Source organism: Arachis ipaensis, chromosome B7, assembly GCF_059453495.1.
Source record: "Arachis ipaensis isolate K30076 ecotype BB chromosome B7, ASM5945349v1, whole genome shotgun sequence".
In the NCBI taxonomy this organism is placed as follows: Eukaryota; Viridiplantae; Streptophyta; class Magnoliopsida; order Fabales; family Fabaceae; genus Arachis; species Arachis ipaensis.
Genome location: NC_142442.1, coordinates 111,271,304 through 111,415,482, shown reverse-complemented (window position 1 = coordinate 111,415,482; position 144,179 = coordinate 111,271,304). Strand labels below are relative to the sequence as shown.

General features: G+C 37.3%; 5 protein-coding genes, 2 non-coding genes and 1 pseudogene across 9 annotated transcripts; 2 read left to right on the top strand and 6 right to left on the bottom strand.

The window, feature by feature from the left end:
* Positions 1–62,887: 62,887 nt before the first annotated feature.
* Positions 62,888–65,429, bottom strand: LOC148553737 (uncharacterized). The gene is made up of 4 exons (XM_088494864.1): positions 63,998–65,429; positions 63,466–63,865; positions 63,089–63,377; positions 62,888–62,979 (listed from the first exon to the last, which is right to left on the bottom strand). The coding sequence occupies exons 1-4, from the start codon at positions 64,369–64,371 to the stop codon at positions 62,888–62,890; spliced, it is 1,155 nt and encodes a 384-aa protein (XP_088350990.1). The 5' UTR covers positions 64,372–65,429.
* Positions 65,430–96,287: 30,858 nt separating this feature from the next.
* LOC148553736 (small nucleolar RNA R71) lies at positions 96,288–96,391 on the top strand. Its single transcript, XR_015892666.1, has one exon. It is a non-coding gene; the product is annotated as a small nucleolar RNA R71 (small nucleolar RNA).
* A 16,899-nt stretch (positions 96,392–113,290) lies between these two features.
* LOC107607456 (uncharacterized) lies at positions 113,291–114,338 on the bottom strand. The gene is made up of 2 exons (XM_016309411.1): positions 113,945–114,338; positions 113,291–113,844 (listed from the first exon to the last, which is right to left on the bottom strand). The coding sequence occupies exons 1-2, from the start codon at positions 114,336–114,338 to the stop codon at positions 113,291–113,293; spliced, it is 948 nt and encodes a 315-aa protein (XP_016164897.1).
* A 6,471-nt stretch (positions 114,339–120,809) lies between these two features.
* TRNAW-CCA (transfer RNA tryptophan (anticodon CCA)) lies at positions 120,810–120,881 on the bottom strand. Its single transcript has one exon. It is a non-coding gene; the product is annotated as a tRNA-Trp (tRNA).
* A 71-nt stretch (positions 120,882–120,952) lies between these two features.
* Positions 120,953–123,631, top strand: LOC107609588 (protein MULTIPLE CHLOROPLAST DIVISION SITE 1). The gene is made up of 5 exons (XM_016311590.3): positions 120,953–121,181; positions 121,281–121,496; positions 121,582–121,754; positions 122,153–122,540; positions 123,178–123,631. Exons 1-5 carry the CDS (start codon positions 121,137–121,139, stop codon positions 123,352–123,354), a joined length of 999 nt encoding a protein of 332 aa, XP_016167076.1. The 5' UTR covers positions 120,953–121,136; the 3' UTR covers positions 123,355–123,631.
* A 926-nt stretch (positions 123,632–124,557) lies between these two features.
* On the bottom strand, positions 124,558–128,742 carry LOC107609587 (monosaccharide-sensing protein 2). 3 transcript variants are annotated; one of them, XM_016311588.3, is made up of 6 exons: positions 128,446–128,742; positions 128,079–128,198; positions 127,408–127,968; positions 125,932–126,854; positions 125,299–125,486; positions 124,558–125,191 (listed from the first exon to the last, which is right to left on the bottom strand). In XM_016311588.3, the coding sequence occupies exons 2-6, from the start codon at positions 128,155–128,157 to the stop codon at positions 124,747–124,749; spliced, it is 2,196 nt and encodes a 731-aa protein (XP_016167074.1). In that variant the 5' UTR covers positions 128,158–128,198; positions 128,446–128,742; the 3' UTR covers positions 124,558–124,746. The 3 variants fall into 3 exon arrangements, with proteins under 3 accessions (XP_016167074.1, XP_016167075.1, XP_088349839.1); XM_016311589.3 differs by having other exon boundaries at positions 128,079–128,201; positions 128,446–128,726; XM_088493713.1 differs by lacking the exon at positions 128,446–128,742 and adding an exon at positions 128,304–128,419.
* Positions 128,743–131,231: 2,489 nt separating this feature from the next.
* On the bottom strand, positions 131,232–132,680 carry LOC110262401 (uncharacterized; annotated as a pseudogene).
* A 3-nt stretch (positions 132,681–132,683) lies between these two features.
* LOC107607455 (uncharacterized) lies at positions 132,684–134,749 on the bottom strand. The gene is made up of 3 exons (XM_021107883.1): positions 134,353–134,749; positions 133,099–134,046; positions 132,684–132,892 (listed from the first exon to the last, which is right to left on the bottom strand). The coding sequence occupies exons 1-3, from the start codon at positions 134,747–134,749 to the stop codon at positions 132,684–132,686; spliced, it is 1,554 nt and encodes a 517-aa protein (XP_020963542.1).
* Between the last annotated feature and the right edge of the window lie 9,430 nt (positions 134,750–144,179).

Sequence of the window (144,179 nt, the reverse complement as noted above, 5' to 3'; positions counted from 1 at the left end):
CCTTATTATTGGTTATTGTGAATATTGTGAATAATTTTGCTTTTTTTGTTTCTTTGTTAGTTATTTTTAGTTTTAGGAGTTTATTCTCATTATTTTCTTATTTGTTTTTATTTTTACTTTCTTTTATTACTATGAATTCTCACCCCTTTGGCTATGAGTTTGGTTACAATCAAGTTGTAGGAAGAGGAGATTACAATGAGAGCTTGGATCAAGGATGGGACAATCAAAGATGGGAGGAGCCACAAGGATTTGATCAACCCTCTTGGCAACAACCACCTCCAAGGTATTATCAACAACCATTCCATGATGCTTACCAAGACAATGGTTATGGTGGACCTCTTCGTGACAATCAACACCCACCACAATATACCTATGAACTCTCTCCTCAACATAGCTTTGAACCACCATACTCACAAGTTCCTTTCTGCCATTCACCCCCATATGACCCTAACCCTTATCCATCATTCCAACCACCATACGAACCATACATAGAACCACCCCAACTCCAAAATAATTACTCTCATGAACCACCACCTCCATATTCACCATCTACATGCCCTTACCAAGAAGAATCACTTTCCTACTAAGAACCCTTTCTCCAAAATAATGGACCTCCACTAGATAGCAATACCCTTTGTGTTATTCGCCAAGGGTAAATACAGCTTCAAACCACACTTTTCTCGACTCTCACTAGTCTCACCTCTACTCTCCAAACTCTTATATCCCGTGTGGATGCATCAATCCAAGAGCAACATGATCCCAATTATGCCATCGACACGAAACAAGGGAGAAGGGATCGGCTTGAAGATGAAGGAGTAGCTGAAGAACTGGTGAGAGGAGACATCCAGGAGGAGTTCCATTTTGTACTAGAACAATTGGAGGAAGCCGTAATTATCGAAGAAGAAGAAGTGGTTGAAGACCTAGGAGATGCTAAACCTCCATGGGAATCGAGAGTTGTAGACAATTCCACCAAAAAGTTTGAAATTGATGTTGAGGAGGATAGTGCACAACCTCCAAGGCATGTACCTTATGAGGAATTGGACTGAACAAATCAAGAAGCAAGTTCCCTTGATAATGATGATCATGACTCAAGCCCTCCTAGTGGTGAACTTGCATCCGTAATTAAACCCCTTGAGTTTGAAGAACTTTCTCCAAGTGAATTTGAAGATGACGTGGAGGTGGACTTTTCCCAACCTCCAACTTATGACTTGAGTGATAGGGAAGAATTAGTAGATTTTGATCAGGGCACGGTTGAAGTTGAAAAGGTTTGCTAGGAGGTGAAAGAATTCACAGGAGAGCACAAGGGAGTAGAGCCTGCAAGACCATTGGAAATACCTCTCTCGAAGCCATTACCACCCAATACAACATTCAAGTGGGTAAAATTCTTATCCTTAACATTTACTTTCCCACATGAATATGGTTTACTTGAGACGGATGGTCAACTTAGAGCTCTTTGTGGGTTTAAGAGTAAGAGGGAGATGGTTAGTGGTAGGAGTTGGCATGCAAGGTTCAATATGGTTGCATACTCCAAATTAAGGTACAAGGATTGGTGTAAAGCTCGATTGAATGGGTCTCGGAAGTTGTTTGGGTATCTTAGTGGGAATTCGGATTGCGTGCTACCCGGTTGGAACAATGATGATCAACAAGAAGACGGGTACAAAAGCAAGGTTTGGGACCCCGGAATTCATTCTACCAAGCAACACTCCTAGGGCCTTGTCACTTGTTTTAACTTGCTCGAAGGCTTTATGTGCCTAGTTTGGGACCCCAGAGGCTACTGGAATTGCAAACATTGGTGGGGATTCCTGGATGAGTTAAAGCACAAGCCACCATGACAAGGGGCTCACCAAATGTCCAACTTAAGGACTCTAACTAAAAGTGCTAAGTGGGAGACAACCCACCATGGTATGATCTTTCATGTTTATCCTTAGTTTTATTTTATTCTATTTTTATTAGTGTTCATTCATAATGTCTGCATCAGCATCTGCATTCTACATTCTGCATAAAAAAAAAGCAACCCACGCGTGCGCGTAGGCCACGCGGGGCGTGCGCGACGCGCACGTGTCGAACACAAAATTTTGCCCCCTTCAATTTGAACAAAGAGTTACGCCAAAACCAAGCTGGAATTGTGCGTTTAGCATAATTTCGTCCAACGCGCATGCGTGCTTCACGCGTATGCGTCATCTTCATTAAAACCCCCTCACGCGTTCGCGTCTATGGTGCGTATGCGTCGATGCATTTTTCTCCCATCCACGCTTAAGCGTGATCCACGCGTACGCGTGTATTTGATTTCATTAACCCCTGACGCGAGAACCCTACCCCCCTCGCGTGCCCCCTCTTCTCCTCTTCCCTCCAACGTCTCTTTCTCTTCTCCTCTTACACATTTCTCACTCACCACCATCACCTTACACCGCAGCCACCACCGGCGACCCCGAACCGCCGCCGTCCGCCTCTCTTTCTCCCTCCTTTCTTCTTCTTCTTCTTCTTCTTCTTCTTCTTCCTCTCTCTCCTCCCTTCCTGCCGACCCCAAGCACCGCCGCGGACAGCACCAGTGCCGCCGTGCCGTCGCCACCTCTGGGTAGCACTCCCCTTTCCCTTCCCTTTCGATTCTATTACTGCACCACCCAGGTTCCCCTGTTTTCCTCAGCATTTCCTTTCCTACTTTATCATTATGTTTCGGTGATTATGTTAGCTTTAATTAATTTCTGCTTAGTTTAGTTAGCTTAGAAATGCATGTTATTAGTTGATTTAGGTGGTTAGGTAGCTAGAATGTGGTTAGTGGATTTAGGTCTGATAATTGCTCTGTTCTTGCTATTTGAAATGGTTAATTCTTCTCTGTTTGTGCTGATGAGTTGCCCCTATGCTTAATTGATTTCTTGATGCTACTGGCTGCTCTTTGGGATACACAATTTCTGATTTCTGTTGCAGTCATGACAATGTTGATATCATGTAATCCTTTGCATGCTGCATATGTTTGATTGGTTATGGATTAGTTGCTTATTTCTATCTTGTTGGCTCATTTGTTTAATTCTTATGAATCTACATTTGGTTTGGTGTTTTTAATTGTTAATGAATTCATAGGAAATCCAATTTTATTGATTGAATTTGGGAAATAACTAGTTGTTTTATTCTGCCTAATGAGGCATAGGTCACATGAATTTCCTTATTTTTCATGCTAATTGACATATATTGAAATTCATGTGCTTATTGAAATTGCTAGCTTACTGAATGGTTCATGTTGCTGTTTTTCTGGAATTCACCTTGAATCATCCACTGCTCCATTTCAATTTCCATTTCAATCCCGCACTTACATGTTCAAACTCAACCGTGCTTGCTGTTGCTTACCTCAGTGTTTTGATGCTATTTTGGTTTATAATCTGCCTTGAGTTTATATGGATTAAATGGTTTGTTCCTATTTGAAAATATCCCTTTTGTTTTTATGACATTTTAGTTGCTGGTTACCCAAATTGTTCTGAGATTCGCCTGAGTTGCTGATTCTGTTTGGAATCTAGCTTGAATTGTTGATTTACTGCTGTTTATTTACTCCGGGAACGCTCACATTACTGCCGGAATGCTGTCCAATTTTTTTGAAAATTGTTTTACTTAACTTTCACTCATGCATTGACTTTAGTACTTTTGACTTGCAATTTATTTGGTTTAAACCAAAGCCAATTCATGGGCTGATGTGGTAGCATTTCTATTCCTTTTGGTTCCCTTTCTACTTGACATACATTGTTGATGATTTTATTTTTTTTGTGCTTCTTTCATTACATGATTTATCATCAATCATCTGGATTATATGATTGAATGTGAGCTTGCTTGTTCTTAAACCTTTTAAACTTCTTTTAATTAGGAACTACATTACCATGCCACTAATTCTGACCTACTTCTCTAACTTTTAACTAAATTGACTTTTTCACTTTTCTTTTTCATTTTTCACCCTTTTTCAAACTAACTCTTTTAATCCCGTTCAAGGCATGTTAATTGTTGTTTCTTAACAAACAAGCATTATAGATTTCATTGTATAAATTCTTGGATTGTGATTTATGCTTGATTTCTTTGAATCCTACCTTTCTCTCCTTCTAGGAATTTATCCTTTTTTGACTCACTTCATGCTTTAGCTTTCACTCCTCTGTTGCATACCTTCTGCTAGTTATGCTTGCATATTGTTGCCTTCTTGGTTCCTCTGCTTTATTTTTTAATCTGTATCCTGAGATTTCTGTTTTTCAGGATGTCTGATCCGAAAGAAAAAGGCAAGGCTAAGGCCAGCACTGGTAAGAGGAAAAGAGGACAGTCATCCGTTGCTCTAGCGGATATTCTAGCAGATGAATCTTGGTGGGAAAAGAACTTCACTGATCAAGAAAAAGCTTATCAAATTGTGCCAGCTAATGACCCAGTTAAATTTGCAAACCTCTACTGTGAACTCAAGTTTTCGATCTTTGCGGAAAAGAGGCACCTCTATTTAGAAAAGACGATCAAAATACCAACTGAATTAAAGAAGTACACTGAAGAGCAGATCAAACAGAGAGGTTGGGTATTTCTAGAGAGGGATCTGACAGAGGTAAAAGCATCTTGGGTCTGTGAGTTCTATTGTAACTATTACAAGACGACCCTTGATGCAGTGCAGCTTCGAGGTAAACAGATCTTAGTCACAGAGGAGGCAATAGAGGATATCCTCCACTTCCAGCCTAAACCAGATGATGCAGATGGTTATCAGAAGGCTGAGGAGTCTATTAGATTCATGAGTTTTGACTGGGATACTGTGAGGCGTACCATAGCCATTGATCCTGATGTTCCATGGGCTATAGGAAAGTCGAAGTTAACTCCACGGGGTATAAAGATTATCTATCTCAATGATGAGGCTAGACTATGGCAACAAATACTGAGCAATTATGTGATGTCTTGTACTCATGAGTCAGAAGTGCCAGTTGCTATGATCATCCTTATCTGGTGCGTCGTGGAAGGAAAGGAACTATACTCTCCACGGTTCATCAGAAAGTACATGGCTAGAGTTTATGTTCGAGGTACCCTACCATTTCCTTATCTGATTACCCAGATGGCTCGCCGAGCTGAGGTGCCTTGCGAGCTAGAGGATGAGAGGCCACCGATAGCCGCCTACAAGAAGGTTATTCCGCACGGCAAGCGGTTCGGACCTTTAGGCCACAGACTACCTGCTTCTACTACTTCTACTGATGCGGCCACATCCTCAGCAGCACCTTCAGTGCCTGCAGTACCACCTGCTTCCACAGCACCATCATCCGCTTCCCAGCCAGTCTATCACCTGGTGCACCGTCTTTTTGAGCGCCTTGATCAGATGGAGCGCCGCAATAAGCGGCGTTATGAGCAGTCTGAGCGTCGCAATAAGCGACGCTATGAACATCTGAAATTGATTGTGACCACTGGGCGTACTGACATCCCCTCCGAGCCTGACACACCCTCGGAACACTCTGAGGAGGAGGAAGATGAGCAGGAGGAGGACCAGCAGCAGGCACAACTAGAGGAGATTCAGCCTGAGTAGCCTGCAGAGCTATAGGCACCTACACAGCCAGAGCCCACAGATCCAGCAGCACACCCCTCAGTAGGCGAGGACCCTTCACACCCAACTTGACAGAGCATCGAGGACGATGCTGTGATATAAGTGTGGGGAGGTCACCATCTCTGGCGGATTTTATTTTGGTGAACTATTTCAAACTTTTTATCCTATTTTGCTTTATTTTGGATTTTGCTTTATTTTATTTTACTCTTCTTTTAGTACCTGCACATTTCTATTTTATTGTACTCTTATTTATTTTTACTTGGTTGCATTCTGCACTTTGGGCTTGTATATATCTTAGATATTTAGCTTGAATTGCACTTTTAGTTTATTAGTTGTGATATGAAAAATCACGGACTATTAAGTTTAGTTTACCCTTTTGGCATATGAGAAATTAATTTAACTGAAAATAGGGAGTAAACTAGAAATTTTTAGTTTTTCATAATCACAACATCTCATTTAGTATATATATATATATATATATATATATATATATATATATATATATATATATATATATATATATATATATATATATATATAATAATAATAATAATAATAATAATAAATGTTGGCCAATTGATGAAATTTTCAAAGAATATCTCTTTTTCTTAGAAAAGGCATTTAGGATTCACATTGATTTGAGGATTTGAGTTAAAACCATTTTGGTAACTTGCATGATATATATATATATATATATATATATATATATATCATTGGAATATGGTTTTTGAGCTAAGAACACACAACCCGTGAGTTTTTGAGCTTAATTGCATGGTTACATTATTTAACCATGATTTTTATTCTTGTGTGTGTTTTCTTCTCTATAATTGCAATCTATGGTTTGTTCCATTCTATATGTCCATTGTTTAGTATATTTATATGCATACATATGATTGAGGCTATCATTTGTTATTAGCTCACTTATCCCAAATAGCCTACCATTTCAATTACCTTTGTTTGCCACTTTGAGCCTTTTAATCCCCATTTATTCTGTACTTTACCACATCACTAGCCTTAAGCAGAAAAATAATTAATTACCCCAATTAAATTTTTGGTTAGCTTAAAATAAAGATTGTGTATTAATTAAGTGTGGGGAATTGTGGGAACTTGGGTTGATAAAAAAGTGTTGAATTATATTGACAAAAGTATTGGGAATTTGGGTGCATACTCATGTGAGACCAGAAAAACCATATGCATTGATATGTTATGTTTGCTTTCATGTTCATAAAAAAATTTATTATAATATAAATAAATAAATAGGGGACAAAATTACCCCAATGTTAAATTTAATAAAAGATCAATGCACATGTGGTAAAATTAAGAAAAATTTGATACATGAGTATGTGACACAAAAGTGAGATTATGGGTAGTTAGGCATGATTTTAGAGTTATGTAGAGTATGTGTATGTTAGGTGAGAACTTAAGTTAGTCAAAGATTTAATTTACAGCTCACTTGGCCATACATATATCCTCACCCTTACCTTAGCCCCATTGCAACCTTGAAAAAGCCCTCATGATGTTTGCATTAGTATATTAAATATTTGTTAATTGGTTAGATGAAGAACAAAGTTTTAGAAAGCATGACAAGAGAAGAGTAGAGTGATTAACCCCAAACACTTGAGTGATTAGAGTGTATATACAATTCCAGTGAGGATTCAATTGCTCATTTCCATATGTCCATATGTGATCATTACTTGTCTTGCGAGGTTGTGAACACTTCTAATTAACTCAACTCAATTGTGAATGTGCTTTGATATGATGACCTTGATTGTGCATATATGATTTTCTGGATATTTGATTCAATTTGACCACATGTATGCTTATATATATATAGTAATTAGAATAGCATGATGCATGTAGGTAGCTCACATCTAAATAGGTTGCATTGCATAAGTTCCACCATTCTACTTTCAGACTTTTGGTTCTCTTGAGCTTAGCATGAGGACATGCTAATGTTTAAATGTGGGGAGATTGATAAACCACTATTTTATGGTTTATCTTGTGCTCAATTGAGTGGTTTTTATCAATTCTTTGCTCACTTATTCATATAATTTGCATTGTTTTGCAAATCCTTCCTGATTCTGTGATATAATTGAAAACTTATTTCCTGGGCCTTTAAATTGTGTATTTTAATCTCCCTTATACCATTCGATACTGTGATCTGTGTGTTAAGTGTTTTCAGGCTATATAGGGAAGGAATGGCTTAGAGGATGAAAAGGAAACATGCAAAAATAGAAGGAACATAAGAAAATGAAGTTATGAGAAGTTGGCAGTGACGCGTACGCATGAGCGACGCATACGCGTGACTAGTGCAGAAGACAAGCGACGCATACGCATGACTGACGCGTACGCGTGACAAGGAATTTCACCAAGCGACGCGTACGCGTGACCTACGCGTACGCGTGACATGCGCCACATGCAAAAATTGCAGAAAGCGCTGGGAGTGATTTCTGGGCTCCTTTTTGGCCCAGTTCCAAGCCCGAGAACACAGAATAGAGGCTGCAGAGTGGAGAAATCATGGATTCATTCATTCGTTCAACATTCATTCAGATAATTTGAGGTTTAGATGTAGTTTTCTAGAGAGAGAGGCTCTTTCCTCTCTCTAGGTTTTAGGATTATAGATTTAGCTTTTCTTAATTTCAGATTTCTATTTTACTTTAATTTAGTTTTCTTTTACTCTCATTAGTTCTAGAAATTTAGTTTATCTATTTCTCTTGTTGGTTTATTTATTTCCCAATTTAACTTATGAACTCCATGTTAGATTTGGTTTTCCATTTAATGCAATTTGAGGCATTTCATGTTTATTGCCCTTGCTTTAATTGTTATCATTGATGCTTGCAATTGTTGGTTTTGGATTTTACATTCCTTATTACTTTTCTATGTTTTTATGTTATGCCTTCCAAGTGTTTGTTAAAATGCTTGGGAGGATTTTAAGTTAGATTTCTATGTTCTTAGCCTTCGTTGAGTAATTGGAGACTCTTGAGTTATCAAACTCCTTTGTTGACTGATAATTGAAAGTTGCTGGTTGATTTGGATCCCTCTAAAGCTAGTCTTTCCTTAGGAGTTGACTAGAACTTGAGGAATCAAATTGATTTGTCCACTTGATTTTCCTTCATAGTTAGAGGTTAACTAAGTGGGAGCAATGGACAATTCTCATTATAATTGATAAGGATAACTAGGATAAGACTTCTAATTCTCATACCTTGCCAAGAGATTTTCTAGTTATTAATTTAATTTCTTGCCATTTTATTTTCTTGGTCCTTATTCAAAAATCCCAAAAAAAAAGATACTATCTTATAACCAATAATAACTATACCTCCCTACAATTCCTTGAGAGACGACCCGAGGTTTAAATACTTCGGTTTATTTTTATTGGGTTTGCTTAAGTGACAAACAAGTTTTTGTATGAAAGAATTATTGTTGGTTTAGAAACTATACTTGCAACGAGAATTTATTATGAATTCTAAACCGTCAAAAATCCGTTCATCATGTACGCATTGAAAAGCTGATGTGGGACTCCTGGTACAAAAATCAGAGAGTTGCGCTAGAGTGGTACTGCGTTTGTGTGAACAACACAATTTAGCTCCACACGTACACGTGGATGACGCGTATGCATCACCTCTCTTTTCTACGTACCACGCGTACGCGTGGTTGATGCTTACGCGTCGTGTCCCCCTCCTGCTTTTCGCGCGCACGCGTGGCCCATGTGCACGCGTCGCCTTCACGCCCTGTTTTTCCCCTGTTTCTTCTCTCTTCTCTCCTTCTTTCTTTCTTCTTCTTCTCTCTTCCCTTCTTCCATTTCATTTCTTCCCTTTCTTCTCTTCTCTTCTCTTCTCACCTTTTTCATCATTTCTCTCTTACTTTTCTTTGTTTTTTCTTCTTCCTCTTTTTAATTTTTTGCTTTTTATTTTTCTCATCTTTCATTTTCTTTTGTTTATTGCATTTGCATACTTTCATTCATTGCATTTTAATTTTGTGTGTATAGCTTGTTCTCATTTTCTTTTCTAATTTTCTTATTTTAATATTGGTATTGAATCCTTCTATTCAATTGTTGAGAATTTCTTAGATTATTTTGGTGCTTCTTGACTTGTTTGATATTGTTGGGTGATGAAGTTTTTAAATCAATGCTTAATTTTTTTATGACTCTTGTATTCTTTGTGCGTTGATATGAACTCATATTGTCTTTCATGACCCACTCTTTCCTATTTAAACTTGATGCTCAGCATGCTCTTCATGTCATTCACTTATGGTTTGATTTTACTCTTGCATCAAGTATTAGTTTATATGCCATTCGCTTACATTGCTTCCTCACTTACATGTTGTAGCTACTATGTAATAGAGAACCTTACTCTTATTTGGCATTAGCCCCCGCCTATGTTCTATTTGCTTTGATATCTATGTTGTAGGCTTAATTTTCTTTTTTTTTTCTCTCCTTTTAGGCTGGCCACCAAGAGGGAACGGAAAAGCTTCTAAATGGGGCAACAAACAAGTTTCTCTGCACAATCTTTTGAAGGAGCTCATCAGTTGTAGCAACCCGTCCACCTTGCTCTTCTTTGCATGCACTGAGGATGGTGCAAATTTCTAAGTATGGGAGGTCGAGGACCGACCTCCGTGGGTAACCACTTCCTTTTTAAACACCAATTCTTAATCTTCTTTGTTAGATAGTTGTTGCATTATATGATAGGTTGTATGTTAGTTAGAGTTTGTACATATTTTACCACTTCTTTTTATGTTAGGACTATTTGGTTGAAGTAATGATTTTTTTTCCAAGAAAACCGTTTTAGGGCACTCGACCAATTTGAAAAAAAAAATTTGTTGAACTTACTTAAAGAATTTATTTTGGAACATGGTTTTTGAGCTAAGAACATATAAGCATGCGAGTTTTGAGCCTAATTATGTGGTTACGTCATATAACCACTATTTTCCTTCTTGTGTGTGATTATTCTCTTTCTATGATTGTAATCTTTGATTTGTTTGATTCTTTATGTCCATTATTCCATGTATGAATGCATTTATATGATTGGGGCCATCATTTCATTTAGCTCACTTACCCAAATAGCGTACCTTTCATCAACCATTGTTAGCCAATTTTGAGCCTATTTAATCCATTTTGTTCTTAATTTTGACACATCACTACCCCTAAATGAAAAACAATAAATGTTTCTTAATTTGGATCTTTGATTAGCTTAGGCTAGTGAGGGTGTGCATCATTTGGGTATGGAAAACTTGGGAACATTGGTTAAGGTAAAAGTGTATTTTGTATTTTTGTTGAAAATCATGGGATTGGATACACATTCATGCACTAAATGTTTCAACCATATGCATTGATACTCTTGTATATATTTTAACTTGAAAAAATATAGAAAAAAAAGAAGAAAAAGAAAAGAAGAATAAAAAGAAAAAAATATAGAAAAATAAAAGAAAGAAAAATATAGAAAAAGGAAGCAATAAAAAGGGGACAAAAATATCCCAAAATAAAGTAATAATAACAATGCATATGGAATGTGAATTAAAGAGAATGCATGAGTATGTGTAAAAAAGTGGGAATCATGGGTAGCTAGGTGGTGTATTAGAATTGTATAGGTTGTTATATGTGTTTGGTGAGAGCTTAGGTTAGTCAAAGATTCAAATTTCAAGCTCACTTAGCTATATATATATATATATATATATATATATATATATATATCCTTACCTTTACCCTAGCCCCATTACAACCTATGAATAAGTCCTTGACGTACTGATTTCCTATTGGTAAAGAAATTCACAATTGTATGATCGCGCTGTAAGTATAGCTTCTAAACCAACAGAAAATCCTTTCGTACAAACGTTTGGTTGTCACAAGTAACAAACCCAATAAAATTTATAAATCGAAGTATTTAAACCTCGGGTCGTCTTCTTAAGGAATTGCAGGGAGGTATGACTTATTATTAGCTATGGAAAACAGTGTTTTTGGGTTTTAAAAGGTTTGAACAAGGGAAATAAATTGTAGGAATTAATAAATTAATAACTGATAAAACTCTTGGCAAGGTATGAAAACTAGAAGTCCTATCCTAGTTATCCTTATCAATGGTGATGAGAATTATATTTTGCTCCCCACTAAGTCAACCTCTAACTATGAAGGTAAGTCAAGTGGATAAATCAATTTAACACCTAAGGTCCTAGTCAACTCCTAAGGAAATACTAGAGTTATAGGAATTTTAAATCAATCAGCAAAGATAACAATTATCGATCACGATGAGTTTGACAACTCAAGAGTTACCAATTAATCAACCAAAGCCAAAAGGGAAAAATATAAATAAAGGAAAACAATCATAATTCTGAAATACCTCAATTTATATTAAATAAAGAAAATCCTAACATAAATGGTTCATAAGCCAACTTGGCAACATAAGTAATTAACAAATAAAAGCATTAAAGTATCTAAAAGTAGAAGAGAAATATAAAGTAAAACGAATATTGAAACTGAGAGGAAGTTAAAATCCTAAATCCTTTAAGAGGAATCCTAATCCTAAAAGCTAAGAGAGAGGAGAGAATCTCTCTCTCTAAAAACTACATCTAAATTCTGAAAAGTCAATAATGGAAGACTTCTCTTTCTGAATGGATGCATTCCCCCACTTTATAACCTCTAATCTGTGTTTTCTGGACTTGGATCTGGGCCAAAACGGGTTTCAAAAATTGCTGGGGGCATTTTCTGCAGTTTCTGCACGTGGCGTCTGTCATGCGTCTGCGTGGGTCACACGGTCGCGTCATTTGAGAGTTTTCCTTGTCACATGTTCGCTTCGGTCATGCGTACGCGTCATTTGCGTTCTGCTCAAGGCACGCGTCCACGTCAGTCACGCGTTCGCGTCGATGCCTTTTCGCGCTAGGCACGCGGCCGCTTCGTCCATGCGTTCACGTCGCTGCCCTTTTCTTCAAAACTCCATTTTTGTGCTTTCCTTCCATTTTTGTATGTTTCCTTTCTGTCCTCTAAGCCATTCCTGCCTTAGGAGATCTGAAAATACTTAATACACAAATCGCGACATCGAATGGTAATAAAGGGTAATTAAAATAAATATTTTTAAAGCATAAGAAACATGTTTATATCACATAATAAGGAAGGGAAAGTAAAACCATGCAATTTACATGAATAAGTGGGTGAAGGATTGAATAAATCACTTAAATTGAGCATAAAATACATCATAAAATATGGGTTTATCAACCTCCCCACACTTAAACAATAGCATGTCCTCATGCTAAATCCAAGAGAAAGGGTAAAGTTAGAATGGTGGAATCTCATGCAATGTATTCTATTCTAAATGCAAACTACCTAAATGAGTCATGCAATTCTAGTTATTATTCACTTGTATATAAAGCTTACATGTGGTTAAATTAATTCATATCCTCAAGGAATCATAGCAAAACCCTAGATAATGTTAAAGCACTTTTACAATTGAGATGGGTAAAAGTATTTCACAAACTTGCAAGACAATTAACAATTAAGCAAAGATATATGGTGATGAGCTATTGAACCCTCATTGGATTTTGTGTTTACTCTCTAGTCACTCAGTGTTTATTGGGTTAATCACTCTATTCTTTTTCTATCCTTGCTTTCTAAAACCTTGTTCTTCATCTAACCAATCAACAATTATAGAATACAGACATACAAAAATCATGAGGTCTTTTTCAAGGTTGTAATGGGGCCAAGGTAAAGGTAAGGGTATGTGTATAAGGCTAAGTGAGCTAATCTCAAGGGGGCTAACAAGGGTGATGTAAAAGGTAGGCTAAATTGGGATAAGTGAGAAAAAATTCAAATGATGGCCTCAATCATCTCTTGGTATGTATCTATATTCTATATTGGACATATAGATTAAAAAAAGTAAAGAACATTAGAATGAAAAAGAAGGGCAAAACACACAGGAATAAAATTTATGGTTTGAATGTAACCATACAATTAAGCTCAAAACTCACAGGCTGTGTGTTCTCCAGCTCAAAAATCATATATCAGTTATACATGTCATGCAAGTAGAAATCAAGAGTTCCCATTCAACTCAATGTAAATCTTAGGGTGGCCCTTAAAATTTTAGTGTTCCTCCTTGAAGAAATGTTGTTAACTAACTAACATGTAATGCTATATATACAAGGTGTGTGGATTGCTTTAAATTACTAAAGTTTCTAGTTTACTCCTTTTTATTTTCAATTAAACCAAACTATTATATGCTAAAAGGGTAAACTATACTAATTAATCCACATATTCTATAACTAATAAGTTTGGAATTGCAAACTAAACTAAATGTCTAAGATATAAACTAAAGTGCAAAATGTAAAAATAAAGTAAAAATACAGCAAAAGAACAATGTGCAAGTACTGAAAAATAAAAATAAAAATAAAAATATAGAAAAATAAAGAAAATAAGATAGAAGAGTTTGTAGTGGTTCACCAAAAAGATACGCCAGGGATGGCGACCTCCCCACACTTAAAATATAGCATCGTCCTCGATGCTCACTCAAGCTGGGTGTGAAGAAGTGTCATCACCGGAAGGATGGCCTGCTGGTGTCTCTGTGGTGGCCTGAAGGTCCGCAGTCTCTATGAGTGTAGTGGGATCTGTCTGATGCAGTGGAGGCACTGACTGTAGAGGAATCTCTGGGTCTGCGGCCTAGATCTGGTGTGGCTCTTCATGCTGTGGCATAGCCTGCTCTGGTCCTGCCTGCTCAGCCTGGGCATGTGTCTCCTTCTCATGATCGCTCGCCTCCGCCTCAGATGTATCAGAAGGGGTGTCAGGCTCAGAGGAGATGTCGCTGTTGGATCAGATAATCAACTTAAGGTGCTCATAGCGCCGCTTGTTGCGACGCTTCATACGATCCAGGCGGGCGAAGAGGCGTTGCACCAAATGATAAATGGGCTCAGGAGTAGCTGAATGTGTAGTGGATGAGGCTGGTGCAGTAGTGGAGGCAGAAGAGGCAGCTGAAGATGTGGCTGCCTCACCAGAAGCGGTGAGGAATGGGGGTCTGTAGCCTAAAGCCTGAAACTTCCTACTGTGAGGAATGATCTTCTTGCAGTCTGCAGCAGTCAGCTTCGCATCAGCCAGCTCCCAAGGCACGTCAGCTCGGCGGCCTAGCTGGGTGACCAGATAAGGGAAAGGGAGAGTGCCTCTGACATAGACCCTGGCCATATAATACCGGATGAAACATGGAAGATACAGGTCCTTACCCTCCATCACACACCAGATGAGGGTGACCATAGTAGCGGGCAGCTCTGTCTCATGAGTGCTCGGCATCACATAGTTGCTCAGAATCTGGTACCAGAACCGAGCCTCATCATTCAGATATATCAGCTTGATTCTCTTAGGCATCACTGTGTTCTTTCCCATGACCCATGGGACAGTAGGATCAAGGGCTATTCGCTGCTTGACAGCATCCCAGTCAAATCTCATAAAGCGCATATCCTCTTCAGCCTTTTGGTAACCGTCAGGCTGATCTGATTTAGGCTGAAGGTGGAGGATGTCCTCAATAGCTTCCTCAGTGACCAAAATCTGTTTCCCTCTGAGGTGCACTACATCCAGGGAAATCTTGAAATAGTTGCAGTAAAACTCTCTGACCCAGGAAGCATTGACCTCTGTCAAGTTTCTTTCCAAGAAGAACCAGCCTCTCTGTTTAATCTGTTTGGAGGTGTACTGCTGTAGTTCTTCTAGAATTTTTAGAGTTCTTTCCAAGTACAGGTTCCTTGAAGTGGCAAACAATGGATACTTTAGCTCACAGTATCTGTTTGCAAATTTAACTGGATCTGTGGCAGTGAGGAGCTGGTCAGCCTTTTCCTGTGGGGTAAAGTGCTTCTCCTGCCAGGAGTCATCATTCAAAACGTCGAGGATGGACATAGAGGATTCGCCTCTTTTCCTTTTACCAGTGGTTGCTTTGCCTTTTTCTTTGCGTTGAGGGTCAGACATCCTGAAAAGCAGAAATTCCAGGATATAATTGAAGAACAAAAGTAGGAAAACAAGTAGGCAAATAGGATTTATCAATGTAAGCATAAAGGCAAACGAGAAGTAGAATTATGAAATGAGTTAAATATATGTACATTTTGGACTGTATTTGAGTGAAAAATCTGAGGTGAAAAATCACAATCCAAAATATAATATAAGTAGAATTCATGTTAATTAGGAAAAACAATAATCATGCCTTGAGTTAGAAAGTTAAAGTAGTTAGTTAAAAAGCAAAAAGAGAAGTTTGAAAGTTAGATTGGTTAGGATTGAAAAAGGAGGAGTTAAAGTAAGTGGCATGAGAATGGTTTCGTAGTTAACAAGATTTGCACAAACTTGAAGAATAGGCGCTCGCGTGGGGGTGATCTCTCTTTTTTTTATATGCAATTATGCAGTGTGCAATATGCAGTGCTAATGTAGATGCTATGAATACTTCTAGGTTCAATGAAAATAAAATAAAATAAAAACAAACAACACGAAATAAAATTGAAAAAGAAACAATCATACCATGGTGGGTTGTCTCCCACCTAGCACTTTTAGTTAAAGTCCTTAAGTTGGACATTTGATGAGCTTCCTGTTATGGTGGCTTATGCTTAAATTCATCCAGAAATCTCCACTAGTGTTTGGAATTCCAACAGCCTCCGGGGTCCCAAACTAGGCATGTAAAGCTTTTGAGCAGCTTCAAATAGATTCTCAGGCTCCCGGGGTGACGAATGTCAGAATAGATTCTAGGATCCCAAACTTTGCTTTTAAATCCGCCTTTGTCTTGTTCCATATTCTTCCATCCGGGCGGTTTAGAAATTGTATTCTCACCAAGATGACCAAACGCCTTCCGAGACCCACCAATTGAACTTGATACTAATCATTGCACTTCGAATTGAAGCGTGGAACCTTATTGAATCTTGCACACCAGCTCTGAGTACGAGCCATTTCCCTCTTATTCTTAAAGCCGCAGAGAGCTCTAAGCTGGCCATCTATTTCAAGCAAACCATATTCAAGTGAAAAAGTAAAGATAAAGGTTAAGGATTGTACCCACTTGAAGCTTGTATTAGGTGGTAATGGCCTTGGGATAGGTGTTTCCAGTGGTTCTGTAAGCTCTACTCCCTTGTATTCTTCTGTGAATTCCTTCACTTCCTTGCAAAATTCTTCAACTGCAACTGCGTCCTGATCAAAGTCTTCTATGTCTTCCTCGTCACTCAAGTCATAAATTGGAGGTTGAGAGAAATCTACCTCAACATCATCTTCGTATTCACTTGGATAAGGTTCTTCAGGCTCAAGGAGTTCAGTTGCGGATGTAAGTTCGTGACTAGGAGAGCTTGATTCATTATCATCACTCCCTATGGAATCAACTTCTTGGTCTGTTCCGTCCAATTTTTCACAAGGTATATGCATTGGAGGTTGTGCACTATCCTCCTTGGCATTAAATTCAAACTTCTCGGAGGAATCCTTTACAGTTCTTGATTCCTATGGAGGTTCAGCATCTCCTAAATCTTCAACCACTTCTTCCTCTACAACTATTATGGCTTCTTCCACTTGTTCCAAGACAAAGCCATACTCCTCATTGTCCACCGAAGTTTCTAGTGTCTCCTTCATGCTATGCTCTTCTTTTGATTCTCCACATGTAGCCATGGGAGTACTCTGAGTGCTCAGATGTTGGGAAGCTAATTTATTTACCACCTCAGTTAAGGCAGTAGTGAGTTTCAGCACGTCCCTTTGCATCTTCGCTTGCCCTTGAAGAAGAACACAAAGTTTGTCATCCATTGGAGATTGGGGTGGATATGAGGGTTCATTGGTTGGGGGAGAGAGTTCATAATAAGAATGTGGTGGTTCTTGGGAATAATTGGATTGGGATTGTGGTGGATAAGGGTCATACGGTGGTGAATGGTGAAAAGGAACTTGTGAGTTTGGTGGTTCAAAGCTATGTTGAGAGGATGATCTATAAGCACAGGGTGGGGCTTGTTGGTAAATACAAGGGGATCCACCGTATCTATTGCCTTGGCATGCATTATAGACTGGTCTTTGTCTGTGATACTGTGGAGGGTGTTGTTGCCTAAAGGGTTGATCAAGTCCTCGTGGCTCCATCCATCTTTAGATGTTCTAACCTTGATGCATGTTCCTGCTATAGCTTTCATTCCTTTCAACAATATTAGAACCAAACTCAAAGCGAGAGGGTGAGAATTCATAGTAGCTAATAGAAATAAAAAGGAAAAACAAAAAGAAATAAACAAGTAAAAGAAAAATATTTACAATAACCAATAATAAGGCACACGTTTGCAATTTCCCGGCAACGGCGTCATTTTGACGTACTGGTTTTCTATCGGTAAAGAAATTCACAATTGTATGATCGCATTGTAAGTATAGCTTCTAAACCAACAGAAAATCCTTTCGTACAAACGTTTGGTTGTCACAAGTAACAAACCCAATAAAATTTAAAAACTGAAGTATTTAAACCTCGGGTCGTCTTCTCAAGGAATTGCAGGGAGGTATGACTTATTATTAGCTATGAAAAACAGTGTTTTTGGGTTTTAAAAGGTTTGAACAAGGGAAATAAATTGCAGGAATTAATAAATTAATAACTGATAAAACTCTTGGCAAGGTATGAAAACTAGAAGTTCTATCCTAGTTATCCTTATCAATGGTGATGAGAATTATATTTTGCTCCCCACTAAGTCAACCTCTAACTATGAAGGTAAGTCTAGTGGATAAATCAAATTAACACCTAAGGTCCTAGTCAACTCCTAAGGAAAGACTAGAGTTATAGGAATTTAAATCAATCAGCAAAGATAACAATTATCGATCACGATGAGTTTGACAACTCAAGAGTTACCAATTAATCAACCAAAGCCAAAAGGGAAAAATTTAAATTATTTATATAAATAAAGGAAAACAATCATAATTTTGAAATACCTCAATTTATATTAAATAAAGAAAATCCTAAAATAAATGGTTCATAAGCCAACTTGGCAACATAAGTAATTAACAAATAAAAGTATTAAAGTATCTGAAAGTAGAAGAGAAATATAAAGTAAAAGGAATATTGAACCTGAGAGGAAGTTGAAATCCTAAATCCTTTAAGAGGAATCCTAATCCTAAAAGCTAAGAGAGAGGAGAGAACCTCTCTCTCTAAAAACTACATCTAAATTGTGAAAAGTGAATAATGGAAGACTTCTCTTTCTGAATGGATGCATTCCCCCACTTTATAACCTCTAATATGTGTTTTCTGGATTTGGATCTGGGCCAAAAAGGGTTTCAGAAATCGCTGGGGGCATTTTCTGCAGTTTCTGCACGTGACGTCTGTCACGCGTCCGCGTGGGTCATGCGGTCGCGTCATCTGGGAGTTTTCCTTGTCACGCATTCGCTTCAGTCATGCATACGCGTCATTTGCATTCTGCTCAAGGCACGCGTCCGCGTTAGTCACGCGTTCGCGTCGATGCCTTTTCGCGCTAGGTACGCGGCCGCTTCGTCCATGCGTTCGCGTCGCTGCCCTTTTCTTCAAAACTCCATTTTTGTACTTTCCTTCTATTTTTGTGTGTTTTCTTTCTGTCCTCTAAGCCATTCCTGCCTTAGGAGATCTGAAAATACTTAACACACAAATCACGGCATCGAATGGTAATAAAGGGTAATTAAAATAAATATTTGTAAAGCATAAGAAACATGTTTTTCACATATATCACATAATAAGGAAGGGAAAGTAAAACCATGCAATTTACATGAATAAGTGGGTGAAGGATTGAATAAATCACTTAAATTGAGCACAAAATACATCATAAAATATGGGTTTATCAGTCCTCATGATAAATGTATGCATGCATTGAATAATTGTTGATTGTTAGATAAAAAAAAATCTTAGAAAGCATGATTAGAAGAGAATTGAGCAAATCAACCCTATACACTAGAGCGACTAGAGCGGACACACTTCCGGTGAGGGTTCGATGCTCAATTCCTTGTTTCCGGCTTTCATGAGCTTTCTTCTTGCAAGTCTATTTGAACTTCAATTTTTATATTTGAATTGGTGGGATTCGTGAATCATCATATGATCCTAGCCCTACTTGTTCATATACATTCTTGGAGATTGATTTACTTTTAACTAAGTAGGTAGAAGTATTTTGCATTTAGTTGCATGCATGTATATAGGTGCATATAGTTTATTTGCATTGAATAAATGTTCATACCCCTTTTCTTGTCTTTTTTGGTTTAGCATGAGGATATGCTTAGTTTCAGTGTGGGGAGGTTTGATAAACCCTAATTTTGTGGTTTATCTTGTGTTGAATTTAGGGGATTTTATCAACTTTTGTCACATTTTTTCAATGAAATAGCATGGTTTTGTGAATTTCTCCTAATTTGTGCTTAAGAGTAAAAACATGCTTTTTAGGCCTTTAAATCGCTAATTTTAATTCACTTTAATTCCATTTGATGTCTTGATATGTTTGTTAAGTGATTTTAGGATTAGAAGGAAAAGATTGGGTTGAAGGAATGAAGAAAAAGCATGCAAAAATGGAGAATTCATGAAGAAATGAGGATTTGCGGAATTCAATGCCATGTGCACGCGTCACCCACGTGTACGCGTGAGAAGGAGATTCGCCAGCGATGCGCACGCGTCACCCACGCGCAAGCGTGAAGAGGAATTTCGCAATGCGACGCGTACGCGTGACACATGTGTACGCGTCACAAGCTGCACATGACTTCACTAAAGGCAAAACGCTGGGGGCAATTTCTGAGCTCAAGGAGGCCCAAATCCAACTCATTTCTGATGCTTTTCAACCCAAGGATTGCAAGGGAATGGGGGGAGGAATCATAGTTTAGTTTTTCATCATGTTTTAGGGTAGAATTCTAGAGAGAGAGGCTCTATCCTCTCTCTAGATTTTAGGGTTCTTATTCCAATTCCTTTTAGATCTATATTTTAATCCTGTTTCATTTTAGTTTTCCTTTACTTTTTTTTTTCTAGCACTTTAGTTTATCTATTTCTCTTATTAATTTCTTATTTTGCTCTCTTTTATGTTTATGAACTCTTGTTGGATTTTAATTTTCTTTTAATGCAATTTTATGTTTCCATGCCCTTTTATGTTTGTCTTCATTGCTATTATTGATTTCTTACTTATGTTAGTTATAGCTTTTATTAATTCTTGCATTTTATAATGTTTAATTTTATTGCACTCTAGGTGTTTGTTAAAATGTTTTCTCTAGTTTTAGAGTAGTTTTCTATACTATTGGCCTAGGCTAAGGGAATTGAGTGACCTTGAGTAATTGGGTCCCATTGAATTAGTGATTTGAGAACCCTTAGTGGTCAATTTGATACCCATTGACGCCAACCCACTACTAAGCTATTTAGTAGGTAGGTTGGGACTTATGGGTTGATGTTGACCAAGCCTATTTGACGTACTTCCATCGTTGAGGTAGACATTGTACGTACTTCAAGCATAGAAGTAGACTTAATTGGTTGGTCCCTCATAATTGTCAATATATGGTTTGTAGATCAATTGTAAATCAAACCCCCCTTGTTCCTTCATAGCCAATAATTGATCACTTCATTGCAATTCCTTGTGAGACGAACCGAGGTTTAAATACTCTCGATTACATTTCCATTGGGGTTTGTACTTGTGACAAACAATATTAAAATTTGATTGAGAGTTATTAGTTAGTTTGGAACTATGCTTACAACGATGTTCTCTTTCTATTAAGAAATTTCTAGACCAACAATAATTCTCACCATCACAACGCGTACGCGTGACTGACGCGAATACGTGATACGGAAAGTTGCCAAGTGACGCGTACGCGTGACCCATGCGTACGTGTGACAAGCGGCACGTGACATCATTAAAGGCAAAATGCTGGGGGTGATTTCTGAGCTCACTGAGGCTCAAATCCAACTCAATTCAAAAGTATTTGAGGCAAAATTCAAGAAGGAACAATTGGGGGAGCAATTAGTGTAGTGTAGAACCATGTTGTAGGGTAGTTTTCTAGAGAAAGAAGCTCCCTCTTCTCTCTAGAATTAAGGTAGATTTAGGTAAACTGTATTTAATTTAGGTTTTAATTCTTATTTTCATCTAGTTCCTTTTACTTTTTCTTGTTCAATTACTTTGATATTCTTAGTTCTTCTTGTTAATTTCTCTTTTGAGCTACTTTTATGTTTATAAACTCTTGTTGATTTTCATTTCCTTTAATGAAATTTGAGATTTTATGTTTTCTTTAATGTTTGTTTGAGTTGTTATTATTTGTTTCTTGCAATTGGTAGTTTTAGATTTTGTATTTCTTGCAATTTTACCATGCTTTTCTTTTATGCTTTCCAAGTGTTTGACAAAATGTTTGGCTTAGGTTTACAATAGATTTTGAGCATTCTTGGCTTGGAAAGAGAAATTAGGTGCTCTTAAGTTATTAATACCCAACTTATGTTGGTGATCTAGAGTTGTTAGTTAATATTATTTCCATTGATGCTAATCTTTTGCTAATTCAATTAGTAAGTTGATTAGGACTTATGGATTGAGATTAACTAGTCTTATTTGATTTTCTCCCAATGTTGGAGATAATTATTGTGTTATGATTAATGACTAGGATAGAAAACCTTGATTCTCAATCCTTGCCATGAATGCCTCTTTTTCATTTGTTATCTTTAGTTGTTTAATTTACTTTTATTGTCATTTAAATTTCTTGCCATTTAATTTCTTGCACTTTTATCAACCCACCATGTGAAACTCATAACCAATAATTGAGCACTCGATTGTAATTCCTAGGGAGAACGACCCGGGAGCAATACTCTCGATTATTATTGGGTTGAACTTGTGACAACTAAAATTAAACTTTGATTGAAGGTTGTTTGTCAGTTTGGACTATACTTGCAACGGAATTATTTTGTGAATAGTGTGAATATGTTTGCTTTTTGTTTCTTTGGTAGTTCTTGCTAGTTGTAGGACTTTGCTTTTCTTTGTTCTTATTAGCATTTGATTTTATTTTCTCCTTTCACTATGAATTCTCATCACTTTGGCTATGAGTTTAGTTAAAACTATGTTGTAGGAAATCAAAGCTTCAATGAGGATTTGCATCAAGGAATTGGAAATCAAAGATGGGAGGAGCCTCAAGCATATAGACAACCTTCTTGGCAACAACCTCCTCCGATTTCTTATGGGTACAATCCAACTCCTAATGCATATCAACGTAATAGATGTGGTGACGCTCATTGTGGTTGTCAACTACAACCACCACATGCATATAATCCCTTCCCTCAACATAGCCCTCAACAACCTTACTCACAAGCACCATACCACCATTTATCTCCATATGATCCTAACCCCTATCCACCATACCAACAACAATGTGAACCAAACTTAGAGCCACCATCATTTCAATACGAATACTCACAAGGACCACCACTTTCATGTACACCACCTCCATACTTTCACCAAGATGAACCACCTTCCAACTATGACATCTTTCCTCCAAACAATGAACTATTTTTTCCACCATCTCCCTCATTGGATGAATTTCTCAAACCCTTAATGCAAGAACAAAAAGATCTTTATTCCCGCCTTCAAAATCAAGAAGAAGAGGATCAAAAGGAACTAAAAGGGTTAGAAACCATGTTGGCTACCATGACGGAAGCCGTTAACCGCATAGCCTCCCAACTACGTTTATACAATCAAAAAACTCCCATTGATGAATGTGGAGGATCAACCAAAGAGCATAGTGAGGGAGTGAATTTGGAGCTTCAAGGTGAAGAAGAGGAGTTGAAGCAAGAATTGCAACAAAAGGAGGAAGTTGAGATAATTGAGCCGGAAGGAGTGGTTGAGAAGTTAGAAGAGGTTGATCAAGAAATGGACTTAATCATTGATGAGTTCTTTTCCACACTAACAAATCACCTCGATAATCATATTGAGCCTTTTTCCATTGAGCCTAAAAGCGATTTTGAGGGTGTGCAACCTCCAAAGCATAGGATGAATGATAAAGAATTGGAAGAAGGTGAGCAAGCAACAAAACCGCATCTTGATGATGATTCCACACCAACACATGATCCTTTTGAGTTTGAGGAGTCTTCTCCCACTGAAATTGAGGTTGATGTTGAGATAGGTTCTACATTACCTCCAAGTTGTGACATGAAGGATGGAGAAGAGTTAGAAGAGGTTGGTGAGGAAGTGATTGAATGTGAGGAACTTTGTCAAGAAGTGGACATGGAAGATGCTTGTCAAGAGGTGGAGGTAGTCAAAGAAGAGCACAAGGGAGTGGAAATTACAATGTCGTTGGAAACCTCCCTCACTAAGCAACCATCCATTCTTTCATTCAAGTGGGTAAATCTCTTATCTCTAAGCTTTGTAATTCCACTTGAATATGGTTTTCTTGAAATGATGGCCAACTTAGAGCTCGTTGTGGAATGAAAAGCAAAAAAGAGTTGGTGTAGTGTAAGGGATGGTGTAGTACTCAATTGAGAGGATCTAGGAGAGTTTGGTGCTTAAATGAAAATTCACAAGTCTTGTCATCCGAATTGAACTAGGGTAGTCAACAAGAACACAGGTGCAAAAACAAGGTTTGGGACCCCGGAATCCACTTCGACAATCAACAACTTTGGGGCCTTGTCACCTGTTTAAACTTGCTTGAAGGCTTTGTGCGCCTAATTTGGGATCTCGGTGGACACTGGATATGCAAACATTGGTGGGGATTCAAGGAAGATTTCAAGCATAAGCCACCATAGCAAGAACCCCATCAATTGTCCAACTTAAGGATAATAAAGAAAAGTGCTAGGTGGGAGACACCCCACCATGGTAAACTCTTTCCATTTCTCTTCTAGATATAATCAATGAATGAATTGAGTTGCCATTGTTAGGTAGTTTCCTTCTTTTTCATACTCTTGTAGTATTACTTTGATTGTTAGGTTGTTTGTTAGATTTATGTTTTGAATTAGATTAGTATTTTGAATTGCAAGTTTTGTTTAAATTGCCTTTGAAAAATTTTTCAAAAACTTAAAGATTTTGTTAATTTTAAATTTGGGTTGGTTTGGAGTGTATATAGGTTAGGAGAGTGTGAAATTATGTTTTTATGTTTCTCTGAAAAAAAAAGGGAGGCTGTCACACATACGCGTGACCGACGTGTACGCATCGAAACCTTAATTATGATGATGCGGAAACCGTGCGTGAATGATGCCGCATCCAACGGTCCAAATAGAGAGTTAAGCTGAAGGTGTGCGGAAACTGTGTCTAGCACAGATTCCTCCCACGTGTATGCGTAGTCAGCCCTTGTTTTTCCTCCCACGCGTACGCATCGTCCAAGCGTACGCGTCAGTGCCCATTTTTCCTTCTCCACGCCTACGCGTCGCCCACGCGTACGCCTGGGTTTGAATTTCACAAACCCTTGACGCGAGGAGCGCTAGCTCATTTGCGTGAATCCCTCTTTTCTCTCCAACATCTCTCTATCTTCACTCTCCTCCAATCCACCATTAAAACTACCCATTTCTCTTTCTCTTCTATCTTCACGCCTACCGATCAACCATTGCTTCCCCTTCTCTTCTCTTTCTTTCTTCTTCCCCATTTCTCTCTTTCTCTTCTCTATTTCCTCTTCCGTCACCCTTGACCCCTATCAGGAACCACCGCCGCAGCCATACCTTCGCCACCGGCGTCCTTACCACCCACCACCATTACCCTTCCTTCTTCTCTTCTCTATTCAATTCGCCACATTCCCTGATTCCTTGAGCATTGTCTCAGAGCACACTCCTGTCCCTTGCTCTGCCCACTGGTTCTGCTTCTGCCACCGACAGAGGCCGCTGTCTCTGGGTCGATACTGCTCTGTTTCTCTCCTTCCTATCCAGCTACCATTTCTGTGCCTGAAACTCTCCCAGGTTTCCCCTTCTTCAGTTTCTGAGTTCTGTTATTATTCTGTTAAGTTAGGATTGGTTAGATCAGTTTAATTTTTGTTGAATAAGAGTAGTTAGAAATGCATGTTAGTTAATTCTAGGTGGTTAGGTAGTTTTAATTAATTTTGTAGTAGATTTAGGATTTAAATTTTGGTTGCTGCTGATGTCTGGAATCACTGGTTCACTGAACAGGTTGGTTGAGTGATGATGATCATTGTGTTTTAGGCTTTGATTGGTAAATTGTTGTTGTTGTTCCTTGTGGCTGTTATTGCTAAATTCATATGAGTTCTTTGTGATTTTTTCTTGTTTTATTTTTCTCGAGCTCATCTAGATTGATTCTGCTGCTTGAAAATGTTGCTATCTATTTAATTTGCCGCTGTTGCTATGCTTATGAACTCTCTAAATTTTGCCCTGGTTGATTAAATGATGATGATTATGCCATTGTGCTTGACGCTGTTTGGTGCTGTTTTGCTTGTTAATGACAAAATCATATGAGCTTATAATATTTTATTCTTGTTTAAATTTATCTTATGCTCATATGATTTGAATCAGCTGCTTGTCTGTATTCTGGAAACACTCAATTTACTGCCGGGATGCTGCCAAAATTTTTTAAATTTTTGCGCTATTAAATTCCATTTTGTGAATTGAAGTTGGCCTTGGTTTCATTTGGTTATTACCAACTCCAATTCATAATCAGCTAGCATTCCCGCTCTTTTGATTCCCGTATATTGTATTACATCATTGGCGACATCAAGGAACTATTTGACGGATTTCTGTGTCAAATAGAACCTTGATTGACCAAGTGATTTTGAATCCTTTTTCTGTTTTTAATTTTTCAAGTTTGGTCAATACCTTTTGTTCTTCATGGTACTATTTCACCTTTCTTTTTCTCTAACCATGGAAGTTGTTTTCATTAAATTTTAAAATTGACCTAGTCTTGTTCCTTTTTGGATAGAGGTTCTTTAAGTTGTGATTATTGGTGCATTCTCACTCTTATAACCGTTTCAATAAAATCTTAGTCTTCAATTCACTTAGGTTACATGAGTCTATATTTAATTCTTCTACACCAATTTTTACACTTACGTGATCAAACACATTGATGATGACTTTCATTTTTTTTGTGCTTATGTCGCATTAAATAGTTCATCATCAATGACTAGCATTACATTTCATGAATGTGAGTGTGTTTGTCTTTCAAAATTTTTTGAAATCATCTTGGTTAAGAGCAATTATTGTTATACCCCTAACTTTTAACTCTCTTTTCTAACTTTTGGTTTCACTAATGGTTTAACTTTTACTTTTAATTTTCTTCTTTTCCAACTAACTCTTTTTGAATTCTTTCGAGGCATAACAATTTTTGTTTCTTAACAGACAAGCATCATAGACTTTAATGTGTTTAAATTCTTGGATTGTGATTTTTGATTGAATTTTTGAATTCAGTTTTCCCTCCATTCCAAGGATTTGCATCTTTATACTCACTTCATGTTTTGATTTGACCTCTCTGTTTTCTATTTTCTATCCGTGTGACAATGTGTTGTTTGCCTTCCATTCTTCTACTTTTATTTAATATTCTATACCCTGTGAATTCTGTTTTCTAGGATGTCTAACAGAGAAAAAGGTAAAGCTAAGGCCACATCCAGTAAAAGAAAAAGGTCACAGCCATCTATTGAGTCAATGAATGTAGCTTCATCTGAGCGGCATCTTACTGAAAAGGAGAAGGTTGACCAAGTTATGCCTTCCTCTAGCCTAGTTAAGTTTGCCAACCTCTACTGTGAGCTCAGATTTCCACAGTTTCTGTAGCGGAACCTCATTCTGGAGAAGAAGTTGGTTGTACCCTCCGATCTGAGGTGGTATACTGAGCATCGGATTGAGGAGCGGGGTTGGCTATTTTTGGACAGAGATTTGGTGAGGGTGAACGAGTCTTGGGTCCGAGAGTTTTATTGTAACTATTACCGGGAGACCCTTGATGCAGTTCACCTTAGAAATCGACAGATTCTAGTCCCAGAGAAGGCTATAGAGGAGATCCTTCATTTTCGGCCGAAGATCAGTGATAAGGTTGACTTCCATAAGCCCGAGGAGGCAATTCTTTGTATGGATTTTGATTGGGACGCGGTGCATAGTATGGTTGCTATTCATCCTGATGTCCCTTGGGGCATCAAGTTTGATTATCTGACACAGGAGGCTAAGGTATGGCAGCAGATTCTATGTACTTACATCATACCTAGCACTCATGCGACTGAGATTCTGGCCAATATGGTTCTTTTGATATGGTGTCTCTTTGGAAGGAAAATACTTATACCTTCCAAGACTCATCAGGAGATACATGCATCGGGCCCACGTCAGAAGTAACCTGCCGTTCCCATGTTTGATCACGCAGTTAGCTCACCAGGCTGAGGTACCCTGGGAGCAAGTGGATGAGACACCAACAGTTCACGACAAGAAGGAGAAAGTCATTCCTTGGGGGAACTGGTTCGGTGATCGTCTAGTAGCCTGGCGCCGAGACTGAGCTACCCTAGCCGCAGGTACTAAGCCGGCTACTTCTTCAACTGCAGCAGGACATTCAGTAGCACCATCAACACCTTCTAGACCAGCACCATCATCCACATCTCAGCCGATCTACCATCTAGTGTAGTGTCTCTTTGAGCACATGGATCAGATGGAACGTCGCAACAAGCGACGTTATGAGCACTTGAGGTGGATTGTGACTTCTGGCGGCACTGACATTCCCTCTGAGCCCGACACTCCATCCGACCAGTCTGAGGAGGAGGAGGCTCAGCAGGAGGAGACCCATCATGAGGCCCCTACAAAGCAGCAGACCTCTGTCGAGCCACGACCACAGCAGACAGAACCAGAGCCATATCCATCTATAGGTGACGGTAGAGATGCAGGAGTTGACCCCTCTCACCCGACTTGATTTGTGGAGCATCGAGGACGATGCTGTCATTTAAGTGTGGGGAGGCCGCCTCATCGGCAGAGATATATTTTGGTGAACTATTCCATTTCAGACACTTCTGGTTTTATCTTGTTTTATTTCCAGTACGTGCATTTTTACTTTATTGCACTTTTGGATTTTTGTATATATTAGTTGTTTTGAATACTTTTTAGTTTATCACATTTTGCACTTTTACTTGTATATACCTTAGATTTTTAGTTTGATTGGCATCTTTTGGTATATATATATATATATATATATATATATATATATATTATAGTTATTTGAGTTTGTTAGTTGTGATTGGAAAAATGCGCATAATTGAGCTTAGTTTATTTCGTTGCATATGAGAAATTAATTTGGTTGAAAATAGGTGTTAAACTAAAATTTTTTAACTTTCCACAATCACATCATATCATTTAGTATATATAAAATAAATGTTAGTCAATTTGATGAGATTTTCAAGAAATTCCTTTTATAAAGGGCATTAAAATTCAAATTGATTGAGTTGAAACTTTTTGAAACTTGCATGATGTATATATATGTAGCTTGGAATATGGTTTTTGAGCTAAGAACACACAACCTGTGAGTTTTTTAGCCTAATTGCATGGTTACATTATTTAACCATGATTTTAATTCTTGTGTGTTTTCTTGTCTATAATTGCAATCTTTGGTTTGTTCCATTCTATATGTCCATTATTTACTGTATATTCATGCAATTATGTGATTGAGACCATCATTTGATTATAGCTCACTTATCCCAAATAGCCTACCATTTCATTTACCTTTGGTTGCCACTTTGAGTCTTTTTAACCCCCTTTTGTTCTTTATATTACCAAATCACTAGCCTTAAGTAGAAAGACAATTAATTATCCTATTTGAATCTTTGGTTAGCTTAAGATAGTTTTGTGTGTTAATTAAGTGTGGAAAAATGTGGAAACCTTGGTTGATGAAAGTGTGTATTGTTTTTATTGAGAAAAATTAAGAATTTGGATGTATACTCTTGAGTATTAATACCCAACTTATGTTGGTGATCTAGAGTTGTTAGTTAATATTGTTTCCATTAACACTAATATTTTGCTAATTCAATTAGTAAGTTGATTAGGACTTATGGATTGAGATTAAATGATATTTGATTTTCTCCCGATGTTGGAGATAATAAAATAGGATTATCTCTTGATAATTATTGTGTTATGATCAATTACTAGGATAGAAAACCTTGATTCTCAATCCTTGCCTTGAATGCCTCTTTTTTATTTGTTATCTTCAGTTGTTTGATTTACTTTTATTGTCATTTAAATTTCTTGCACTTTTATCAACCCACCCTGTGAAACTCATAACCAATAATTGAGCACTCGATTGTAATTCCTAGGGAAAATGACTCGCGAGCAATACTCTCGGTTATTATTGGGTTGAACTTGTGACAACCAAAATTAAACTTTGATTGAACGTTATTTGTCGGTTTGGACTATACTTGCAACGAAATTATTTTGTGAAAATTCTAGACCGACGATAACCTCACATCAGTTGTCAATTACCGTCAGTCCCTGGCAACGGTGCCAAAAACTTGGTGCAGATTTTGAGAATATCCATAATTGAACTGGCAAGTGCACCAGGTCGTCCAAGTAATACCTCAGGTAAGTGAGGGTCGATCCCACGAGGACTGAGGAACTGAGAAATAATGGTCAACTTATTGGCATAGTTAGGTTAATGGAAAGTTGATCTTGTGGGTTTTCATATCATTAAACAATAAATCAATAATAAAGAGAACAAATAGTACGTTTGGTGTGAAAACAGTGAGGGAAAACAGTTAAGGTATCGGAGATGTTTACTTTTCCGGATTAAGGTTTCTTACCAACTATTTTAATCATGCAAGATTCATTCCATGGCAAACTGTAAATGACTAAACCCTAATGTCTTAGTGATTTAGTCTCCTGTAACCTTCATTAACCGCCACCGTCGTGGTCACTTAATTTTGATTAGAGGGTTAAGTTCAAAACTAGTTTATGGCCACAAAAACCCTAATTACCCAAAGCTAACAGGATTATATGTCACATATCCTAATTAGTTCATGTAACTAGCAATTTGGGAGGAATTTACTTTCAAGCTGTTGTTCAGGTGAGAGAGCTCTTCCAAGGATCACAAGAATGCATATAGAATAAGGGTCATACTTTCGTTCCACTCAGATTCATAAAATTAAGAACAAAAGTAATCCTTAAAACTGAATCAGTACATTAATTAAAATAAAAAAGCAGTAGTCTTAATCCATAGAAGATAAACAGAGCTCCTAACCTTAACCAAGGAAGTTTAGTGGCTCATGACTTACAGAGAAAAAACTAGGGTTCTGAAAAGTGCAAAAGTCTGATTCCCGTAAAAGGGTGAATCTTTTCCATTTTATACTAACCTCATTTGATTTGAACCTAAAATAAAATATTAAATTCTAAAACTAAAAGATATTATTTGTAATAAAAATTACAAAAATAAAGGATAAGATAACTAACAACGGCTAAATCCAACTAGAGATGCTCCAAGAGTGGGCCTTCGGATCAGCTTGCTTGGCGCTAAACACCAGTTGGGTGTTTAGCGCCCAAAAGTAGGCAAAGGCTCTCTGTTTTCTGCGTGTTGCTGGTGCTAAATGCCAACTTGGCATTTAGATCCGTAGGGGGTGCACCAAATCTTCTCGTTTTTGCTCCAAACTCTGCCAAACTGCTCCGAATTTCACCTAAAATCATAAAAATACTAAAACAACTCAAAGTGGCATCCAAAGAAGATTTTGCACTAAAATATAATAAAAATTAATAATTACTAACTAAAAATAACTTAAAAGCAAGTGGAAAAAGGGTACAAGATGCTCACGCATCAGTGGTTGAGTTTCATTACCCCTTGCCTTATTTATTTTCTGTTTTTCAGTATTTTATCTCATTTTCTGTTTTCTGTTTGACCCTTTGTATGATCATTAGTAGTCTTTGATTGCTTTCTAGTTTAGTTATTTATTTTTATATTTTATGCTTATTTTGAAAGATGTCTCATGTATTGCTCACTGAGCTTGAAAAATCAAAAGAAAAGGAAAAGAAATAGTAAAATGCATGAATCTTGAGTTATATATTATGACTTTTTCTAGTTGCTTTGATGTAGTGGCATTATCTTTAATTCTGAATGTATGAGTAAATAGTGCATATTTGATATTGAAGTTGAGAATATTGGTTCTTGAGGTACAAGAACCTAGAGAAGTATTATAGATTCTCTAAAGTAAGTTAGAAATTGGTCCTTGAAGCAAAACAGACTGCAAAAAGAAAATAAAAATAAAAAGCAAGGTCCGAGGCTCTGAGCATCAATGGTTAGGAAGGTTTAAAATGATTAAAAGCTCAAATAAGTTATTTTCCTAAGTATATGCTTGTGGTCTGAATGTATCAAGTAAGACTTGAGACAGAGTACTAAGAGTTGAGACCAAATACAATTACAGAGTATGCCAAAGGCTCTGAGCATCACTGTCTGGGAGAAATAAAAAAATTAGAACTCAAAAGAGTTCCCCAATTAAGTACATGTGGTGTTGTTGTATCAAGTTAAGCTTGAGGACAAAACACTTAGAGTCACGGCTAGGCTTAAGGTGCAAAGCACCAAAGGAAAAGAAAAGAAAAAGTTGTGTTCAAGGATCAATTAGAGCCTAAAAAAGAGAATCCATAATATCATCCGAGTTCTAGTTCTGAAGGATATCAACACCTCTGAGCTTCAAAGGATAGTAAGATGCCAAACTTGTTCAAAATTAAAGTGTCTTTAGCCAACTCAGTAATTAGACATGAGCTTAATTGAACACTCAAGTCTTAGGCATTTTCTCTTCTCAGTCCTATATTGTTATAGTTGATTGAGGACAAGCAACAGTTCAAGTTTGGTGTTGTGATGCATGAGCATCTTGTACCTATTTTTCCCTTACTTTCTAGTCGTTTTTAGTTAGAATTTATTAAGTTTTATATTATTTTAGTGAAAAAATTCTCTTTGGATGCTACTTTGAGTGTTTTAGTATTTTTATTTATTTCATGTGAAATTTGGAACAATTTGGTAGAGTTTTCAGCAAAAAGGAGAATACTTGAAGCAACCCTCTTGGGCGCTAAACACCCAACTGGAAAACTGAATTAAAACCTCATCATTGGAGCATCTCTAGTGGATTTAGCTTTTAGTAGTTATCTTTTATTTATAGGATTTATTATTTTACTTTGTTGTCAAATCAAAATTAGGTTAGATATAAAAGGGAAAAGATTCACCCTTCAGGGGCATCTTCTCACTTCTTCACTTTTACACTTTTCAGAACCCTTGTTTTCTCTATAAGTCATGAGCCACTGAACCTTCTTGGTTAAGGTTAGGAGCTCTGTTTATTTCTATGGATTAAGACTATTGCTTTTCTATTTTAATTAATGTACTAATTCAGTTTCAAGGATTACTTTCGTTCTTAATTTTATGAATCTGGGTGGAACGAGAGTATGACCCTTATTCTAGATGCGTTCTTGTGACCCTTGGAAAAGGTCCCTCACTTGAACACATCTTAAAAGTAAATTCCTCCTAAATTGCTAATTACGTGAACTAATCTGTATATATGACATATAATCCGTTTAGCTTTGGGTAATTAGGGTTTTGTGGCCATAAACTAGATCTGAACTTAACCCGCTAATCGGAATCAAGTGACCAAGGGATTGGCGGTTGATGAAGGTTAGAGGAGATAATTTGCCATGAAATGAATCTTACATGACTAAAATAGTTGGTAAGAAAACTTAATCCAAAAAAGTAAAAATCTCCGATACCTTAACTGCCATCTCTTATTGATTTCTCACCAATTCTCTTATTTGCTTTCTTTGCTCCTGAATTACTATTTAATGTTTTTGAAAACCACAAAACCAACTTTTCTGCTTGCTTAACTAAACCAATCAGTCGACCATTATTGCTCAGTCCATCAGTCCTCGTGGGATCGACCTTCACTCACCTGAGGTATCACTTGGACAACCCAGTGCACTTGCTGGTTCAGTTGTGGATAGTCTCAAAATCTGCACCAATAAGCATTAGTAGATTTTATAGCAAAACTCACATTAGATAAACTCGTTTCAAACGACAAAATATGGATGCTATATAAAATCCGGTCAAAATGTAATTTAATTAAGTATAAATTAAGTATTGAAAAAATGGTTAGAAAATTAAGCAATCAAATATTGACAATTTAAATATGATATTTGGATTTAGTGGATTTTTCTGAGTCAGAAAACATAGTTTTCTGTGTAAAAATGCACATTGAAAATTTGATCGACAGTACCAGCTAAGATCTGTTCGGTATTGCAGTTGAGAAAATTTATTATGAGTGAGAAAGGTTAAAAAGTTAAAATTTCTAATTGAAATGGTAAAAATAATTAAAACGCAAATTGACACGCTAATCTTAAAGATTTTGGTGCAAAATTTGGCCAACGGGCTAAACCGAGTGAACCGGGCCCAAGTGGCCTAAGCCCACTTATACAATCCATATATAAACAAGATTTCAGCCTTCTCTCCCCTTCCATTGAGGTGAAGCATTATGATATTGAGAGAAGAGAGTGAGAAAGAACAAAACCCTAACTTCCAATACTTAAATCCATCATAACTTCTTCTCCGATGCTCCAATTGACAAGCCGTTTACGGCCATGCGTCGCTCTCCTCATCCTCTTCAATTATATCTAGGTATTGTTCTCATGGTCCTCTTCCCAGTTTTGATTTTCTCTCTGATTTTATATTTTGGTTTGAGTTTTGAGAAAATCTTGTGATTTTAGTTATTTATGGATTCTCTCGTATGAGCTATTGATGAGTTTCATCAACTATTTTCATGGGTTAAGATAAGAAATCTTCAAACCCTTGTGATTTATGAGATTTTGTAAATCCTAGATTAATGTACATGTGAAATTGGTTATGTTAGTATTGTTGGGTGAATTTGGCACACTTTGAGGACTTGCATGTGCTTGTGGAACTTTTGGGGTGAGCCTTGGAGTGGAGAATTCAAGAGTTGGGTGTTAACCACCGTCACTAAAGGTACGGTTAAAGTTTCATTTAAATACCGTGTGGTGTAATGAGGACTCCTAGGTTAGATGTCCCTAGGATTAGGTTTGGATTGCGTACTTGGATGGATTTAATATATGTAGATGATATGTTGTGGTTATTAATGATTGGAATGTGAATTGTGTGATGATGTATAGTTGATGTGTTGTTGAAATTGGTGTTGGGTAGTGAATTATGCAATTATGAGTTATATGTATGTTAAATTGATGAATATTGTGCCAAAGGCCATGAATTTTGGGTTGGAGGCCGGAAAAGGTAAGAACAGTAAGTTGATGAATGCATTGTATGATGATGTATGAGTGATAAACCACTATTTTATGGTTTATCTTGTGCTCAATTGAGTGGATTTTATCAACTCTTTACCCACTTATTCATAATATTTGCATGGTTTTATATTTCCTTCCTGATTTTGTGCTATGATTGAAAACATGCTTCTTTGATCTTATAATTGCTTATTATTAATCCTCTCTTATTACCATTAGATGCTTTGATATGTGTGTTAAGTGCTTTCAAAGATTATAGGGCAGGAATGGTTTGGAGGATAGAAAAGAAGTATGCAAAAGTGGAAGGAATACAAGAAGTTGGAGAAACTGCTAAGCTGTCCAGCCTGACCTCTTTGCACTCAAACGGCTATAACTTTAGCTACAGAGGTCCAAATGATGCAGTTCTAGTTGCATTGAAAAGCTAACGTCTGGGGCTTCGATTTGATATATAATATGCTATAGTTCCCCTGACGCTAGGCTACGCGACCGCGTGATCCATGCGGCCGCGTCGCAGTGACGGAAATCAGCGTGTTTGAATTCTTCTCCAGCGATTTCCGGGCTGTTTTCGACCCAGTTTGCGGCCCAGAAAACACAGATTAGAGGCTATAAAGTGGGGGAATGCATCCATTCATAAGGAGGCTTTCACATTCACAATTTTAGGAGTAGATGTAGTTTTTAGAGAGAGAGATTCTCTCCTCTCTCTTAGGATTAGGATTTAGGACTTCTCTTAGTTTTAGGAGTGACTCTCAATCCCAGGTTCAACGTTCTTTTACTTTATATTTATCTCTTACTTTCAGATACTTTGATGCTTATATTAGTTATGTTGCCTATTTGGCTTATGCTACATTCATGTTATGATTTTCTTAATTAATATTATTTGAGGTATTTCAGATTTATGATTATTTTCTTTTATTTATATAGATAATTTAGATTTTCCCCTTTTGGTCTTGGTTAAGAAATCAGTAACTCAACGTTATCAAACTCAGCATAATTGATAATCGCTATCTTGCTAATTGAACTGAACTTCAATAATCCCAACTTTTTCTTAGGAAATAAATAGGATTCGAAGGTCAAACTAATTAGTCTCTTGACTTTCCTTTGCTTTAAAGGTTAACTAAGAGGAATTAAGATTCAACTTTCACTATTGTTGAGAGAGATAACCAAGTTGGACTTCCAATTTCTCATACCTTGCCAAAAGTTTATTTTACAGTTATTTATTTATTTTATTTGTCATTTAAATATACCTGTTCCCATTGCCCAAACTCAACATCCCCCAGTTTACAAACTCATAACCAATAATAAGAACATACCTCCCTGCAATTCCTTGAGAAGACGACCCGAGGTTTAAATACTCGGTTATCAATTTTAAAAGGGGTTTGTTACTTGTGACAACCAAAACGTTTGTACGAAAGGGATTTTTGTCGGTTTAGAGACTATATCTACAACGCGACTATTTTTATGACATTCTTTTCTGGCAGAAATCACTAACGTCAAAATGGTGCCATTGCCGGGGAATTGCAAACGTGTGCCTTATTATTGGTTATTGTAAATATTTTATTTTTGCTTGTTTATTTGTTTTTATTTTTGTTTTTATTTTTACTTTTTCTTAAGTTAAGAGGTTATTGGTTTTTATAAAATTTTTATTTTATCTTATCTTGTTTCAAAAATCAAATTTCAAAATTCAAATTTAAAAATTTTCAAAATTCAAATTTAAAAATTTTCAAAATTCAAATTTAAAAATTTTCAAATTTCAAATTTCAAAATTTAATTCAAAATTTAAATAACCTTTTAATTTAAATTTATTTTTATCTATATTTTTAATTTTTATTTACTACTATGAACTCTCACCCCTTTGGCTATGAATCTGGTTACAATAATGTTGCAGGAAGAAGAAATTACAATGAGAACAGGCATCAAGGTTGGAACAATCAAAGATGGGAGGAGCCACAAGGATTTGATCAACCCTCATGCCAACAACCACCTCCAATGGACTATCAACAACCACCACCATATGCCTATGAACCCTTTCCTCAACATAACTTTGGACCACCAAACTCACAAGCCCCTTTCCACCATTCACCTCCATATGACCCTAACCCACATCCACCATACCAACCACCTTATGAACCAAATGAACCATACATAGATCCACCCCAAACCTCCATGGAGAAAGCACTTGCCGATCTAAACTCTACTATACAAGCTCTCTTCACCCAAATCAGACCACCGAATACCTTCAACAATCAACCCTCAAGCTCTAGTGCACTTCCTTGTCAACCACAGAATAATCTCTCCATCCCATCACCACCATCCATGGAAGAGCACCCACATCTATCAATCCAAGAGCAAGATGATCCCAATTATGCTATTGATATGGAACAGGAAAGAAGGAATCATCTTCGCGAATCCATACTTCATAAAGAGCTAGAGGAGGCCCTACGGGTAAGGGTAGGAGAGACCCTTGAAGATGAAAGAATAGTTGAAAGGAGTTTTCATAGAAAGAAAAACATCGAGGATGAGTACGATTTTATACTTAAACAACTGGACAAAGCAGCAATTATTAAAAAGGAAGAAGTGGTTGCGGACTTAAGAGATGCTGTACCTCCATTGGAAAGTCCAGTCATAGAGCCTCCTTCCACGGTGTTTGATGTTGATGTTGAGAAGAGCGTATAACCTCCAAGGCAGGTCATAGTTGAAGATTTTGTAGAGGTTGATCAAGAGGTAGAAAATGTCAAAGAAGAGCATAAGGGAGTGAAGCTTGAAATTACCTTGCCAAAGTTGTTGGAAACCCCTCCCCCTAAGTTGCCATCATCCTTCACAACATTCAAGTGGGTAAAATTCATATCCCATAGCTTTCTAATCCCACTTGAATATGGGCTACTGGAGACGGATGGTCAACTTAGAGCTCTTTATGGCATTAAGAGTAAGAGGAAGATGGCCAGTGGTAAGAATTGTCAAGCAAGGTTCAACATGGTTGTGTGCTCAAAGTTTAAATGCAAAGGTTGGTGTAAAGCTCAACTGAATGGGTCTAGGAAGTTGTTTGGCCGCTTACGTGAGAATTCAGACTGCTTGCCACCCGGATGGAACAATATTGCTCAACCAAAAGACGGGTGCAAAGGCAAGGTCTAGGACCCCGGAATTCAATCTAGAAATCAGCACTCTTGGGGCCTTGCCACTTGCTTTAACTTACTTGAAGGCTTTCTGCGCCTAGTTTGGGACCCCGGAGGTTACTGGAGATACAAACATTGGTGGAGATTTCTGGATGAATTTAAACACAAGCCACCATAACAGGAAGCCCTTCCAATGTCCAACTTAAGGACTTTAACTAAAAGTGCTAGGTGGGAGACAACCCACCATGGTATAATCGTTCCTTTTTCATTTTTATTTAGTTTTATTTGTTTTTGAGTTTCATTTTATTTTATTATATTGAACCTGGAGTTTTGCATCACATTCATATTAACATTACATTCTGCATCTTTTCAAATTAAAAAAAAAAAAGCGAGCACGCGACGCGACCGCATCAGCGACGCATCCGCGTCGAAAGGAGATGGGAGAAAATATTAATATGAACAGAGAGTTACGCAGGAGCAGCGCTGGAGGCGTGCCAATGGCACAAATCACCCCACGCGACCGCGTCACATGGGAACTTTGGCCTCCCACGCGACCGCGTCACCCACGCGGCCGCGTGACCTGTAAAAATCGACGTAAAGGGTGCATGGCAGAGAGTTATGCTGGAATGGGGCTGGAATGGTGCTAGACGCACGAATCCTACGACGCGACCGCGTGCCCTACGCGTCCGCGTTGTTTTCAAAAAAGGCCATTCATGCGATCGCATGCCCCACGCGACCGCGTCACCCTGGATTTTGGCAATACTAAGTTTTAAACAGAGAGTTGTGCGAATGCGAGGCTGCACTCGCGCCAATCGCACAAATCAGGCCACGCGATCGCATGACCCACGCGTCCGCGTCACCTAACCTTATTGCGCACCACGCGATCGCGTCACCCACGCGACCGCGTCGCCAGCGTCGCACAACCTATCCAGATTAGTGCCAATTTTCTTATCTTTTCTTCTCCGAATCCTTATTCTTCTTATCTTTTCTTACTTCTTTTTTCTTCCTTTCTTATTTTCTCTCATCTCTATTTTATTTTACTTAATTTATTTACATATATTCATTCATTGCATTTTAATTTTGTGCATATTTTTATTTTCTTTTCTGAATTTTTTTTATTTTTCTATTGGTGTTAAAAAAAATTTTTTTTATTCAACTGTTGCATCTTTTCTTGAATTTATTTTGGTAACTTGTTTTACACTGTGGGATGATATTAATTATCTGCCAATGCCAATCTTTTATGATACTTGCACTCCATTTGCATTGACATGAGCTTGTATTGATACTTCCATTACCCACACTCATCCCCTATACAAATTTTATACCACTGGCATGCCATGGCTTCTATTGTTTTCTCACTTACGTGTTGTAGCTACCATGTAAATGAGACCCTTATTATCTGGCATTAACACCCATATTTTATTTATTTTCTATCTTTATTTTTTGGCTACTTTTTCTTTTCTCTCTTCTTTCAGGATGGCCACCACGAAGGGAGCGGAAAAAACTTCTTAAGGGGAGACAAACAAATCCATCTGCACAGTCCTTGAAGAAAAGCATCAGTTGGAACAACCCGTCCACCTGCACATCTCAGCATGCACCGAGGACGATGCAATCTTTAAGTGTGGGGAGGTCGATACCGATCTCCATGGGTTAGTATTTCCTTCTCAAACACCAATGTTTTATTTTCCTTGTTAGTTGTTGCATTTGCATGTTTGTTTGATTTTCGTGCATATTTTACCACTTGGTTGAAGTAATATTTTCTTTTTCAAGAAACCTTTTAGAGAATTTTGCTAATTTGAATAAAATTTAATGTTACACTTGTTTGAAGAGATATTATACTGGAACATGGTTTAGAACTCGAACACACAAAATTCGTGAGATTTTGAGCCTATTTGAATTGGTTGCATTTTATCAACCAAAAATTTCTGTTTTAGTGTGTATTTTTCTCTCTAAAATTGTGATCTTTGTCTTGCTTAATTCTATATTTTCATGGTTTGATGTATGCATGTACTTATATGATTGAGGCCTTTGTTTCACTGAGCTTACATACCCATATAGCCTTAACCCTTCATTATCCCTTGCAAACCAATTTGAGCCTATTATACCCCTTTGTTCTTTACTTTAGCACATCATTAACTCTAAGCAGAAAACAATAATGTCCTTAATTTGAATCCTTAGTTAGCTTAGACTAGTGAGAGTGCTTATGATTTAAGTGTGGGAAATTGGGTTTGGAAACATTTGGTTTGAGAATTGAGTATGTTAAAATTTTCTGAAAATGTGAAAGAATGTTGAGAATATGTTCATACATTCAATAAATTAATCATATGCATTGAGAAAAACAAAAGAAAAAGAAAAAAATATATATATAAAAAAAAGAGAAAAAGAGCAAATAAGTAAAAGGGGACAAAATACCCCAAAGTAAATGGTGAAAGCAATGCATATGTACTGTACTTGAAATTAGAATGCATGAATATGTGGAAAACATGGTTAATGGACAGTTAGATGTGGTATTATGATTACAGGGATTGTCTAAAGTTAGGTGGAAAGTTTAAGTTAATTAAGGATTCAGATTTTAGTCCACTTGGCCAAATACAATCCTACCTTGACCCTAACCCCATTACAACCCTTAAAAGACCTCTTGATATGTGTATCTGTGCATTAAATTTGTGTTGATTGTTAGATGAAGAGCAAGCCTTAGAAAGCAAGGATAGTAGAGAATTGAGAGAATCGAACCTTAAATACTTGAGTGATTAGAGTGTATACACTACCAGTGAGGGTTCGATGCTCAATTCCTTGTTCCCGGCTTTCATGAGCTATTTTCTTCTACAAGTCTATTTGTACTTCATTTTCATGATTTGAATTAGTGAAATCCAATTCATATTTGTTCTTAAAAGATTTGTTTACTTTTAACCAAGTAGGTAGAAACATTTTGCATGTAGTTGCATTCATATAGATAGGTTGCATTTCATACATTCTACCATTCCTCTTCATCTTTATAGTTTCTCTTGAGCTTAGCATGAGGACATGCTAGTGTTTAAGTGTGGGGAGGTTGATAAACCACTATTTTATGGTTTATCTTGTGCTCAATTGAGTGAATTTTATCAACTCTTTACCCACTTATTCATAATATTTGCATGGTTTTATATTTCCTTCCTGATTTTGTGCTATAATTGAAAACATGCTTCTTTGATCTTATAATTGCTTATTATTAATCCTCTCTTATTACCATTAGATGCCTTGATATGTGTGTTAAGTGCTTTCAGAGATTATAGGGCAGGAATGGGTTGGAGGATAGAAAAGAAGTATGCAAAAGTGGAAGGAATACAAGAAGTTGGAGAAACTACTAAGCTGTCCAGCCTGACCTCTTCGCACTCAAACGGCTATAACTTTAGCGACAGAGGTCCAAACGATGCAGTTCTAGTTGCATTGAAAAGCTAACGTCCGGGGCTTCGATTTGATATATAATATGCTATATTTCCCCTGACGCTAGGCTACGCGACCGCGTGATCCTTGCGGCCGCATCGCAGTGACGGAAATCAGCGTGTTTGAATTCTTCTCCAGCGATTTCCGGGCTGTTTTCGACCCAGTTTGCGGCCCAGAAAACACAGATTAGAGGCTATAAAGTGGGAGAATGCATCCATTCATAAGGAGGCTTTCACATTCACAATTTTAGGAGTAGATGTAGTTTTTAGAGAGAGAGATTCTCTCCTCTCTCTTAGGATTAGGATTTAGGACTTCTCTTAGTTTTAGGAGTGACTCTCAATCCCAGGTTCAATGTTCTTTTACTTTATATTTATCTCTTACTTTCAGATACTTTGATGCTTATATTAGTTATGTTGCCTATTTGGCTTATGCTACATTCATGTTATGATTTTCTTAATTAATATTATTTGAGGTATTTCAGATTTATGATTGTTTTCTTTTATTTATATAGATAATTTAGATTTTCCCCTTTTGGTCTTGGTTAAGAAATCAGTAACTCAACATTATCAAACTCAGCATAATTGATAATCGCTATCTTGGTAATTGAACTGAGCTTCAATAATCCCAACTTTTTCTTAGGAAATAAATAGGATTCGAAGGTCAAACTAATTAGTCTCTTGACTTTCTTTTGCTTTAAAGGTTAACTAAGAGGAATTAAGATTCAACTTTCACTATTGTTGAGAGAGATAACCAAGTTGGACTTCCAATTTCTCATACCTTGCCAAAAGTTTATTTTACAGTTATTTATTTATTTTATTTGTCATTTGAATATACCTGTGCCCATTGCCCAAACTCAACATCTCCCAGTTTACAAACTCATAACCAATAATAAGAACATACCTCCCTGCAATTCCTTGATAAGACGACCCGAGGTTTAAATACTCGGTTATCAATTTTAAAAGGGGTTTATTACTTGTGACAACCAAAACGTTTGTACGAAAGGGATTTTTGTCGGTTTAGAGACTATATCTACAACGCGACTATTTTTATGACATTCTTTACTGGCAAAAATCACTAACGTGAATGAGATTGAATGGAAATTTTGATAATGAATTTATGGAAAGTTGTAAAGAATGATAGGATATTGGAAATTGAGAATTGAGATGTGAAATGGATGGAATTCGAGTTGAACTATGTAGATGGAGTAAGTTTGAATTTAATTGAATGTAGATCTGCAAAATTGAGTTAGTTTGTGGTCAATTTATTGATGAAAAAATTGTTTTGCCTTGTAAACCATTGGAGAAATTGGTAAATGTGGCTTTTAGTTAAAACTAATTTTTGGCCAGTTTCGGCGGGCCATATCTCGGTCCTCGGAATTGAAAAACTTTTAAAATTAAATTTTTATCAAAATTCATTGTTCGATCTCTCCAACGGTTCAAGAATGTCTGAAAAATGAATTTTGTGGAGTAAGATATGAGATTTCAAAGTTTATGTTAAAAATTGAGTTTTCTACACTAAACAACTTTTCTAGAAACTGATAAACTCACGTATACAGAGGTGCCACGCAATGCGGGTATTGGGCTCTGCCCAGTAATCACGTACACAGAAGGAGGCACGTGTACATGAAAGTGTAAGGGTTATAAACTTGCGTACGCAGACATGTCACGCGACACGAGCCAACATTTCTATTTTCACTCTCGCGTACGCGGACAATTGATCCATATGTATGAACCCTAGTTTTGCTGAAATTGTGTTTTTAAAGCTTTCAACCATTCTTCTACCCTTTCGAACCTTTTGCAAGCTCTGTTATGAGTCTAAAGTCGGTATAATTAAGGATAGAGGAGTTGAAAATGAGAATTGAGAATATGATTAATGAATGGATAAGGGATAAGCAAATTGTAAAGTGATAAATGATAAGGAATAATATGATGATCAATGGTTAATAGGTTGTGATATTAAGAGATGAGTTTGAATGAATTTGATTGAGATATGATGAGGGTGAGTATGATGTTAAGAGGTGATGAAGGATTAATTTTGATTGGGGTATGAAGAGAATGGTTTTGAAAATGATTTACTTGCAGTGGAGTGATTCCACTTGCCGCAGCAGAGTGATTCCATTTGCCATTATTTGCCGTGGAGTGATTTCATGTGCCACAGTAGAGTGATTCTACTTGCCTATGATTACCGTGGAGTGATTCCATGTGCCACAGTGGAGTGTTTCCACTTACCAGACACACCTGCCTGGGTACATACAGTGGCATTGATCCACTTGCTCTGGGTTTAGTTTGAATCTCCTGGGGTAGATACAGTGGTTAGCCCCGACTTGCTCCCGGTCGAGAATAATTTGAGATTTGATAAATTATCTAAGGTTTAGATTTCCTTGGGTAGATGCAGTGGGTCGGCTCCACTTGCTCCAGGTTGAAATCTGAGATTCTGTTGAACCTATGTCATAAGTGTGGCCGGACACTTATACCTTTCTGGATGAGCTCTCCCCCGTAGATATTTATACTGAATGATTATGATTTTGAGCTGGGGGATGCATGCATACAGGAACTGTCCAATGGTTAGCTACCAGGACATGTCGGGTTGGTTGTGTAATCGACAGATGATATCATTGGCCATAGGGCAAGCATACATCATTTGCATATGTTTGATTTGTTTGGGTTTTCTTACTTGTTTTGGATTGCTTAATTATACATGCTATATTACCTGATTATATGCTACTTGCCTTAATTGTACCTACTTGTGTATTATTTTTTTGTATTGCTTGTGTTTGTACAACTGAGAGGTCTCTCATGCTGGTGTTGGTTGACGCTGAGGGCTGTCCTTGTTGGAAATAAAATGATGAAATAATTAATTAACAATGATGAATATTAAATGAAATAAATTGAGCTCCCTAGGTAGACACAGTGAAGTGATTTTAGTTGTTCCAGGTGGAGATATGAGATGATTGATATGAAATCACTGAGTCAAATTAGTTAGTGCTGGTTCTGTTCTAAATTGAGAGTTAGAGAGTTCGAAAAGTTAGGAAAGATGAGAGATTGAATTAGACTTAGTATCCCCTAGGACAGTTGCCTAACTTATGGATTAGTGAGAACCTAGGGTGAACAATTGATGAAAGGAAGATTAAGATACCTAGTGAGTTCTTATTATAGTATATTGTATTTATTTGGCACTTTTCCCGTACTGGGAAACCCATGGATCAGGGGCTCTTGGTGCGGGAATCAGAGATTCCTACAACTTAACCGGCAAGTACACCGGGTCATCCAAGTAATACCTCAGGTGAGTGAGGATCAATCCCACGAGGATTGTCGGACTGAGCAAACAATGGTTATCCAGTTGGACTTAGTTAGAAGAATAGAAAAGGGTTTTAAAGGTTGCAAGCGCATAAAAGCAATAAACAAGGAAATAAAGAAAGCAAATAAAGGGTTTGGTGTGAAAACGGTATGAGAAAATAGTTAAGGCTTCGGAGATGTTTACTTTTCTGGATTAAAAGTTCTTACCAACTATTTTAACAATGCATGATTCATTCCATGACAAACTATAAATGTCGAAACCCTAATGTCTTAGTGATTTAGCCTCCTCTAACCTTCATTAACCGCCACTCTCGTGGTCACTTAATTTCGATTAGAGGGTTAAGTTCAAAAACTAGTTTATGGCCATAAAAGCCCTAATTACCTAAGGCTAACAGAATTATATGTCACATATCCCAATTAGTTCATGTAATTAGCAATTTAGGAGGAATTTGTTTTCAAGCTGTAGTTTAAGCGAGATAACTCTCTCGAGAATCACAAGAACTCATGTAGAATAAAGGTCATACTCTCGTTTCACCTAAATTCATAAGATTAAGAACAAAAACAATCCTTAGAATTGAATCAATACATTAATTAAAATAGAAGAATAATAGTTCTAATCCATATAAATAAACAGAGCTCCTAACATTAACCAAGAAGTTTAGTTGCTCATGACTTACAGAAAAAACTAGGGTTCTAAAAGTGCGAAAGAGAGAATTATGTTTGAACCCCTTTCAGAGGAGTATCTTTTCCCTTTTTATACTAACCGAATTTGATACGAAAATAAAATAATAAATCCTAAGACTAAAAGATATTGTTTGTAAATAAAAATTACAAAAGGAAAATATAACTAATAAATGCTAAATCCACTTGAGAAGACCAAAGAGTGGGTCAATTCGGTCTGCTGCTGGTATTTAACGCCATTAATGGGCGTTAAACACCCCAAAGGGAGTAGCCTTATGGACGCTTAGGCCCCTTGCTGGCACTAAATGCCAGTTGGGCGTCTAGCGCCCAGGGGGTGCTGCCTGCTTTTTTTGTTTTTCCTCCAATATCTGCCAAATTGCTCTGAATTTCACCTGAAATCATAAAAATAACCAAACAACTCAAAGTAGCATCTAAAGGGGATTTTTGCACTAAAACCAAGTAAAACTAAATAAAATCTAACTAAAAACAACTAGAAGATGCTAAGAAAAAGGGTACAAGATACTCACGCATCACAACACCAAACTTAAACTGTTGCTTGTCCTCAAGCAACCAAAACAATGTATGACCAAGAAGAGAAAATGTCTGAGACTTGAGTTATCATTTAAGCTCGGGTCTAGTTACTGAATAGGGCTTGTGACACTCCAATTGATTCTTGAACACAAATTTTTCTTTCTTTGGTGCTTTGCACCTTGACCCTAGCCATGACTCTAAGTGTTTTGTTTTCAAGCTTAACTTGAGACAAGAACACCACAAGCACTTAACTGGAAAACTCTTTGGGTTCAAATTTTACTTTTTTTTTCTCCCAGACAGTGGTGCTCAAAGCCTTAGGCATACTCAATGATAGGAATTGGTCACGACTTTAAGTGCTCAGTCTCAAGGATTGCTTGACACCTTTATACCACAAGCATATGGTTAGGGAAAATGACTCTTTTGAGCTTTAGATCAGTTTTGACCCTCCTAACTATTGATACTCAATGCCTTGGACCTTTTTCTTTTGATTTTTTTCTTTTCAATTCTTTTTTTTGTTTATTTTGCTTCAAGAATTAATCTTCTTCTTATTTCTGAGAATCAATAATACTTCTCTAAGTTCCTATTCCTCAAGAACCAATATTCTCACTCCAATATAAAATATGCACTTTTAATTCATACATTCAGAAACAGAAATAACGCCACAACATCAAAGTAACTAGAACATGTAATATATGACTCAAAATCTCATGCATTATACTACTTCTTTTTCTTTTGATTTTTGTTTAAGTTCAGTGCACAATACATGAGACATCCTTTTAAAATAAATATAAACTACTAAAATAAACAACTAAACTCGAAAGCACGGAAATCCTACGAGTGATTATGCAAACTTAGAATAGAAAACAGGAAGTAGAATGAAATACTGAAAAACAGAAATAAGATAAAGGACGGGAGAATGAAACTCAACCACCTCAGTCATGGTGGCTGCTGCTCCCTCTGAAGAATCCTCTCTGGCGCTTAAGCTCTTCTATGTCGCGCCCCTGCCTCCTCTGCTCCCCCCTCATCTGGTGAAGGAGAGCAGAGTGATCCTGATGCTCTATCCTCAGTTGATCAACAGATGATGTCAGCTCTCTTATAGATGTGGTCAATTGATCCCAGTAGTCACGGGGAGGAAAGTAGACTCCCTGAGGCATCTCTGGAAGATTCTGTGGAGGCGGTGGAACTCACTCTTGTTATGGTCTATGCACGAGCTCTCTAGCGTGCTCCATACCCTTCCTTGTAATCGATCTCTCAATGCCAATCGGGGTATCTCCATCAATGTGAGCTCCAGTTGCTGCACATAGGCGGTTGATGAGATGAGGGAAAGCCAATCTTGCAGTGGTGTAGAACTTGTCATCTTGTGCACCTCCACCTCATTGCTGAGCGTAATACAGTAAATCATCACTGCTCGCTCGACTGTAACCTCAGAACGGTTACTCATAGGGAGGATGGAACATTGGATGAACTCCAATCATCCTCTAGCAACTGGCTTAAGGTCGTGCCTCCCTAGATGGTATGGTTTACCTCTAGAATCCCTCCTCCACGGAGCTCCGGGGAGGCAAATGCCTCAAGGACCTAATCCAACCACTAGTCAGTGTTGACCCTCCGAGTGTATGAATGAGGGTCCTCTCTGGATGGTGGTAACTGTAGCGCCACCCTCACACTCTCTGGGCTGAAATCTAAAATATGTCCTCTGACCATGGTACACCAGTTCTTTGGCTCTGGGTTCACGCCTCTGACATGCTTGTAAGTCACCCAAGCATTGGTGTAGAACTCCCGCACCATCAATGCTCCAACCTCAGTCACGGGGTTGGCCAGAACTTCCCAATCCCATATCAGAATCTGATATAGGATCTCTGGGTACTCCTTCAACTTCAGATCAAAGTGAACCTCGGGAACCACCTTCTTTTTGTGCACTACCTCATAAAAGTGGTTCTCATGTGTCTTGGAAAAGAACCGTGTGAAATTACAAGGGTCGGAGGTAGGCGCCTTCTCTTTCCTCTTTCTTGAGAAGGATTCTCTGGTCTTGGGTGCCATGGAAATAGTAAAAAATTAAGGAACAAAAGCAGAGCGCCCAACACCAAACTTAAGAGGTTTGCTCGTCCCTGAGCAAAGTAAAGATAGAAAATAAGAAAAAGAATAGAAAATAGAAAATAGAAGAAGAGATAGAGGAGGATGGAGAATGGGCTTCAGCCTTGGTAGTGAAAAAGAAGGAGAAGAATGTTGGAAGTGTGTAAGCTGAAGAAGAAGGAAGTAAGGAGATAGTAGTTTGAGGTGTGATGAAAGTGGATGAAAAGTAGGATATTTATAGGTGGGGAGGGGGAGTGGTTCGGTTAGGGGAAAGGGTGGAGGGAATTGAATTTGAATTTGGGTTGTTGTGAGGAGAGATTGATGGGATACATTAGAGTGTATTGGGTGGAATTGGAGGTGGATTGAGAGAATCAAGGAAAGTGATAGGTGATGAGATGGATGAATGGGATACAAAAGTGGGTAAAGAAGAGAGAGAATGAATAAGGTTTGAATTGGTAAAAAGTGGTTGGGGTTGGGGTTTTAACCATTGGCCATTGCCATTCTTCCATCCTCGGGTTTTCCCCTCTGGGTGTTAAACACCAGTTCTGGTGTTTAACGCCAGTAATGGCCGTTAAACGCCCTAGGGGGAGCAACAAATTGTGTTAGAACATCCCCTTTTGGGCGTTAAACGTCAAACCAAAGCTTCCTCCTTTGGCACTAAACGCCCTCCCTAGCGTTTAGCGCCCACAGGTATTTATCTCTAGGACAATCTATTCTTCTTACTGAACTCTCCTATCCCTGTTCTAAGTGTTATACATTATCACAGCCATTAGAAAAACTAGGAAAACTATGAAAATCACTGAACAATAAAATGATATGAAATCAAAAATAAAACTAAAATAAAACAAAAGTAAACTAAGGGGTACTAATGGTTGGGTTCCCCCCCCCCCAACAAGCGCTTCTTTACCATCACTAGCTTGACGGCCAGCTCCTTTAAGGAGGAGGATCATCGGGGCTCATATCCTCACCCCTCATTGTAAACTTCTTTTCTGTGCTCTCATGAATCAGCTCAACATGCTCCAGAGACAGGATCCTGTTCATAATATGTGGTATGATTGGACTTCTAGTGAACACCACCTTCATGCCAGGTGAGAAGGCCTCTGTAGGGATCTTCTTGTTCCTCCAGCCCTTAGGAACCTTCTTCTTGGGCCTCCTCTATCTTTGGTGGGGGCAAATGCCTAACACCAAACTTAGGTTTAATGTCAGGGGGTACTGTGTTGCTTTCCACCAAGTGAGAAGGCTTAAGTACTGAGCTCTATATGGAACTACCTCCTTTGTCAAGGAGTGGTGGAGGTTTGAAAATCTTGAAGACCATCTAATCCTCATGTAACCTCAGCACCAATTCACCACTCTCCACATCAATGAGGGCTCTTCAAGTGGCTAGGAATGGCCCTCTTAGGATGATGGAGTCGTCTGTATCCTCTCCCATTTCAAGTATCACAAAGTCTGCAGGGAGGAACAGCTCTCCAACCTTGACCAATACGTTCTCCACTATCCCGTACGCTTGCTTCCGAGACTTGTCAGCCATCTATAGTGCAATCCTTGTAGGCTGTACCTCTTGGATTCCCAACTTCTTCATTACAGAGAGAGTCATCAGATTTATGCTTGAACCAAGGTCACACATTGCCTTCTCAAATGTAACAGTCCCAATGATACAGGGAATCAGGAAGGTTTCGGGGTCTGACGTCTTCTTGGGTAGCTTCCTCTGAATCAGGGCACTGCACTCCTTGGTTAAGACCACAATTTCATCTCCCTTTAAGCCCTTTTTTCTCGGAGAGTATGCTTTTCATGAAGGTCATATAGGAGGCATCTTCTCCAACACCTCAGCAAAAGGAATATTGATGTGTAACTTTTAATGATTTCCAAGAATTGAGCCAACTGCTCATCCTTGAGCTCCTCGTGAAGTTTTTGAGGGTGTTTTACTTCAGGCTCTTGTGCCACCAACGGGGCGTGTAACAGTGCTTTTTCAGCCTCTTCTTGAGCCTTTTCTTCCTTTAATTCCTCAGCAGCACACGCCTCCTTAGGCTCGGCCTCCTTGGCCATGTCAAGAGCCTTACACTCTTCCCTCGGATTTACCTCTGTATTACTTGGAAGAGTGTTAGAAGGTTTCTTAGGTATCCTTTTACTTAACTGACCCACTTGTACTTCCAAGTTCCGAATTGAAGCTCTTGTCTCTTGTATGAAGCTTTGAGTGGTCTTGAAAAGTTCAGAGACTATTGTGGCTAAGTCAAAATTGTCTTGGCTCTGAAAGTGTCCTTGTTGCTGTTGAGAGAGCTGAAATTGCCGGTTGTTGAACCTATTTTGATTGGTTCCACCCTGATTATTGTTGAAGCTCTGTTGGGACTTCTGTAGCTACTCTTTCCACCCAAAATTAGAATGATTCCTCCATCCCTGATTGAAAGTACTCGAATATGGGTCATTATTGGGATTTTTGGAGGAATTTCCCATATAATTTACTTGCTTGGTAGTGGTTTGAGCATAGCCGTAAGTGTTCCCTTGGTTGTGGCTCTGAGTCATGTCATAGGATGCATCTTGTGTGTTGACATATGAGACTTTCATCCCTGTTAAGTGCTGAGAGATCATGCTAATTTTCTGGGACAAGATCTTGTTCTGAGCCAAGATGGCATCCAGTATGTCCACTGATAACGAAAAATCTATATCTCAACAAATTCCCTTTGGCAAGTATACCAAATTTGTCGTCAAGTAAAAACTCACAGTAGAGTGAGGTCGAATCCCATGAAGATTGATTGGTTGAGTAACTTTAATCAGAGGAATAGTCTAGTTGAACTAAATAGAGTTGAATTGAGATTTGCAGAAATTTAAATTGGCGGGAAATGTAAATAGCAAGAAATGTAAATGACGGAAAGGTAAATAGCTGAATGTAAATTACAGAAAGTAAATTGCAAGAAATTAAATGGGAATGGGGGTGATAAACATCAAAGTAAACAACAGAATATAGAGAATGGGAAGATAAGAATGGGGAAGCTCATTGGATTCAGGAGATGTTGCATTCTCCGGATTAAGTTCATTCTCATCTCTTCCTCAATCCATGCAACTCATTGATCTCTTGGCAATCTTAAGTGATTGAATCCCAATTCCTTGGCAATTCAATCTCTCTAAGCTTGAACAATTGGCCAATTCCTTGATCTAATTGCTCATGGCAATTCAATCTCTCTAAGCACCGGGAGGATTATATGTCACTATATCCATCCAACCCCCAATCTAGTCTAACATGAGAAAGCGTTTCTAGCATGATTTTCTCTTCCAAGGTTCAGAGAAAATCCAAGTATGAACAATTTCACTTCCGATACAATTGCTCAATTGGATGAAGATAGAAAGCTTTCAAGCAAATCAAAGAGAATGAATAGAAGAAGAATAATAAGAACTATAATGGATTCATTGAATTATAGCAGAACTCCCTCCCCCAATGAAGTGGGTTTAGTTGATCATGGCTCTGGGAATCGAAATTAAAAATGTAAATTGCATCTTGAAAAGAAACTAATTACAGAGAAGAGTAAATTGAGTGTTTTCAATCCTGGATCCCCTCCAGGTTCCAATTCTCCTTTTCTAGTTCAAAACTACTCCTATATATACTTCTTCTCTGATCCTCAGTTGAGTCTGTAAGTATCTGGATGTGAGCCCTTGGCCTTAGTTGAAGCAGTTAACAAACTCATTAGGCTTTGCTCAGCTTGCTGAAGGAGTTTAAGTTAGGCAGTAGTCATGTTAGTTAGGCCGTTAGTGTGAGTAACGTGATGTGTATTTTCCTGGCTCGAAGACGTTAGTGACACCAACGTGGTCACTAACGTCCCAAAACCCCTTAAATTCACGTTACTGTTGGTGTTAGTGGCACTAACGCCAAACCTTTGCCTAAGCCCACGTTAATGCCCATGTTAGTGGTATTAACATGGCCATTAATGTGGCCTTTCTTGCCTTTGCTTCACGTTAATGGTGTCAACGCCACCACTAACGTCTCAGAGCTTGCCTTCTTCCACGTTAATGTCCATGTTAGTGGCATTAACGTGGCTACTAACATGGCTTTCTCTTCCCCTGAGCACCTCTTTGATCACGTTAGTGGCACCAACATTGCCACTAACGGTCCTTCTCCTTCTCTTACCCACGTTAGTGCCCACGTTAGTGGCACTAACATGGCCATTAACGTGGCTTATTCTTCCCTGAGCATTCCCTTTGATCACGTTAGTGGCACTAACGTTGCCACTAACGGTCCTCTTCTTGCCTTGCTTCACGTTAGTGGCACCAACGTGGCCACTAACGTGGCTCTTTTCTGCTTGTTCTTACCTGAAATCAATCAAAAAATTAGCATCAAAATCTTGCTCTAATCATAAGATAATGCATCATTCATTACATCATTTGATCTTTGCATTATTCTTATGAAATTATCTAGAATAAACAATGTTTGATTGTATCAAGACATGAATGGATAACTCATCCAAATGCTTGCTTCTTACCTAAGAAAATGCATTAAACTAACCTAAAACATACTCAAAATGGCTTGTGAAACTAGCCAAGATGCCCTGGTATCACAACGCCAAGCTTAAATCTTCCTTGTCCTCAAGCAAGTGATAGAACATAAGAAAAATGAATGAGAATACAAAGAGATATAAGTCCTTATTGAGAGAATTCAAACCCTGGTTTATGGAGTTTCATGCATGACAACTTAGGTTCATATTCTTGCTGATTTCTAGGCCATAATACACTCTTAAATACTTACTTTATTGCCTTCTATGAGACTCTTATTCTTGATCCTTAACTTAGCTTTGTTTTTGTTTTCTTTTTCTCTTTAGAAGCTTATTACTTTATTTAGCTAAGTGATCTGTGTTGAGGCAACTCTTTATGATAAGCTTTCAGCCAACACTCCCGAACCAGTTGGTTCAAGGTGCTAGGTGTTGAAACACTCCTGAGGACTTACTTACTCAAGCCTCTCCTCAACACATACACACCACAGGCACATGGTTTGTTATTCATTCCTGAGACCTTGGTGTCCACCACCTTTTTGGGTTACTAAATATTTTGTGACCAGGTTGCTCTTGATAGTGGACTTTCAGTTGATAATCCCGAGTTAGTTAACCCAAGTTATCAAGTGATGAAGCACTCCTCAGAATCTAATCATCCAAGCATATCCTTGCACAAAAACACCACACACACATGTCTCAGGGTTCAAACTGTTGGTGCCTAGCTTTATTGTTTGCTCTTTTCTTTCTTTTTCCTTTTCTTTTTCTTTCCAGGATCTTTTTATTCATTTAAGTCTCATAGAATGCATATTAACCTCGTATTTCAAGAGATATTTTGGCTTTCTACCTTATTGATGATCCAATTTAGCTAGTAAATACCACCACAAACATTAGAACTTTGTTCTACAAACCTTGGACTTCACTCTTCTTTTTCACAATATTTTCTTACAATTCCTTTTATTTAAGCTCAAGGACCAAGCATACAACTTAAGCAAGGTGAAATGATATGGTCACTTAGACTAGCAAGCCAAAGATAAACTAAAAAAAACTAAATGAAAATGACTTAAAGACTGAAGGGACATTGATCAACAGCAGTACAAGTGCACTTTCAATTGGCGATTTTAATTTAGAAATAGTACAACCTCTTGGTGTCCTCTTGTTTTCTCTTTGTCATCACCACCTTTAGCTCTTGTATCCTTTTTTTCCTCCTTAGATGATAATGCATGTTCCTTCCAAAAGCTTGACTGTTCTTCCTACAAAGGTATTGAAAGTTGCTTGCTTCCCAAGCACTTTGGTGTGTGAACACCAAACTTAGTTCCTTGCCCACTTCTTGATTCAATGAGTTACATGCAATGCACCATTATGTGCCTTTAGTCTTTTTGAGAAAACAATTTAAACTAAATTCAAAAGTCAAATAGCTTCTGTGATTGATTGGGATTAGTGATGTCTTATGCTAATTGAAGGATTGCAGTGTGTTCATGTGAAATTCATGGTGGAACACCAAAATTAATATCACACATTCATCCTTGAATTATTAACTCATGGGATAATCACTTTTGGTGTGAAACACCAAACATAATTCCTTGCAATGCACAGAAGGTTAACTTGACCTTTTTTTAAACAAAGAAAAGAATCACAAAAAAGGTTTACCTCTGGTTGGGTTGCCTCCCAACAAGCGCTTCTTTAACGTCATTAGCTTGACAGTTGTCCCTTGTCAGGGAGGTTGGTAGTGTCTCAGGTCTTCTCCTCTCATGGTGAATCTATCTCCACTTCCTTCTTTGAGAATTTCTACATGCTCCAAGGAGAGGATTCTATTGATTGTGTACACTTAAGGTAGCTGAGATGGGACTATAGGAAAATGAGGCGGGATTAGTAGTTAGTGGATTGATGTTACTCTGTCCCCTGGAGAGAAGTCCTCGGTAGGGATTTTCTTGTTTTTCCACCCTCTTGGCACCTTCTTTTCAAACCTCTTTTCTCCTTCAAGTGGTGCTTCAGTGATTTTTGTTTCAGGAGCATCCTTGTTGATTGTTTCTTTTGAATCTTGTGATTCTAGTTCCTCCTTGGATCTTTTGGATTGTTGTACCACTTATATTTCCTGTTTTTTCCACCAAAGGTGCCTTTAGAGGCTCTGCTTGTGGTTCATTGCTTGCTTCCTCCAAAATTACTTCCTCATGATCATCCTTCAAGCCTCTATTCTCTTATTCTGAATCATGTGATGGTTTGAAGACATGAAAGATCAGTTGTTCATCATGTATTCTCAATATTAGCTCCCCTTTCTCAACATCTATGAGTGTTTTGGCTGTAGCTAAGAATGGTCTCCCCAGAATGATTGGATGAAGGTAACTTTCTTCCATCTCAAGAACAACAAAGTCTGTAGGGAGGAAGTACCTCCCTACCTTTACTAACACATTTTCTACCACTCCTAGTGCTTGTTTCTGGGTCTTGTCAGCCAACTAAAGGATTATGTTTGTGGGTCTCAATTCATTGATTTGCAGCTTCCTCATGAGAGACAGGGGCATTAAGTTTATACTCGCTCCAAGATCACAAAACCCTCTGTCAATCATTGTATTCCCTATAGCACAAGGGATATGAAAACTCCCTGGGCCCTTCTTCTTTGTAGGTAAGTCCTTCCGGATAAGGGCATTGCACTCTTTTGTCATCACTACTGTCTGTCCACCCTTCAAGGGATTCTTCTTGGTTAGCAACTCTTTCATGAATTTGATATATGAAGGCATGTGTTGGAGGGCTTCAATGAAAGGAATGTTGACATGGAGAGATTTAAATATGTCTAGAAACCTAGAATACCTCTTCTCTTTGTCACCACCCTTGAGCCTTTGAGGGAATGCTGCTTTTGGCACATAAGGTTTCAAGACTTCCTTCTCCATTGGATCTTCCTTTTGTGCAGGGTTATTTCTTTGTTCTGGCTCTTCCAATTTCTCTTTTGGGGCTTCTTGTTGTGCTCTGTTGGCCTGATAGCTTCTTCCTCCAAGGTCTTCTCATTCCTTACAATGATTGCCTTACATTCCTCCCATTTCAGATTCTTTGTTTCTCCTCTCGTATTCTTCTCAGTGTCACTTGGAAAGCTGTCTGTGGGTTTTAGAATTTGCTGAGAAAGTTATCCTACTTGGGATTCAAACTTCTTGATGGCAGCTCTCTGGTTTTGCATATTGGATCTTACTTCCTCCTTGAATGCTTTGTTGTCCTTAGATTCCTTGCAAAGTTCTTCAAGAAAAGCCTCAATCCGGGAGATTCTATCCTCAGATGATGATTGTGATGGTAGGTTGGAAAGTAGAGGTTGAGGATGTCTATTTTATGCTTGATATGGAGGCTAGAAGGAAGTGTTATGTGGGGCTTGATATGGTCTTTTGTTGCAGTGTTGATAAGTGGAATTGTTGTAAAGGTTGGATTTTTGAGGCCTATAGTCTTGGGATTGGCTTTGCTGGCTTCCCCACCCAAAGTTTGGGTGGTTCTTCCAACTAGGATTGTAGATTTTGGAGTGTGGATCATAGGGTTGTCTTGATGAGTTTCCAATATAATTGGCCTGTTCCCAATCACCTCCTTCCTCTGTGTTCACCCCTTCTTGAGTTGGTGGTTGAGTATTGACTGCTACAACCTGATTTCTCTCCATCTGCTTGGTGAGATCTGCCAATTGTTTAGTAATTAACTGGTTCTGAGCTAGCAATGCATCCATATGACTCTGCTCCATCACTCCTCTATTGGTGCTCCGGTCTGAGGCATAGAAGTACTCATTATTAGCCATTGTTTCAATGATATTTATGGCCTCTTCTATGGTCTTTTTGGTAATAAAAGAGCCTCCTGAAGAGTGGTCTAGGGCCTTCTTTGCTTCTTGAGAAAGACCTTTGGCGAAGAGGATTTGTCGTATGGTTTGGAATCGATCAAAACAAGAACCAAGTCGTAGGTAGCATAGTCCAAACTAACAATTAATCCTCAAGATCAAATAATAAAGTCAATACAAAATATAAACCGAGAGTAATAAAACCTCGGGTCGTTCTCCCTAGGATGCAATTGGAAGTGTCATGCTTTTGGTTGTGGAGGCAAAGGGGTTTTTGTAATCAAAGAACGAAATATTAAAAGAACTAAGCAATAAAAGACCTAAGGAATGCTCAAAATTGTCATTAACGCAAGTAAAGGGAAAGCGATATCAAAACTTGTGAAAAATGCTATAAGTGCAATGAAAGCCTTGACTTGGGAATGAGGCTCTAAGAATCCTATCATTGCCATAACCACAACTATGGTAATTATGATGAGTCAATCTTGCCTAGTCAACCCTAACCATCGAGGAGTAAGTCAAGCAAGCATAATTGACCTTAATCCATAAGTCCTAGCTAACTTACCAAACTAGTTGATAAAAAAAATAGTAAAACAAGAGTCAACTAACTACCTAAGAATTATCACCAAATGTCGGACATTATGACTATAGTATCCTAGGAACTCAGACCACAAGCCAATGTGAGAAAATCTACTCAAAACTTAAAGTTGGCATTTTCACAAACACCTTGTGTGCATAAAAGTAAAACATGGGAAATTGTAAAGGAGAATAGAAAACTATAACCAACTATCAACAAAACCAATCATAAACAAGCAATCAAACATAAAGGAAGAATGAAACATAAAATTCATAGATCAAAACTTCAAGAAACACAAAATTGCAAATATGAACAAGCAACTCAAACCAAAAGGAAATGAAAGTAAAGACAATGTGATTAAGGAGGAATTAAAGAGTACTTACAATTAAAGATTATCAAAATCCAAAATTAAGCTTGCTATAAAATGCTACATAAAAACTACATAAACCCTATGAGAGCTCTCTACTCTACACTACTCCTACTCCTACTACTATGAAAAAACTTGTAAAAAAACTAAAACTAAACCTAATGTATGCTAATGTTTTGATATGTGTTGTTCTCCCCTCATATAGCACTTTAAAATCAGCATACAACCTTCCAAGATGGCCCAAAAGGCCTCAGAATTCGAGAAGCACGTGCATCATTAATGAAATCACATGTTGGGACCTGTGCGGACGCACAGGCATGTGTGTCTGCACACTTGGCTTAATATTGACCTGTGCGTAGGCACAGGTGCTTGTGCGTACGCACGCAAGCTTGTGCGCACGCACACTTCGCTGTGTGTTCTTTTCCTTGTTTTCTTCATGTTTCCCCCCCCCCCCCTTTTACATGCTTTCTTCCACTTTTGGCTATCCATTCTTGCCTCCAAGGCCTGAAAATACTCAGCAAACATGTCATGGCATCGAATGGAATAAAAGTGGAATTAAATTGCTCATTTCAAGCACAAAATTGCATATTTTCATATTTAGGATCAAATTAGGGACAAAACACAAAAGTATGCTATTTTTGGTGCTTAAGTGTGAGTTCATGTGCTAGAATCCATCCCAGTTGAGTCAAAATATACTATCAAATTTGGACTCATCAATTCCCCCACACTTAAACAATAGCATGTCCTCAGGCTAAACCAACAAGGAAAACAATCAAGTGGGGTTCAACTTATTAAATGCAACTATCTATATGCATGCAAGTATACTAATTACTATCTATATATCTATCTATAGTATCTATATGAAATTGGTAAAAACAAACAATCAAATTCCCAAGCGACTATAGACAAGTAGGGCCAAGCAAGGAATTAACTCAATGCAACCAAAATCTAAAGAATTGATTCAACTCATCAAAATGAAGCAACTTGCAAGAATTCATGATAAGAGGGGATGGAACATAGAATTGAGTAATTAAACCCTCACTAGGTGTGTATACACTCTAATCATTCGGTGTTTAGGATTTAATCACTCAAATCTCATCCCAATCATGCTTTCAAGGTTTTGATTTTCATCTAACAATCAACAACAAATGATGCATGAATGCAATTATCATGAGGACTTCATATGGTTGTAATGGGGTTAGGGTTAAGGTGGGATAGATATGGCCAAGTGGACTAAATGCAATTGAATCTTTGATTAGTTTAAGTCATCCACATCAACCTATATCAACCAAATCAAAATGAAATGCAATCCTTAACCTTCCATCATTTTCTATTCACTAGCACTCATGTATGCTTTTCTCAGAAAAAAAAATCACATATGCTATTCTTTATTCATTTGTTTACCCTTTAGGGTGGCTTTGCGCCCTTTTTATGATGAAGGGTTTTTTTTTTTTTTGAATTTAGAATTGCATATGGTTAAGTAGCTCATACATGAATGTTCCCATTTTCTACAAATTTTCAATGAATACCCAAATTAAACATTTCCTTTTACTACCAAAGCTTCCCAAAAAATTCCCCCACACTTAAATGAAACACACTTTTCCAACCTAAGCCAATCAAGGAGACATTCCAAGGTAATTCATGGGTTTTCTGCTTAGGGTTGTGATGTGCTAATATCAAGAACAATGGGATAAATAAAGTTCAAAGGGGTTTAACAATGGTAGACGCAAAGGGTAGGCTATTTGGGTAAGTGAGCTATGCAAAGATGGCCTCAATCATGCTCAATGCAATTCAAAACATCAATCGTTGGAAATAAAGAATCAAGCAAAACTAAGATTACAATCATTGAAGAGATATAACACTCAATGAATAAAATTAGTGGTTGAAATGTGTAACCACTCATTCGAACTCAAAACTCACAAGGTATTTGTTCTTCACTCTTCTATATTCCAAAAAGAAATCATTCAAGCAAGTTTGAATATAATTTTCTCCATCAATTTAATAGAGAGCCCAAAATTCTTGAAAAGTTCTTGTTGTTTTTCACCAAAATTATTTCCTATATATGTATGTATATATGTTGTGATGGATGCAAAAAATTTTTTCAAAATTTCCTAGTTCTTTTCCTAATTTTCAACAAGCAAAAAGTAACATGAACAATTAGGATCAAAATGAGCTAGGCATAAGCTATTCACAGCATCAAATCACAATTCATATCTATACTATATACCAAGCAAACAAGCTCGAAACATATATATATCATAATTAAAATGCAATACCAAAGATAACTAGAAGCAAGCTAATATATATATACATCAAAGTACTAAACGGTAGCAAAAAGTAAGGTGCTAACAATATCTACAAAAGCATAATAAAACTGAAAATAAACTAAATAAGAGTGTTCAGGAGAGAATGTTTACATCCAAAAATATCGTAGATCCTCCCCCACACTTAAGTTATGCACTGTCCTCAGTGCCAAAATAATCTGGCCGGGGTGATCAACCATGAGAAGCTCCATCATATGATGGTGGTGGATGGTGGTGACGTTGATAAACAATAATGGCGCGGGATGTCTCTGTGGTGGTCTCAGCTGCCAGCTCTTCAACTACCTGGTCAGCTGGCTCTGCTGCTATCTCTACTATCAGCTCGGCTCCAGCTGCCGGCTCCTCAACTCTAGGCTCCTCAGCTCTACGCTCTTCATCTCTCTAAAATACTACTCCTCAACCGTGGGCTCCGTCGGTCTCTGCTAAGGGTGCTCGACTGCTTGGCCGGCTTTAGCTGCTGGCTCCTCAGATGCAGGCTCCTCGGCCTCAGACTCTGGTGTATCTAGAGGAGGTGGCCCAGGGTCTCTACCCTTGAACTTTGCCACTATCCAGTGGAAGCAGCGAGAGTTGCGGCGCTCAAAACAGTAAAGAAGCTGAATGATCTCCCGACCCAGCTCATAGGATGTCTGGGGTCGGGGTGTGGGTACGGGAGCTGTAGGGGGTGCTGAAGGCTCTGCTGCTGATGATGGAGGATCAGTGGTCTTCCTCTTCTTATGCGGCGGTCCGTCGTAGTCGCCGTATGGCAGGAATGGCTGCTTACTAATGTAGACAGACGTCCGATCTGTTGGACGTTTCTCTACTCCAAATAGAGCTGCTAATCTGGTGATCAACGATGGGAAGGGAATGTTGTATTTCTGCTGTTGATTCACCTTCCACATTGACTCTCTGATAAGGGGAAGAACAGAGATCCTCTTCCCCTCCAGAATAGCCCACAGCAAAACTGCCACACGGACTCTGATATGTGTGGCATGTATGCTCAGAAGAATGTAGTCAGTAATGATCTGCTGCCAGATCCTTACCTCAGGGTTTAGGTCAGTGCATGCAATGCTCAATGGGACTGCCTGCTCTCCCTTGCTATACTCCCATCTGGCCTCAGGCAGGCCAATCTTTTCCAGGACCACTTCCAAAGAAATCTTGCCCTTTGTCACGTTCTTCATTATTTGAGTGTAAGCGTTACGAGTCGGAGGAATATGTGGAATATCCAAGTAGGCCTCTAAAGCAGTATCAGAGGTGTCCAAGGTGACACCTCTCAGAAAAACAGTTGGGGTATCCCTCTTTAGGAAATTTACGTAAAATTCCTTGACCTGGTGTTCATTTACTTCCACCGGATCAAATTTTACGAATTCCCAATGATAAAAATTTAATCTATTTATAACTTGGTCCACATATTTCTCAGGCAGGTTAAGCTTTCTCTCGTAGTGAAAGGCTCATTTTTGTAGTTTTTTGTACTGTTCTTGGGCTTCATCATTTATGAATGTGTCCGGTTGGATACTCGGGGGCACAGGAGGAGGACGAGCCAAAGGATTGGCTTTCTCCTTTCCTTTTTGGGCCATCCTAAAAAAGACAAAAATAGAATACAACTCAAGAGAACAGATAAAAGGCACAAGAAGGAGAAGGATATAATCAAGCAATTCAAGTAAGAGCCAACAAAAGTAAACAACCGCTCAACTCAAGGGAAAACATGTATAAAGCAGTGAAATGTTCAAAAGAAATGCATTTTCCCATAATCAAGCAACCTAAGTAACAAATGAATCAGTGAACAACAATTAAAGCATATATAGGACTTAGGTGTATTATGTAAGTGAATTGTATTGGAAGAAATCGATTATTGCCCTGTTGCATATGAATTTAAAGTGTTATCAAAACTTATGCACACAAGGCAATAATCATCTTGGCAATTTAAAGCACCTTCTTATTCATGGAATAGAGTAGTAGAATGGTCACATAGCCAATTCTTGTTCCCAAAAGCAATGTCAATTGAAATCAGGTTTCATTGCTCAAAAAGATTCGCAAAGGACAAGTAATTGTACATGATCATTTATGTTCAAGAACACATGAGTAAGCAGTTAGTCAATTCACCAAACAAACATTGTATGTACTACTGCAAAAGGCACCAAACAGATTTCAAGATGTATAAGTTCAAGCTAGTTTGGTGTTAAAGTAAAAAGGCATGGTGGTCAGTACATAATGCAGTAAATCAGCATGCTATGCACTTACAAATGCATCAAACAGAATGAATTTCAGCTTGGTACTCAAAACAAGTGGAGAAATTTTTTTAATGCAGTTTGATGTGTCAGCAAAAGTTGACAACTAAGTGCCCAGCAAGCAATGCGTCAAGTGAAGTGTAATATGCACAGGGACAATGAATACCAGACAGAAGAAATATAGTTGAAAATTTCAATTTCAAATTGGTGTTCGAGCTTAAACTCAGAGTGCATAAACTAATCAATCTCAGGAAACATCCTCAATAATAGAAAAATTGCACAATCAGAAATTAATAATGCAGAATCGAAACAAATTTCAAAACCTGTGCTGATCAGACACAAAAATTGATTCAAAAATCCCATTCAGGCATTTCAACAAGCATAATATGTGCAGAGATAATGAGCAGCAAACACAGTTCAATATACATGGCAGCAGTCACGATTCAGTAACATTCACACTTCACACACAACAGGGTTCAGTCCCAGCAAAATCCAAATAATTAGCCATTTTCAATAATATTCAATCGGAAACAGAAATCATCTAACCTAATGCCACCTAGTATCTAGAACAGAATTCAAAATGCATTTAAAGAAGTGAAATGAAACAGAAACAGCAAAGGGGAGGTTACAGGGGAAGAAATGGAACTTGTGATGTAGAGGAAAGAGGAAAGGAGGAAGGAAGGGAAGGGCGAGGCGGAGAGGGGCACAGCGGCACAGAGGTCCGCTGCTGGTGGTGGCTGCTCTCCGGAATGGGAAGCGCGGCCTAGGGTTCTAGCACGGGAACAGGAAAGAGAAAAAAGAGAAATGTAGAAGAGAGAGAAAGAAGAAGAGAGAGAGGTGTGTCGGCGACGGTGGTGCGGTCGCCGGTAGGGCTGAAAGGGGTTGGAGGTTGGGGCAGGGGTGCTTGTGTTCAGAGAGAGGGAACAGAAGAAGGAAGGGGTGTGGTTTGGAAACTGAAGCGCGACACTCCCCCTTTTCGAATTAACGTTCGAAAGGGGATCTGTGCGGACGCACACATGAAAAAGAAAGGGGTATGCGCGCGCACCAGCTCGTGCGGACGCTGCGAACAGAAGGTGTAACGCTTCCTGTGCAGGCGCACAAGAAGGTGTGCGCTCGCACCAAGGTTGTCAAACTCGTGAATCTAGGTAAACTCGTGGAGCTGACCTAGACTCGACTCGTAGACTCGTACGAGTTTACCTGTTATACATTTTTTATAAAAAAATATATATCATGTATAATATATATATTTACTCAGATATAGACATTCAAACTTCACAATTTCAACATCAAAACATATAATAAATTAACATAATACTACAATTACAAGTTACAACAAGTACTCTAGATCACACATTTAAATCCTTCACAAGTATGTATCTAATTCAACATAAAACACACAATCACACAATCAAAGCTTCATAAGACACAACCAAAACACAAAAGAAAACAACAAAGCAACAATTAAATGTTCTAATAAAGTCTAAAACTCAAATCCTCCAATATCTTCATCTTCCATGGCATCAACATCATCATCTTCACCATCTTCATCAGAAACATCATTTCTTTCAAGCTCAGGTTCAACACGGCCAACAAAATCATCATCATCATTCACATGTTCATCTTCTTCCTCTATTAAATTTTGTTGTGGATCCCTAATAAACTCATTCTCACCTCCCTCACCCATGTTGAATTCATTACTATTCATACTTGGAATAGCAAATTCATTACTATTTGGATCATCATTAGTATTGTCATTCATTGGCAAGTGAGAATGCTCAACACTTTCAGCAATATTTTCATTAACATCTTCAGTTATCCATTCATCATCAAAATGCACTACATCAAATTCAAGTTCTGGAGTTTTTCTAATTTGCTTGCCCTTTAACTTCAAATTATACATCACATATACTAAATCATTCATTTTCTTTTGATGCAACCGATTTCTTCTCTTTGTATGAACCTACAAACATATAGTGCCAATAGTTAATAAATACACAAAAATTAAAATTAAAATAAATAATGAATAGTTCTAAGGATTAATTAATCACCATTTCAAATACACTCCAATTATGCTCACAACCAGATGAACTACAAGTTAAGCTTAGAACTTGGATAGCAAACTTCTTTAGTTCTGGACAACTATCTCTATAGAAGTCCCACCACTCAGCAGGTAGCATGGTCTTCCTACTACTCTTTGCAGTTTCATTACCAAAGAGGCCTCTAGCATAATGAAAGTCAGGAAGCTGTAGACCAACCTTTTTCCTTTCTTCTTGGTTAGGAACCAGTTTTTTCAAACAACTATATAGACCAATCTTAATGTCAGCATCATCAACCATGAAATTAGGTTCATAGTGATAATGAGGATTAAGATAATACGCAGCTGCATGCAATGGTCTATGCAGTTGGCTTTCCAACCTTCCATCAATAATTTCCCATACAAGTTCATAACTAAAAATAATAATGCAAATGAATAAAAATAAGAAAATTAAATAAATAACTGAATATAATAAGAAAACATGGTAACATGATACATTGATAATCAAATATTAAAGCTTTCAACTAGTCAAGACTCAAGATTACCTCTTTTTAACACAACCGAAGTTAGTCTTGATTGTTTCTTTGGCTTTTCTCATGCCTTCAAAGATGAAACCCATGGCTGGTTTTTCATCTGAATCAACCAAGTGAAGGACTGTAATGAGAGGAGCATCATCCTTGAGGTATATGACAATATTCTTCCATAGCCTACTATCCAAGGCCATGTTTTGGACTCTTATTCCTTCAAGCGTTGATGCAACCTTAGTTGTCTTCCAATCATGAGAAGTAAACATAGTCATCAACGGTCCTTTATTATCATGAAGACAAGTGAGACTCAAATAGGCAGTAGCGAATCTTGTGGCACATGGCCGAACCAAGTCCTTTCCCTTTGTAAAATTCCTCAACATGCTAATGAGCATACTCCGGGAGTAGATAAAAGTGGTGATTTTTCTTCCCTTTTTATGGTTGTTTCATGCACCTTTAGCTTCTTTTCAAAATTCTCCAATATCAAATCAATGCAGTGTGCATCACACGGTGTCTAGTACAAACTTTTTCTAGTTTCCATCATTTTTTATCCAGCAGCCTTATAATTAGCAGCATTATCTGTAACAATTTGGACTACAATCTCTTTGCCAACAAATTCTATAGCATCTTCTAGAATTTTGACAACTTTATCCGTTATTTTTTATATGTCAGAAGTGTCCAACGAATAAAGAAAAATTGTTCCTTTAGGGCTGTTCACCAAGAAATTACAAATACTACGCCTTTTTTTATCAGTTCATCCATCCGACATGATTGAACAACCAGTTCTCTTCCACTCTGCCTTAAACTCGGTAAGCATATCATCAACATTGGTCACTGCTTTCTTTAATCGGGTTTCTCTTAACTCATGGTAAGAAGGGGGTTTGTAGCCAATTCCATATCTCCCAACCATCTCACAAAACTTTAAAAACTCGGGATTCTTAATAACATTGAAAGGAATAGCACTTGTATAGAAAAATATGGCACATTGTTGATCATATTGTTCCTTTATATCCTTCTTCATTATTTGATTTACTGTTGATTGAATTTGAGCCCCTTTTCCTTTTGTGACAAAGTTGCGAATATCTTTCCCCTTTTGTTGAGAATTGTCCTTCTCCTTTTCTGTTTGTTCAGGATAATCCTCATCATCACCGAATTTTCTTTTTTTCAATGATGCTTCTTTAGCCTCCACACAGACTTTCAACATCACAGCCTTAACTTCTTCAGGTACTGAAGCACAAGGCTCTGAATCCTCTTTAGTACCGGCAAGATGATGCTTGAATCTATAAATCCCTCCGCTTATAGTCTTTGAGCAATAATTACACTTCACTTTTTTACCATTGCCTTGAACATCAATTCCATGTTTCCATCCTATATCACTTCTATTTCCAGTTGCATTTTTCCTCCTAGAAACAGCAGGTGTAGGTCTAGGAATACTAGGAAGCGAAGACCCTGTCCCTGAACCAACATTCTCAGACATTTTGTATTTTTATCCCTACAAATCAACAACCTAGATAACAAATTCAGATTCAAATTATCCACTAACAAATTCAGATTCAGATTATCCACTAACAAAATTCATAAGTAATAAAGTAACACTAACTAAACTAACACATTAACACTAACATTTCAGACTTCAAAGTTTCAGTCAGATATTCAGAAACACTAACAAAAAAAACCACTAACTAAGAGTGCTACTAATTCACTTTCTGATTCCCACATACTGCAAAAGCCAAATTCATAATGCAGAAATGGGCATATTCAATAGACAGTGGTGGTGTTAGTGTTGTTGTTTTTGAAATGTTAATGATGAATCTGAGCTTGTGTTTTTATTCAAGCCTTTGGATTTTAGGTAACCCTTTCTTATGAGTCAATGTATTAAGACAGAAAGCTTCAGTTTTGTTTTGTAAACTGAACTGTGTGGTTGTGATTTGTGACCACACAATCATTGAATCATACATGTCTCTTCCTTTTCAGCTTATTTTCTTTATTCTTTAGATGTTACTCAATTTATTACATTCCAAAACATTCCTTTGACATTGGGAAAAATAAACAAATATACAAAATAAATGCACTCCCCTGCAGAATTTTTGGTATGTAAAAACTAAAAAACTTCAATCAATTATTACAATAATGCCAATTGATTACTAGTACTAAGTATTAAGTAACATTGTAAGTCTGTAACAGTTTAAAGTTTAAACTAGACAAGAGCCAACCAGTAAACCACAGTACCACACATTTTAATCATAAAGTATGAAGCATGAAGCAGCATCAGTTTAATTTTTTTCAACATATCAAATGCAGATCAAGGCAAAACCAAAATTGCAGAATTGATACCAAAATTGTTAATATTTGAATTTATTTAAAAAAATTACCTTGGAGATCGGCATAATTGAAGCAGATCGGCAGTGAAGAACAACTGAATAAGGGCGACGAACAGGGGAGGGGAGGCAAACGTAGTGAAGCAGAACACGGAGGAGTGCAACGGCCGATGACCGCAGCACAGGGGCGGTGAACCTTCACTACATGGTGGACTGGTGGTGGGCTCTACGACTCTGTGTGGTGGTGGGCTGGTGTCGCCGAGGAACCTTCAGTGCATGGTAGTGGGCTCTGCGACTCTGCGTGGCCTCTGCGTGGTGGTGGGGTGGTGTCAACGAGGAAACTTTAACGCGTGGTGGTGGCCTGATGGGCTCTACGACTCTGCGTGGGATAAGGAATGAAGGATGAGGTGAGGCGACAGGCGACTAGGCGAGGGATGAGGGATCCGTCCAGCGTCTGGCCTTTGCGTGGCATCCGGCCTCCGGTAGATGGTGGCGATTCAGCGACGTTGGGATGAGAGTGAGCAGTGAGGCCGTGAGGGCTTGGTGGAGTCATCAGAGTGGGAGGGTTTCAAATTAGGGTTACTAACTTACTGGGTCTAGGTTAGCTGTAGTTTTTTTTTTGGCCCAAAATGATGCCGTTTTGGCGAAAATGGGCACCGAATGCAAACTCGCTGACTCGCTAGCAAACTCGCGAGTTTGAGCGATTCTGTCCGAGTCTAGCCGAGTCAACCCACGTCTACCCAGAAACGAGTTTGTGTCCGAGTCAACTCGATTCTACTACCTAAACTCGTAAACTCATACGAGTTTACGAGTAAACTCGCTAGTTTGACAACCATACTTCGCACAGAAGGAGAGAAGGGGTTGGGTTCACATGCACAGCCTGTGCGTGCGCTGCGACCAAGGGGGTTGTCTAAGGCTGTGCGTGCGCATAGGGCTATGCGCTCGCACAAATGGCTAGTTTTTTTTTTTTTTTGAAATGGGGATCAGGGTGAAGTGTGCGGAAGCACGCATGGTGTGCGGCCGCACAGAGGGAAAGGAAGGGTTCTGTTCAAATGCACAAAAGGTGCGTCCACCGCGAGCAGAGGAAGTGTTTAGGGGTGTACGGGCACACATTGCTGTGCGGACGCACAGGTGCTGGAAAATAGGGGAACTGTGCGCGTGCACAAGGCTGTGTGGTCGCACAGGTCTCTGTTCCTGCAACGAAAATTTTGGCTCTAAGGCACCAAACTTGACATCCAAAACAGATTTTCAAGTCCCAAAACCTCATAAAACTTCCAAAAGCACATTATTTCACCAAAGTTACTTAACAAACATCAAAATAAATCTAATCAACCAAGCAATATCGCCAATTATTCATGAAACAAAATGTAAAAGAGAGAAAGTTAGAAGGATATTACCATGGTGGGGTGCCTCCCACCTAACACTTTGGTTTATAGTCCTAAGTTGGACTTGGTGAGGAGATCCTTGTTAGGGCGTCTTATGCTTCCACTCCTCCTTGAATCTCCAACCAAGTTTGCTATTGATTCGACCTCCAAGGTCCCAATTAGATTGTATCAAACTCATGAGAGATTTCAAGCTAGCACTTAGGATCCAACTTCGTTGACTCTTGAAATATATGCCCGGATCCCATATTTGAGTTCCTCTATCACCATCGACATGTTTGTGCACTCCTCGGAATCCACTAAATTGACTCTTGCAGCAAAATTGAGCTCTAAATGTTAAGTTGGCTCCTTTGATGAACTTTCCATTTCCTTGCCAATCAACATTATTTTCTTCACCGTCCACTACTCCAAGAAAGGTTTGAAGTTGACCATCCGTATCTAAAACGGCATATTGATGTGGGGTTAGAAACCTTACTGGAGAATTCTTCACGCACTCAATTTGCTCTTGCATAAATGCTTTCACCTTTTGGCAACTAAAATCTTCCTCAACCTCCTTTGAATCTTCTTCATCATCACTCAAGTCAGAAATTGGGGGTTGTGAGAAGTCCACATCAACATCTCCTTCAAAATCTAATAATGGATGCTCATGAAGGTCATAGAAGGAATTACCCAAGTTGGACAAAAAATCTTGAATGATGGAATCCTCTTGATCAATTCCTACCCACTTTTCATTTATCTCCCTTTGCACTTCGTGTTGTGACTTGACGTCTTCTTCTTGATTTTGCAATTCTTCTTTCACTCCACACTTTTCACTTGGTCCCACGCATTCATACACTAGAATTTCTTGCTTGTGGCATGAACGCAATAAAGCTAAATGACCCAAAGCTTTTGCCAAGGTAGACATAACTTGCTCTTGCTTCTTCCAGAACTCTTGTTGTTCTTGAATGAGCATGAAAAGTACTTCTTGTGTGGCTTGATCCATATATGAAGATGAAGATTGAGGTGATAAAGGTTGACAATCAAACTCATGAGGATGAGGGTTTTGTATGTAGTGAGGTGATGATGTGTAAGATTGGTGACTATAAAGGTAAGTGTTTAGGTTCCATTGGGGTGCATTGTGGTGATGGTGTGAAAAAGTCATCAAGACAATATAAACAAAAACCTACAAGGAAAAGCAAACAAATAACCAAAAAGAGCTATTTACACTATTAACATATTTACACCAACCAAAAGATATAACACCGTTTGCACTCCCCAGCAACGGCGCCAAATTTTACGAAGAGGATTTGTCGTATGGTTTGGAATCGATCAAAACAAGAACCAAGTCGTAGGTAGCATAGTCCAAACCAAAAATGAATCCTCAAGATCAAATAATAAAGTCAATACAAAATATAAACCGAGAGTAATAAAACCTCGGGTCGTTCTCCCTAGGATGCAATTAGAAGTGTCACGCTTTTGGTTGTAGAGGCAAAGGGGGGTTTTTGTAATCAAAGAATGAAATATTAAAAGAATTAAGCAATAAAAGAACTAAGGAATGCTCAAAATTGTCATTAATTCAAGTAAAGGGAAAGCGATATCAAAACTTGTGAAAAATGCTATAAGTGCAATGAAAGCCTTGACTTGGGAATGAGGCTCTATGAATCCTATCATTGCCATAACCACAACTATGGTAATTATGATGAGTCAATCTTGCCTAGTCAACTCCAACCATCGAGGAGTAAGGCAAGCAAGCATAATTCACCTTAATCTATAAGTCCTAGCTAACTTACCAAACTAGTTGATAAAAAAAACTAGTGTCAATGGAAACAAGAGTCAACTAACTACCTAAGAATTACCACTAAATGTCGGACATTATGACTCTAGTATCCTAGGAACTCAGACCACAAGCCAATGTGAGAAAATCTACTCAAAACTTAAAGTTGGCATTTTCACAAACACCTTGTGTGCATAAAAGTAAAACATGGGAAATTGTAAAGGAGAAAAGAAAACTATAACCAACTATCAACAAAACCAATCATAAACAAGCAATCAAACATAAAGGAAGCATGAAACATAAAATTCATTGATCAAAACTTCAAGAAACACAAAATTGCAAATATGAACAAGTAACTTAAACCAAAAGGAAATGAAAGTAAAGACAATGTAATTAAGGAGGAATTAAAGAGTACTTACAATTAAAGATGATCAAAATCCAAAATTAAGCTTTCTATAAAATTCTACATAAAAACTACATAACCCCTAGGAGAGCTCTCTACTCTACACTACTCCTACTCCTAATACTATGAAAAAACTTGTAAAAAACTAAAACTAAACCTAATGTATGCTAATGTTTTGATATGTGTTGATTCTCCCCCCATATAGAACTTCAAAATCAGCATCCAAGCCTTCCAAAATGGCCCAAAAGGCCTCAAAATTTGATAAGCACGTGCATCATTAATGAAATCACGTGTTGGAACCTGTGCGGACGCACAGGCGTGTGCGTCCCCACACTTGGCTGAATGTTGACCTGTGCGTAGGTACAGGTGCTTGTGCGCACACACACTTCGCTGTGTGTTCTTTTCCTTGTTTTCTTCATGTTTTCTCCCTTGTACATGCTTTCTTCCACTTTTGGCTATCCATTCTTGCCTCCAAGGCCTGAAAACACTCTGCAAACATGTCATGGCATCGATAAAAGTGGAATTAAATTACTCATTTCAAGCACAAAATTGCATGTTTTCACATTTTGGATCAAATTAGGGACAAAACACAAAAGTATGCTATTTTGGTGCTTAAGTATGAGTTCATGTGCTAGAATTCATCCCAGTTGAGTCAAAATATATCATCAAATATGGACTCATAACCTTCATAGAAAATGTGCAGCTGCACCCATTCGTTGAACATATCAGGGGGACATCTTCTTGTTAGCTCCTTATATCTTTCGCAGGCTTCATATAAAGTTTCTCCATCTAGCTGTCTGAAGGTTTGCACCTCCGTTCTCAGCTTGATTATCCTCTGTGAAGGGTAAAACTTTGTTAGAAACTTGTTGACAACATCCTCCCAAGTGGCAAGACTCTCCCTAGGAAAGGATTCAAGCCACTTAGATGCGTTGTCCCTAAAAGAAAAGGGGAACAAGAGCAGTCTATAGGTGTCAGGATGAACACCATTAGCTTTCACAATGTCACAGATTCTCAGGAATGTAGTTAGATGTTGGTTGGGGTCTTCTTGGGCACTTCCTCCAAATGAACAATTATTTTGAACCAGGGTGATGAGCTGAGGTTTTAGCTCAAAGTTGTTGGCATGAATGGTTAGTTTTAGGATGCTACTTCCACAATTTTCTGGGTTTGGGTTAATGAAAGAGCCTGAAACTCTTCTCTCCTGCCCAACATGATTACCAGCACCCTCTCCAACATGATTGTGTACCTCTTCTTCCATGGTAACATCTAGATCTTCTTCCACCTCTTCCTCACCAGCTATACCTCTTGCTTCCCTCCTTAGTCTAAGGAAGGTCCTCTCAGGTTCACTATCAAAAGAGGTTGAAGCTCCTCTTCTTCTACCTGTGATACACATAGCAAAACAAGCAAAAAAAACAAGTAGAGGAATCACTCTTGTTAAGAATTCTGGTTAGAGTGATTGGTGTAATTTGTCAAACAGTTAGTGGATTAGAGTACAAGTATGTAAACAAACAATGAAAAGTAATTGAAATTAGTGAAGATGAAAGTAAACAAACTGAAATGAAACTAAACAACAAAAGAAAAGAAAGATGTTCAATCAAGTTATCCTCTGATTTAATCATTGTCAATGCAAAATCAATCCCCGGCAACGGCGCCATAAACTTGAAAACGGGAAATCTGTATCTCAACAAATTTCCTTCGGCAAGTATACAAAATTTGTCGTCAAGTAAAAACTCACAGTAGAGTGAGGTTGAATCCCACATGGATTGATTGGTTGAGCAACTTTAAATCAGAGGAATGGTCTAGTTGAACTAAATAGAATTGAATTGAGATTTGCAGAAATTTAAATGGCGGGAAAGGTAAATAGCAAGAAATATAAATGACAGAAAGGTAAATAGCTGAATATAAATTGCAGAAAGTAAATTGCAAGAAATTAAATGGGAATGGGGGTGATAAACATCAATGTAAACAACAGAATATAGAGAATGGGAAGATAAGAATGGGGAAGCTCATTGGGTTCAGGAGATGTTGCATTCTCCTTATCAAGTTCATTCTCATCTCTTCCTCAATCCATGCAACTCATTGATCTCTTGGCAATCTTAGGTGATTGAATTCCAATTCTTTGGCAATTCAATCTCTCTAAACTTGAAAAATTTCCCAATTCCTTGATCTAATTGCTCATGGGAAGAGATGAAGTACGATCACTAATTATACCACATGTTTTTCTATATCAAAGCATCGGAAGGATTATATGTCACTATATCTATCTAACCACCGATCTAGTCCAACATGAGAAAGCGTTTCTAGCATGATTTCCTCATTCCTCTTCCAAAGTTTGGAGGAAATCCAAGTATGAACAATTTCTCTTCCGAGACAATTGCTCAATTGGATGAAGATCGAAAGCTTTCAAGCAAATAAAAGAGAATGAATAGAAGAAGAACAATAAGAATTATGATTGATCCATTGAATTACAACAGAGCTCCCTCCCCCAACGAAGTGGTGTTTAGTTGATCCTGGCTCTGGGAATTGAAATTGAAAATGTAAAGTGCATCTTGAAAACAAACTAATTACAAAGAAGAGTAAATTCAGTGTATACAGTCCCGGATCCCCTCTAGGTTCCAATCCCCCTTTTCTAGTTCAAAACTACTCCTATATATACTTCTTCTCTGATTCTCAGTTGAGTCTGTAAGTATCTGGATGTAGGCCCTTGGCCTTAGTTGAAGTAGTTAACAAACTCATTGGGCTTTGCTCAGCTTGCTGGAGGACTTTAAGTTAGGTAGTAGTCACGTTAGTCAGGTCGTTAGTGTGAGTAACGTGATGTGTATTTTCCTTGCTCGAAGACGTTAGTGACACCAACGTGGTCACTAATGTCCCAAAACCCCTTAAATTCACGTTAACGCCACTAAGCCACACCTTTCCCTAAGCCCACGTTAATGCCCGCGTTAGTGGCATTAACGTGGCCACTAACGTAGCCTTTCTTGCCTTTGCTTCACGTTAATGGTGTCAACGCCACCACTAACGTCTCAGAGCTTGCCTTCTTCCACGTTAATGCCCATGTTAGTGGCATTAATGTGGCTACTAACGTAGCTTTCTCTTCCCCTGAGCACCTCTTCGATCACGTTAGTGGTACCAACGTTGCCACTAACGGTCCTTCTCCTTCTCTTACCCACGTTAGTGCCCACGTTAGTGGCACTAACGTGGCCATTAACGTGGCTTATTCTTCCCTGAGCATTCACTTTGATCACATTAGTGGCACTAACGTTGCCACTAACGGTCCTCCTCTTGCTTTGCTCCATGTTAGTGCCCACGTTAGTGGCACAAACCTGGCCACTAACGTGGCTCTTCTTTGCTTCTTCTTACCTGAAATCAATCAAACAATTTGCATTAAAGCCTTGCTCTAATCATAAAATAATGCATCATTCATTACATCATTTGATCTTTGCATTATTCTCATGAAAATGTTTAAAATTCAAAATATTAGATTGAATCAAGACATGAATGGATAACTCATCCAAATGCTTACTTATTACCTAAGAAAATGCATGAAACTAACCTAAAACATACTCCAAATGGCTTGTGAAACTAGCCAAGATGCCCTGGCATCATCCACTTCCATGACTCATTTTCTTTGAGTAGCCCAGTGCTCATAGGGTTCCTCTCAGAAGTGTAGAGATACCGGTTGTTGGCAACTATTTCAATAAGCTCATTCATCTCTTCAAACGTCTTCTTCATGTGCAATAAACCATCTGCAGAGTTTTCTAGTGACATCTTTGCCATCTCAAAGAGGCCATCATAAAAGATCTGTAACCTGGTCCACTCAGAAAATATGTCAGGAGGGCACTTTTTGATCATCAGCTTGTATCTCTCCCAGGCCTCGTAGAGGGATTCTCCATCTTTCTGTCTAAAGGTTTGAACATCCACCCTAAGCTAAGTCGGCTTTTGAGGTGGAAAAATTTGGTCAGAAATCCAGTGACCACCTTGTCCCACGTGTCCAGGCTCTCCTTAGGCTGAGAATCAACCCACTGTTTTGCTCTATCCCTCACAGCAAATCGGAAGAGCATGAGCTTGTAGACCTCTAGATTCACTCCATTCATCTTTACAGTGTTACAGATTTGTAGGAAGTTGGAGATGAATAAATTGGGATCCTCCTGCGGGAGTCCATGAAACTGGCAATTCTACTGCACCAGAATGATCAATTGAGGCTTAAGCTCAAAGGTATTCGCACCAATAGCTGGTACAGATATACTACGCCCATAGAAGTCAGGAGTGGGTGCAATGTATGAGCTAAGCATCCTCGTTCCTTGCTCATTAGCATTCAGATTTTCACCATTAGCGTCCACGGTGGGCTCTTCAACTTCCTTCTCGAAGGTCTCCTTGAGATTCTCTCCGGCTATGTAAGCTCTAGCTTGTTGTAAATGCTGCCTCAAGGTCCTCTTAAGTTCATAATCAAACTCGAGAAGGGGTTCTTTGTCCCTGTTCCTACTCATAAACAAACAAGAAACAAAGAAAAGTGGAGAGTCTCTATGTCAGAATATAGAGAACTCCCAGTGAGATATCCTAAAAAAATAAGAAATAAAAGAAATTAAAGTAAGTAATTAAACTAAAAATTTTGAAAATAGGAATGAGAATGTAACTTAAAATTTTCAAAAATTAAAAAGAAAAAGACACCAAAATTTTCAAAAATTTGAAAAGAGGAAAACACTAAAGGGACACCAGACTTAAAATCAGAAATTGAAGGAAAATAAAGGAAAATAAATAAAATTTAAAAGAAAAAATTTAAAAGAAAAAACTAAACAAACAAAACTAAGAAAAATACCTAATCTAAGCAACTAGATAACTAGTAGTTGTCAATCACAAATAATCTCCGGCAACGGCGCCAAAAGCTTGGTGCAGGAAACAGAGATTACTACAGCTTAACCGGTAAGTGCACCGGGTCATCCAAGTAATACCTCAGATGAGTGAGGGTCGATCCCACGAGGATTATCGGACTAAGCAAACAATAGTTATGAATTTGGACTTATTTAGGCTAATAGAAAAGGGTTTTGAAGGTTGCAAGCGCATAAAGCAATAAACAAGGAAATAAAGAAAGCAAATAAAGGGTTTGGTGTGAAAACAGTATAAGAAAATTGTTAAGGCTTCGGAGATATTTACTTTTTCGGATTAAAAGTTCTTACCAACTATTTTAACAATGCATGATTCATTCCATGACAAACTATAAATGTCTAAACCCTAATCTCTTAGAGATTTAGCCTCCTCTAACCTTCATTAACTGCCACTCTCGTGGTCATTTAACGCCAGTAATGGGCATTAAACACCCCAAAGAGAGTAGCCTTATGCATGCTGAGGCCCTTTGTTGGCGCTAAATGCCAGTTAGGTGTTTAACGCCTAGGGGGGTGCTGCCTGCTTCTTCTGTTTTTACTCCAAACTCTGTCAAATTGCTCCGAATTTCACCTGAAATTATAGAAACAACAAAATAACTCAAAGTAGCATCCAAAGGAGATTTTTGCACTAAAACCAAGTAAAACTAAATAAAATCTAACTAAAAACAACTAGAAGATGCTAAGAAAAAGGGTACAAGATGCTCACATGACGAACTAATTTCTGCCGGTAAAGAATTTTATAAAAATAATCACATTGTAAGTATAGTTTCTAAACCAACAAAGAATCCTTTCGTACAAAAGTTTGGTTGTCACAAGTAACAAAACCCAATAAAATTTATAATCGAAGTATTTAAACCTCGGGTCGTATCTCAAGGAATTGCAGGGAAGTATGATTTATTATTGGTTATGGAAAAAGGTATATTTTTGGGTTTTTGAAATAAGGAACAAGTAATTTAAATGGTGTTCATACCCTAGGTCGAGCTGTCCGACCCGGGATGTTTTACGACAAGTTGACCGACCTCTTTAGGTCATACTATCCGACCTCTTTGAAGGTTGGCCCATGTCCGACCTCTTGGAAGGTTGGCCTATTACCGACCTCTTCTCAAAGAGCTCGGCCAAATCGCCATAAGAAGCCCAAGCAGGCCCAAACAAAGGGACACAGCCCAATCTAAAGGCAGCCAAAGCCTAGAAGGATAAAGGCTGTTCCCCAGAAGATAAGATGACCTCACTTAAAGATAAGATAAGATAAGATAACTATCTTATCTCCAGAAAGGTCACTCCACACTATTATAAATACACTGGAGCACCCAGGTATAACTCATACTCTGATTCTACTAAAAACTTGCTTAATACCCTTACTAACTTAAGCATCGGAGTCCCTTGCAGGTACCACCACCCTCCGGTGACAAAGGATCAGCAGCGCAGCCAGTCCAACAAGTCAGACACGATAGCTCCGGCCGCCACCCACCAGCCGGACACGTCATCTCCGACCAGTACAGAAGATCTCGTCTGAGATCGACCTACAGTTTCAGGTAACCCTCGAAATATTGGCGCCGTTGCCGGGAAACCTGGAAGTCATCCCATTACCATGGTGGACGACCATGACAACGATCACAACTCTGGTTTGGTGGACAGAACGCCAAACAAAGACACGGACGCCACCTCCAAAGACACACCTCAAGACGGGGAAGATAAGCAACCCCCAAACACAGAAATTTTGGAAGCTATCTGTAAGCAACAGAATCGCCTTAAACAGCTGGAATAAGAAGCTGAGAGAAACCTCCGGAGAGAAACTAGGCGACGACAAGAGCTAGAGGACAAGCTCCTAAAGCTCGAGGGTGATCTCAAAGCCAAAACCATTCAACCCAGTCACGATGACGACTTCCACAAAGACAAAGATCCATTCACCAAGGAGATCATGAAAGCTAAAGTCCCAAAGGACTTCAAAGCTCCCGACATGACCCCGTACGACGGCACATCGAATCCAAGCCATCATCCCAGCAATTTCAGAAGCATAATGTATCTCACTGATGCCTCGAACATCATTCGATGCAAAGCCTTCCCGACTACCCTAACGAAGATAGCAATAAAATGGTTCGACAGTTTGCCTCCAAGATCTATCACAAGTTTTGACGACCTTGCTAAAAAAGTTCCTCGCCAGGTTCTCCATCCAGAAGGATAAAACCAAGCACGCCCCGAGCTTACTAGGGATTAAGCAAGGAGATCGGGAAAGTCTTCGCAACTACATGGAAAGATTCAACAAAGCATGTCTGGACATACAAAGTCTTCCAACAGAAGCAGCCATCATGGGACTCATCAATGGCCTCAGAGAAGGACCTTTCAGCCACTTAATATCCAAGAAGTACCCAACATCTCTAAACGATGTCTGATAAAGGGCGAAAAAATATATCAATATGGAGGAGAACTCCCGATTGGGAGATAGCTCAAAAACTGGATTCTCCTAACCCACCACGGGAGAAGGATAAAGAGTCCAAGAAAAAAGAAGATCAACCCGGGAAGCATAGAAAATACCGCAATTACACCCCCTCTTCGGGTGTCTCTTGTGGAGGTTTACCGAGAAATATCCAACATTGAGAAGATCTCACCACCTCGCCCAATCAAAAGCAAAAAGAAAGAAGGGGTCGGATGAGTTGAACGTCCACCTCACACCGAAGAGGTCGGACGAGTTGAAGGTCCACCTCACAACAAAGAGGTCGGACGAGTTGAAGGTCCACCTCACACCAAAGAGGTCGGACGAGTCAAAGGTCCACCTCACAACAAATAGGTCGGACGAGTTGAAGGTCCATCTCACACCAAAGAGGTCGGACGAGTTGAAGGTCCACCTCACACCGAAGAGGTCGGACGAATTGAAGGTCCACCTCACACCGAAGAGGTCGGGCAAGTTGAACGTCCACCTCACACCGAAAAGGTCAGACGAGTTGAAGGTCCACCTCACAACAAAGAGGTCGGACGAGTTGAAGGTCCACCTCACACCAAAGAGGTCGGACGAGTCGAAGGTCCACCTCACAACAAAGAGGTCGGACGAGTTGAAGGTCGACCTCACACCCTTGAGAGACATGTTCATATGATAAATGGAGGATTCGCAGGAGGAGGGATCTCTAAATCATCTCACAAAAGACACCTCAAAGAGGTATATTAAGGAAGGGAGAGAGGTTTGAATAGGACAACGGAGTGCGAACAAGCCTTCCGATATTTCAAAAATTCTTGGGGCAACCACCCATTCTTACCCGACAACGGGAAAGTGAAGAACTCATATTATACCTCGCAGTGAAAAGTTGGGAAATAGCCTCAGCACTAGTAAGAGAAGATGAAAGTGGGCAACAACCCGTCTACTTCATCAGCAAAGCTCTACAAGGGGCTGAACTAAACTATCAAAAGATAGAAAAGTTCACCTACACCTTCATACTCACTTCTCGATGACTCCGCCTATACTTTCAAGCTCACACTATCAGAGTTTGGAACAACCAGCCCGTAAAAGGCATCCTACAGAAAACAAACTTAGCTGGAAGAATCCTACAGTGGACAGTCGAGTTATCACAATTCGATCTTCGATATGAAAGCTCGGACATCCATCAAATCACAGTATCTGGCCGACTTCATTACAGAGTACACCGACACCCCGGGAACTCCTACAAAATGGAATCTCTACGTGGACGACTCTTCAAACAAAACTGGGAGTGGTACAGGTGTAATTATAGAAAGCGATCATGGAAGCCAAATTAAGCTAAATACGAGGCACTACTGAAGGCTGGCTAAGAAGGTAGGAGCCTACTATGTCTAGTGATTCACAAGAAGTCACCTCACAAATAGAAGGGAGCAACCAAACTAAAGATCCCACCATGAAAAAATACCTCGGGTAATTCGGGGGACCCTGGACAATACCAGAGAACAGCTCGGACAATTCGGGGGACCCTGGACAAAAACAGAAAACAGCTCGGACATTTCGGGGGATATGAGGTCTGACACATACCTTGGGAGCAGAATGACCGAGCTGATGCATTTTCAAAACTAGCCAACACCAAACCAGGGGGCAATAACAGAAGCCTCATCCAGGCTACATTACAAGACCACAACAAGTCAATCTCGAAGGCGGTATAAGGGATGTACTCAGGGTCAGCCACAGTAACACACATTAAAACTATGGAATCCAGCCTATCAGACATGCCATCCGGGATCTTAGTAGACATCTCAAAGACATAGGTCAACTATGGGGTTACTACCAAACAACTCAGACAAATAAGGAAACAACTTGGACAATAACAGCAAAACATCAGGTGTCAGATACAGCAGTAAAAGGGAAACCCCAGGACCCACATGAAAGTCCAGGGGCACCCTTTGAAGGCAACAACAGAGCAAAAACCCAAATACAAAGACGAAGCTTTACATCAAAAGCATGCTAACTTCCACATTGCCCCACCAGAGGAGCTCATCAGTGTAACATCACCTTGGCCGTTCGCAAAGTAGGGACTCGACCTCCTCGAACTATTTCCCCAAGGATCGGGACAAGTCAAGTTCCTCATTATAGGGGTGAATTACTTCACAAAATAGATTGAGGCAGAGCCCCTAGCTAATACCACTGCTCAAAGAAGTCGGAAATTCTTGTACAGAAACATTGTTACAAGGTTTGGGGTTCCATACTCCATCACCACTGACAATGGCACTCAATTTACAGACGCAGGCTTCAGAAAATTGGTGGCCGACATGAAAATAAAGCACCAATTCACATCGGTAGAACACTCCCAAGCCAATGGACAAGCAGAATCTGCCAACAAAGTCATACTAGCGGGGTTAAAATGGAGATTACAAGACGCAAAGGGAACTTGGGCTGAAGAGCTCCCACAAGTCCTATGGGCATATCGGACAACTCCACACTCCACCACAAAGGAATCACCTTTCCGATTAGCTTACGGAATGGAAGCAACGATCCTGGTGGAGGTCGAAGAAGGATCACCCAGAGTGATCCACTACAGTGAAGAGGCCAACTCCCAACTTCAAAGGGAAGAACTCGACCTACTTCCAGAAATCTGAGAAAGAGCTCGGATCAAGGAAGAGGCGTTAAAACGTCGAATGGCCTCAAGATACAATCAGAAGGTAGTACAATGAAGCTTTGCCAACAACGACCTCATCCTAAATCCAAAATGATATCGGAACAAGTCGACTGGGAGAGGGGAAGCTAGCAGCTAACTGGAAAGGACCCTACCAAGTCACAGAGGTACTGGGAAAAGGCTACTACAGAGTATCCAACCTCGAGGGGCAAGAGCTACCAAGGTCATGGCATGCCTACAATCTAAAAAGGGCACCAGGACGAGATCCAAAAAGATTGCCCGACCTAGAAAGGTAAGTACTAACATGTACACACTCTTATGTTCATTTTATTATTTAAAGGATTGCAGATTCCCTAAAAATTTTCCTACCAAGACGCCCAATTATGGCAGGTCGACAAGGTAAAAACCAAATTCATTGCCCGATCACGACAAAGTCGGCAAGATGAAAACCAAATTCATCGTTCGATTACAAAGCAACAGGTCGGCAAGGTGAAAACCAACTTCACTGACCGACCACGACGAAAACCAACTTCACCGCCCGACCACGATGAAAACCGAATTCATCGTTTGATTCTGACAAAAGTCAACAAAGTGAAAACCAAAGTCACTGCTCGATCAAGACGCATTAATCTGAAACATTCATCGTCCGATTATAAAGCTACAGATCGGCAGAAAGTGAAAAACAAATTCACTGCACGATCACGATAAAGACCAACAGAGATGAAAACCAAATTCATCTAAAGGTTGACCAAACGAGGATTGAACCCAACTTCTACAAATCGGAAAAGATGAAAACGGAATAATGCAAGAAGTTATCGAAAGTGATCCCGAGAAAGGACCTAACGAGGTCTTGATAAGATGGATTGCTAAATAATAACTTAAAGACTGGCCGACGTTAAGAAGTCGGACCAGTCGACCAAAGTTATAAGTAAACCCTGGAAAGAGGTCTGGCCAACCCTATAAAAGAGAATTACTATAACTTAGAAGGGCACGACACGACGAAGTCGGCCCAAAACCTAAAAGTTATAAAAAGTAATCCCTGAAAGAGACCTGAGTAAGGTCCAAGAAAGAGGATTACTAAAATAACTTAGAAGAGCCCGACATGATGAAGTCGGCGCAGAACATAAAGTTATAAAAGTAATCCCTGAAAGAGACTTGAACAAGATCCAAAAAAGAGGATTACTAAAATAACTTCGAAGGGCCCAATATGATGAAGTCGGCCCAGAACAGAAAGTTATAAAAGTAATCCCTGAAAGAGACCTGAACAAGGTCCAAAAAAAGAGGATTACTAAAATAACTTCGAAGGACCCGACATGATAAAGTCGGCCCAACAAAATCACAAAGTTATAAAAGTAATCCATAAAAGAGACCTGACAAAGGTCCAACTAAAAATGGATTACTAGAAATAACTTAGAAGGGACCGACATGACGAAGTCGGCCCGACAAGCTACAAAAGGTTATAAAGAGTAATCCATAAAAAGAGACCTGGCAAGGTCCAACTAAAAATGGATTACTAGAAATAACTTAGAAGCGACCGACAAGAAGAAGTCGGACCAACGAAAGCTACAGCTTGGACTGACAAAAGAAATTGGACCAACGAAAGCTACAGCTTGGACCGACAAGAGAAGTCGGACCAACGAAAGCTAAAGAAGGATCAACAAAGAGAAGTCGGGCCAACGAAAAGCGTGCACTAAAAGGGACATAGCTCCGCCCAAAAAAGCCACGGCTCCACGACAAGGCTATCAAAATTGTTCAGACTAACTAAAAAGGTTCTACCAGAACATTAAAAAGTTGTCGGACAAGTTAGCCCCAAGGGTCATCTCACCCAAACAGGAGACAGACAAAACAAGATCTGATCAAAAAGAGGTTGGACAGCAAAGTACCAACCCTCTATAAACATCTCATAAAGGCCAAGGAAAGGTCAAAAGACCAAAGCCAGAAGTGCTTCGCTGAAAAGTACGAAGTCTTGAAAAAAGACACTACTTAAAAAGTGAAAAGCACGGCCTCAAAGACGGAGCTAAAAAGTTGTCCAAACAAACTATAAAAAGGTTTTCCATCGGAACACTACCTAAAAAGTTTTTGGATTATGACTAAAAAGCCTGAGCAGTGAAGACAAACAAGTCGGAAGAAGGCTGAAAATACCTCTCAACAAACTGAAAAGGGGCAATACCAAACTCGCACAAGGAGAAACTACTCAAGATCGACCAAAGTCAGGGTGCTTGAGCGCGACTTCCCCAAAGAGATCGAAGCTCTGAAAGCACGATCTCACGGAAAGGTCCGAACTCAAGTAGGCGCAAAGTCGTACAGGTCGACGTCAGCTAAGAAGAGGCGCAAGAACGATCTCAAAAAAGAACAAGCCAAAAGGTTGGGAAACAACTTAAGGCTCAAATGTGCTTAGTTAAAAGGGATACAACTCCGCTCAAAAAAAGGCACAATCTCAAACAGGGCTACGAACGTCATCTGAGACTAAAAAAGGTTCTATATAAAGAACACTAAAAAATCATTAGACAAGTCACTAAAAGCCCAAATATCAAGCTGCAAGGATAACTTCGCCAAGGCAGAGGGTTGTCAACACAAACTTAAAGCAAGGCGTGATCCAAGGGCAGAAAACCCACACTACCACGCAAAAGAGGACGGATTGTGAAGTACCAAACCTCTAGAAAATCTGCAAGGATTTCAAAGCAATGAAGAAACAAGCCAGACGGATGCTTGAGCACGACTTCCCCAAAGAGATCGAAGCTCTGAAAGCACGATCTCACAAAAAGATTCGAACTCAAGCAGGGGCACTGTTCATACCCTGGGTCGAGTAGTCCGACCCGGGATGTTTTACAACAAGTCGACCGACCTCTTCAGGTCAGACTATCCGACCTCTTTGAAGGTTGGCCCATGTCCAACCTCTTGGAAGGTTGGCCTATTACCGATCTCTTCTCAAAGAGCTCGGCCAAATCGCCATAAGAGGCCCAAGCAGGCCCAAACAAAGGGACACAGCCCAATCTAAAGGCAGCCAAAGCCTAGAAGGATAAAGGCAGTTCCCCAGAAGATAAGATGACCTCACTTAAAGATAAGATAAGATAAGATAACTATCTTATCTCCAGAAAGGTCACTCCACACTATTATAAATACACTGGAGCACCCAGGTATAACTCATACTCTGATTCTACTAAAAACCTGCTTAATATCGTTGCTAACTTAAGCATCAGAGTCCCTTGCAGGTACCACCACCCTCCGGTGACAAAGGATCAGTAGCGCAGCCAGTCCAACAAGTCAGACACGACAGCTCCGGCCGCCACCCACCAGCTGGATACATCATCTCCGACCAGTACAGAAGATCTCGTCCGAGATCGACCTACAGTTTCAGGTAACCCTCGGAACAAATGGCAAGAAAAATAAATTAATAATTATAAAGAAAACTCTTGGCATGGTATGAGAACTGGAAATCCCATCCTAGTTATCCTTATCAGGTGTTATGAGAATTTTTATTGCTCCCACTTAGTTAACCCTTACTAAATAAAGGAAAGTCAAGTGGACTAATTAACTTGATTCCTCAAGTCCTAGTCAACTCCTGTGGAAAGACTAGCTTTAGAGGGATCCAAATCAATCAGCATTTTCCAATTCTCAACCAACCGCTGAGTTTGACAACTCAAGTGTCACCAATTACTTAACCAAAGTCAAAAGGGTGAAAAATCTAAATTATTTATATCATAAATAGAAGAAAGCAATTATAAATCTGAAATACCTCGAATTGTATTGAATCAAATTAAACATAAGAATCCATAAGCCAATTTGGCAAAGTAAACAACTAAAGTAATTCAATGAATAAAAGTAGAAGAGAACATAAAGTAAAGGAATATTGAACCTGGAATGAAGAAACAATCCTATAATTAATAGAAATCCTAAATCCTAAGAGAGAGGAGAGAGCCTCTCTCTCTCTAGAAACTACATCTAAACCTAAAATCGTGAATATGAAAGTTGTATGAATTGTTGTGAATGAATTGATTGAATCCCCCACTTTATAGCCTCTAATCTGTGTTTTATAGGCCAAAAACTGGGTCAAAAATAGCCCAAAAATCTCCCCTAGCGATTTTTGGTACGTACAAGTCATTGCAAAGTCACGCGTTAGCGTGGATTGGATTTTTGCCAAGTCACGCGTCCGCGTGATCCACGCGTTAGTGTCGCCTGGCTTCAGATAAGCTATGGCAAATTACATATAGTTGCGAAGCCCAGATGTTAGCTTTCCAACGCAACTGAAACCGCGTCATTTAGACCTTTGTAGCTCAAGTTATGACCGTTTGAGTGCAAAGAGGTCAGGCTGGACAGCTTTAGCAATTTCTTCAACTTCTTGTATTCCTTCCACTTTTGCATGCTTCCTTTCCATCCTCTAAGCCATTCCTGCCCTATAAACCCTAAAATCACTTAACACACATATCAAGGCATCGAATGGTAATAAAGGATAATTAAAATTGATAGTTTAAAGGTCTAGGAAACATGTTTTCAATCATAGCACAAAATCAAGAAGGAAAAATGTAAACTCATGAAAATCATATGAATAAGTGAGTAAAGAATTGATATAAACCACTCAATTGAGCATAAGATAAATCATAAAATAGTGATTTATCAATCTCCCCACACTTAAACATTAGCATGTCCTTATGCTAGGCTCAAGAGAAGCTATAAGAGAGTAAAGAGGAATGGTAAAACTTATGAAATACAACTAAATGCAAAAATACTTCTACCTACTTGGTCAAAAGTAAACAAGTTCTTCAAGAAATAAATCAGACTCCACTAATTTAAATCACACAATAAAGACAAGTAAACTTGTAAGAAGACTGCTCATGAAAGCAGGGAACATAGAATCAAGCATTGAACCCTCCCTGGTAGTGTATATGCACTCTAATTTCTCAAGTGTCTAGGTTAATTCACTCTACTCTTCTCTAGTAATGCTTTCTAAACTTTGTTCTTCATCTAACCAATCAACAAAAATTTAATGTACCAATGCAAACATCATGAGGTCTTTTCAGGGTTGTAATGGGGCTAAGGTAAGGAGAGGATATATGTATGGCCAAGTGAGCTATAATATGAATCTTTAATTAACCTAAGCTCTTCACATATACACACACTTTATGTACTTCTAAAATCATGCCTAGCTACCCAAAATTCCCATTTTTGCATCCCATACTCATGCATCAACCTTTCTTTTAATTTTTATCACATGTGCATTGATTTTTCATTAACTTAACATTGGGGTAATTTTGTCCCCTTATTTAATTACTTATTTATTCATTTATGCTTGAAATATATATTTTTATTTTTGTTTATTTATTTTATATATATATAAAAGCAAACCATAACATATCAATGCACATGGATATTTGATTTTTCTGGTTTCACATGAGTAGGTACACAAATTCCCAATATTTTATCATTTAAACACTGTACACTTTTATTAACCCAAGTACCCACAGTTTCCCCACACTTAGTTAACACACTATCTTAAGCTAACCAAAGACTCAATTGGGGTTTTTAATTTGTTTTTCTGCTTAAGGCTAGTGATGTGATAAAATATAGAACAAGGGGGATAAAAAGGCTCAAGGTGGCTAACAAGGGTGACATAAAAGGGTAGGTTATCTGGGATAAGTGAGCAAAAATAAGTAATGACCTCAATCATATGCAAGCATGTAAATACACTAAATAGTGGACATATAGAATGGAACAAAATAAAGATCACAATTATAGAGAAGTAAACACACAAGAATTAAAATATTATGGTTAAATAGTGTAACCATGTAATTAAGCTCAAATCTCACAGGTTGTGTGTTCTAGCTTTAAACTATGTTCCAATTTACAATCTTTAAACAATTTTAACACAAAAATTTTAATTTAAATTAGTGAAATACTATAAATTCTTGAAAAGAAACTCATTACTTTAACCAAGCAGTGGTAAAATATGCACAAAATCAAGAAAATATGTAATCAAACATGTAAATGCAACAATGAACTAATAAAGAAAATAAGACATTAGTGTTGGGAAGAAAATAACTAACCCATGGAGATCGGTATCGACCTCCCCACACTTAAAGATTGTACCGTCCTCGGTGCATGCAGAGATGTACAAGTGGACGGGTGGCTCCGCAGCTAGTGCTATTTTTGTTCCTTTCTTTGCTGGTGGTTTAGGAGTAGCTTTCTTTTTACCCTTCTTCGTGGCCATCCTGAAAAGGGAAAAAGAAAGTAACTTCTAAAGCTAAGGGTTAGAGCAAGGAAGGGGATGGTACAAGTGATAATCAATGCACGGTAAAGAAGGATGTCGTTAACACATGGTCGCGACTACATGTGAGAAGTTCATCAATGGAAATATAGCAAGTGCATGTGATGGCAAGTAGATGCAAGATGTTTATTGGCATGCTGGCAAAGGCATGCGTAGCATAGATCAAGCATTAAATGCCCAATTTGATTACCAACTCTTTCAAACTAACAACCTGTTTGTATTGACAATTATTTTTAATGAATTATATATAAAAAGGGGTTTTGTGAAAAACAGGCATTAGAGTAGAAGAATAAAATAATTAAATATGCACAATGCCATACGGGCTTTTTCACAAACACTTAGCATGCATGGTAAATATGTTATGGAAAGTATTGAATTTGAACATGCAAATAACCCTAAAATAATTAATAATTGTCAAACAACTTCTAAACAATCCACAAGCAATTATAGAAGAAAATAGTCACCCAATTAAATTTCTAACACCAATTAAAATAATGTAAAAAGAAAAAGAAAGAAAAAAATATATATATAATGAAAGGAAAAAGAAAAAGAAGAAGAAAACATAAATAAAAATAATGATGGAAATGTAAGAAGGGAAGAAGGAAAGAAAAGAACCTTGATGATGATGATAAAGGAAGAAGGGAGAAAATAAAAAGTGAGAAAGAGTAAAGAAGAATAAAGGAAGAAGAAAGAAATAAGAAGGGAGAAGAAAAATTAGGATTTGGAGAGAAAAGATAAGATATCTGGCGCTGATTTGGATAGGCTGTGCGACGCATGCGACGCGGACGCGTGGAGCACGCGTTCGCATGGTTGGCATTATTTTCAGATGATGCGGACGCGTCAGGGATGCGGACGCGTGACCTGATTTGTGCTATTGGCGCGAGTGCAGCCTCGCGCACGCACAACTTTCTGTTTCGTACGCATATTGCCAAAATTTAGGGTGACGCGCACGCGTGAGTGGCCTCTTTTTGAAAAATGGCGCGGACGCGTAGGTCACGCGTTCGCGTGATAGAGCTTGTGCTTCCAGCATCATTCCAGCCCCACTTCATCATAACTCTCTACCATATACCTCTTTACATCGATTTTGCAGGGTCACGCGTGCGCATGGGTGACGCGCACGCGTGGGAGGCAAATTTTTCATATGACGCGGACGCATCAGGGATGCGTTCGCGTGGGCATGCTTGTGCCTAAGGCACGCCTCCAGCCATGCTCCCGCGTGACTCTGTGCCACTTTTCTTCTTGGTTTGAAAGCACGTATGACGCGGACACGTCAGCGACGCTTGCGCGTCGCGTGCATTTTTTTTATATAGAATGCAAAATGCAGAATGCAAATGCTGATGCAGGCACTATGAATGAACACTAAGAAAAAAATAAAATAAAATAGAACCAAAAATAAAACAAAATAAAATAAAACTAAGACTAAAAAAGAACGATCATACCATGGTAGGTGTCTCCCACCTAGCACTTTTAGTTAAAGTCCTTAAGTTGGACATTTGATGAGCTCCCTGTTATGGTGGCTTGTGCTTGAACTCATCCAGGAATCCCCACCAATGTTTGCAATTCCAATATCCTCTGGGATCCCACACTAATTGCATGAATCCTTCAAGCAAGTTAAAGCAAGTGACAAGGCCCCAAGAGTGTTGATTGCCAGAATAAATTCCGGTGTCCCAAACCTTGCTTTTGCACCCGTCTTCTTGTTGATTATCATTTTTCCAGTTGGGTGGTGAACAGTCAAAATTCTTACCAAGACATCCAAACAATTTCCTAAACCCATACAATTTAGTATTCTTCCAACCATGATAATTCAGCCGTGAGCTTCCTACCACAATGAACCTAGGATTGTGTTGCCAACCACTAACCATCTCCCTCTTACTCTTATAGCCACAAAGAGCTCTAAGTTGACCATCTGTCTCAAGCAAAGCATATTCAAATGGGCTAATTAAGCTTAGAGATGAGAGATTTACCCACTTGAATAAAGGGATGGATGGTGATGGCTTTAGGGGAGAGGTTTCCAACAACCTTGGCAAGGTGATTTCCAGCTCCATTCCCTTGAGCTCTTCTTTAACAACTTCCACCTCTTTGCAAGCTTCTTCCATATCAACCTCTTCCTCTTGGTAGCTTTCTTCCAATTCGATCTCTTCTTCATTGTTCACCAAGGACATGGGAGGTTGTGCTTCTTCTTCTTTAATCTCCATGTCAAGTCCAATGGAAGAGAATTCAAATGTAGATAAGAATTCATCAATGATTGAATCCATCTCTTGATCATCCCCTTCAAAGTCTTCAACCATGATATGCCTTGGAGGTTGTACACCCTCTTCAACATCAAATTCAAACATCTTGGAAGGAGGTTCTTGATGCACGGAAAACTTGTCTCTCAACAAATCTCCCTTCGGCAAGTGTACCGAAGTTGTCATCAAGTAAAAACTCACAATAGAGTGAGGTCGAATCCCACAGGGATTGATTGATCAAGCAACTTTAATTAGAAGAATGTTCTAGTTGAGCGAATCCAGAATTTGGGTTGAGAGTTGCAGAAAATAAAATAGCGGGAATGTAAATAACAGAAAAGTAAATGCTAGAATTAAAGGACTGGAAGCAAATGACTGAAAATAAATTGCAGAATTGTAAATGGGAATGGGGGATTTGCTCATAAAAGTAAATGGCAGAAATTAAAGAGAATGGGTAAGATCAGAGATGGGGAGTTCATTGGGCTTAGGAGATGTTGCAATTCTCCGGATCAAGTTCATTTTCATCTCTTCCTCAATCAATGCACTCATTGATCTCCTTGGCAATCTTAAGTGATTGAATTACAATTTCTTGCAATTCAATCTCTCAAATCTTGATCAATAGCCAATTCCTTGGTCAATTGCTCATGAGAAGAGATGAAGTATGGTCACTGATTATACCACATGCATTTCCCAAACCAAGTATTGAGAGGGTTATAGTCACATACCCATCCAAACCCAATTTGGTCCAGCATGAGAAAGCATTTCTAGCTTGATCTCTTCATTCCTCTTCCAAGGTTCAAAAGAGATCCAAGTTTGAATAGCTTCTCTTCCAAGATAACTACTCAATTGGATGAAGATCGAAAGCTTTCAAGTAAAATCAAGAGGAAAGATAGAAGAAAAATAATGAAGATTAGTATTGATCCATCAAATTACAACAGAGCTCCCTAACCCAATGAAATGGGTTTAGTTGTTCATAGCTCTTGAAAATGAAAACAAAGATGGAGAATACATCATAAAACTAGAAATTGCAAAGAAAGTAAAATACAGAGAGTAGTTCCCTTTTTCCCAGCCTCCAGAACTTCTTTACAATTCAAAGCTACTCCTATATATACTACTCTTCTCAGCTTCTAGTTTACTCTTCAAGTCTTGGGCCTTTGGATCTTGAGTTTGAAGCAGTTCCTTTCTTTATTTGGGCTTGGCTTTACTTGTAGAGAGAAAGTGCGAAGTGGGCAGAGACTTAAGCTCAGGGCGTTAGGGGTGTTAATATTTAGTGAGAATATAAGTTCGAGACGTTAGTGACACTTAACATTGTCACTAACGTTCCAATGCACCCCTTTGCCTTACGTTAAAACCCACGTTAACTAGGTTAACGTGGCTTTTAACGTTGCCTTGTTAATCCTTCGAGAACGTTAGTGACACTCAACATTGTCACTAACGTTCCAGTGTGCCCCTTCTTGTTTCACGTTAAAGCCCACGTTAACTAGGTTAACGTGGCTTCTAACGTGGTCCTTGCCAACCTTCGAGAACGTTAGTGACACTCAACATTGTCACTAACGTTCCAATGTGCCCCTAGGTCTCACGTTAGAGTCCACGTTAACTAGGTTAACGTGGCCTCTAACGTGGCCATCTTTAGCCATCCCAACGTTAGTGACAATGTTGAGTGTCACTAACGTTGGCTCATCCTTCATTCCTCATCGTTAGCTTCCACGTTAACCAAGTTAACGTGGAGGTTAACGTGACTCTTGGGGGTTGTGTGGTTGCTTCAACGTTAGTGACAATGTTGAGTGTCACTAACGTTGTCGACAACCCTTCATCCTTTACGTTAGCTCCCACGTTAACCAAGTTAACGTGGGAGTTAACGTGGTACTTTGCACCATAGGCCAACGTTAGTGACAATGTTGAGTGTCACTAACGTTGGCTTCTCTCCCCCCTTTAACGTTAGAGGCCACGTTAACTAGGTTAACGTGGCTTCTAACGTGGCCACTTATGAGTAATTGCCAACGTTAGTGACAATGTTGAGTGTCACTAACGTTGGCTCAACTTCTTTTTTCCACGTTAGAGTTCATGTTAACTTGGTTAACGTGACTCTCTAACGTGGGCATTGATGGCTTTTTGAGAGTGTTATTGGCAATCACTTTTCTCATTAATCTTGCAAGTTACCTCCCCTTTTCTTGCTTCCTTTTGGTCCTGAAATCAAGCAACAAAGTGCATCAAAGCTCTAGTCCAAGTCATGAGTAATGCAACATAATATTTGTCACTAAGCTTATGCAAAATCCTCATGAAATTATGTAAAATGCACAATGTATGCTTGAGTCAATGCATAAGTGAATATTTACCCAAAACTAGCTTATTTCCTAAAGAAATGCATGAAACTATCCTAAAAATAGTAAAGAAAAGGTCAGTGAAACTGGCCAAAATGCCCTGGCATCACAACACCAAACTTAAAGCTTGCTTGTCCCTAAGCAAGTACTGGAATAAGAGAATGATGAATGGAATATCCAGAGGAATGAGTCATCCTTGTGGAAGTCATATTACTGATTTTATGGTGGTTTCATGCATAGCAACTTAGGTTCATTCCATTACTGGCTTTCAGACCTTTATTCTGTCCTAAAACACCCACTTTGTTCATATCCCATGAGACTTTTATTCATTGATCCTTTTATTGTTATTACAAGGGTTGTTTGTGTTATTTAGGCTAAGTGCTCTGTAAGGGGGCAACTCTTTAAGATAAGCTTTCAGCCAACACTCCCGAACCAGTTGATTCAAGGTGCTAGGTGTTGAGACACCCCTAAGGACTTACTCCCTCAAGCCTATCCCCCATACATACACACTACAGGCATTTAGTTTATTTATTTTCTTTTCTTGAGACCTTGGTGTCCAGCACCTCTTTGGGTTACTAAGTGTTCTGTAGTGAAGGTTACTCTTGATAGTGGACTTTCAGCTGATAATCCCGAGTTAGTTAACCCAAGTTACCAAGTGATAAGGCACCCCTAAGAGCTTATTCATCCAAGTAGATCCCTCACACAGGAGCACCACAGACACTTGCCTCAAGCTTAAAACCATTGATGCCTAGCCTTATTGCTTACTCTTTTTCTTTTGTTTTTCACTTCCATTGTTCTTTCCCTTTTCTCTTCTTTGGATCTTGTTATTAACTTACTCTCATGAGTGTATCCAAAGTAAAGTATTCAGGATAGATAGTTGTCCTCCTAGCCTTGTGGTTGAACCAACTTAGCTAACTTATGACTACCCCAAAGATTCATGAATGCACTTCCACAATATAAACTCCACTCTGGTCTTTTACAAACATAATCATTCTCTTTTTATTTGATTTAAAAGGGACAAGTTTACAAGTAGGTTAAGTGATGGTGCAGTGACATTTAAACCAGAAATCATGGACCTATTCAGAAGGAAAACTTAAAAGACAGAATTTTAAAAAGTTTAAACATAACATGGAAGCAGGTTCTATTTCATACAAGATCTTCCTTATTTAAAGCATATAAAACAATGGACTAAAAAGAACTCCACCACCTTTCATTCATGTGGATGCCCCTGCTCCCCTCCTTGCTTGTCCTCATTGTGTCTCTCTTGAATGCTTGTGCTTCCACTTCCTTTGCCTTTTCCAAGCAGCTTCTTCCAGAAACCACCATCTTCCATCTTCTTCTTGAGTGTCTCCTTTTGCTGTTTCACCTTCCTCTCTTCTTGTTCTACAAAATCTTTTTGGACCTCATCATATGTAGGGATGGCATAGTGTAGCTGATGCATATTACTGGTCATGTAGTTCAACTTGGCTTGAGTATTTACATAGAACTCCTCCCTATGTAGTTGCCTTCCTTCATTGAGTACACTGAACTCATTGAAAGTTTTCATTTGGGCTATCTGCCGCTGGTTGAGTTCTTGCAAGTGCTTCTTTTGAAGTTCTTGCCTCTCATTCACTTGGTTGATGGCTTGAGTGAGCCGGGAGTAGTGTTCCTGCTGCTGCTCCATTTGTTGTTTTTGCCATGCTTCCTGTTGGTTCAGCCAGTTGGTTTGAAGGTTCAGTATTTGCTCTTGTCCTTCCATATGTCTCTGTCCCAACTCTTCAATGGCTCTTAGAAGGTGAGTCATATTCAAGTTGGCTGGGTCATGATGCTCTTCTTGTTGATAATCTTCTTGATGATATTCCTCTTGATGAGCTTCTTCCTGGGCCCTTTGCCTTCCTATATGTGGCCTTCTTAGTTGCTGAGCCGGTGTGGTATAGACCATTCGCTCGAGTGTGACTGGCCTCCCTGGGTTCACCCAGTCTGGGCTGCTGTCCTCAAATATTACCTTGGCCTTGTTGCACAAGCGGATAATGGTGCTGGGGTACCAAAGTCTGGCACCTGAGTCAGCTTTCTCAGCTGACTCTTGAATCCCTTCGGCAATGAGCTCATGCACTTTGATTTCCCCACCTTGCACTAAGCATTGTACCATAGTGGCTCGATTGATGTTAACCTCTGAATTATTAGCAGCTGGTAGGATGGACCTCCTTACAAGCTCAAACCACCCTTTGGCTTCAGGGTGAAGGTCTCCCCTTTTTATGAATTTTGGTCTCCCATCTGAATACCTCTCCCAGTCAGCGGCTATGACACAGATATCTGATGCTATTTCTGAGAGCTCATCCTTATCGGGGCTTTTACTTATCCTTGCCTGATAACTCTCCTCATCAAAATGAGGTGATTTCAAGTGAAGAGCTCTTGTTATGGCACTTGGGCTGAAGTCCACCTCCCTTCCTCTCACATAGCTTTTGAAGGTTGGGGCTTTGGTCTTATCCTCTCTAACTGCATTTGCATAGAATTCTTTGATGAGATTTCCATTGATCTTTCCCTCTGGACTGGTGAGCAATTGCCACCCCCTCTGTTCGATTTTTCTCCAAATTTGTGGTGATTCATTGGCATTGATTTGGAAGATTAATTCTGGCAATATCCTTCTGGCACTTATCCGCTCAAATTCATGCTCATGAAAGGCAGTCTTGAATCTCTTGTCATCAAAAGGAGCACTCTCCATAGGCCCCTTCCTCTTTTGCCTCTTTGAGCTTGATGATGCCATGACTTGAATTATTGTTTAAGGGGGTTTGGGGCTTCGGATAGATGAAGAGTGGGTTGGTTAAAGCAATTTGTGATGAAGAGTTTAGTGTGCCAATAGAAGTGTGGAGAGTGGGGATTTGGATGTGAGGAGTGAGCATGCACTAAGGTTCACTTATATAAGAAAATCATGAGTGAGTGAAGGGTGTGGATTGCATGAATGTTTACTAGATGGACGGATGGGGTTGTATATGAAGGAAAGACAAGGATCATCACTTTAATGAGAGTGATTGGTTCGGTCTTCAAGGGTTTTCTTTCTCCAATGTTGCATGGCAGCGTTTTCCCATGCGTTTCCTCTTGAGACATGTGTGTAGTGCTCTTCATTAAGTGGCGAAATCTCCCCCATTTAATTGTCCAATCAATCCCTTTTTATGCTCCTTTTCCTTTCCTATAAAGATTTGAAATAAGGAAATTAATATCATAAAAAAAAATCTACGGCTAGAATAAAAATGAAAGAAAGGATTTGATTGTTTGTTTATGAATTCCAACTAACTAACTAACTATTGGTGGGTCCTTATATGCATTTTGGTGGCACCATGAGGTGACACCAAACTTAGTTTGGATCATTGTGATGAAAGTTTTGTGTTCAAAGCTCCCAAGACTAGCATGCAACTTGGTTTGCTTTGAACACCAAACTTGTTCCTCACTATATTCTGCATAAGAAGATTTTCACCAATTGTTTGTTAAGTTTGGATTGAAGCTCATAAAGATTGACTTATTCATTATCATCTGAAAGCATATAAAACATGGGTTGCCTCCCATGAACCGCTTCTTTAGCGTCACTAGCTTGACGTTTTTCCTTCATCATGGTGGTTGGTAGTGCTTAAAGTCCTCCCCTCTTGCTGTAGATTTGTATCCATTGGTTGGATCAATAATCTCCACATGTTTCAGGGAAAGAACTCTGTTGATAGTGAAGACCTTGGGTAATTGAGATGGCACAGTAGGGAGATTAGGAGGAATATCTGGGAAGTAGGCTGAGACAACTCTATCCCCTGGAGAGAAGTCTTCCGTAGGGATCTTCTTGTTCTTCCACCCTCTTGGTACCTTCTTCTTTGTTTCTTTTGAGGTTGCCTTCCCCTTGGTGACCTCTTTTTCTAAAGGAGCTGTGGTGTTGTCTTCACCTGCCTCTAGAGGTTTAAGTTCCTCCAACTTTTCCTTGAGCTGTGGCAATTGCTGTTTTCCTTGTTTGTCAGTTAAGGGGATCTCAGAATGAACTGGCGGTGCTTCAGTGCTTGTTTCCTCCTTCAGTGTCTCATTATCATTTGTGCTTAGTTCCTTGTCCTCTTGATCTGTTTCTTGTGAGAGTTTGAAAACATTGAAGCTGAGTCGTTCATCATGGATTCTCAATATTAGCTCCCCTTTCTCTACATCAATAAGTGCTCTGGCCGTAGCTAGGAATGGTCTTCCCAATATGATTGGATGAGTGTGACTCTCTTTCATGTCCAGAACGACAAAGTCTGTTGGGAGAAAGTACTTCCCAACCTTTAGCAACACATTTTCCACCACTCATATTGCTTGCTTTTGAGTTTTGTCAGCCAGTCTGATAATGACATCTGTGGGCATTATCTCATTGATCTGCAGCCTCTTCACCAGGGATAAGGGCAGTAAGTTGATGCTGGCCCCTAAATCACATAGTGCTCTGTCGAACATGTTTTCACCTATGGCACAAGGGATATGAAAACTTCCTGGGTCTCTTCTTTTTGTAGGCAACTCAGGTTGAATAAGGGCACTACATTCCTTGTTCATCACCATAGTCTGCCCTCCCTTGAGTGAACTTTTCCTGGGAAGAAGTTCCTTCATATACTTGATGAATGCAGGCATTTGTTGAATTGCCTTGATGAATGGTGTGTTCACATGCAGAGATGCAAACAAGTCTAGGAACCTTGAGTATATTCTTTTTCCCACAGCACCATTGAGCAGTTGAGGGAATGGTGCATAGAGCTTCAGCAGCTCTTGTTGTGAGATTTCTGGTTCTTTATGATCTCTATCCTCCTCCTTTGTTGAGTTGTCTTCAGGTTGTTTGCACACTTTGCTTTTCTTGTCTTCAATCTCTTGATCACTTGTAGTGACCATTTTGCAATCTTCCCATCTTACTTTCTTTGCTTCTCCCTTGGGGTTTTTCTCCGTGTCACTTGGGAAGCTATCAGTAGGTTTGGGAATCTTCTCAGCTAAATATCCCACCTGGAATTCCAGCTTCCTAATGGTCTCTCCCTGGTTCTTAATATTGGCTCGCACCTCCTCTTTGAACACCTTATTTTCTTGAATCTCTTGGCATATTCCTTTAAGTAAGGCTTCAATCTTAGAGAGCTTGTCATCAATTGATGAGTGATTCGGGGCAGACGTGCTGTTTTGGTTTTGATAAGTATGTGGAGAAATGTTGTTGTGGGGGTGTTGAGATGTCCTCTGGTTGAATTGCTGGTGAGCTGCATTGTTGTTGGAGTTGTAACGTCTCTGGTCTTGGTTTTGATCTTGCTCACTTCCCCACCCAAAGTTCGGGTGATTTCTCCATCCAGGATTGTAAGTCTTGGAGTATGGATCATAGTTTTTCCTTGGTGAATTCCCAATGTAGTTGACTTGCTCCTGACTCCCCTCTGCTTCTTCGTTTACTCCTTCTTGTGTTGTTGATAAAGTGGAGATTGCTGCTACTTGGTTCCTCTCCATCTTCTTGGTGAGGTCAGCCAGCTGCTGGGTAATGAGCTTGTTTTGGGCCAGTAGAGCATCTACATTGTTTAGCTCCATCACTCCTCTTGTGTTCCCTCTTTCGGAAGCATAGAAGTAGTCGGTCTCTGCTACTGTTTCAATAACATCTATGGCTTCCTCAATGGTCTTTTTCTTGTTCAAGGATCCTCCAGATGAATGGTCTACGGCCTTCTTTGACTCATAAGAGAGCCCTTCATAAAAGATGTGCAGCTGCACCTATTCATTGAACATGTCAGGTGGACACCTCCTTGTTAAGTCCTTGAACCTCTCCCATGCTTCATATAGAGTCTCACCATCTTGTTGCCTGAAAGTTTGAACCTCAGCTCTTAGCCTATTGATTCATTGAGGAGGGTAAAATCTTGCTAGGAATTTGTTCACCACATCCTCCCAAGTTGTCAAGCTCTCCCTTGGGAAGGATTCCAGCCACTTGGCTGCCTTGTCTCTGAGTGAGAAGGGAAATAAGAGCAGTCTATAGGCGTCAGGATGAACACCATTAGATTTCACTGTGTCACATATTCTCAGGAAGGTGGTCAAATGTTGATTGGGGTCTTCTTGAACACCTCCTCCAAACGAACAGTTGTTCTGAACAAGGGTGATGAGCTGTGATTTAAGTTCAAAGTTGTTGGCATAGATTGTTGGCTTTTGGATGCTACTTCCACAATTGCCTGGGTTTGGATTGATGTAAGAGCCCAAAACTCTTCTATCCTCCCCAGCATGATTTGCTCCACCTCCTCTGCCATGGTTGTGAGTCTCTTCTTCATGATGATTTTCCATGTTTTCTTCCATGTTTGGTTCAAAGTATTCCTCAAACTGTTCCTCCTCTTCTTCAGCACCAACTACTCGTTTTTCTTTTGCCTCCCTCCTTAGTCTAAGGAAGGTTCTCTCCAGTTCAGAATCAAAGGAAGTTGAAGCCCCGCTTCTTCTCCCTGTCATACAACCAACAAGTACAAGCAGAGAAAATAGGTGCAGACAGTATTTGTGTCAAAATTGCTGTTAGTTGTGGGTGATGCAATATATCAAACAGTTAGTGGGTTAGCAAACAGAATTGAAAATAACAAAGAAAAACAAAAGAGTAGAGGGAGAAGGGAAGAAGTTTAACTAAAACAAAAAGTAAATCACTCAAACAGAAAATGAAATTCATAAAATAAAATGCTTAATCTAGTGATCTTTCAATCTAATCATTGTTGATGCACAATCAATCTCCGGCAACGGCACCATAAACTTGATGCACGGAAAACTTGTCTCCTAACAAATCTCCCTTGGGCAAGTGTACCGAAGTTGTCGTCAAGTAAAAACTCATAATAGAGTGAGGTCGAATCCCACAGGGATTGATTGATCAAGCAACTTTAATTAGAAGAATGTTCTAGTTGAGCGAATCCAGAATTTGGGTTGAGAGTTGCAGAAAATAAAATGGCGGGAATGTAAATAACAGAAAAGTAAATGCTAGAATTAAAAGACTGGATGCAAATGACTGAAAATAAATTGCAGAATTGTAAATGGGAATGGGGGATTTGCTCATAAAAGTAAATGGCAGAAATTAAAGAGAATGGGTAAGATCAGAGATGGGGAGTTCATTGGGCTTAGGAGATGTTGCAATTCTCCGGATCAAGTTCATTTTCATCTCTTCCTCAATCAATGCACTCATTGATCTCCTTGGCAATCTTAAGTGATTGAATTACAAGTTCTTGCAATTCAATCTCTCAAATCTTGATCAATAGCCAATTCCTTGGTCAATTGCTCATGAGAAGAGATGAAGTATGGTCACTAATTATACCACGTGCATTTCCCAAACCAAGTATTGAGAGGGTTATAGTCACATACCCATCCAAACCCAATTTGGTCCAGCATGAAAAAGCATTTCTAGCTTGATCTCTTCATTCCTCTTCCAAGGTTCAAAAGAGATCCAAGTTTGAATAGCTTCTCTTCCAAGATAACTACTCAATTGGATGAAGATCGAAAGCTTTCAAGTAAAATCAAGAGGAAAGATAGAAGAAAAATAATGAAGATTAGTATTGATCCATCAAATTACAACAGAGCTCCCTAACCCAATGAAATGAGTTTAGTTGTTCATAGATCTTGAAAATGAAAACAAAGATAGAGAATACATCATAAAACTAGAAATTGCAAAGAAAGTAAAATACAGAGAGTAGTTCCCTTTTTCCCAGCCTCCAGAACTTCTTTACAATTCAAAGCTACTCCTATATATACTACTCTTCTCAGCTTCTAGTTTACTCTTCAAGTCTTGGGCCTTTGGATCTTGAGTTTGAAGCAGTTCCTTTCTTTATTTGGGCTTGGCTTTACTTGCAGAGAGAAAGTGCGAAGTGGGCAGAGACTTAAGCTCAGGGCGTTAGGGGTGTTAATATTTAGTGAGAATATAAGTTCGAGAACGTTAGTGACACTTAACATTGTCACTAACGTTCCAATGCACCCCTTTGCCTTACGTTAAAACCCACGTTAACTAGGTTAACGTGGCTTTTAACGTTGCCTTGTTAATCCTTCGAGAACGTTAGTGACACTCAACATTGTCACTAACGTTCCAGTGTGCCCCTTCTTGTTTCACGTTAAAGCCCATGTTAACTAGGTTAACGTGGCTTCTAACGTGGTCCTTGCCAACCTTCGAGAACGTTAGTGACACTCAACATTGTCACTAACGTTCCAATGTGCCCCTGGGTCTCACGTTAGAGTCCACGTTAACTAGGTTAACGTGGCCATCTTTAGCCATCCCAACGTTAGTGATAATGTTGAGTGTCACTAACGTTGGCTCATCCTTCATTCCTCATCGTTAGCTTCCACATTAACCAAGTTAACGTGGAGGTTAACGTGACTCTTGGGGGTTGTGTGGTTGCTTCAACGTTAGTGACAATGTTGAGTGTCACTAACGTTATCGACAACCCTTCATCCTTTACGTTAGCTCCCACGTTAACCAAGTTAACGTGGGAGTTAACGTGGTACTTTGCACCATAGGCCAACGTTAGTGACAATGTTGAGTGTCACTAACGTTGGCTTCTCTTCCCCCCCCCCCCCCCTTTAACGTTAGAGGCCACGTTAACTAGGTTAACGTGGCTTCTAACGTGGCCACTTATGAGTAATTGCCAACGTTAGTGACAATGTTGAGTGTCACTAACGTTGGCTCAACTTCTTTTCTCCACGTTAGAGTTCACGTTAACTTGGTTAACGTGACTCTCTAACGTGGGCATTGATGGCTTTTTGAGAGTGTTATTGGCAATCACTTTTCTCATTAATCTTGCAAGTTACCTCCCCTTTTCTTGCTTCCTTTTGGTCCTGAAATCAAGCAACAAAGTGCATCAAAGCTCTAGTCCAAGTCATGAGTAATGCAACATAATATTTGTCACTAAACTTATGCAAAATCCTCATGAAATTATGTAAAATGCACAATGTATGCTTGAGTCAATGCATAAGTGAATATTTATCCAAAACTAGCTTATTTCCTAAAGAAATGCATGAAACTATCCTAAAAACAGTAAAGAAAAGGTCAGTGAAACTGGCCAAAATGCCCTGGCATCAGTTCTATGACTGGACTTTCCCATGGACATTCCGCATCTCCTAAGTCTTCAACCAATTCTTCTTCTTCGATAATTCCGGCTTCCTCCACTTGTTCCGATACAAAGTCATACTCCTTACTGTCCACCGGATTTTCTAGTGTCTCCTTCATGATACGTTCTTCATTAGATTCTCCATATAAAGCCATGGGGGTTCCTTGAATGTCCGAACATCGGGAAGCTAATTGATTTATCGCTTGTTCTACTTGATGAAGGGTTGCATGAAATTGATCTACTATTTCCTTGAGGCGAGCCTGTAATTCTTGGGTCGATGAATATGGATATGGTGCATATGGAAGTGGTGGTTCTTGGGGGTAATTGGATTGGAATTGGGGTGGGTAAGGGTTAGGGTCATATGGTGGTGAATGGTTGTAGGTGGCTTGTGAGTATGGTGGTTCAAAGCTATGTTGAGGAGGTGGTTCATTGGCATATGATGGAGTTGCTGGTAACTACAAAGGGGTCCACCATATCTATCATCTTGGTACGCACCTCGGAATGGCTCTTGACCATAGTAGTTTGGTGGAGGTGGTTTGTCACGAAAGGGTCCACCATAACTATTGTCTTGGTATGCATCATAGAATGGTTGTTGGTTATAGCGCATTGGAGGAGATTGTTGCCAAGAGGGTTGATCAAATCCTTGTGGCTCCTCCCATCTTTGATTCTTCCAACCTTGATGCCTATTTTCATTATAGTTTTCATTCCTTACAACAACATTGGAACCAAACTTGAAACCAGAGGGGTGAGAATTCATAGTAGCTAAAGAAAATAAAAATTAATAAAAATTAATGAAAATAAACTCCTAAAACTAGAAACACTGAAAAAGCAAATATTTACAATAACCAATAATAAGGCACACGTTTGCAATTCCCCGGCAACGGCGCCATTTTTGACGAATTGATTTCTGCCGGTAAAGAATTTTATAAAAATAATCACATTGTAAATATAGTTTCTAAACTAGCAAAGAATCCTTTTGTACAAAAGTTTGGTTGTCACAAGTAACAAAACCCAATAAAATTTATAACCGAAGTATTTAAACCTCGGGTCGTATCTCAAGGAATTGCAGGGAAGTATGATTTATTATTGCTTATGGAAAAAGTTATATTTTTGGGTTTTTGAAATAAGGAACAAGTAATTTAAATAGGAAGAAAAATAAATTAATAATTATAAAGAAAACTCTTGGCAAGGTATGAGAACTGGAAATCCCATCCTAGTTATCCTTATCAGGTGTTATGAGAATTGTTATTGCTCCCACTTAGTTAACCCTTACAAAATAAAGGAAAGTCAAGTGGACTGATTAACTTGATTCCTCAAGTCCTAGTCAACTCCTGTGGAAAGACTAGCTTTAGAGGGATCCAAATCAATCAGCAGTTTCCAATTCTCAACCAACCGCTGAGTTTGACAACTCAAGTGTCACCAATTACTTAACCAAAGTCAAAAGGGAGAAAAATCTAAATTATTTATATCATAAATAGAAGAAAGCAATTATAAATCCGAAATACCTCGAATTATATTGAATCAAATTAAACATAAGAATCCATAAGCCAATTTGGCAAAGTAAACAACTAAAGTAATTCAATGAATAAAAGTAGAAGAGAACATAAAGTAAAGGAATATTGAACTTGAAAAGAAGAAATAATCCTAAAATTAATAGAAATCCTAAATCCTAAATCCTAAGAGAGAGGAGAGAACCTCTCTCTCTAGAAACTACATCTAAACCTAAAATCGTGAATATGAAAGTTGTATGAATTGTTGTGAATGAATTGATTGAATCCCCCACTTTATAGCCTCTAATCTATATTTTCTGGGCCGAAAACTAGGTCAAAAACAGCCAAGAAATTATCCCCAGTGATTTCTTGTACGTACAGGTCACTGCAAAGTCACGCGTTAGCGTCGTCCACGCGTTAGCGTGGTTGGATTTTAGCCAAGTCACGCGTCCGCGTGATCCAAGCGTGCGCATCACCTGGCTTCGGGACAGCTATGGCAAATTATATATTTTTGCGAAGCCCCGGATGTTAGCTTTCCAACGCAATTAGAACTGCGTCATTTGGACCTCTGTAGCTCAAGTTATGACCATTTGAGTGCAAAGAGGTCAGGCTGGACAACTTTAGCAATTTCTTCAACTTCTTGTATTCCTTCCACTTTTGCATGCTTCCTTTCCATCCTCTAAGCCATTCCTGCCCTATAAACCTTAAAATCACTTAACACATATATCAAGGCATCGAATGATAATAAAGGACAATTAAAATTGACAGTTTAAAGGTCTAGGAAATATGTTTTCAATCATAGCACAAAATCAGGAAGGAAAAATGTAAACTCATGCAAATCATATGAATAAGTGAGAAAAGAATTGATATAAACCACTCAATTGAGCATAAGATAAACCATAAAATAGTGGATTATCATCACACATCATGTCGCTCTCCTTAGCTTTCTTTTTCAAGCCCTCAACCATGGCCAAGGCTGCCTCGGACTACTTCACCTTTTCCCGAGCTTTGGACAGATCAAACTCCAAGGTCTCCTTCTTAGACTCCAACTCCTTCTTCGTCTTCCTCAAAGACTCCACCTCAGCTTGCAACTTGACCAGGGTACTCTGAGTGGTGCCTAAGGAAGTCTTTTTCAGTTCCTTCAGCAAAGCCGCGTAGAGCCCGATCGTTTGAACCCCTCCTCGGGCCATGACGTGGAGGTGAGACTCTATAGCAACATCATCTATACTTATAATAATGTGAGGAAGCATGTGCTTATCACTCCAGGCTAAGGCATCAAAACCCTATTCGTAAATACTCGAGCTCGACGTCTTGCACTTCTTAGCAGCAGGCTCAGGATTTGGGGGAGGTGGGTGGTTTACTTATTTGGAAGGAGGAGATAATTATTTTCCCAAGTCGAAAGAAATTGCCGGAGGACCTGGATCGGGTACAATCTTCACGGAGGCAGAAACGCCCGAGTCTGATTTGGAATGCGAGGCCACCCCACCGGTCTCTTGTAGTTGTAAATTACGAGCAACCGCACTCTTCCTCGTGGTCCGTAAATTTTTCATTGCAGCTGACTTGGGAGCCATCTTCTTTGTACAATATCAAGAAAAACAAAGTCAGGTATGAAATGTATGATTAACAACATCTCAAAAGAAAATAGAAAGATGGCTACCTAGCTCGGATTGGAGTTGGCTAGGGTTCCCTAAAAATCTTTTGGTATCCAAATAAGGAGCACGGCCCCAACACTCCTGGAATAGGCCAACTATGCTCTCTTGAGCTCATCTAAATTGTCCAAATTATATTTAACTATCACCGGTTTCTCCTCCCAATATAAAGAAAATCGGGGTTCATCGTTCTCGTCAAAAAAGAAAGGTCGATCATTATCGACAGCTCAGATTTTGAAGAAATAATTCTTAAAATCATGAAAAGACTCATCGAAGATAGCAAACACCTTCCTCCTTTGGACAGCCCAAAAAGAGACCCAACCTAATTTTTTAGAAGAACTAAAGGGCTTGGTAAGAACAAAGAGATGAAAAAAAGACCTTCAGAGAAGGTCGGGCATCAAGCTCCCAACACAAAAGCTGGTATATCTTCAGAAAACCCCAAGAATTAGGGTGCAATTGGGTAGGAGTGATATTACAATTCCAAAGGATATCAATTTTGAAATTGGAAAAAGGAAGACGGACATCTAAGTTAGTAAAGAAGCAATCATAGGCATAGAAGAAGGGGCGTTCTGACCTATCAAGTTGGGGAAAGCATACCCTCTCCTCGGGATTAGCAACAATTATCTCATAATTCCTCTCATCCTCCCAGTTTACACGCAGCCTATGATATCTATAAAATTGTTCAGCATGTTCTCTATCAGTTACAGAGACGGGAGTAAAGACAATTATATCTATCCAGCTCAGGTTGGACGGAACTTTGGTTGACATGTTGTTAAGAACATATCAAGACATAAAAGCAATACCTACAAATACAACTAACAAAGAAATCGTCACAAAAGAACTCGGACACCAAACAAAGGAAATCGGGTTGTCATCAACAGAAAGAAAATACGAATTTAAAAGGTTTTTTCACAAACAAACTCAAGATATAGAAATGGCTTTGCTTTTGAACAGGCAAAAGTGACACCATTTGGGGACAATATAATTATATCAAAGTTCGTAGCAACAATCTCAAGCAGCAACAATTTTAAGGTTTCAAGTAGCAACAAGCAGCGATAGTTTCAAAGAAAAAGTAAAATTCTCTATCACTAACAACATTTCAAATCATCATTCAAAGAAAATACAAGTATTATCCAGAGCAATTGAAACAAAACAGAAAGCGAGAAAAAGAAAAAAGTAATAACCTTGAAGAAACGAAAAAACGAGAATGAGGGGCACACCGAAACTACAAAAGCACGAACAATCCTCTCCGAAATGCAAATGAAAAACTTAAAAGATCCAAGATGGAAAAATCTTGAGTGATGGAGCAAAGTGAAAGAAAGAGACAAGTGACGGAGCAAAAGTGAAAGCAAACACTTTCAAAAATGAAAAAAGAAGGAAGAGGGAAGAGGTGAAGCATTTATAAGACACAAGGGGCAAAAAAGACATTTTCACCTCTCTTTAAATACCACGCATGAATCCCTAGGAAACTGCTGCGTAACGTATGCCACATCATCAAGGGATGCAACGTTTCAAAAATTTTGAAACACGTCGAGTACCTGACCTCTTGAAGGTAGCGTACCTAACAAAGGAAACTGAAACCACAAATGCTTAAGTCCAACTTTATGAAAAACTCGGACTCAAGTAGGGGCACTGTTCGTACCCTAACTTAAAACATAAAGAAAGTCTCAATAAAGATAAAGGCCCACCAAAAAAAGGGACCCCTTTCTATCTGCCCGACCTTATAAAAGGTCAAGTACGACGATATAGGATCAGCTCTGCTCATTTGAATAAGCAACCAAATCCTAAAATATCTCCTATTATCTCTCTACTCTATCTAGAAGGGAGATCTCAATAAATTTCCAAGATAAAAAGAATGGTTATCCACCAACAAAAGTGAAATTACCAAATAAGGTAGTTATTTATTCTACTATAAATATACTAATGCCCTTCAGGTATATTCAAAACCCAATCTACTAAAATCTGCTTAAAGTCCTTGCTAACTTAAGCATCAGAGTTTCTTGCAGGTATCACCCCCACCTCCTCACTAGAAACTCGGACGGTGACACCTTAACTCCAATTCAAGTCAGACGCTGTCCCTAAAAAAACTTAGACCTTACATTCAGATCCAAAAGTAACCTAATTTTAAGTAACCCTCGAAACAGAAATATATTATTTTATACATTTAATCGTGTCTTTTGTAGTTAAAGAATATGAAAATGAAAAGGTGCATTTTCGCACACCTAAGCTATAAAAATGAGACAAAACTACTAACCACTTTTGTGCTCCATGGCAATGAAAGTGAGGCAGAAAAAGCTTTTCCTATGTTAGTAGTGCATGCTAGAGAAAAAGCATTTTCTACATCCACGTCCTCAATAATAATAATAATAATAATAATAATAATAATAATAATAATAATAATAGTAAACGTCGTCTCACACTAGCTTTGTAGCTCCCAAACTTTTTTCTTTCTAGTTTTACATATTTTGTCTCTCTTTTTTAATAGCATCACATTATGTGCCGATAAATTATTAATCAGAATCTTTCACCAAATAAATAAATAAAAATAATCAAATTAACTTTCTTAAAAATTAACCGAATGAAATTAACATGCATAAATGATTATTTAATATTATTTTATATTATTAAGAAAAAGAATTAATACTAAAAATAATTAAATTTTAAAACTTTTAATCATAAAATTAATTTAAGCTTAAAATTTAAAGACAAAATATTTAGGGTAAATTACATAAACAAATTATTAGGGTTTATAATTTACGTGAATGTCTTAAATGCAAAGAGTAGACGTAAATGCCCTAATTCTATTTAAATTGAATCAAAACAATTTGATTTACCCTCATTTCATGTAAATGGAAGCAACCTAATTCGATTTGCTTTGATTTCATGTAAATCGAAGCTATAAAATTTGATTTACTAGCAAGTAACATAATTCGAATCATATTGATTCGATTTACGTTGTATGCTTATAATTCGAATATTATTGATTTGATTTACGTGGGAGACCCTTAATGCATGTATTTCGAATCAATATGATTCGATTTACATGTAATAGTATACAATGGTAAATCGAAGTTAATAGATTTGATTTACCAGCAAAGCAATGCATGTACTTAAATTGAATTGATTTAATTTGATTTACTTAAGGAACTTGAGCTATATAAATAGGATCATAATGTGGAGTGTTGAATAGAGGTAAATTCATAATGGCTAGTGAAGAGAATTTTCTAGTTCTTGTGCACTACAAAGACACGATTAAGAAAAAAATACGAGAGGGTATAAAATTTACTGATAAGGATCCGTTGAGTGTCTTTATCAGACCTTCTATGAGCCTTGTTGATTTTCAGAATACCATAGTAGAGAAATTGGGACTCCATAGAATGAAATGAATAGAGAAGTTATATTATTGAATTTTGATTTCTGTTGTTCGCGATGGGGTGAAATTCGACTCGTTTGTGATAGACAGTGACGAGGATCTGTAAGTTTTATTTCATTGTCATCGCAAATTTCCCGAGGTGAGAATTTCTGAGCTATTGGCCAAGCTTGTGGATGTGCTCTCTAGCTCAGTACCAATGGCAGCAGCCTCCAATTCAATCCCTGTTGTTGTGTCTTCATCTATGCATGTAATGGCATCTACGTGAGATTTAGTGGTATCTTCGTTTTCAATAGTTGATCTACGTCGCGATAAGATTGTGAAAATAGGTGCTAACATGAATATTTCTATTATGATCCCGATTTCTAGGAAGGTTGGAGAACCAAATGAGGTGGAATACTTACTAGGGGATGACGATGAAATCAAGCCCACCATGATTGCCAATGACAGCGATGATGACATCGGGAAGGGTATTTATGTTGGGGCTGGTGGAGCATCGAGCTCGAGAACTCAATAGTTCCCACCGCACATTTTGACTCTAGACTTAGATGCCATGAGATAGCATGGGCTTTCGGATGTAGAATCCAATTTTGAGGCCAGAGATTCACATGACACCGCAGGTCTAGCTAGGTTTCAAGTCGGTCATCAGTTTTAGAATAAAGAGGAAGTCATCTTGTGTGTAAAGACTTACAGCATCCGCCGTGGGGTTGAGTACAAAGTACTAGAATGGGACCATGCCAAGTACTACAGAAAGTGTAAAGAGTTCGAAAACAGCTATAGATGGTTGATTCGGATCACTCTACGGCAACGGAAGGGTATCTGGGAGGTCAGACGATATAACAGACCTCATACATGTTTAGCCACCTCGATCTCCAGTGATCATAGGAAGCTAGACTATCATGTGATATCTACTTTCATCCTTCTTATGATCAAAGCTGATGCGACTGTGTCCATCAAGGTACTGCGGAATGCAACGGAGGCACATTTTAGGTTTAGACCTACACATAGGAGGGTTTAGTTGGCTAAGCAGAAGGCCGTCACGCAAATATATAGGGATTAAGAGGAGGCCTATAATAATGAGTAGCCAAGGTAGGTACTTGGTGTGCAGATAACGATGCCAGGTAGAATTGCAGCTCTGAAGACGACTCCTGTGTGAGTTAGAGGCTAGGTTAATGGGTCATCAGCATTTTTCCACCGACTTTTTTGGTCGTTCCCACCATGCATTGAGGCATTCAAGTGTTGTAAGCCGTTGGTCAGTATTGACGGAACCCACTTGTATGGCAAATATGGGAGAACTTTTTTGGTTGTGATTGCTCAGGATGGGAATTCTAATATCGTTCCCATTGCTTTTGTCCTAGCGGAGGGTGAACATGCGAAGTCATAATTATTTTTCTATCTCATTTATGGCAACATGTGACTCCTCAGCCCAGCATTCTCGTGATATCAGATAGGCACAATAGCATCAAGACCGCCTTGGAGGCACCTGATGATGGATGGGTTCCACTAGCTACTTATCGTGCATTCTGTATTAGGCACATTGCAACAAAAATACTCACATCCTTTGCCCAGAGTAAATCTATCCTAAGCCTCCACTGCACGACTCTAGGCCCCTTCTCGCTCAATGTTAGTTGATAACCAGACCACGTAACACCCAATACATGTTATAAATAATGGCAATAATCTTTAATATAAATTACTAAACATAACAACTATAAACATAAAGTACCTCATCGCCAACGGCCAATGAAACGCATCAAATCCGTTGGGCCTAAAACTTGAGAACTGCCAGAAGATCCATGACTGGAGGAGCTACAATGGACCGGCCAACTTAACCACATTCGCATTGGCCACACGGCACAAGCACCGGTATAATCACGATAGAGTGGCAGATCAATAGTTGTATCTGCCCAAGTCCTCTAATCACGCTATGTACGATAGCCACCTAATATGTATGCGTGTACCAGACTTGTCACCAAAGAGCTGCATCAATAGTAGCATCATAATGTACACTCTCGCGTACCTCCTGACTGTATCCTCGTTTTCGTCCTAGGAAAAGTCACTGAATGTCTCCTGCATCCAAGTGCAATTCACAATGAACTTGTCGATGCAGTCCGCCGGAGGCAACATACCCAATAACTCCACGAACCAATCCCATGCAGGTTGGTCGCCGTTAATGTACCGCTCATAGTCCGTCAAATATCCACTGACGTACTGTCCGTCGATGGGGATGCCTAATTGATACGCAACATCCTATAGCGTAATCATGCACTCTCCGACTGGCATGTGGAATGTATGGGTCTCAGGACGATATTGCTCGACAAATGCACTGACCAGCAGCTCATCCAACATAAACCAGTGGTCGTTAAGCCTAGCAAGATGGGCTAAACTGGCCATCTATAGATACTGCATGATCCTCTCCTCTAGGAGCATACCATGCTACCTTCTCATGCTAGTGATACATTGGTGGGCTACATGACGATGAAAAAATTCTCTAAGAACTATAACAATTTAGAAAACAAAAATCACCTAAACGAATAATTCTAATTAAAATATACTTTAATGTAACAGATATTACAAACCTGAACATAGATAATCTAACATTAAAGAATTAAGTCAAATTAAATTTAACCAAATTAATCTAAATTAAATTAAATTTTAACAGAACATAGTTAATCTAATATTTAGGCTGTAAAGCTAAACGCCTAAACCCTAAACTATAACTAAACCTGTTGTACTTCGTTAATCAAACATTTAAGAATTAAATTTTTTAAGTAAATTAAATCATATTAAATCTTTGCTAATCTTTTACTACCTAGTCAATCTAAAATTTGAAACCTAAATTAAATTAAATTAAATTAAACTCCAACAAAATTTTTAACCTTGTTAAACTTCTAAGATTTAAAACTTACAAATTCTAACCAAACCTGTTATCACTACTCTAACTAACACTTAGTTATCTCTCATCCAATATGCATTTGTGATTTCAATGTTCTAATAAATTACTACCCCTAAATCAATACTCTAACTACTATTTAAAGTTTAAAATTTCTAATAACGTGTCTAATCAAGTTCTAAGTGATTTAATATCACTAATAAGACTTTATTTCTTAAAGAAAATAAATTAAATTTCATTCACTGACCTCTTCATAGACGCTACCAGCAATATGGGCAATTCCATCCAACCGAAAGATTCGATTTGGGTCGTCTTTCATTTTTGTTGTTTGAATCTTGTAGTATAGATCTCCTGATGAGTTCCTTTGGATTTTATGTGGGAGGGGGGGTTGAGTTTGGTGAAACGTAATTCAAAACAAGTGAATTCAATTTCTATATATATGAATATCTTTGCTAAATTGAATCTATTGGAGTCAATTTACTACTATAGTATGTTACAGTCATAAATCGAATTTAACCCATTCGATTTACTATGAATTTGTAATTCGAATTCACTCCATTTGATTTATTAGAAGTGATAAAATCATGGGCTAAATCAAAACTATTTGTATCGATTTACTAGAGTTATCAAATTATGGGTAGCATTTCAAATTTTATTCCTTGGTAAATCGAAACTAATAACTTCGATTTACATGAAACCCTACTAATTCACATCAATCTAATTCGATTTAGTAGTAGAAAAGCTAATTCAAATTCAATAAATTCGATTTATATAAAAATATAAATGAAAACTTTTATGTAACGTTATTTATTTTAGAACATTCATGTAATATTATTTAGAGTTTAGTTTCTTTACGTATTTTGCCCTAATTTTTATGTTCTTGAACATCTACTACATAGATTTTGTCTTTTCTAATATTGTTCTATACTTAATTGAATCTTATATCTTAACATACAAGCAAGGTTCTCATATGATGATGGCAAATTAACTTTGTTCATAGGCCAAATATAAATAATTTTTTTGGTCTAATTTTAAAATAGAAGCTCTAATATCGAGTATTAGGCACAATAAGCTACACCTACCGTTTTTGGTAGCATGATCAACAAAAATGAGAGAAACTTTTCTTCCTCGTTTTTCATTATCATGGAACATGAAATGGTTGATAATTTTGCTTCGTTTTTCAAAGTCTAAGTGTGTGAAAATGTTTATTTTCCTTTACTACAAAAAATACCATTAAATACACAAAACAGTATATTTCTATATTTGCATTTAAACTAGTAAATAATGAAGTTTTTATTTAAATAAAAAAAATTCTTTGCCATCCGTACTACAGAACTTTTCTTCTATAAATGTTATATAAAAATTAATGAACTATGATGTTTAAAGATTAAATTTAATAAATATTTTATAATATTTATGAATTATTTTAAAACAAAAATAATATCATTTTTTTTGTTTTCACGATATCTTTCAATCCAACTCCATTCAGGGTTTGTCACTAATTAATAGGTTGTTGCATGCACAATGTGAGATTCGAACCTCCGACATTTATTTAAGCGAATTAGTAAACTAACCACTATATCAATTTAAGTTGGTTAAAATAATATCATATAATATAAAAAAATAAGAGTAATTATCCAAATCTCCCAAAGATTTTAAAAGCGAACATTTTAGTTCCCAAGAAAAATTAATACACATATCAATCCCCAATATTTTTTTCGTCAGACATATCAATCCTCCGTCAATTTTTTGGCGTGACTCACTAACGAAGAATGCTGAGTTGGCACGTAAATTCGCACACGTAATAGTTAAGTATCCACGTGTGCGAGAAAGACAAACAGTCCCTAGCCTAAAAATCCAAAACTACTTCCCTAACCCTAACGAAAACATTTCCTTTAGTTTCGGCCTCGATTCCTCCGATGCTCAACTCCCCTTCCATCCTTTGTCCTTCCTCCCTTTCCTGTTATCCTCTTCCGCCCCCTCCTCCACCACCATCGACCTCCAAAACCCTCGTATCTTCTCCAGTTCCTCTGGATCCACACAAAGACCCGAATTCATTTGATCTAATATGTATGAACCTTTTATGTTTCTCTAGAACCACCTCCAATCTGCAACACTATCACTATTCACTTGTTGATTTTCACATTCTAGTCAATCTCTCTCTCTTTCTAAATCCAAAACATCTTGTTTTGTTTTCTCTTTCACTCGATCATAGACTTCCATAGCCTCTCAAGGAAGGAGCTTCAAACCCTCTGCAAAAAGAATATTCTCGCCAACATCACCAATGTCGCCATGGATGACGCTCTCTCGACACTTCCCTGTGTAACGATTCTACTCTTTTCTTCGTACTCCATTCTTTCATTTTTGTTAGATCATCTCAATTATTTGTCATTGCAAAATTTTATTGTTATTCTGTTCAATTTTGATCTTTTTTTTCATGCCAAAATGCCCTTTTGTGAATATGTAAAGAGTGAACAATCAACCAAAATTTCATTTGATTATTTTTTGTGAAATGAATTTCTTTTCCCCGATTCAGTTCATGGTAAAGAATTGGATGAGTTTTTGAATCCAATTGAAGCTGAAACACCAAATTATGGTGTGGCTTCTAGAACCGCAACCCGAAAGAAACTTGTTCGAGAAGAACCACAAAGCTCAAATGTGGTATCTTCGCAAAGGCCTCAGCGTTGGACTAGAAGAGCAGGAAATAGTGACAGAGTGGTAGCATCTGAGCAAGAGAAAAAATATGCCAATGTTTTAGTCACTTCTGCTACGAGGAAAAGGGCTTCTGTAGTTTCTTTACGCAGAAAGAAGGAAGTTGAGGTGGTTGAAGATGATGAAGAAAAGAACAGGGGCAATCAAAATATCACTGATTTGACCAAGACTACTATTGTTGTTTACCCAGTTTGCCGGTATGAATTTTCTACCGATGACCCTGATCATGAGAATTAGAGTCGCCAGGGGAACAGTGGCGGCGATGGTTCGAGGTCTGGTAGTGGCGTCGGGTCTAGAGGTAGACCTGTTCTGAGGACTTTTATTAAAACGACGGAGATTTGGATTTTTAGGCCAGGAATTGTTTTGTCCTTCTCGCACATGTGGACATTCAATTGCCACATGTGCGAGGTTACGTGCTAACTCAGCATTCTCTGTTAGTAAGTCACGCCGAAAAATTAACAAGGAACTGTTATGTCTGACAGAAAAAAATGTTTAAAATTGATATGGGTATTTTTTTCTAGACTAAAATGTGTGCTTTTAAAAACTTTAGGGTGATTTGGATAATTACTCAAAAAATAATTAACTTTGAGACGGATTGAACCAAAAAGATATCCGTACCATTATATTGTGTTTAGGCCAGGAATTGTTTTGTCCTTCTCGCACATGTGGACATTCAACTGCCTCGTGTGCGAGGTTATATGCTAACTCAGCCTTCTCCATTAGTAAGTCACGTCGAAAAATCGACAGGGGACTGTTATGTCTGACAGAAAAAAATGGTGAAATTTGATATGGGTATTTTTCTTTTAGACTAAAATGTGTGCTTTTAAAATCTTTAGGGCATAGTTATCAAAACCGAACCGGTGATCGAACCGGTCAATCTACTGGATCACTGGTTCAACCGGTGGATCATTGGTTCAACCAGTTAACCCAGTCCCACATAAGTAAAACATATAAAATAGCTAAAAACTTAAAAATTAAAATTTAAAAAACATATCTCCAATAACATTTTAATAAACATTAAGTCTCAAATCTTAAAAATAAGTAACATGAAAATAAAAATATTAAGTCTTAAATCCTAAAACATTAAATCTCAAATCCTAAACATTGACTCTCAAATCCCAAACATATCTCAATTTAACACAATGAAAATAATAATCCATGGATTATATCCAAGGAGTAATTTCAAAGTTTGGATATCTTTCTTCATCTGACAAATCTGGAGCTACATCCTGATTGGTTTCATTCTGATTTGTATTTTCCACAGAATTATTATTAGTTTCATCACCATCTTGATCATCTTCCAAATTCAATTGATCTAGCATTTCAATAATGTTTCACAAATCATAATCAATAATAAGGCAAAACATTTGGTTAAAGCATTACAAAATCATCCCTAACAAAAACATACCCAAATCATCTAAAGTTGATTGAAGAGACATATTTGCAAGATCATTCCGTAAAGTATCAACTTCTTCAGGAGTTAAAAATGATGGTGAATCTTCCATTATCTATTTCGAATGATCCTCAAATGCATCAAGACAAATTGGATCATAACTTTGCTTTCTCATTCGGTTCCTATAGTATCAATTAACTTCGATTCCAGCAACCTTCCAGTAGCAACGTAATTTGTAGCATTATCCGTCACTACATGTATAACATTCTCAGGACCAACAAATAATACAACATCCCTAAGCAACTTAAACAAAGTATCAGCAGTTTTTGAGACATGAGAAGTATCAACTAACTTTAGAAAAATAGTTCCTTTAGGGCAATAAATCAAGAAATTAATTAAGGTATGCCTACAACGATCAGTCCATCCATCGACCATGATAGTACATCCAGTTTGTTTCCAAATTTTACGATAATCTTCAATCATTTTCTTTACATCTTCAACCAATTTACTCAACAAATATCCGTGAACTCTTCCATAATTTGGCCCTTTATATCCTGCACCCATGTTTGCAATAGCATCGATCATCGACTGATAATAAGCTAAATTAACCGCATTAAATGGCACAGAGGCATCCATCATCCATCTCACAATAGCAATATCACACTTCTTCACAATTTCTTTGCTTTGGAGAACTCTTTTGATAATTGGTTGAGCTCCAGGTGTTGCTGCTAATGGAAAAAAAAGATTGTAATCCCTTGAGTTGTTTTCCTTTTCTAGAGCTAGGTGCTGGAAGCCTTGATTTTTATTATTGTCACATATTATTACGTTCAATCTCATCAAATTCTCTTTCAACTTCATCACAAGAATTATAAATTTCTGCATATTCTTCTTGAGTTTTTCTTTTCTTGGTTCGAAGATCTTCATTATTTTGGTTGAATTGGTGTCTCACTACAGTTGGCACCTTTCGACATGCCTCAATATCTCCGCCTTTTCCAGCCAAATGATGCTTAACCCGGTTAATTCCTCTACCCCTAATAAGCTTCTCGCAATAAATACATAACAGAACTGGTTTTCCTTTATCCATAACTTGTTTATAATGGCCGCATACAGGATCAATTTTTCCTCTATTACTATTCTTTTGGGTTCTAATTGTTGCATCAAGAGTTGATCCTTGTTCTTGGAAAGTTGGTGTTTCTGATGGTGCATTTGATAAAGCCATCCTAAATTCCTAATCAACCAGAACTAAGTGACTAATCTACAGGAATAATATACAACAATAATCTACTAACTTACTAAGAATAATATACAACAGCAACCAACATATATAACAGATAATCAACAATCAACAATCTAACAACAATAGATAATCAATGTAAGAACCGAAATAAATGCTTTAATAAAATAATAATTTAACTGCCCAGAATTAGGAGTGTTCATGGGTCGGGTGAAACCGGGTTTGATGTGACCCAGACCCGACCCGAAATATACACCGGGCCTATTTATTAGACCTGAACCCGGCCTTAGACCCGATGAAACCTATATACTTTCGAGCCACGATTATACCGGGTAAAAACCGGGTGAAAACCGGGCCCTTAACATTACATTACCTTGATACTTTCTTATAAGCTAGCATGTGAAAATATCCAAATTTTCAAGACTCCAACCATTATTTGACATGGTAAAATTCATTTAGAAAAATATAACAAGAACCAACTCTTCTCTAAAATTAAAGCATATCCATAATCAATACTAATATTGTCTAATAACACCAAATATTTAAATCAATACAAATAATATAATATTATGCATTTGTCTAAAATCTTATACATTTTAAACATAAAACATTAACATATAGTCTTATAATAACTAATAAAACAAACATTAAGGTTTACAATACTTAAATTTCACATAAGAATAGCTATCATCCATCACTAATAACACAAAATATTAATTGTGTATGATGACCGGGCCACCGGGTCGAGTTCGGGTGACCCGAGCCATGGCCCAGACCCGACCCAAAATAATGACCGGGTCTATTTTTGAGACCCTTACCCGGCCCTAGACCCGGTGAAATCACACCAAATTAGCCCCTAAAGTGTTCGGGACCGGGCCGAGTCTTCGGGCCGGGCTGAGCCATGCACACCCCTACCCGGAATAGGTTCAAAAATATAGAAATGATATTTTGAAAATAAAAAGATGAAATTTGAATTCAATGAATTTTTCTAAGTGGGAAAATGTATCTTTTACGGAGAATTTTTGTAAAAATGCGTACCGACACTTAAGCCGATAGTACCTACTATAGTCTGACCATAACCGCGTATTGAGAAAAATAAGATTTTAAAAATTGAATTTATTGTTTTGAAAGAATAAAAATAATTTAGAATTAAAAACCGAGCACTAATTTTAAAGATTTTGGCCCAAAGTGGACCAAACGGATCTAAAATGCTAACGGGTTGGACCGGGCCCAAGTTGGGCCAACATATATGAATGCCAATTAATGAGAATTCAGCTCATTTTACCCTAGAAACAAAGAAAGGGGGCACTGAAGTGAAGAGAGGAAGAGAGAATGAGATTTCACTATTAACTCCTCCTTCATTTGGCCATAACTTGAGTTACAGAGCTCTGTTTGACAAGCCGTTTACGGTCACGCAAAGCTCTCACCGAGCCCGTCATTTCTAACTAAGCTTTGCTGGTAAGAACTCGCATCTCCTACTCCAGTTTTCTGCCCTAAGTAATTTTGCATTTTACGTTTGGTTTTTGAGTAGATTTTGTGATTTTGGTTGTTTATGGGTGATCTAGCATTGGAATATTGTTGGACTTTCTCCTAATATTGTTGGATAAGGTAAGTCTCTTCAAACCCTTGTGTTTAGTTATTTTGTGAACCTTCGATTTGATGTCGGTATGTTGTATAATGTTAGATTGAGTTTTGGTGTTTATTGGAGTTGGTTTGAGGCTTTTGGATCGAGCTTGGTGGCTTCATTTTTGGTGTTTGGTGCATTTTGGAAATCGACCAAGGTATGGTTTCAATTTTCTCTATGTAATATGTAATATGTAATATGTAATATTTCTGGATTGAAATGGTTGTTGATAATTGTTGGATTGATGGTGTATGATGATTTTGATGAAATTATGGTGTTGTTGTTAATGAATGATGTTGAGTATTGATACTGGGGTTGAATAATGATAATTGCGAGGATTGAAGATGAGATGGGATGAATGATGTTTATGATTGGTTGAATTGTGCAAAATTGTTGATATCGATATCTTGATTTGGAAGATTATTGATTTTTATTGAATTATGGTGGAAAGATTGAGTGAAATAGAGGTTGAGTTTATTGAAGTGTAATGGAATGGTAAAATGTAGAATGTGGTAGTGTTTTATGATGAAATTGGATATGTTTTGGTTTGGTTTGGTTTTGGAATTTGGAAACTAGAGAACTTTGATGTTTTGTGTTAAACTTGATTTTTGGTAAACTTTAGCGAATCATAACTTGAGCCTTAGACATTGAAATTGAACGATTTTTATTTTAAATTAAAGATGATTTTAAGAGCTTTAAAATGATATAAAGTTTGAGGAAAATAAATTTTTGTAGAGGAAGTTATGAGCGTTTAAAGTTTGGTATAAAAATCTGATTTCTGCAGCTTTAAGATTTTTCTAAGTTCATTACAGCATGTGTACGCAACCTAGTACACGCGACGCGAGCATTCCATTCGGGTTAGAACACTCGCGTATGCAATCAGGGTGCCACGTACGCGGACACGTTCTTTTTCAACGTGTGCGTACGCACGGCAAGGGTGTGCGTATGCACAGACCCTGTTTTGCAGAAAAATGGTTTTTCTTTGGTTTCAAGGGTTTTCTAGCTTTCTAAACTTTTTTTAATTACTGTTTAAGGCTAATATCTAGCATTTATGTCTTAAGACAAATAGAGAAGAGTCAGTGACTTAAATTGGTGAAATTCTATATGAGTTTAGAAGATGGAGACTTAGGTTTCTAAAGTTGTGAGTGAGCCGTTGGAGTACTATATTGATGATGATTATGAGAACTTAAAAGTTGATGATAAACTTGTGAAATCAAGGATGAAATGATGGTTATGACGAGTCGGGGACTCGGAGATGAATGAGAAAATTATTGAGTACTAAGAATGATCACTTAAACCTATTGATGTATACTGATATTATTGAGACGCTATATGCCTGGCAAGAACGGTTGGTTAATCCCGCTATTCGAGGTCGTGGCATCAGCATAAGGACGGTGGTTAATCTCGCTTACGTTGAGATGTGAGGGCTGGGGTGGTATCCTGCTCGCATAACCTTCTCTGCTACATGAGTGTGCAAGGCCTATATCCCTGGCATGGCAGATTTCTCTGTTGCATGAGTGTGCAGGGACTATATCCCTGGCGTGGCTGAAAGGCTACATCCGGGAGGATGTGTCGGGTTGATATTTATAGACCAACAAGTGATATCATGAGTCAATAGGAAAGGCATTCATCATATGATGAAATTGGATATGTTTTGGTTTGGTTTGGTTTTGGAATTTGGAAACTAGAGAACTTTGATGTTTTGTGTTAAACTTGATTTTTGGTAAACTTTGGCGAATCATAACTTGAGCCTTAGACATTGAAATTGAACGATTTTTATTTTAAATTAAAGATGATTTTAAGAGCTTTAAAATGATATAAAGTTTGAGGAAAATAAATTTTTGTAGAGGAAGTTATGAGCGTTTAAAGTTTGGTATAAAAATCTGATTTCTGCAGCTTTAAGATTTTTCTAAGTTCATTACAGCATGTGTACGCAACCTAGTACACGCGACGCGAGCATTCCATTCGGGTTAGAACACTCGCGTATGCAATCAGGGTGCCACGTACGCGGACACGTTCTTTTTCAACGTGTGCGTACGCACGGCAAGGGTGTGCGTATGCACAGACCCTGTTTTGCAGAAAAATGGTTTTTCTTTGGTTTCAAGGGTTTTCTAGCTTTCTAAACTTTTTTTAATTACTGTTTAAGGCTAATATCTAGCATTTATGTCTTAAGACAAATAGAGAAGAGTCAGTGACTTAAATTGGTGAAATTCTATATGAGTTTAGAAGATGGAGACTTAGGTTTCTAAAGTTGTGAGTGAGCCGTTGGAGTACTATATTGATGATGATTATGAGAACTTAAAAGTTGATGATAAACTTGTGAAATCAAGGATGAAATGATGGTTATGACGAGTCGGGGACTCGGAGATGAATGAGAAAATTATTGAGTACTAAGAATGATCACTTAAACCTATTGATGTATACTGATATTATTGAGACGCTATATGCCTGGCAAGAACGGTTGGTTAATCCCGCTATTCGAGGTCGTGGCATCAGCATAAGGACGGTGGTTAATCTCGCTTACGTTGAGATGTGAGGGCTGGGGTGGTATCCTGCTCGCATAACCTTCTCTGCTACATGAGTGTGCAAGGCCTATATCCCTGGCATGGCAGATTTCTCTGTTGCATGAGTGTGCAGGGACTATATCCCTGGCGTGGCTGAAAGGCTACATCCGGGAGGATGTGTCGGGTTGATATTTATAGACCAACAAGTGATATCATGAGTCAATAGGAAAGGCATTCATCATATGTATCTTCTACCTGTTTATTTGCTTTGCTTAATTTCTGTTATGCCTAAATGAACCACATATTTACTTGCTAATTGTTCTACTTTTTGTAGATGTACTTTACTGTGCTTTACTTGTCTGCATTACTTGTGTTTCTGCTGGAATTGAGGAGGTTCGGTAGGCAGTGACGATGGGATCGCATGGAGGTTAGGCTGGCAAAGGCTGTGGGACAGCGGTGCTATGTTAGTTAGAAATTTCTTAAGTTAGAATACCCTATTTACTGTTTAAGTTATTTATTTTGTTTTAAGCTTGAATATTCTGTATCGATGTGAAGTTTTAGGATTGCCTCTAGCGTCCCAAAATCTTATATCTTACATTATTGGGCACTGTTACCATACTGAGAACTTCCAGTTCTCATACCATATTCTGTTGTTGTTTTTCATATGCAGGTCGTAACCCACTTCGGTAAGTTGCGGAATGGTGACAGAGCGGAGGATCTTTTGCTATCTCTTTGTATCTTGATTATTTGTTGTAGTACTCTCTCTCACCTTTTTATTTTAGACTTTATCGCCTTAGAGGCTTGATTTGAGAGATAAGTTGTATAAGCTGTTTTAAACTTCTAAAACTCTTTTGTATTTCAGTTTGACTAGCTGTCCTAAACTCCGCAGGCTGTGACTAGTTATCTTTTTGGTGTGTGTATATATATATATATATATATATATCTTGTTAATTTAATTATTACCTTGTGTATCCTGGAGCTATCTACAAGGTTTTATATATATTATGTCTTGTTCTGTCCGTGTGCCTATGCGTTTAGTTATCGTGTGTGAACGTTTTGTGTTTCGTAATTCTGTTTTATGTTTCAGCTTTATTCCTTCATCGGGCTTCTAGTTATATAAATTCTTGGACATATATTATATATTATAAGCTTTAGAACTGTCGTGGCACTTTCTTATCCTTTGCTTTACGGTTAGAGGTAAGGTTTAGGGTAACGGGGTGTTAAAACAAACTAAAAAGAAATCAAACATAAATCATGGCTCCATCGCGGACACCAAAAAAGGGATCAAAACTCATCCCCCCTCCATCCCCAACTCAATTTCCAAATACGAATTAAAGTTTTTTCCAACAGAAATTAACATACATAATCAACATATATAACAACAATATATTACAAAAAATTGAACAATCAACAATCTAACAGAAATCAAATAGAAATCAACATAGATTATCAACATCATTAACCAATTAATTCTAACTAAAGTACTAAATTATTAAAAATTTGAAAATTTAATAACTTAAAAAAATAAAAATACATACCTCGCTGATGCACCGCCGGCAGAAAAGAGGGAGACCGGAGAAGAAATTAATGCGACGACGACAACTGAATACACAACGGAGGTGACGAGCAGTAGCAGTAGCAGGTGGCGACGGACACATAGGAGCCGACAACGTTTGAAACTTCAAATGTTCGACTTCGATGGAGGTGGCGCTCGCTGTGGTGGGTGGTGCGGTTGCGAGACTGCGAGCAGGGTGAGGTGGCGTTGGCTGAACAGGCCTCTCTCACTCTCTCACACACTCAGTCTTAGACTCTCAGCTCTCAGGTGGTCTCTCTCATGGCCGAAAGAGAATGGGTTTGGATAACAAGAAAAGGGGATGGAAGCTTCGAGCTGCTAGGGTTTCTTTCGGCTCAAATTATTTTTTTTTAATCGAAACGACGTCGTTTCACGTGAAGGAAAAAAATATTTTCCAACCGATTCAAACTAAGTCTTGTCGATTCTAACAAAAAAAATGCCCGTACCATTATGTTATGTTTAAGGGTCGCTTAGAATTAAATTTAGATCAATGCAGGTCCAAGTTGTCAGCTCAAATTAGTTTTTTTTTTTCACGTGAAAAAAAAAATAAATATTTCGAATTGATCGGGGTTAAATCAAATCTGCCAGTTTACCGGTTTTAGTTAAACCCGACGACCGGTTCAAACTAAATCTTGTCGATTCTAGTCGATTCTAACCAAAAAAATGCCCATACCATTATGTTGTGTTTAAGGGGCCGCTTAGAATTAAATTTAGATCAAGTTGTATGATAGAGATTTGAGTATTTGTGCAAAAGATGAACCCGACGTGAATCGAACACGCAACCTTGTGATCTGGAGTCAGACGCGCTACCATTGCGCCACGGATCCTTTCCTGCTTCCTTGCTTAGGCGAATTTTTTGACAGCTTTAGACATTAATCTTTTTTTAAGAGGAAGAAAGAAAGTAACAATAATAATCAAAATCAGCGAGGCGGTTGCTTTACGAGTTTACTTTACCTAGTGGCTGGAGCTTCACGAAGAGGGAGTAATGTAATGGAATGGAACTTTGATATTGAAGCAGAAATTGGCCGCCATTGATTTATTCACTGAGTTCAGAGAGGTTAGAGCACATCACATCTCATATCATGGCTTCAATTTGGACACTGCAGTTTCGGACTCTTTCTGTTCCCGTAAGTTCTCTTCTAAACCCTACTTCACTTCACTTCACTTCATTTCCCTGTTATTTCGTTTTATTGAGTTGTAATCAATTGTTCACACATTGTATGTAGCCCTCCATCGTCATCTGTAGGAGCAGCAACAACAGTCATGGCAGTGGCGGTGGCAGTGGTGTTCGTATAATTAGGAACGGAATCTCCAAATGGTGCTCCCTAATCACCACTCGCAGCAACCAGCTCAGACAAGACTCCGTTAATTCCGTTGCAAAATTCCACAATCACCTCTTTACTTCCATCCTCAATCCTCCGCCTCCTCCTCTTTCCTTTCTGGTAAGCTTTCCTTCCCCGCTCATAACTTCAATTTATTATTAATATTTTGAAAGATTGAAAAAAAAATGCAAATTTGGACCACCAGGTTAATGGAGACGGTGGAATGAAGTATCCGATTTGGATGTGCGTTGTGGCTCTTGTTTTGTTTTTGGGAGTGAGAGCATTTGCAGAGAGAGTATTCTCCCAAAGAAACCACCGCCCTGGCTCCGTAGCTGATCTTGTCAGGCGTGGCCAACTCAGATCCGATAGAAGAGGCATGTATGATGTCTATCCTTATCACTTTTTTCAATTTTTAAAAATTGATTAATTATCTAGCTTCTTACTCTGGATTATGAAATTAGATTAGTTAATAGGTTGTAGTGAGACTGAATATATTGTCCTCGTGTCAAGAATCATAAGCTTTTTAGGTGAATGCTCAAAATTGATCAACCCTAGGGATTTGATAATGTGTCGTAATGGCAAGATTTCAATTCCTTATTCTTGCAGCCATAGTCTATTCTTTATTATAATGTTTATAATCAACTCTTACAAAAGCTTAAGCTATTAGGTAAAGCAACATGAATAACATCTAACATTATATAGCACACGGTTTGTCTGATTATGCCGATAATTTCTTTTGCCTATATTATTGACATTTTTTACATGCGTATTTTCAGTTCTAGGCCTCTTAAGTATGAAGACCCGTTCAATAATCCAATGGTCAAGGTTGGTAAAAGCAACTCGACTGTTGAAATGTGTGGCAAGGTTTATCGTTTAGCACCTGTTACACTCACCGAAGAGCAACAAGCCATCCACCAGAGAAGGAGATCACGCGCATACCAGTGGAAGCGACCAACCATGTTCCTTAGGGAAGGAGACACTGTTCCTCCAGATGCTGATCCTGATACAATCAGGTGGATTCCTGCAAATCATCCCTTTGCAACCACAGCCACTGATCTTGACGAGGACCTAGCCCAAAACAATGTGTATCAAAAGCATGGAGTTCCTTTCCGTATTCAGGCTGAGCATGAAGCGCTGCAAAGAAAGCTTGAAGCTCTACAAAATGTAAGCCTTGTGGTACTTGGTAGCATTTTGGAACTTTAATCACCTTATTGAATATAGAGTAAATGAACAAAAGTACCCATGATAGAGTTTGGCGTGGACAAAAGTACGTATCAAAGTATTCTCGAAATATTGTTTTCGATGGACAAAAGTATCATGCCATTAGTGGGTTTGGAATGTCTGGGGTGTAATTTTGTCCATCAAAATCAATCTTTCAAATATACTTTGATATTTATGAACTTTGGTATGTATTTTTGTCCACTCCAAACCCTTTCATGTGTACTTTTGTCCATTTACTCTTGAATATATTAATATAATCTCATAAATCTTCAGCTAGCGTAGCCAACTCTTCAATGTTCTTATCCTGTCATATACCCAAATATGAAGCTGAGCAAAAATAGATACTCTCGAATCTTTAGATATTTAGTTTGATCTAATCAGAATTAGTTCTGGGTACAAATACACCATGGTACAAGAATACGTGAGCCAAATAGTCAAACCAAGTTTAGTTTATTTAGCAGCATGAATGAACATGTTAATTTTTGGTGTTTTGAATATGATGCTGAAGTTGGCTTTTGGTTGACTCTATATTTTCGAACTCATGTGCACTACATAAAATCTATGTTCATGAATTTTGCAGGAGCAAAAACTAAAGAAAGTAGTAATAGATCCCGCCACTGCTAGAGAATTTGAGAGGCCATTCAACTCCCATGCAGAGAAGAGCTCTGTAAACAATCAAGTGCCTGAGTCCAAGCCCTCCAAATCAGATATTGGCTTAAATAGTTTGGAAGGTAAATCATCTTCCCAAGAAGATTAGAGTCTTTAAATGATGGACACAGCTTCTGCTTACATTGTTTTCCGAGTTAAATTTTCTCTCTGGCGGGCTATGAATCTCCATGACAACATATATGGGAAGTGGCCAAAATTTTTGCACTATTCAAATATTCATCGAGGTACTTTGTGACTGTGAATTTGTAAAGATGAGCACTGTAAATATTAATTTAATTGCTGCACATTGTCGAGCTATGCTGTTGCTGTTTCACCTTTTACGTCAGATAATTGTGAGAGACTAAGGGGGAAAGACCATTTTTACAGTGTTGTCGTCGTATATCTTGATGCGTACACACCCGAGAGGAAAAACTAGAAAGAATGAGAACATGTGTAACATTGAGTGTTTTTAATGCGAATTCTCGTGCCTAGTAACTTGGCTTTGCATTAAAATTGTCGCTGTTTGTAACATATTTAAGAATAACGAATTAACTCGATTAAGCATGAGAATTCCTGGAAAGTTGGGAATAAATGCACTTACTCCATTGTTGACACGGAATTAGCGTTAGTGGAAGCAGACCGCATATGTTGTAAAATGGGTGATGTTCAATCAAAGAACATTTAAGCATAATAAAAATAAAATAAAATAAAGCTACTTTGATTTAAAACGAAAAAAAAAAAGGTAGGAATTGGAAATTGAGTTCGTCATTAGAGGGCCTAATTTGAGACATGAGCTGGGTAGAAGAAGACTATTGAGCTGTAAAATTCAATGTAGTCTAATCATTCTTAAATTAAGATAATAGAATTCATATTATAAAAATTATAAATTTAATGGTGTTTTACTCTATCATGTTATTCATTTTTTCACTTTAAATTATTTTTATCTAAAAGATCAAAGGTACTTTATTATTTATATATAACAGATTTCGTTAATACTCGGGAAAATTAAAGATTTTAATGTATTTAGTTCAATACATTCAAGACTACCAAGTTTTATTTTTGTAAAACAAAAAAGATTTTATTGGCAGATTCTTTTATAAAGTTCCTTTAGGACAGTCCGATCAAAACCCATGGAGGAATAATATTGGAAAAGATGCCAACAGAGCAAGACATAGCAATTTAACTAATGAGTCTTAATGACCAAAAAAACAAAAGGAAACTAATGAGTCTCCTACTTTTTAATACTCGGGATCAGCATTATGCACTTGGACACAGTGCACCTCTCGAATAAATTTATTATAAACACACAGACTTGAAATCAAAAGCTTTATCACTATAAAATGCAAAATTTTAGTATACGAGAGAAGAAAAAATACATCCATATGCTTGATAACCAGAACATATTCTCCTCCAATTAAAAACTTAATGACAAGCAAAATCTATAAACATGAGAGATTTTGGCTTTTGCCACAAACATAGCAGATGTATACAACGAATCCCGTCACTCATTCTTGGCAGCAACAGCCTGCTTAGAACCAACAGCAAAGAATTCCGTGATGACTTCAAGGGGCATGCCCTTTGTTTCAGGGACCTTCAAAAACACAAATATCCACGAGATCAAACACACAACCGCATAAATGCCAAAGATTCCACTGAGTCCTATAGTACTGAGCATCACGGGGAGCGTGTATGTCACTATGATATCTCCGATCCAGAACACCAAAGCGCATATGGCAATGCAGAGCCCACGCACCCTTGTCGGAAAGATCTCTGAGCAAAGGATGTTTGGAACCGGTCCATAAGCCATCACAAAGCAACAGAAGTAAACAACAACGCATACAGTTGAGATTGCTGCATGGACAACACTGCCAAAATTTACGACGCTCCCAATGACCAAAATGATGAGTGACACTATCAGCACTGGAATTGTAGTGAGCAGCAGCTGCCTGCAATATTAGGGGTTGTGTAATGAGAACAAATCAAGTTGAACAAAACAAGATACTAAACATGTAGCTTTTTCAAAGACATTGACATTAATTTAGAGAAAACATACCTTCTGCCAGAAACATCCATGAGCCTCATCGCTATGGCTATACACGGAAGCATCAACAAGGTTGTTAAAGCACTGATAAGGAAAGATGCAGACTCTGAGCCGATGCCCAAATCGGCAAGGAGAACTTCAACGCCGGCCTCTGAAAGGATTTGAGGAGTGTAATATAGAACACCATTTATACCAGAAAACTGCACATCCAATATAGAAGTTGGTGTTAGTTATTGATAACAGACATAGACCACCAAGTTAATGCTGAAAGCTGGAATAGCAAACTAGAAATCCAGACAGGAAGAATAAGGTCAAACAACAACAATATATATTTCTCTTACTAATGAATACAAGAAAGCATATTTCTAAATCACTCCTCAAACTGTCTGATTAGGTAAGAATGCTGATCTTAAAGTTTCTACTACTATTTTATCACAGCACATCCTGAAATCTTGAATGTCAACATCTTTCGAAAAATTATGTTTGATGTTTTCTTTTTGTAAATTATTAAAGCCAAAACCAAGCAGTCCACAAGCGATTGTACATTCAAGTGCTAGAGCCTAGAATGAAATACCATGTCAAGAAAGCATTATCTTATTAACCGTGCAAAGGCAGAAGATAACTATAAAAGGAACCACATATTACCTGCTGAAGTAGTTGTATTCCAATTCCAACAACCAATGCATGCTTAACGCCTGGTTCGAGAAGAGCTTTCCAAATTGGCCCCTTTGACGCGGTCTCAGATGGGTGAACCATTGCAGGGCCAACTGGCTGCCCACCAATAAGCTCCTTGGAGTAAAGAGCAGGCTGGCTTACCAATGCAGCAGCCTGGACAAAGTCACCTTCGCCAGGAATCGACACAACAGATCCTTTAGTTGGGACTGGACCGGTCTCCTGGTGCAAGTAAATCCTTTTAAACCCTCCTTCCTTTTTCCCATCCTCACCTTTCTCATTCCATTTCCATGCTAGTTGCCAGCCACCGCCAATACCAGTGCTACCAACTGGTTCACCTTGCATGAGACTACTGTGACGTCTCATGCTGCTCAGTATACTGCCATGGGAAGGAGGAGGTGGCATTTCCTTTTCGATGCTTGTTGTTTGACGCGAGATCAAGGGACTTTGCAGATTGTCATCGGAGTCTCCACCCGCTTCTGATGCGTACTCCTCGCCTTCTCTTTGTAGGCTCTCCTCGTCCCACTGTTCATTTTTGGCATGAGGATCAGCTGTGCTGAACATGCTTCCAAAATGTGGAAATAGGGTGCTGCGCATGCTTCCTTGTTCAGGGAGCTTCTCATGAACGCTGCCAAATAGGGTCACAACAGGGTCCATGAGAGGCATGCTTTGGTTGACAATGCTTCCATGGCGTGACACGAGACCCAGAGAACTCTGTCCAGTAACAGGTTTTGCTAACCACGAGAGGCCAGCTTGGGATCCGTATAATCGAACTTTGTCTTTCTCTGCTGTTTGTATTTGACCTTCTCCATCCTCATCTGCAGGGCCTATTATATACTCTTCTATAGTTGTATCACCTCCAACCCCAAGACCTTCAACCAGCAATGCCATCTCACCTGTATAAAGTAACAAATTCACAAAATGATTGATCGTAACAGATGAAAAAGGTAAGAGAATATGCAATGAAATGAATTACACGCAATAAAGCAGTTACAAGATACGATGAGAGCAAAATTTATGACAATTAAGAAGGTTGTATTGTAATGAAAAAACTGGAGCATCCATGTATTACTAACCCAGAGTGTTTCAGGATAACAATAATCACACTTTGCATGTCATAGTCAAGTAAGCAAGCATATATATGATACAACTGCCCCCTAATCATTTCAACATACAGCTTGAGATTTCAATGGATTAAGTCCATAGTAAATTTCATCTATTATCTCCTATAACAGTTAACATTTGTCCAATTCCTACATAAACTCAACAAGATGGTTTAAAATTGTTATTGCTAGGCGTATCGAGGCATCAATTGTTGCCTCATCAGCTGTATTTTCCTTTGATTTTTTGAAATACAATCATTGCTACAATTGTTGCAAGGCTATCACAATTCAAATCCATCAAGATCTCTGCAGAATCATAATTCAAATGGGTTTAAGACAGGGTTACCGGCCACATCTTCCCTGCCGCGCAATCTTTGGAGAACCTTTTTAGCCTCAAGCATCTTCCCTTTGCTGACGAGCCACCGGGGAGACTCCGGCAAGAAAAGGATTGTCAACAGGAAATAAATAAGAGAAGGAATGGAAAGAATCCCAAGCATTACTCTCCAGTTAGGAGAGGCACTGAATGAGAACCAGAAAACCAGACAATAGGACAGAAACATGCCCCCAGAACCACTGAATTGGGGAAGTGTATTCAAGGATCCCCTAATCTCAGATGGGGCAGTCTCAGATATATAAACAGGAACAAGAGTAACAGCAAGACCAATCCCAAACCCATCAAGTAACCTTGCCAGGCACAACACATACACATTAGGGGACCATAGCATCACCAAACTACCCAAAAAATAGAGCAATGATGAGATTATCAACATGGGCCTGCGCCCAAGCCAATCCGAGATGGGACCGGAGCACGTCGTGATCACGGTCGCTCCGATGAGGGACATGGCCACCACAAGCCCTTCCACAGTTGTTTGCAAAGCAAGGTCTTTCTTAATGTAAACAACGGCACCTAAAACATAATAAAAGGGAACAATAACACAGTATCAGCCGAAATTGAAGATTGATTATGTCAGATCAGGCAAAAGGGGCATGCTAATGAAGTGAATCTGAGTGTGTTACCAGCAATAGTAGCATTATCCCATCCTTGAAGAAAATTGCCTATGGAAGCGGCAATAGCCACCAGTACTGCACCTTTCATCTTTCTCTGGAATTCAAATTGCGAACTTCAAAGGGAAGAACCTGCTTAAGTAAGGAAGGAACAAAAATCATGGGATAGAAAAAAGGAAAAACAATAAACAAAAATTGGGCAAAAAAAACTTAGAGAAGAGCAATGAATAGAGGTACAGGTAGTTGAGACTACGAGAGGGGTGAGGTTGATTGAGTATCTATCTAGCTATCAATAATTCAATTGAATTGAATCCAATTTTGGTGAAAGTAACATAAAACCAATCATCTCCTTCAACTTGACACTAACCAATTAAATTACCTGAATAAACAGATCTCTAATCAAACGCAGTGTCCCACTACACCAACAGATAGAGAGAGATAGATAGAAAGATGGAAAGGGAAAAAAAAGGAAGAAAAAAGAGGTTTTGTTTGTTTGAATCGGAAGAGACAGTGTTAAAGACTCTAGCTTTGTATGGTGTTGAGTTCACAGTTCTCTCACCTATGTGACTGTGAGAGAGAGAGAGAGAGAGAAAAGAGAAAAGAGAGAGAAACGGAATCACGTCAAGGGTAGTCACCACATCTTGTACTCACTCTATTGTTGCTTTCTATATTTTCCTTTTATTTTATTTTATATTTTTATAGCAACATATAATTATTGTAAAATGAAGGATGATATGCCAATTTTGGCTGCAATAATCCGTTTAAATAAGTTTTAAATTTAAATTTTATCTAATAATTAATAAATAACAAACTCTCGAATAAAACTCACATTCATAGTAAAATAATATTTGATCTACCAGAATTGATACCGTACCAAAAAAAAAAGTGAACGATGGTAGAATTAAGAATATTAAAATAAAGAGTTAAAAAAAAGGGAGTGAAATGGGGATGGGTGGGTTGATGGAATCTGTGTGCATGGGGACAAAGAGAGTTCCAGCAAGAGCCAGATCATATCACTAGAAAAACTAGAATTGAAAATGAAATACCAAAAAACAAACATAAACATGAGATCCATCATCACCTCAACTTTCTCTTGCATCATTATTTTACAGTTAGAAAGGAAAACAGCAATTATCATAATCATGTTATGCTACATCTTTTTATTTTCTTTTTTTGTTTTGTTTCCACTTTCTACCTCACATGAATTAATTGTGATTCCTGAAATTCATATTTCATTTCGCAAAGTAATTGTATGTACATATGGCAAAATTGGCAATGGCACGAGAGTTTTACTAGCGCCACTGATTCTCATTTCAGATACCTTTCTAAAACTACCTTTCCAGTTTCCACACTCCAAAATCACCATTTAACCAAGCAATTCCAAGCACACACTCTCTCTCTTAAATAAAAAAACAAAACCCCTCTCCACCATTCATCATTGGTATGGCATATTCCAACGGACAAACTCAGCTCTTTTTTTCTTTATTATTTTTATTTTGTTGCAATTAGTTCTTGGCATGTTCTTTCCAATCAAGTAGGAAGAACCGGGGATAGAAGACGGGATCTGGTCGACATTTCAAAATGCTAAAATCTTCAAATATCTCAGATGTAACTTATTCACGTTATTGTAGAAAAATTACCCGAATAAGTAGGAATTTTTATATATAATATACAAAATAAATGTTTTATTTTTTGGAGTAAAATAGGACGTTTAAAACGTTATGGACTAAATTAGGATTCGATTGTATTAGTCAAAATAAAATAAGTTCAAAATATTGAGTCAGGAACTCATTTCGTATCTTCGAAGATAATGAAATTCATTGGAGAGGACTTATCGATAAGAGAGACAGGTTCAATCGACAAGACTCATCGAGAAGAGGGGAGGTAACCGAAACGACGAGGAAGTTGCTAAACAAAGACAATTGATGGCAGTTATAGCGTTATTTAAAGCGCGGAACAGTTACTCAAAAATGCATGCACATAAAAAATATGTTAGGATTTGATTGGTTAAAAAGTCTTATAAATAGTCAGAGATCTCACACACTTATATTTCAACGAACTTCTAAATCTGTTAAGAACTTTTTTTTTTGTATGATTCTTTTCATGTCTTCTACTTTTCTTATAAATTTCTTGTAATCTTTTCCTTTCCACAAATTTATCTTTTCAACAATGTTGTTCTTTTCATTTTCTTTAAAAATTCTGTATTTTGTATTTGAATTCAAAGTCCGTCAATCTTGTTGAAGACACTTTATGGTTTTCTTTAAATTAAAAATCATTTTTTCATTTTCAGTCATTTTATTTCCAAAGTTATTTTTCTTACATTTCAGATTTTTCTTTGTCATTTTAATTAAGTAAAAAGATCTTTGATGCACTTTCAAAAACTGATACCTATAAGAGAAGTAGGTTTCGCTCCCATATCACTAGATATCAAACCTTTTTAAATTTATGAAAAATCTGTATAACAGACTAAAAACGTTAAGAACTAAAATAATACTTTATCCTTCAAAAAATTTAAATTAGTAACTTTTTTTAAAAATTTTCAATTTAAATTATATCTCATTTAAATTTTAAATTGCTATGATTGAAATCGTATTGAGTTAATGTTTTTTAATCCAATTTTCTTTAAGTAACTGCAATTTGTATAATATTAATTTGAATTTATTTTTTACTAGTGTTAAATCCGTGCGATGCACGGGCTTATATTTAAATTTGATAAGTTAAATTAAAAATAATATTTTATAACCATATATTTTTTAAATTTAGTATAACACTATCATCGTCGTTATATAATAAACGTGTTAAATATGTTGTTTTATCTTTATTCAAAGTAAAATATAAATAGAAGAATTTGAAGTTTCTAATATTCTTGAACCATAAGGAGGGAGACATGAAAAAAATAAGAACATATATAACTGTAATAATAGCATGTTAATTTTACACTAAATTTTATATCAAAAAGCTAATAAAAATTTATCGATCGATAATCTAGTATCTTACTAACTTCATTAGAAAAGCAATTGGCATAGGATGTTGTGCTCCTTGTTACACATTTCATTTCAAATCTAAAAAAAGAGTTATAGATAAATTAGTTATATCTATAGTAAATATTTGTACAAAAGTATAAATCATAACATGCTATTAAAATAAAAATAATATTATTCTTACCTAAATATTATTAAAAACCTCTTTGAACACGACATTTGTTGTTGATGACTTTGGATTGCCGTCTTCGTCTAGAATTAAAACCCTAAAGCCACTGCGACTCTTAACTCTTGACAAAGCAACATAAAGTTGTCCATGGGTAAACACTGATTTTGGCAAATAAAGCCTTACATGTGATAATGATTGACCCTGACTCCTGTTAATGGTCATTGCAAAGTATACTGTTAATGGAAATTTTCTCCGTTGGAACTTAAATGGCAATCCTGAATCTGAAGGGATCAAGTTCATTCTTGGAATGTACACTTTATCTCCAATATTTCTACCGGTCACTACCATCGCTCCATATACGTTGCTACCAAGTTCGTTAACTATTAATCTTGTCCCGTTGCATAAACCTTAAGTCTGGTCTATATTTCGCAGTAGCATTACAGCGACTCTTGGCTTCAAAGTCAACTTGTGATTGGGTAGTCCCGAACATTTGATGTCATTTATGAACTCTGGTGTGAACCACTCTTGTTGTACATCTTCATTCTCATCAGCTTGACATGTTGTCTCAGAGCTCAAATACTCCTTTTCCATCCCTGGAAAGATTGTCAAGACAAAATCGTTTACCTTCTCGACACTCTCAAGTGTGGGGGCAAGAATTGCCCTACTCTGAAAATACCTGTAATCTGACATGTTTTGCAACAAATTTGGATATGCAAAGTCTACCAAATGAGAAAGAGTGTCATCAGTAGTTATAATCAATAGATCATCTGGAATTTCAACTTCTGATTCATCACCAACAACAGAGCCAATATTTCCATTTCCAACATCAAGTATCCAATTAGCAAATCTCTTCATTTCACCTTCATCTTGATCCGAAGAAGACATTAGAAGTCTCATATTCGTATGCAGTTTCAGAACCTTACAAAATGACCACAGATGGGATGAGTTAATAGTGGATGCCAATATATCGTGTCTACTTCCTTTCGGAATCACCGGAAGTATCTGTCTGAAATCACCTCCTAGAACAACAACCTTACCACTAAATGGTTGATGTGTCTTATGTTGATCGGTAACTGACATAAGATCCCTGAGCGTCCGATCAAGTGCTTCAAAGCACATTTTATTGAGCATTGGAGCTTCATCCCAAATTATTAAGCTACTTTGGATGAGCAGCTCAGCCTTCAAACTGCCATGCTTAATGTTGCAAGTAGATTCATCAGTAATTGTAATGGGTATTGAAAATCTAGAATGAGCCGTTCTGCCACCAGGTAGGAGTAAAGAAGCAATTCCATTGGATACGATATTAAAAACAATTTTTCCTCTAGACCGAATAGCAGAAGAAAGTCCATTCCAAATAAATATTTTACCACACCCACCATGCCCATAAACGAAGTAAAAACCACCAGAGTCTGTAATAACAGCATTGAGTATCTCATCAAATATTAACCTTTGCTCATGAGTCATCTTTTATTCCGTATATAAGTTTGTATGAGTCAACTCATTTGTGTCATATGCTAACTTCTCCTCTATTAGCTTATTCTGAAAAAGGCGAATATCAGACATCTCAGGATATGGCATTGATTGATAGTCTCTTAAAGATCTCGCATTGCTGTTGAATATCTTCTCAATCTCAATAAGGCAGAAATTTTTCAATTCGTCATCAGTCATGTTTAGTCCTAGCAAAAGCATATGGTGGTTTTATGAAATATTTAATAAGTAATTCAAAAATAAAACTATTAATATTATTAATAAAAATAAAGATAATAAGAGAATACAATCTTGATATAAAAAAAAGACATAGTAAAATACCTTGGTTTTTCAAAGCTTTTCTCCTCATATAGTATTCCATCATCTAATAATGTCCAAGTTGCATTCCAAATACGCTCTGGGTTGCTAATGCTATTAGATATCAGTAGCATCACAAATAGTCCCATGGAATAGCAAGCATCTTGGAAGCTAGAATATGTAATTCTATTAACTGTCCTAATAGACTCATATGTTGTGCAACCTCTCTGAACAGCTAACAAAATTCTCATATAATAAATATCACTTGTATCCAGTGAAACATAATTTAACCTCCCGATAGAATACCCTCTTTTGCGTGGATGACATTCCCTTGATTCTCTATCATAAACAAATTGATTTGGAAACTCAGCATACGTCAAAGTTTGACCTGCTTCAAAATTTTTATTGGCCTCCATCCATGCTAAGAACATCGTACATTTTTCTTCCTCTTCTTCCACGATTTCTTCAAGATCGTCATCATCTTTAAAGATGATATTTTGCTCTTCAGGCAAATGAAAGGTTAATCTCATCATTGAAGGCCACCTTTGATGAATATCATACGCTAAGGTTCTCCACACAGCCTCACATGCAGACAAATATCTGCAATCATAAAATTGTTTGATCTCATCAATAACCTGAGCATCCTCTCCACTGGAAGCTTCCTTTGTAACTCCAACTGCTACCCTGTCTGGACCTTTATTCACGTACTTGAACAAATATTTGATAGCATTCGATTTGTTGCAGTACTCTACATTAACATGCGCTTGATAAGACATCAGCAGATATGCATTGTATGGAACCACATTCCTATTATCCATATGGACTCCCTTCTTCTCAGTAACCACCCATGTGTCTCGTCTTCTATATGATGGGTATCCACTATCATCGATAACTGTGATTTTACTGAATGTCTTGGGATAATATTTGGTGCAGTACCCATCTTTCATGCAGGAAGATTTTGAGAATGCTCTACCACATGGTCCATAAATCATATATGTAGATACATCTCTAAAAAATTTTGGGTGCCGAACAGGATCTGGAAACTCTGAAGATATTAACTGATCAATTTGAGTTGTCGTTGTTATCTTATGGTCTCCACTTAACTATAAAAGAATGTGAGCATGTGGTAGACCTCTTTTTTGAAATTCCACCGTATACATCCCTTATACCAAAAAGATAAAAAAAATTTATTTGTTATATTTAAACTATCTATTTTATGTATGTGCTTTGATAAATTAAGGGTGATAATAAAAAATCAACAATATGTTAAGTAAGAAAATATTTTGCCATTTATTTTATAACAATCTAAAGGAATATTTCTCTAAAAATAAGGTTGGATGATGAGCAATACCTGCATCTAGCACTCCAAATGGAATTCCTTTCTTAAAATCCGAGATTATCATGTCAAGCTTAATTTTGAACACTCTACACGATATATCCAGCTGGTCTTCAACCTTTAAGTTCCTTAGATTGTTAACCCTGCCAATCTCTTGCCAACTCGAGTTACATGTCATTGTGATGAAGAGGTCTGGATATCCATATTTCTTACAAATTGACATAGCATCTTGACAATTATTAAACATGTATCTCAATCCACCAGTGAAGGATGCAGGTAGGATGATACGTTTACCTGCTTTAGAAGCACGTGTCTCACCCCTAACAACTGCATCTTGAATTCGTTTGTTTATATCACTCCTCACCTTGGTTTGGTTGTTTCGATAGTAGGTCAACCTTTGTGCTTCAATCATAGAAAATCAATCAACCAAGAACTGCTGAAATAATCTTCCACCATTGACAATGGTTGCATACTCGACCTTTCTCTCTTGTATTCTAAATGCTATGAACTCCCTTAAACTCACACGCTGTCTCTTTCTATTTTCATCAGCCCTATGAGATTCTCGCAAAGGAATGTCTTCTTGGTAGCCATCTTCACCGTAAGGAAACATCATAGGGTACTGAAGAGGAATAAATGCGGTGTGTGTCTCATGAATCCTTTGTAGATGTCCGGACTTTAATTGAACTATAATATCATGCCCTGCATCTCCATAATCAAAATCTCCTACTATTAAAGCTGCGACCTCGTTAGAAGATGGTAAATTATAGACTCTCGCGTCCTTTGATCTTTTCCGGTACAACCGTAGCCTTATATTTGCGATATCTCCTTGATTCAGGTAGTTTGTCACTATCCTAAATGTGTGAGCAAGAACATTATGTTGATCGATCATGTCCTTGAGATCTAGAACTAAGGATTGGTCAATGTTGTTGTTGGTTGTTCTTGAACTGTATATAACATCAATTGAAAAATATTAGTATTCATAATTAACCAAAATCAAAGTACGAACTACCTAAATATATTTTTAATTAGTTTGGAATGCATGATACAAACCTGAAAATCTCTATCCTGTTTGAGACCTCATTTTCTGTATCATAAATATATAACTGCGCGAATTTTGGTCTTTGTCCCTCAATTGGCACCAAGCTTCTAATTTTATGGTAGTTTTGTCCACTCACAATGAACTGAGGAGGACCTGTCCCATCATTGATGGAGGTCTCTATTTTACCTCCGAGGGACGTGAAGCAAAACATGCTATTATAAGTTCTTATATTATCCTTAAAGTATTTGCTTCTCTGGTCTGCTCCAGATATTAAACCTTGCAAGAGCTGAGGTGGACGTTGCAAAAAAGGCAGTTGTACCTTCCCTCGCATACAACATATTGAGAACTCAATATTGGATCCTGTTTTGGACTTCTTTGATCTCTCCTCATACCACATCATGGCGTCGTAATGCCGACAAAAAAATTATGGGTCACCAATATCTATCACATCTAATAATCACCAAGATAATAAATTATCTTTCAGTTATATCTGCAACAAATACTTTATATAAAAATATATCTTTCTTTCACCATGTTAAGTATAAAAATAATATTTATAAGAGATTACCGAAGACTGCAATTTATGGATTAAAAAGATGAGATCATATAATACAATTTTATTGTGCCAACCTCAAGGTTTAAGTTTTACATGCACGCTAATCAAACAATAAGAATTACAATAAATCAATGTTCAAATACAAAAATTATAATATATAACCATATCTTAGTTTGAATTTTAAAAACTTGAACACTAAACAATGATTTTTTGTTTATAAAAAGCATAACAATAGTAAATAATAAAGTGCTGATATTGCTATTTCTTAGATTACCTGTATTCTCAGCAACATCAAATATGGCTGGATATTCAATTTGCACAGAATCATCTAATATAGTCGTGTTTTCAGTAATATTCTCAACTTCAAAAATTTTTGAAAGATTTATAGTCAATTCCTTCAAGAATGTTTTTCTTTGTCTCAGGTATCTTCCTTTTTCAGCTATGCACACTTCTTCTAATTCTTTAGTATCTAAATTTGAATTAGATGTATTTGCTCCTGTAATCATTAGAGATAATAAATCAAGCACTTTATATTATAAATAAAGAAAAATGAATATATGTTAAATGTTTGAATCAGCCGAGTTATGAATATATATTATGAAAGTAGCATTAAAGATAAAAGAAGTAAAATTTTAGCTTTGTGATAATTACAATCTATCATGCTTATCTTACCATGTCTCTTTTGAAGTAGCATAATCTTCCTATTCAGTCTTGCATCCCTTTGCAATCTAATTCGATTTGTGTACTCCAATGAATCTATAATAAATATTTAGCATATACCAAAGATTGTTTTTAATAGACCAATTGAAAAGTTAAATGTTTGGTCTTTAAATAATAAAAGCATATTAACATACGCTGGCTTTGCAACTGGTCGATATTGTTTGATGTTTGTTGGAGCTGTTGTTGACTTGTCTGATGACATGGGCTATCATATGCTTCGCGTGTGATACCCGAATTACTAATATCACTAACATTAGAATATCATTCTTTTTCACCTACAAAGTGTAGATTAGTAGTTGGAGACCTTGATCAATATGGTATTGGGTTATTATCTAATAAGATAACTCGAGATATTAGTTTTGAACATATTTTCTATTAAAGTTTATAATTGAATAAATAGTAGGAAAATCAAAATACATAAAGTGCATGTAAATTCACATAAGCAAGTTCCAAAAAAAAATCATCCAAAAATCAACCTGTATTGATGCTATTTGTAATGTTCGACAACACCGATTGAAAATGCACACCATTGGAACCATCACTCGAATTTCCTGTAATTTTTTCATAAACAAATTTAGTAACATATTACGAAAACAATGTAAATTAATAATTTATTACTTGTCGATAGCTAAATAATATATAAAAAATATTGTATTTTATGGGCTTTCATTCGGCCAAAATACTCATGACATATTAGTTATTTTTTGTATGAAATCTACCTTGAATTGTGGTCCGCTTTGTATTTTCTTTGTCTTTTAATATCAAATTTCTCTTCAATCTTGCTTCTCTTTGGACTTCTTGCATCTTTTAATATATACCTGAAAATACCAAATAAATAAATTTTTTAACTAATTAAAAATATATATATACATTATACATAATACATTTTTATTATCAATTTTTTATATTATTAAAAAAAATAAAGTACACAGGAGTACACATATGACAGTGTTTGTTTTTGGTATACATGGCCATCAAAACATAGACACGGGAGTACAAAGGAGTATATGTATGGTGTTATTTACTGAGACAAAAATGATAAAAGACATGGTCATACACAAATACCCATTAAAAACATGTATTTTGTGTCTCTCTAAAACGTTGAGACACTAGTTTTTTTACAATTTTTTTTCATGTCTAACTTACCATATAGAATATGAAATTAGTGTCTTCTTATGTCTATGTAAAATCGCACATGTTTTATTTTTATTGGCTGCTTTAATTTTCTTTTTATTCTCATTTATTTAGTTACGTAAACATATTTTACGAAAAATAATATATATTTTTTTACAAAAGTATCTTTTTTCAAATAAATATAAGTTTAATCTCACGGTCAATAAATTTAACTTATAGTTAAAATCTTTTTTTTTTCATTTCCTTAAATAAAGAGATTGAAAATGAATAACTTATAAGTAAAAAGAGAGAAAAAGATGAAAGTACATCTATTGTTGTGCTGAGATAATAGCCTACCTATCCATAACAGAGATGGAGTATAGTGCTCAAACTCTGGGTTACTTTTTCGGAAATCTCCGCTAAGATTTAATCTAAGCGATCGGTCGAATATTGAGTTTCGAGCCGCTGGAATTGAATACTATAAAGTAAAGACTGAGGTGAACCCCGTCTTTTAGACTCTTACAAAATTGCGTAAAGAAAGAAAAAGAGAAGGGATGATTAATGTCTTCACACTCCATCCCTGTATCGGAGACCTTCTTTCGTCTACCCTTTCCTGGCTCAGGTTGATCTGGTTCACTCGTTGCATCAGACCTTCCGTCTTCTCTTTCCTCATCAGGATAGATCGAATCGAATGGGAAACCTAAGCGAATCCAAAATATCACTACAGACGGGGAAATTTCATCCATTTCAATTAGATGCCGGTTCTTTCCTGAAACCAGCAATCTAAAAAATAACAATGTAAATGAAGTAAACAGAAAAAGTTTATAAATGTGACAAATAAAAAAATTTAAATTTAAAAATCAAAACAGCTAAGAAGTCACTTAATTAGGAATTAGTATTAGAATTTTAAATTTCAAAATTTTAAATAGAATTTCCTAATTAGCTAGTGCAAATTTAAAATTTTTAAATGAATTTTTTTAATTAAACGTTTGTTGTTCATTAAGAATATAGGAATTTGTTAATTTACAAATAACTTTTATTAGTTTCGTCATAAATAGTATCAATCCTATTATTTATCGATAAAAATAATAAAATTAAATATAATCTAAAAATTAATAACCTTATAAATTACGTAAATTTTAAAAAAAAAATATTTAAAAAGAGAGAAAAAGATGAAAGTACTTTTATTGTGGAGAGATAATCTAAAAGATAATAATAAAAATTTATAAATGTGGCAAGTAAAAAAATTTAAATTTAAAAATCGAAATGGTTAAGAACTTACTTAATTAGAAATTAGTATTAGAAATTCAAATTTTAAAATTTTAAATAGAATTTCCTAATTTGCTAGTATAAATTTTAAATTTTAAATAAAATTTTCTAATCAAACGTTCGTTGTCTATTAGAAATATAGAAATTTGTTAATTTAAAAATGATTTTTTTTTAGTTTCATCATAAACAGTATTAACTTTATTATACATTTTCTAAAATTTAAACAGTATTACATTTTTTAAAATAGTATAAATAACCTCACATCTTAATAAGACTGGTAATTCTATTTACTTTATTATAATCCTTTGTAATTAGTATAGTAGCTTATAAATTATATAAATTCTTAAAAAATATTCTCAAACCCAATTGCTTACTAAAAATTAAAAAAAAGTATATTTGAATTTAAATTTAAAATTCTAAACATAATACTTTAATTAAAAATTATAATTAGATTTTTTTAAATAAATACACATTAAAAATTAATAAGTAACTTAATTGTATCCATAATAATTCAAAGAAGAAATTTATAACTTTATGACATTAAATACTAAATTAGAAATTAACAGAATATCAACTGTGTGAATCGAATTAAAAATAAAACTATAAATAATAACCAAATAACTTCAATTTAGATTTAAAAAAAATTCTAAATTTCAAACATAAAAATCGAAAAGAACAAAAAAAAAATAACAACTCAAGAAAAGACAATGTTTCTACCAAAACAAACATATGCTTGGCATTATTCTATTAGATAGATTCTAAAAGGGATTTCAAAACATGTGCATCCAAATTCTCAAGTTTCATTCTCAATCTTAATCTTCTTGCAAGTTGAGATATCTCCTTGCACCTTCGAATCTTCCGACTCCAAGGATAGTCGCTTGGTTGGTGTAATAGCATTTTCCAACACTTCGGATTCATCATTGTCCGCAACTTCATTAGAGAATTCAAGCAACAAATTCTGTACAAAATACCATGTTAAATTAAAGACTTCCTTCTCACCTTTGATTTTATCTCAATAATATTTTTTGAATAAAATAAAGATTTAACTTTTAGAAAACAAACAAACAAAAAATTTATTTTTTGAACAAATACCTTAGCACCTTCTACTTTCTCCCCTTCAATGATTGAGGATGCCTTTGAAATTGGAAGCAAACCACCGATATAGTTAACATCCTAAAATTATAATTAATTATTAATTATTATTTATAAATTAGATACTACTAATGACCAAAGAAGAGAAAAATAAACTGATTTTTAATAAAAAATACACTTATAATTACACTTACAACGAATTTCAATTATTTTTTCTCAACTTTTTTTCAAAAAAGAAAATTACCATATCTAATTCTTTTAATTGCTCAATGGTTTTGCCAATGCAGCCTCATTTGGAATTCCGCCGATGTTACCTCTAGGTTCTTCAAATTTTACAAAGCTAGATAAATAAAAAAAAAAAAAAACTATGTTAGATAACACACACATAGTATGAAACTAAAGAATTAAAAAAAAAACCCACCTATTTTTAAATTGGATGACATTTGCATCTTTAAAATTGAAGAACATCTTTGTGCCACACATGGAATTTTGTAAAACAATCTTTTCTAAAAATTTTAATTTAATACAAAATGAGTAAAAATTCACATAAACAATAAGTAAAAGCTCACATATAAAAATATATTGTTAAAAATTATTGATAAATATTACCGTTATATAACTTCACTCTATCAAACTGTAAGACGACAACAGCTCCATCCTTATTGCCATCCCAAAAAAGCATTTAATTCATATACGTAGTTGCTAAAAAGTGCACACTCCATTATTTTTCTATATCAAATAGAATGTTTAATGTTAGGGTAAAGTACTAAATTGGTCCCCTAGGTTTGGGCGTAATTCTGTTTTGGTCCTTAAGGTTTAAAGTGTTCTATTTGAATCCAAAACGTTTTCATTTAGCATCAATTTAGTCCCACAGTGAGGTCAAAATTAAATAATTAACAAAATGTCCTACATAACAACAGTTCAAGAACAAAATCGATAATTTGGAGAACAAGTACAAGCTCCAGAGGCATAAAATCAACCATTGATACATCAATACATTTATTTATTATTTTTTATAATATAAATAAAATATTTTCTATAAAACTAAAGAAAATGATAAATAAATGTATTGATGCATCAATGGTTGATTTTGTGCCTCTAGAGCTTGTACTTGTTCTCCAGATTATCGATTTTGTTCTTGAACTGTTGTTATGTAGGACATTTTGTTAATTATTTAATTTTGACCTCACTGTGGGACTAAATTGATGCTAAATGAAAACGTTTTGGATTCAAATAGAACACTTTAAACCTTAAGGACCAAAACAGAATTACGCCCAAACCTAGGGGACCAATTTAGTACTTTACCCTTAATGTTAAATATATTTTTTTATAACAAAATAAACAAAAAATAATTATAACTAAAAAAGTAACTACCAATAAAATAATATCAAATTATATATATTTTATATTTTTAAAATTTAAAAATTAATAATAAAATTAAAATATCAAATACAATTTAAAAGAATTAATAAATAAATAATTAATTATTTTAAATTCGTAATAAACAAACCACGAAAAGAATGCTTTTTTATTAATTTTTTTTTTAAATTTGAATCCTTTTTTTTTTTAATCAATCCGAAGTGATTTTTTCAAAAAATTTAAATATTTAGACGTTTAAAAACGGTGCTTTGAATCTAAAAAATTTTAACTAAGCTTAAAGATACATTTGTTACTTATTAATAATATTAATAAAAATATTTATCATAAAATAAGTTAAAATAATAATTTAAAAAGATAAGATTATCAAAATTTTTATATTTATAAAAATAAATAGATAATTACCTATCATCAATCTCTAATTCGATAACAGTATATTTGGTAAATTTGCCATTCTTTTCAAGAGTATGTCAGTACGTTAGTTTAAATTAACCACATACTCATGATGTGTAGTCTTAAAGTAACCCTTATTGAGTCCAACACCAAAATATCTTATTTGGTAAGATATTCTTTCCTCCAGCAAATTCATGAATCGAGACACAAAAACCCTCTTAACTGAGGCGTATATTTTTTCTCCTTAGAATTAATGAACAAAAAAAACGATTAGATGGGAATAAACAAATAAATTTAAAATATAAATAATATAAATTTAAAATAAAATAGAAAAATATTAGTAAAAAACTCACGTCTTCATCGAGCCAAACCATCTCAATTGAGTATGGCAATGGAAAATTTCCGTAATTTGGTAGTGTCCATAATCGTATCACTCATATACGTACACACAAATTGTCGATTGTAGGATTGATGTCAACAATTTTGTGAATACCAGCCATTGGAATAAGTAGAGAGATTTTGGATATATGTAAAGAAAGGGATTGATGTACTTTAAATTGTGGTATTTTACATCTCTCATAACTTATACTTTTATAGTTGTATCATAACTAAATTTTTTTAAATTTGGTTGACTTTAATTTAAAATTTAAAAAATAACAAACTAAGTAAAACAACTCAAACTTAAAATTTGAAAATAACAATCTAAATAAATAATAATTTAAAAATTCTAAATTAACGTAAATCTTTATAGTAATATTAGTATGTAACAACCGAAGAATAATTAACGTAATTTTTTTTAAAACTCTAAATTTTTTTAAAAGAATTTATGTAGCTGCAATTTTAAAAAAATTAACAAAATTTTAAAAAATAATGCTAAAAAGAATTAACAGATTTTTAAAAAATAGTGTTAAAATATAAAAAAGAACAATCTAAGTAAAATCTAAATAAAATTTTAAAAATAATCATTTAAATAAAATAATTTGAAATTTAAAAATAAGTAAAACAACCCAAACAAATAAAATAATTTAAAATTTAAAAAATAACAAACTAAGTAAAACAATCCAAACTTAAAATTTGAAAATAACAATTTAAACAAATAATAATTTATAAATTCTAAACTAACGTAAATTTTTATAGTAATATTAGTATGTAACAACCGAAAAATAATTAACGTAAATTTTTTAAAACTCTAAATTTCTTTAAAAGAATTTATGTAGTTGCAATTTAAAAAAAAATCAACAAAATTTAAAAAAATAATGCTAAAAAGAATTAATAGATTTTTAAAAATAGTGTTAAAATATAAAAAAAACCATCTAAGTAAAATCTAAATAAAATTTAAAAAATAACAACTTAAATAAAATAATTTGAAATTTAAAAAATAACAACCTAAGTAAAACAACCTAAATAAATAAAATAATTTAAAATTTAAAAAATAACAACCTAAGTAAAACAACCCAAACTTAAAATTTGAAAATAACAACTTAAGCAAATAATAATTTATAATTTATAAATATAAATCTAAAAATTTCTAGTGACGACATGTAAGCAAATAAATGCCCAGACTCAACGTATGAGCGCCACATCAGCAAATGAGCTCTCCATGTGTATTACTATAAAGATTCTAATAATCCAACTCAAACTATTATGATTTAGATTGAATTTGTTTATATCTCACTTAAATTTTAAATTTAAAAAAAAATAATTTAAATCATAGAAATTTTATAATTCAAAAATTTTAAATTGTTAATTGTTTTCTAAAACATTTTAATTTAAATCATATATCATCTACAGTTAGTTTGTTCCATGACCATTTTCGAATTAATGTTAGAAAAAAAAAAAAAAGATCTGTGGGTTGGAAGTTAGCCATGAATAAAGGAGGTTTGTGGGATGGGTTAAATTAAAATTTGGATGAGATATGATTTAAATTAGATTTTTTTAAATAATTAATTATTTAAAATTTTTGAATGACAAATTTTTTTAAATTCAAAATTTTGATAGATATAAACTAAATTAATCCAAATCCTAATAGTTTTGAATTATTGGATTAAAATATAAATTTAATTTTTTTTTATAGACAACGAGACATTAAGTCTAAATAAAAAAATTAGATAGAAACTATTTTAATCAATGCAATTCTAATAAAATGTGCATAAAAATTTAAAAAATATACGAGAGAATAAAAAAATTAAATTTTATACCAGAAGACAAAAAGCAATTATTTGAATAAAATTAGATTTAAGTTGAGAAAATAAAAATAAAATTGATATGATCTAAATCATAATA

Bases quoted from the DNA above. Each gene is read 5' to 3' on its own strand.
- LOC148553737 (XM_088494864.1), bottom strand. From the start codon at position 64,371: ATGCTCATTAGCATGTTGAGGAATTTTACAAAGGGAAAGGACTTGGTT. The intron at 63,866-63,997 runs GTAATCTTGAGT...TATTATTTTTAG, and splicing joins TTCGGTTGTGTTAAAAAGAG to TTATGAACTTGTATGGGAAA. The intron at 62,980-63,088 runs GTGAGAATGAGT...TGAGCTTGAAAG, and splicing joins ATTCAACATGGGTGAGGGAG to AAATGATGTTTCTGATGAAG.
- LOC107607456 (XM_016309411.1), bottom strand. From the start codon at position 114,338: ATGGCTTTATCAAATGCACCATCAGAAACACCAACTTTCCAAGAACAA. The intron at 113,845-113,944 runs GTAATAATATGT...TTCCATTAGCAG, and splicing joins AGAATTTGATGAGATTGAAC to CAACACCTGGAGCTCAACCA.
- LOC107609588 (XM_016311590.3), top strand. From the start codon at position 121,137: ATGGCTTCAATTTGGACACTGCAGTTTCGGACTCTTTCTGTTCCC. The intron at 121,182-121,280 runs GTAAGTTCTCTT...CATTGTATGTAG, and splicing joins TTCGGACTCTTTCTGTTCCC to CCCTCCATCGTCATCTGTAG. The intron at 121,755-122,152 runs GTATGATGTCTA...GCGTATTTTCAG, and splicing joins AGATCCGATAGAAGAGGCAT to TTCTAGGCCTCTTAAGTATG.
- LOC107609587 (XM_016311588.3), bottom strand. From the start codon at position 128,157: ATGAAAGGTGCAGTACTGGTGGCTATTGCCGCTTCCATAGGCAATTTT. The intron at 125,487-125,931 runs GTAATATGTGGT...TTGGATGTGCAG, and splicing joins GAATACAACTACTTCAGCAG to TTTTCTGGTATAAATGGTGT. The intron at 125,192-125,298 runs GTATGTTTTCTC...CTAATATTGCAG, and splicing joins ATGGATGTTTCTGGCAGAAG to GCAGCTGCTGCTCACTACAA.
- LOC107607455 (XM_021107883.1), bottom strand. From the start codon at position 134,749: ATGATTGAAGCACAAAGGTTGACCTACTATCGAAACAACCAAACCAAG. The intron at 134,047-134,352 runs GTATTGCTCATC...TAATATCTTCAG, and splicing joins ATTTGGAGTGCTAGATGCAG to AGTTTCCAGATCCTGTTCGG. The intron at 132,893-133,098 runs GTATTTGGAATG...TGCTTTTGCTAG, and splicing joins TAGCATTAGCAACCCAGAGC to GACTAAACATGACTGATGAC.